This window comes from Ursus americanus, chromosome 31, assembly GCF_024610735.1.
Source record: "Ursus americanus isolate L20-20 chromosome 31, mUrsAme1.1.p, whole genome shotgun sequence".
NCBI classification, from domain to species: Eukaryota; Metazoa; Chordata; class Mammalia; order Carnivora; family Ursidae; genus Ursus; species Ursus americanus.
In genome coordinates this window covers 10582537-10726715 of record NC_142157.1, presented here as the reverse complement: position 1 = coordinate 10726715, position 144179 = coordinate 10582537, and the positions used below count along the sequence as shown (strand labels likewise).

At 38.0% G+C, this 144179-nt stretch overlaps 2 protein-coding genes and 1 long non-coding RNA gene across 9 annotated transcripts in view; 1 reads left to right on the top strand and 2 right to left on the bottom strand.

Annotated features, from left to right (window-relative positions):
- LOC148107365 (uncharacterized) overlaps positions 1 to 5663 on the bottom strand; it is a 10155-nt gene extending 4492 nt beyond the window's left edge. The window contains exon 1 of the long non-coding RNA XR_015722399.1: positions 1 to 5663. This exon is cut by the window's left edge and continues 1936 nt beyond it. This is a non-coding gene — a long non-coding RNA (uncharacterized LOC148107365).
- A 38291-nt stretch (positions 5664 to 43954) lies between these two features.
- LOC123802274 (uncharacterized) lies at positions 43955 to 56751 on the bottom strand. The gene is made up of 3 exons (XM_045812863.2): positions 56745 to 56751; positions 55613 to 56622; positions 43955 to 55306 (listed from the first exon to the last, which is right to left on the bottom strand). The coding sequence occupies exons 1-3, from the start codon at positions 56749 to 56751 to the stop codon at positions 55247 to 55249; spliced, it is 1077 nt and encodes a 358-aa protein (XP_045668819.1). The 3' UTR covers positions 43955 to 55246.
- On the top strand, positions 56063 to 140647 carry WAC (WW domain containing adaptor with coiled-coil). 7 transcript variants are annotated; one of them, XM_087857581.1, is made up of 14 exons: positions 56063 to 56197; positions 57205 to 57242; positions 58784 to 58996; positions 102920 to 103026; positions 109531 to 109646; positions 110228 to 110340; positions 114621 to 114929; positions 126978 to 127223; positions 128689 to 128811; positions 129696 to 129844; positions 132568 to 132686; positions 134178 to 134364; positions 135395 to 135522; positions 137493 to 140647. In XM_087857581.1, the coding sequence occupies exons 3-14, from the start codon at positions 58858 to 58860 to the stop codon at positions 137560 to 137562; spliced, it is 1806 nt and encodes a 601-aa protein (XP_087713707.1). In that variant the 5' UTR covers positions 56063 to 56197; positions 57205 to 57242; positions 58784 to 58857; the 3' UTR covers positions 137563 to 140647. The 7 variants fall into 7 exon arrangements, with proteins under 7 accessions (XP_087713707.1, XP_045668803.1, XP_087713704.1 ...); XM_045812847.2 differs by having other exon boundaries at positions 56104 to 56197; positions 57205 to 57241; positions 58801 to 58996; XM_087857578.1 differs by lacking the exon at positions 56063 to 56197 and adding an exon at positions 56306 to 56794.
- Positions 140648 to 144179: the final 3532 nt, after the last annotated feature.

Sequence of the window (144179 nt, the reverse complement as noted above, 5' to 3'; positions counted from 1 at the left end):
AGGCAGATGCTTAACCGCTGTGCCACCCAGGTGCCCCCTGTCTTGCCTTTTAAATAAAAATTCTATTAATCATGTCTCTAAATTGGTGGTAATACTGGGGCGCCTGGGTGGCTCAGTTGGTTGGACTTCGGACTCTTGATTTGGGCTCGGGCCATGATGTCAGGGTCTCAGGATGGAGCCCCACATAGGGCTCTGTCCTGCATGTGGAGCCTACTTGGGATTCTCTCCCTCTCTCTCTGCTCCTCCCTGTCCGCCCCCCCCCCCGGGCTCGCTTTCTCTCTCTTTCAAAAATTAATTAATTAATTAACGAATTAATTGATGCTAATACTGACACAATCTCCACAAATCCCAAGAACATCAGGTGGTAGAGCTTACAAGAATCACCGTATCTGGCACCGCTCTCCTTCCTACTTCCTTGCTCCTCGGTTGGGGTCATGTGACCGGTTCTGGCCACTGGGTTGTGAACAGGATTTAGTTGAGCTCACACTGTACCTTTGCTATGGTACCCGTGTAGCCACGTGCTGAGATGGAAGTGTCATAAAAGAGTGGAGCCAGTGTCACCTTGAGTCTCTGACAGTCTGTGTAGCAAAACCGCTGTCAACCTTCAATGCAACGTGAGCTAGAAATAAGTTATAGAGATTTTTAAAGTTATTTGTCACGCAGTATCATCTTCTCTTATTCTGAATAATACAAATAAAACAATACAAATACAAAACCTGAGCCACCCAGGCGTCCTCCATCAGTGTATTTGAGTGTCTTCTGATCACTTAAAATGTGGTTATAATAAGAAATCTCCAGTTCTATAAATCTGAGCTTTATTCAAATATTGACCTCCAAAAATCAATTTCTATCTTTATAACTAATTTTACCATATTTGAATTTGTGCAAATGAGAGAAAACTTCCTGTGGGTGATAGAATGATAGTAGGAAACTTGATGACCTGGAAAAAGGAAGTGAGGTAAAGGGGCGCCTGGGTGGCTCAGTCGGTTAAGCATCTGCCTTTGGCTCAGGTCGTGATCCCGGAGTCCTGGGATCGAGCCCTGCATTGGGCTTCCTATTCAGTGGGGAGTCTGCTTTTCACTCTGCCCTTCCCCCTGCTCATGCTCTCTCTCTCTTGCTCACTCACTTTCTCTCTCGAATAAAGAAATAAAATCTTAAAAAAAAAAAAGTAAGTGAGGTAAAAATGAGTCGGTCAGTGGTTCACCCAGAGAGAAAACTCAGAACTTCAGAGAGAAAACTCAGAACTTGCTCTGTTACCTGGTTTGACAACAATTCATTTTTTTTTCTTTTTCTTTCACTTTTTTCTTACCACTAACTATGGTAGGAAACCTCAAATGTCTTTTCAGTTCAAAATGCATGTGTATTATGATACCTCTATTTTATACAATATGCTATAATTTTATATATAACATGCTATAATATATATTTAGCTTCCTACACTATTAACTGTTGATGCCTTTGTGACTTCTGATTAACTTTCTCAACTCTGGTTGTGGCTCAGTTCGGCCATATCTGCTGATATCTCAACTCAGGGCCTGTCTTAAAAATGGTGCCCCTCTGAGGGTAGAAGTCCTATCCCTAGGTCTGTAAGACAGAGGAAAAGGACCTCGAATCCCTTTGCACCTCTTGATATGAGTTCTGTGAGTCTCGAGGCCATCACCCGTTCTTCAGCAGCTGAAGGGAAAGTGGGGACAGAGGGAGGAAGAGGTGGTAAGAATTTCTTCGCTCCAGCCATTCCCTTTTCGTCCTTCTTTACTTTCTTTTCCTTCTCTTTGCCTTCTTTCTTTTCTGCTAGCATAATCTGTTTCTACTTTCTGTTTGTCCTTGTCTACTCTGATAGTTTAGCATGTAAATTATTTAAACGGCACGGGCATCATTTAGAATCTGATATGGTCTATGAACGCTCTCCTGGGAAAACTGCACATGAACTATATTTAGAACCTCAAATCAAGTAAACTCTATAAGAACCAGATATTCTGCCCTCAACTAAAAGTCTCTAAGTTCTCTCTTCCTACAGTATTCATCTGAAATCTATTTGCATTGTAAGACTCCGCCCCTGGCATTTTCTTGGAATTTTTCAGTTCCATTTTCTGGGTCACGGATTCTTGATGGTTACTCAGAAAACTTCTCTCAGGAGTCAGGCTGGGGTGGTGGAGGGAGCATGAACTTCGGAACAGCCCATGCCTGGATTAAATAGTGGCTTGACTGCTTGTTAGCTGTAGGACGATGGAGAACATATGGAACTCCTTGCAGGTCCCCTACTTCATCTCTCATGGCTTCTCTTTTACAGGCAAGGAAAAATACGGAGTGAGGGTTATAGAACTTGATTGGCCCGTGGCTGTATCTTGCATTCTTTCTGGAATGAATGGCTCTTAGCACTCACTGTCATCAGCATGAAAGTCAGTGGGAACCCTAAGACAACAAAAAAATTAAAAAGAAGTATTTTCTCTCATAGGCAAGACAGAAATCATGCACATTATGAGTGAGACTAAAGAGATTAATCTGATGCCTCCAAAGGATTATTTCTTCTTTACCTTCTTAATCTTTGAGAGATCCCTTTGGAGAACTGATTTTCTGTTTCTTCAGAACTCTTCATATCACGCAAAACCTGCTCCTCAGGATTTTTCTCTCTCGTTACTTAAAAATTCTTTTTAAATAGAAGAAAACTTTCTGATTTCAACATGCTAGGCTTCATTTCATCAAAGGCGTATCAGCTCCTCTAAATTTCCTCTCTAACAGGTTATAAAGGGGTCTGAATTCACACTCATCTCTTCCTTACACACTAGTACCAACCGTTTTTGCATTATATACACATAAAGCCCTATTTGATTCTAGTCAGACTATAGTCGGTGATTTTTTTTATTATTCTGTATTCAAAACCAAAATATTCAAATAAGATATGGAATCAAAAATTCTTCTGCAAACATAAACAAGTCACAGAACCCGTGATACGTTCTAATGTGCCTCTTTACAAAGCTCATTTCCAAAAGAAAACTTTGAAGGGAAATAGGAATATGTTCTCTTTTCCTAACATAAAAGAGTGATTTCTCCTAGGTTTCGAATGATTTTGTCTTATTCCTCCATTTCCCTCTGTGGGTTTAACACAAATCATTTCAGAATGCCAGAAGGTGGTACCAAGTTTGACATCCTTCCTCCAAAATGGCGTTAGAAAGTTCCTGCAGGGGTTCCTGCTGAGGGTGGAGAGGAAGCTTGAGAGCTGTACCCCATTCAGAGTGCCGAGCTCTGGGTTCACTGAACAGAGGAGGGAGGAAAAAGAGAAGCAAAGACAATTATAGTTCCAGAAAAGTTGCCCCTTCCTCACCTTGGGCCACATTTTCAGGTTATCACAAAAGGACAGGAAGCAGGACTTAATTTAAGTATGGGAACAGCAAAGGATTTGTTTGGTTGAAGCTTTCATTAAGGCAGGTATAACACTGGAGGAGGAGTAAATGCAGGCGTGAGGTCTGCCTTGGTCCCAGCTAGAAAACCAACTCTTCCCCTGTCCTGGGGTGGGGCCGGGGGTGGGGGAGGGGGTCATCTAAGTTGCCTTCCAGAGATGTGTGAACAGTGGAGGAGACTCGGTGGGGAAGGGGGGAGGAGCGTTTAGCATAAACTTGCTTCCCTACTCTTCGTTGTCTGACAGCTATGGTCAGGGCTTGCCGGGTAGCCATGGACCAGCCCTGAGGAACAGAGGCTTCTGTCTACACCACAGAGACAACCTTACCATAGGTTTTTGTGAATACAACCTTTCAGACTCACAATGGGTGTTCTTCTTGCAAAAGGGCATCCTGACATTAGTGAACACTCTAGTGCACTGCCCAAAACCCCCTTAGGTGATGTCTCTCAGCTGTGGGAGGCTGCCAGCACACAGCTCTCAGCTATTGGCCTTCTTGGAAGTTGCCTCATCTGAAAAGAAGGTTCTAAACCCAAGGTTCTACAGCCTTCCCAGGGTGGCCCACATCCAGTGACTAATTGACCTAGACTTTGACACAAATGGGGCAGCTCTGAGAGGCCATCCCAAGTTCAGAGCTCTCTGCGGGGCCCACGGGAGCTTCTGTTGAGACTTCATTCACCGCAGCCCAGTTTTGCATTGGCCCAATCCTGGATTCCTTCCCTTCCTCACCCTCCCTCAGGTGAGATTCGGGAACCATTCCTTGGTAAATGTCCTGCACGCTTGTCTGCACCTCAGAGTCGGTTTCCTGGAGGAACCCAGACCTGAACATCGATATCTGCTTCACTACACTGAAAACAGTAGAGCACATGTTCAGAATTTTACAGAAAGCTCTGTCTTAAATATGGTGCCATTCCTTGAGAGACTTCTGATTGTGGACTGACTGTTAATAATGAGCCAACCTTTTAAAAGAAATGATTCAACTGGTAATAACCGTTTACTTTCATGTTGAGAATGATGACCTTTAAGATTCGAAGGTTTAGCAACAGGAAAGTGACCTTGGAGTCTGAGGGGGTATGTCGGCTGTCCATTACAACATCTCTCATGCACTAAACAAGATGGGATGTCAGGGAACAGCCCTGGTCATGTGAGCCCTGATTCGTTGCCAGCCGTTTAAAAAATTTTCAGTTGTCAATTAGTCTAACTCCTGTCTCCTCCTCCATGAGCAGGGGAGTGGAAAAGCACATATTAGCACACTTCCCTCAAATAAAACAACACCTCCCAGCTGTCCCCAGCTCCCCTACAAAGATAAAAGAAAAAAACCTCCCAGCCCACAGACACCTCTGCTTGTATAGGAAGGAGGCGGAGGGAGGGATATTGGGTAATTCCTGAGCAGTGGAGGTGACCTTTGGGGATAGCACTGTTGGCAAGCACCAAAGATGGAAATAGAATGGGCAACTCCTTTACCTGCAATACAGAAAGCGAGATGGAGGGGGAGGGGAAGGAATAAGGTGAGGAAGAGGGAACGAATTTTGAAAAAGCAATGAGCTGGGGGAAACATGCAATGTAGGAACCCCCAATACACGGAAATCTCAGTTTTGTTAAAAACTGGCTATACTGAATGTATGACTCTTTTGATAAAGTCCCGTTGTCTCCTGAAGGAGATGTGACCACAGGCATGTCAAATAACAAAAAGCAAAAGGGAAGGTGCTGATATTCTTTTTTAAGCTTATTTTCTTGCTGATTGATTCCTTTCCCCAGAAAGCAACTGCTTAATATTGAGAAATAGCTGAAACTCTTCTGTAATATGCTCTGGGGAAAGAAAAAAGAAGAGGAAGGAAAGCAGATACAATATTACAAAAAAAGCGGTGCAGTGTTAGCTTAAATTGGAAATAGTTTGGTTTCTCAGAAGGGAAAAGAAGTTAGAGGTTTCCACGGCTCTCCAAAAGTAAAGAAGGGTCCCTAGGAAAACTTCCGTAAGCAGAAAGGGCATAAAGCAAAGAAGCAACTACCATCAATGTGTATGAAAATTTGGGGCGTGTTACAGACCGCCAAAATCACCTCTCTCAGGCTTTTCCGATGTGATCTTGGACACATCTTGCTAAAGGATGCACAAAATAAATCAAGATAAAGCACAGGGGTGCCTGGGTGGCACAGCGGTTAAGCGTCTGCCTTCGGCTCAGGGCGTGATCCCGGCGTTATGGGATCGAGCCCCACATCAGGCTCCTCTGCTATGAGCCTGCTTCTTCCTCTCCCACTCCCCCTGCTTGTGTTCCCTCTCTCGCTGGCTGTCTCTAACTCTGTCTAATAAATAAATAAATAATCTTTAAAAAAAAAAAAGATAAAGCACAGATGCTCACAGACAGTTCAAAGCTTTGGCTGCTTGATGCCGAGATGCTGAGTGGAGTTCCCCTGCAAGGGGCACACCCGTGCTGGGGCTCCGCAGCGCCTCTCTCAGGGCTTGCTGCAACACAGATGCTCCATGCTCATTTGGCTTTTCACCTTTTCTGGTAAAAGCGAAAATCCTCTTTGGATTCCTTTCAGTTAGCGAGAGTACGTACTAGCCAGCTTTCCCAAAGTGGAAGATACCTGTACAGGAAGAAATAGACGGCTAAATCAGAAAGAAAAAATAAATAAGACTCGTTATACACAGGAAAAATTAAGCTACATAAGAAAATGTCTTGGGGTGCCTGGGTGGCTCAGTCAGTTAAGCAGCTGACTCTTGATTTCGGCTCCGGTCCTGATCTCAGGGTCCTGGGATCGAGCCCTGTGTTGGGCTCTGTGTGTGATATGCAGAGAGTCTGCTTCTCTCTTTCTCTCCATCTGCCTCTGCCCCTCCTAGTACGCTCTCTCTCTCATAAATAAATAAATCTTAAAAAAGAGAGAGAGAGAGAGAGAGACAGAACTTATTAAGAGCATGTATGTTAGCACATTACTTTGGAAAGAAGTGGAAAATGATGTCATGTGGGTTTTCTCTATTTGCTTATGATCGTGAGCAGGTCATAGGGCTTTAGTAACTGGAGGGCATTGCCAGGGCTTTAGTGAACCAGCAGACGGATGCTTCTGCTTATCATTGGCCCCAACCCGCTCTGACTAGGCCTAGGACCACCCCCGTTCCATTCCGTGACTGAGAGGCCCACTGTGTTAAATGCATGGAGGTCACAGGGGAATTCCTTAAGAGCCCCTTCAGAATACGGTCTCTAGATACACCCGGCAATTCAACAAAAGTGAATCACAAGTGAGTTACGATTTATACAGACTTCAATCTTTGTATATTGTGCCGCTACAACTCCAAATACAGTCCTTAGGTACTTTGATTCGAAATCATTAAAGGTAGAATCTTCTTTCTAAAAGAATCTTAACTCACTGAGTTTGGATGAAATATCTTATCTCTTTATCAGTATCTTAAAGATTTTTAAAAATTTTTTTTAAGAGAGAGAGAGAGAGCACAAGTGGGGCTGAGTGGAGGGACAGAGGGAGAGAGAGAATCTTACGCAGGCTCCACGCCCAGCACAGAGCCTGACACGGGGCTTGGTCTCACAACCCCGAGATCACGACCTGAGCTGAAATCAAGAGTCGGACACTTAACCGACTGAACCATCCAGGTGCCCCCTCTTCATCAGTATTTTATTCTTTGTAGCAAATCAATTCAGATTTCAAGTCCCACATGTGTGAACAGGTGAATGCCGAGTGTAACTGACAACGTAAGAATAAAGACTTACCCTCGACTTCTACATCAGTCTCCTCATAAAAGTCCATCCATTAAAGCAGTTCGTGACAAGTACTTCGTGCAAGTGGTTTATGTATTTTTCTCTCTTTACGTGAATTATGTCTATTTTGGATTGGAAGCCTTTGAAAGGTATGGTGGTTTGAAAAATATATCCACAAATTCTTTTTGCTCCTTACCTCAAGAGGTAGAACTTAATTCTCTCCTTGAGTGTGGGCTGGATCTATTCACTGACTTCTAGCCGACAGATTTGGGTAGAAATGATGTCACCTCTTTATTTTTATTAGTTGTTTAATATTCTGGTTAAATATATATAATAAAATATTGACTAGCCATTTTTCAGTGCATGGTTCAGTGTGTGGTTTAGCCTTGAGAGAGACCCCAACCCAGAATCACCCAGCTGAGCTGCTCCCAGATGTGTGGTGTGAGTGGCATCTTCCAGTGTGTAGCTCAGTGTAATGACATTCGCAGTGTTGTGCACCCAACACCACCGTCCACCGCCAGAACTTTTTCTTCATCTCAGACTGAAACTCTATCCTCATTAAACTACTCCCCACTCGCCCCCAGCCTCTAGTGACCACCATTCTTTCTTTCTTTCTCCGGGAGTTTTATTCCAGGTACCTCATATAAATGGAATCATACTGTATTTGTCCTTTTGTGACTGGCTTATGCCCCTTCGCATAATGTCCTCAAGGTTCATCCATGTTGTAGCCTGTGCCAGAATTTTCTTTCCGTTGTCCTATACGTTATATGCCACATTTGCTTGTCAGTGGACACTTGGACGGCTTCCACATCGGGGCTCTTGTGAAAAATGCTGCATGAACATGGGCGTACGAGCCCCTGCTTTCCATTCTTCTGGACATACATCTAGGAGGGGAATCGCTTGATCGCACGGTAATTCAATGCTTACTTTTTTGATGGACTGCCAGACTGTTACACAGCGGCTACACCATTTTACAGTCTTCTTTTTTTGGGGGGGGGCATCTTTTTAAATATTTTATTTTTCATTGCAGTAACAGATACACCATTTTACATTCTTACTAGCTGTGCACAGGGTTCCATTTTTTCCACGTTCTCGCCAATACTTGCTACTTACCGGCTTTTGATAACAGCCGTCTTAATGAGTGTGACGTTGAGACGTCACTTCTGAGACTAGGTTATAAAAGGACTTTTGTCTCGCTTGTGTGTGGCTCTCTGTCCGTCTCCCATCACTCGCGCTGGGGAAAGTCATCTGCTCCCTTGTGGGGAAGCCCTGGGGACAGAGAAGCAGGCTGCCATATTGTGAGTACCCTCAGGAAGCCCGTGGAGAGGTCCACATGGTGAAGACCTGAAGCCCCCGTCAACCGCCCATCACTGAGCTTGGCAGGGGATCCTCCCCCAGAGGGTCTTGAGATGACTGCAGCCTCACGAGAGCCCTCAACCCAAGTTCCCTCACCAAGCTCTTCCCAGGTTCCTGACCACAGAACCCGTGCGATAACCAATGCGTGAGTCTGGGGTAGTTTTTAGGCGGCCAATTCGAAGACAGTTCCACAAAGAATTTCCTGAGCAGCTCTGCGGCACTGCTGTAGGCACTGGGAGGAAGCAGTCCCGAGCCCGTGGAACCTAGTCCGAACGCACCGTGCGGCCGTACCTCTGAGTCTTCGCGCCAGGCTCAGCTTCAGACACGAACGACTCCAGCACACGGGCGTTAGAAGGGACTCGCGAGGCTTGGAGGCGCAGACTCTGGCGGAGCTTTCGGACCAGGCTTGTAGGGAGGCCAACGCCGCAGCACTAGCCCCGCAAGGGAAGGTCCTCCTCCGCTGTAGTCACCAATCCAGACGTCCCAGGAGCACCTGCGATGCTGTGGGCTCTGCGTGGCACCGCTCTTGCTGTGGTCCACACCACGGAACACATGCCCTCACCCTGCCCCTCTGCTACCCACGCCCCAGAAAAATCAACTCTCTGCCGCTGCAGGGGCACGTCCCCACCTCGGTCCCCACCTTGCTGGTCTCTAGAGGAAGGTCCACTCAAAGAGGTGGCATGGGGCAGAGGGAGCCGAAGTAGAGTATCTCCTACAATGCGACTGATAGGGGTCGACAAATAATCAGGAACGAGAGTGCTGTTGGAGCCAAGTAGCTAGGCTAGACCCCCTGAATTGTGCCCATCATTTGAAGAGAACTCAAAGCAGGGAGCTACGGTAGACTGAGCAGCTACTGTGTGGCTGGTACCAGATGATGAATTTTGTATTGTTATTTTGCTTAATACAACAACCCTATGAAATAGGTATGATTATCCCATTTGCAGATGGGGAAACTGAGGCTCAGCCACAGTAAGTAACTTGGGCAAGTTCCCATGATAGAGATATTACATATAATATTCTAATTTTAATATACTTTATATATTAATTTTAATATAATTTTATATTTTTATATTTAATATCATTCTATATATATATTTCTAATTTTAAAAAAATATTTGAAGCAGGGATCTCCTTCAAAGCCCGGGCAAAAGACACTGCATTCTTGGTGCCACACAAAATAATGATAATAGGTGAGATTATTTGTTGGTGTTAATTTGGTCTCTGTTGTGGACTGAATGTTTGAATCCCCTAAAATTCTTTTGTGGAAGCCCTAACCTCCAATGTGACTTTATTTGGAAATGGGGACTTTATGGAAGTAATTAAGATTCCATGAGGGGGTGGAGGGTGGAGGAGTTAGAGAAGGTGGTCAAAAGGCACAAACTTCTAGTTATAAGATAAATAAATACTAGGGATGTGATGTACAACATGATGACTGAAGCTAACACTGCTGTGTGATATGCAGGAAAGCTGTTATCCTAAGAATTCTCACCACAAGTTAAAAACGTGAAAAATACATTTCTTTCTTTCTTTCTTTCTTTCTTTCTTTCTTTCTTTCTTTCTTTCTTTCTTTCTTTCTTCCTTCCTTCCTTCCTTCCTTCCTTCCTTCCTTCCTTCCTTTCTTTCTTTCTTTCTTTCTTTCTTTCTTTCTTTCTTTCTTTCTTTCTTTCTTCTCTCCCTTCCATTTCTTTCTTTCTTTCTTCTTCCATCTATACGAGATAATGAATGCTAACTAAATTTATTGTGGTGATCATTTCACAGTGTATGTAAGTTGAATCATCATGCTGTACACCTTAAACTTCTATAATGCTGTATGTCTCTTATATCTCAATAAAACTAGAAGGAAAAAAGATGAAATGAGGTCATAAGGTTGGGGCTTGGATCTGATAGTGTCCTTATAAGTGTCCTTATAAGATTAGTGTCCTTATAAGAAGGGATACCACCCACCTCCACTACTTACTGGCTCTGTGAGTTCCGCAAGTTACCTCCATGCCTATCAGGGAAAAATGATAGTGCCTACTTCATTGGGTTATTATGAGGATCAGACGAGTTGATATTTGTGAAACAGAGTGCCCGGCTCACGGCAAATGTACAAGTGTATGACAAATAAAGAAGAAACTGATAAGTCACATTCTATTAGGCGAACAGGAGCCACCTAAATAGCTTGAGTATGAAGTTTATTACTGGGAACGAGGGACTTAAACAACCTCTGGAGATAAGGAAGACGGGGACGATAGGAGGCACGGAACACAGATCAAGACAAGCTCCTTTTCTCCAGTCCCTCAGCCACACAGGGGGCGATTCCCAGAGTACAACTGAAAACCACAGGCAAACACCCATGTCAGCTTTCTGCATCTGCAGATGTTCCCGCTGGCTTTGGGGAAGAACAGCCCCTGCTTATCTCCTGCCCCCAGGGCCTCGCAGATGCTTCCCTGTGCGCAGCCAAGACTGGAAAGTGTGGGTTTCAGGCTGTCCACAGTGCCTGGGAGAACTCAGGAAGGCAGGGCTGGCACCAGGTCGAATTGATTTGGTTTCCCTTGCAACTCATTAAAAGTAGGAGTTTTTTACAATGAGATACCACCTCACACCAGTCACAATGGCTAAAATAAACAAGTCAGGAAACAACAGAGGTTGGCGAGGATGCAGAGAAAGGGGAACCTTCTATACTGTTGGTGGGAATGCAAACTGGTGCGGCCCCTCTGGGAAACAGTATGGAGGTTCCTCAAGAAGTTGAAAATAGAGCTACCCTATGACCCAGCAATTGCTCTACTAGGTACTTACCCAAAGGATATGAACATAGTGATTTGAAGGGGCGTATGTGCCCCAATGTTTATAGCAGCAAGTCCACAATAGCCAAGCTATGGAAAGAGCCAGATGTCCACCAACAGATGTATGGATAAAGAAGATGTGTATATATACAATGGAATATTACTCAGCCATCAAAAAAATGAAACCTTGCCATTCGCAACGACATGGATGCAACTAGAAAGTGTTATGCTAAGTGAAATAACTCAGTCAGAGAAAGACAAAAATCATATGATCTCACTCATATGTGGAATTTAAGGAACACAACAAAATAAAACATAGGGGAAGGGGAGGAAAAATAAAATAAGATGAAATTAGAGAGGGAGACAAGCCGTAAGAGATTCTTGACTATAGGAAACAAACTGAGGGTTGCTGGAGGAGAGAGGTGGGGGGATGGGGTAACTGAGTGATGGACATTAAGGAGGGTACTTCATGTAATTAATGAGTATTGAGTGTTACATGCAACTGATGAATCACTAAACTCTACCTCTGAAACTAATAATACACTATGTTAATTAATTGATTTTAAATTTTAAAAAAAGAAGGAGGTGGTTTTACTTAACTTCTGACTATCTTTATGTGCTTTGCTTTCATTTGTCATTCAACATTCAAAGAGCCCTCAGAGATCTTCTGTCTAAAACTACATTATCAATTCCTTAATGTAAGGAAGACCATAGTTTATAATTCTCTTACCTTTCCTTTGTGCCTTAATAGAATTTTGCACATGGGATGCACTATGTATGCTCAAGAAATTTTTATTTATTGAAGAAAAAAAACCTTTATAACCAAAAGGACTATAAACAATACCATTCAAGCAACAACAAAGAAGCCTGAAATTCTTTCAGATAAAATTTGCATTTTTAAAAAAATCTGCTTGTACTTTTTCTTTTTTTTTCAGTAATAGAATTTATTATTAAAAATACAGTCATTAAAAAAACCCCAAAAACCATGGCATGTCACAAAGACACAGGAGCCAGCCTGATGGGGCACCAATAGGCCAAATCCAGAACAATTTGAGCACCAAAATAATTAATATTCTAAATCATTGGAAAAATAGTAATCTGCGAGTCCATACTGATCATAGTTGGTAATAAGTAATAATAAACAGAGAAATAAATAACTGGGGATAAGGAAGACCCTTGCTCAGGGCTCACTGGCCAACGTGAAGGTGTGTTGGAGGTGGCCACTCATAGGAAAGCCTGCACTGGGCAAGAACCACCCATAGATGCTCAGTCTAGGCATTTTGATGAGGAGCTTCGTCTTAAAGTGTCTCCCCACCCAAACCTCTTATTAGTTGCAAAAAGGGAAGAAAAGAGCAATTAGACAATGGAGAAATCGGAACCTCGACTGGGGTGACCCAAATCAACGTTACCAGTGAAGACCAGGTGGGTATCAGGTACAGCCAGAGGTGCTGCTCCGAGAAGGGTACGCGATCTGTGTAGTATTGTGGCCAAGAACGCATACTTGCATCTTATCATGAAGAAACACTAGCCAAACCCAAAGCGAAGAACATTCTATTTAACAAAAAAAAAAGAAAAAGAAAGGTGGGGGAGCTATATTTTTCAAAACTGTCAAGGAAAGCAGTAGAAATGTCCTTGATTAAAGGAAACTAAAGAGGCATGACAACTCAATGCAACATGACCTTAGCCTGACTCCCGTACTGGAGGAAAAGTTCTACAGAGGACGTTATTGGGCTAACCGACGACACTGGGACACCAGGGCCAATGGCAGATTAGATTAGACACAGGCCTTATATGGTGTTAAGTTTATTGAAGTTAATAACTGTACGGTTCTTAGGAAATAAACATTGATCTATGTAGAGATAAAAAGTCTTAGTGTATGTCACTTACCCTCAAAATTGAGGAAAAAATATTAGGAAGACAAAGATCAAATGATAAAGCAAAGGTGGTAAAATGCTAACAACGAGGGAACAACATGGATGTTCTTTTTTTTTTTTTTTTTTTTATTAATAATGATTTTTTATTATATTATGTTAGTCACCATACAGTACATCCCCGGTTTTCGATGTAAGGCTCGATGATTCATTAGTTGTGTATAACACCCAGTGCACCATGCAATATGTGCCCTCCTTACTACCCATCACCGGTCTATCCCATTCCCCCACCCCCCTCCCCTCTGTAGCCCTCAGTTTGTTTCTCATAGTCCATAGTCTCTCATGTTTCATTCCCCCTTCTGATTACCCCCCCTTTCTTTATCCCTTTCTTCCCCTACTGATCATTCTAGTTCTTATGTTCCATAGATGAGAGAAATCATATGATAGTTGTCTTTCTCTGCTTGACTTATTTCACTAAGCATTATCTCCTCCAGTGCCGTCCATGTTGTAGCAAATGTTGAGAACTCATTCTTTCTGATTGCTGAGTAATATTCCATTGTATATATGGACCACAACTTCTTAATCCAGTCATCTGTTGCAGGGCATCTCGGCTCCTTCCACGATTTAGCTATTGTGGACATTGCTGCTATGAACATTGGGGTGCATATGGCCCTTCTCTTCACTACGTCTGTATCTTTGGGGTAAACACCCAGTAGTGCAATGGCTGGATCATAGGGTAGCTCAATTTTTAACTTTTTAAGGGACCTCCACACGGTCTTCCAGAGTGGCTGTACCAACTTGCATTCCCACCAACAATGTAGGAGGGATCCCCTTTCTCCACATCCTCTCCAACAATTGTTGTTTCTTGCCTTGTCTATTTTTGCCATTCTAACTGGCGTAAGGTGGTATCTCAGTGTGGTTTTGATTTGAATTTCCTTGATGGCTAATGATTTTGAACATTTTTTCATGTGTCTGTTAGCCATTTGTATGTCTTCATTGGAAAAGTGTCTGTTCATATCTTCTGCCCATTTTTTGATTTGTTTATTTGTTTCTCGTGTATTGAGTTTGAGAAGTTCTTTGTAGATCTTGGATACCAGTCCTTTATCTGTAGTGTCATTTGCAAATATATTCTCCCATTCCGTGGGCTGCCTCTTAGTTTTTCTGACTGTTTCCTTGGATGTGCAGAAACTTTTAATCTTGATGAAGTCCCATAAATTCATTTTATCTTTTGTTTCTCTTGCCTTTGGGGATGTGTCATGAAAAAGGTTGCTTTGGCCGATGTCGTAGAGGTTGCTGCCTATGTTCTCCTCTAGAATTTTGATGGATTCCTGTCTCACATCGAGGTCTTTCATCCATTTGGAGTTTATTTTTGTGTATGGTGTGAGATAGTGGTCAAGTTTCATTCTTTTGCATGTAGCTGTCCAGTTTTCCCAGCACCATTTATTGAAGAGACTGTCTTTTTCCCACCGGATGTTTTTTCCTGCTTTATCAAATATTAGTTGCCCAAAGAGCTGAGGGTCCATTTCTGGGCTCTCTATTCTGTTCCATTGGTCTATGTGTCTGTTTTTGTGCCAGTACCATGCTGTCTTTGTGATCACAGCTTTGTAGTACAGCTCGAAATTCGGCATTGTGATGCCCCCAGCTTTGTTTTTCCTTTTCAACAGTTCCTTGGAGATTCGGGGTCTTTTCTGGTTCCATACAAATTTAAGGACTATTTGTTCCAGTTCTTTGAAAAACGTTCTCGGTATTTTGATCGGGATAGCATTGAAAGTGTAGATTAACATGGATGTTCTTGGTACCGGTCATATTCTTTCAACTTTAAGTTTGAAATCTTTCCACATAAAAAAGGAAAAATATTTTAAGTCTGCGAAACCATTTTTCACTTTTGCCGAATTTTAATAGGAAAAATCTCAAACAAATAAGAAATATAAAGGAAACTATAACCAAATCCCATGTACTTACCTTTTACAAAAAACTTTAATAATAGATAAGGGTCACGTAAATTTCTGGACAGGGTCTGGAAACTTAGGAATTCTAGAGGCATGCCCTTTGACAGACAACTGTGTTCCTAGCAAAAGGGAAAATGCAAAGTGATGGCTGGGAAAGGTCTGCTTCTATCAGCCTTGAGGGCAAGGCTCTTGCCTGAGCTCTGTTATCTTCAGGGCCCACCACACTGCTCGTTGTACAGCCAGTGCCCAGCAGACTTTATTGTGTGGCTGAGTGGATGGATGATGAGAGGATAACACAGCTCTCAGAGCCCTATGTATCCCCCGCCAAGCTCCAGGGCAGTGCTGTGGTTTCTAGGTTGCACACCTTTCTCCATGAGTTCATTCCAGTGCACCGAGAACGAGGAGAACTGGCCCCACCTCTTTCCTTTTGGCTCTTCCAATGGCTCTCCTAATCTATAGGGCCTTGCTGAAGCTATTAAAATTATCCGGACCTGGAATATTCTTGTCTGTGTTTCAGTCAACAGAGTCAACTGATTGATATAATTGACATACAAATTTTTTCATTATTAGTTCTTCGTCCTTTTAATGAATGTTATTTGGCCCTGAATTCAGAAATGATGTGTGGTTTTAAATTGTCCATACAAAACAAAATAGTCAAATGATGATTTAGTCTGGGTTCTCTGGGAAGCAGATGCCAAGAAGGAATTGGATATGTAAGACACTTACTGGGGAAAACATCTGCGAGGGATAGTAGGGAGGGAGCAGAAGGCGACAGGGAGAACTATTAGACCATGATGCAGGTCTGAGACCCATGAAGATAGGGAAGGAGAAGTGTGGGGAGGGAGGGAAGGAGGAAAGCCACAGCCTGCTTGTGGTTCTCAGAAAGTTTCAGCAAGTTTAGAAGGGAACCCTTGAGCCAAACTCTCTCATCATTGGCACACCTGTCTCCCAGGAATGGTCTCCTTAGTATCCCTGCCACGTTCAGTCACTGGCCAGGAGCAGACCATGAGAAGTGTGGCCAGCAGCTAGGGCTGGAGGCTGATTATGCTTCCTGCAGTAGGAGATCTGAGAGGCATATTCCATTGGCTGTCACGGACAATTATTTGCATGGTTTAGGCTGACCTACCCTCTGCTTTTACCTAAAACAGTGGCATGATCCAAGGCAAGTTTGGAGTTTCATCCATTTGGACTCTGTTGTCAGTGCCACGTAGCTTTGAACAGGGAGGTATCATCAGGGCATCTTAAATAAAGATTAAGAGACGAGATCCACATTGTGCTGAAAACACTAAGCTATAGCTCTGCAAAGTAAGTTCTGCTTTCAGGTCAAAATACAGTAGGGGCATTATTGTCCTTTTGCCTTAGACATTGATTCCAGATGTTGGATGCCCGTTGAGTCCCCAAATCTAATGGCTATTATTCCAAAGCTTCCCTTAAGTATTTATTTTAAAGATTTATTTATTTATTTGAGAGAGAGAGGGCATGGGGGGAGGGGCAGAGGGCAAGAGAGAAAGAGAATCCTCAAGCAGACTCCCCACTGAGCACAGAGCCCAACGCAGACTTGAGATCATGACCTGACCCAAAATCAAGAGTCAGAAGCTTAGGGGTGCCTGGGTAGCACAGCGGTTAAGCTTCTGCCTTCGGCTCAGAGCGTGATCCCGGCGTTATGGGATCGAGTCCCACATCAGGCTCCTCCGCTATGAGCCTGCTTCTTCCTCTCCCACTCCCCCTGCTTGTGTTCCCTCTCTCGCTGGCTGTATCTCTGTCAAATAAATAAATAAATTCTTAAAAAAAAAAAAAAGAGAAGCTTAAAAAAAAAAGTCAGATGCTTAACCAACTGAGCCACCCGGGTGACCCTAATTATTTTTATAGACTCATTTACAGATCCAGAAAGCTTTAAATTTGCCTTTGCTGCCAAATGTGAAGGTCAGCTTACGGTGGGCCATCTTTGCATCCATGCCCCAGGCCTGCTAGAATATCCCCCTTCGGAAACACTGAGACTTTTGGTAACACCGACATCAACTAGATGAAGAGAGTTGGCTTTTGCCTCTGCAAGGTAACTGTTTAGGAAGCCTGGGTTCTTAAGTGGGTTCCTTTGCAGAGCCTCCTTCACCAAATCTCTCATTTGGGGAACATGGTAAAAATATAAGGATAGATCTAGAAGGATCTGGTGCAGACAAGCATAGCCTTGATTTAGAGGTGACGAAATCTGGGTTTGAATCTGCCACACTGCTCTCAGCGAGGCAGGGGGCTGGCAAACATCCGAATGCCAGGCAGTTGGAAACGTTCCAGAAGGAAAGAGGTCTAGGAGTAGTTATTGGGTACTTGGTCACAGAACAGTGGCACTCAGAAGGGGAATTCACTCACGGGGCTAGGTGAAACTGGAGAAATGGAGGAGAGTCCAGTTCACGGGGGGTAGGGCAGTGAAGCATAAGGAGAAGAGTGGCGATCAAGTTTCCAACCTATTAAAGTGGAAGGCAAGGCCTCAGGCACAGAAGCATAAATGAGGAATCAATGTCCTGCAAATATTGGGGTGCAAGGATCAGGTCCTACCAGCAGTTAGAGCCTGAGCCAATGTTGGGTTGATGATCTGCTGCCATCGCTTTCTTTATCCGTCATGTATGGAGGATCTGAATTATTCCAGTGTGAGCTGGAACTTTCCGACCTTACAGACAGGGGCTAAGCAGCCCTAGGCGCAAACCCCTAAGATTCAGAATTCGGGAGACCATGACCTCAAGAAGCTAGAAGTCTGCTTGTATGTGTTCATACTTTGGGATGATAATTTCTGTAATACAAATTTCACCAACAAATTGAATGTCAATTGACTCAAAAATATAAGACATTATTAAAGAAATAACACAGCGGGGACTCTATTATCAACACGGGCCTAAAATAGGATCCTGGAATAACTGTAAATTGGCTGTACTCACATGTCATCAATACCACCGAGAAATCCTCAGTTTTCATTACCTTTTGACAACATGATGAGAATGAACAGTCCTTTTGGCTGCCACGGCCATACACAATCAAAGCACGAAGCGAATACTGTATCAAGACGGTTGCATATTTAGAACAAAGTATACCTTAGAAAAAGAAAACAGAATTAGAGGTTAGGGTTCTACTATTTTCTTTTTGCTTTATAGGGACATAAGCCTTTATCTGGTAAATTTCGGAGTTAGAGGCATTTCTAGATTATTCCTTTAAAGCTATTTAATCCTCTATTTAGCAAGATTCATAGGCAGAGGTACTTCTGGTCTTATAAATGTTTGGTTAGTTTAATGCTTTTTGTTTTTCTTCAAGTTTTTGTTTTCTCTGTGTGTGTGTGTGGTTTTTTTTTTTTTTTTTTTTTTACGAATTATGGGTCGTGACGTGCATGAGGCAGCAATCTTATTATCTTAAAGGAAAAGAATGCTTTATTCTCAACTTACCCTTAAATTAAATATGTAGGGAAAATTGCTCAATTATATACTTAAGACTAAGTCTGTGGAATTCCGGAAGAAGGGGAAATTACCTTGCCTATGTGCTGTACACCTTTCACCCCTACCCCTGCCATGTGAAAAATTAATTATGGAGGTATAATCTGGTTAAAACATTATGGGGGGGGGCGCCTGGGTGGCACAGCGGTTAAGCGTCTGCCTTCGGCTCAGGGCGTGATCCCGGCGTTCTGGGATCGAGCCCCACATCAGGCTCCTCCGCTGTGAGCCTGCTTCTTCCTCTCCCACTCCCCCTGCTTGTGTTCCCCCTCTCGCTGGCTGTCTCTATCTCTGTCAAATAAAAACAAAAACAAAAAAAAAACATTATCGAGGGGATTTTGATGGGGAAAGAAGACAGCGAAGGGAAGGAGGCTTTGAGAGATAAGTAAATAAGAAGGACTAGGCATGGTTTTATTTTTTATTTTATTTATTTTATTTTTTTTAATTTTTTTAAAGATTTTATTTATTTATTCAACAGAGATAGAGACAGCCAGCGAGAGAGGGAACACAAGCAGGGGGAGTGGGAGAAGAAGAAGCAGGCTCCCAGCGGAAGAGCCTGACGTGGGGCTCGATCCCATAACACCGGGATCACGCCCTGAGCCGAAGGCAGACGCTTAACCGCTGTGCCCCCAGGCGCCCCTAGGCATGGTTTTAATATGGAGATTGTAAGGCCACATTGTGGATTGATTTTATTCACATGTGTCTATTACTGCCCAAAGTCCTTTTTCAGTAACAGTTTACTGTGCTATGTCCCATTCCCTAATTTAATACCTTCGTGAGCCCAGGGCTTGGAGTCTGTAATAGTTGGGCTCTATGGTGTTGAGGTGGTCATTGTGGTATGGTTCACTCGGAGGCGAATCTGTGCTCTTCTCTTCAACGTTAGGCTTGTGTCCAAGGCTACATCTCACTGTCAATCATCAGTCATGCTGATGATTAAGACAACGAATGGTTTCTAATGAGATATGGATAAAGATACCCTGTTTCTAGCTGTGTTATCTTAGACAAATCATTTAATGTGTGTGGGTCAGCTTCCTCATTATTAAAATGAAGGGGCTACACTAAGAATCTTTCAGTTTTCAAAGTTTGTCTATGTATTTCATAGTTACCCTTTATTATTAAGGCAGGTACTTGTTAGAGGTTGATATTTTCGCTTGGAGCTAGGCTGATGAGAATAGCGCATACCTGTAGATACATTTAAAAATTCAAGAACTGTGGGGCGCCTGGGTGGCTCAGTCAGTTAAGCCTCTGCCTTCGGCTCAGGTTATGATTTCAGGGCCCTGGAATCGAGTCCCGGGCAGAGCCCCGTGTGAAGCGCCACCCCCCCCATCAAGTCCCTCACCCCTGCAAGCCCCAAAAGGAGTCCCACATCAGTGGGGAGTCTGCTTCTCCCTCTCCCTCTGCCTCTCGCCCTGCTCTTTTGTGCACGCTCTCTCTCTCAAATAAATAAACACAATCTTTTTAAAAATTCAATAACTGCTCCTGCTATATATAGAAGAGTAAAATATATTTGTTAGAAATGGATATTTTCATTTTGGTGTAGGCTGGTAAGATTATTTAACCATTGTGGACTCATTTAGACTCAATTCAGAGTCCATATATTTTAATCCTACACTGCCACTGGTTACTTTTGTTTTTTATGTGTTATTGATGACATGAATATTCATAATCAGCCAGCCTCTTCAGATCGTTGTTTCCTGATAGGTAAACTTTTAATAAAATTTAGGAAAATTATCACAAAGTGTATATTAATGGTTAAGGCTCTATTTCAGTTAATGTATCTTAACTGTGAAAGAGAAATGTGAACTATAAGTGAGAATTTAGATATATCTGAAGTGAATTTCTTTTTATCTAGACCCCATTTATGGATTAAGAAGACAAGTCAAGATAAGCTTCCAGACAGATAAAAAAGTGAAAGATGGAAAATATGACCGACAAGTTAAGAGACACATAAGATCAATCCAAGAGGTCTAATGCAATTCTCGGAAGAGAAAAGAGAGAGGGAATAGAGTTAGTAACTAAAGATACAATAGAGAAAATCTCTCCAAGCTGAGATTGATGGGGCCATCATGCGCCAAGCGGAATAAATTTTAATAAGACTGACATTTAGCCACATCCTCCTGACATTTTACAAAAGCGACAAAGAACTCTTGGAAGCTTTCTGATATAAACAAAACAAAACAAAACAAAACAAAACAAAACAAAACAAAAAAATGGGTTAGAAGGCATAAAACCCATACTTTCAAAGTTCTGAAAGACAGTCACTTTTATATTCCAATTTTTATTGTACTCATCATGATATGCATTTTAGTTCTTGGTTTCTTCCCCTAAGCTTCTCATTCACAAAACCACCTGCATTTTCTCATATGCATATTTTCTTTTCTTTTTTAAGATTATTTATTTATTTATTTATTTGACAGAGAGAGAGAGACAGCCAGTGAGAAAGCGAACACAAGCAGGGGGAGTGGGAGAGGAAGAAGCAGGCTCCCAGCGGAGGAGCCCGATGTGGGACTCGATCCCAGAACGCTGGGATCACGCCCTGAGCCGAAGGCAGTCACTTAACGACTGAGCCACCCAGGCGCCCCGACATACGCATATTTTCTTAACTGAAAAATTGAAATGCTTTTAAACTTAACTTCCTGGCCAAGAAGATTCTTTAAACATAGAAACATACACATTAAAACAAGGAGCTTGGAGACGATTTAAATTGTGTATTTTTCTTCATTTCCAAAAGCTTTGGATGGAATTTGGATATACTTTCAAAAATGCCTTCTTTTCCTAGGTATGAGCTGTTGCAAACTGGCAAGATAAAGAAGACATACAGTCTCACTTTGTGCTAATTGTGGACTTTAAACAAAGTCCTTAGGCACTACTCAACACGTAAAGCTCAGGCAACACCGAAATGCAAGTATTTAATGTCTCAAGTAACTTTTTCCCTATTGCTATTCAGAGCAAAGCTCAATTGGAAAGTAAGGGAAATCCTCAGGAGGAAAGAAGGAAGGAAGAAAAAAAGGAAGGAAGGAAGGAAGGAAGGAAGGAAGGAAGGAAGGAAGGGAGGAAGGAAGGAAAGGAAAGTGAGCAAGGAAGCAGGCGCATACTAAATCTGTCTAGAAAGCATTTGCTGATTTCTGTAGACTGGGGGAGTACAACACCTACGGTGTAGGGTCAGAGACCCCGTGTAAGGTGAAAACTCTCAAAGGAGACCCCATAGTGGATGAACTACAAAATGACCCATCTCTAGAAAAAGGATCTACAGTTGACCCTTGAACGCTTGCAGGTGTTAGGGATGCCGACCCCACATGTGGTCCAAAATTTACCAAAACCTAATTTCTATTAGCCTACTGTTGACCGGAAGCCTTACTGATAACATAAACATAACATAGGCAGTCGGTTAACACATATTTTCCACGTTACATGTATGATACACTGTATTCTTAAAGTAAGCTAGAGAAAAGAAAATGTTACTAAGAAAGTCATAAGGAAGACAAAATACATTTACTGTCCTGTCCTGTATTTACTAAAAACAATCCCTGTCTAAGCGGACCTGCACAGTGCAAACCCATGTTGTTCAAGGGTCAATTGTTCTTATACTAAAAAATTATTTCTTGTTTTCTGAAATTCAAATTTAACTGCTGTCCTATATTTTTATTTGCTAAACTGGCAACCCTACCCCTCAAGTAAGATAGTACTAACTTACCTCTTTTGGCCTCAGCTCCGGCTGGAGTCAGGTGGATAGAAAATTTCCCTGAGTTTCTTACAAGCAGGTCCTCCTACAGTTTGAAGGCACAAATTCATGCTACCTATGTGTCCCTGGGTACCTGGAAGAAACAATTGTAAATCCATTCTGCAGATATCCAACTGAAAATACAGACTTCAAAGAATTACAAGAGATAAATTTACAACGATTAACTCACAGTCAGGAAATACAAAACACATGAGGAAAACAGGCTATCATGAATGAGAGTTGCAGAAATAAATAACAGAATCAGATTTGAAAGACTACAGGTGTTTAACTTTTCAGATTTGGAATGTAAAATAAGTAAGGTGAATTTGCACAAATACATAAAAGAGGGTATTAGATGTATAACTAAGAAACAAGAGATTTGATTATTGAGGATATTCAAATTACTTAATTCAGGGAATCACTTAATTGTAGCTAGGTGTTGTAGTTTAACTCTTGCTTTAAATTGTATTATTCTTTAAAATGTAAAATAAATTAGTATAGAAAGAAATAAATATTACATTTATTTTAGTCTTCAAAAAAGAAAAAAAAAAAAGGAATCCCCATATCATGTTTGCTAAAGCCTTGTAACATTTTTGTATTTGAAAGATAGTAATTGGTATATACTCTGGTACTGGTGTTAGCTTTCGCTATGTAACAGATCATCCCCCGAATGTAGTGCCTTACTTCAGAGTTTCATTATTTGCTCACAATTATGTGGGTAAGCAATTTGGGTCTGTTTTGCCCGATGCAGGGTTAGCTGGACTCGGCTCACTCTCTGTCTTATGAAGAGGCTGGATGGGCTGGGACGTCTGGGTCCTCCCTCCATGGGCTCTTTCACCCTCTAGAAGACTAGCCTGGACTTTTTCTGAGTGGGAGTGGGCAGAGTCCCTGAGAGAGGACAAGCCTTTATGCATAAGTGCTTTTCAAGCCTTTGCTTACATTCTGTTTGCTAATGTCCCATTGGCCAAAGCAAGTCACATGGTCAAGTCCAGCTTTAAGGAGGGTGAAATAGAATGTCTCCTGAAGGGAGAAGTGTGGCAAAGGGTATACACTTACAATAGAAAGAACCGATAGCCATGTTTGGCTCTCAACAATATATGGTGGCTACCAAGCTGAGGGAGGAATAGGGAGGAAATGTGCAGGGACAGCTCAAAGAGTAGGTTCCAGAGTGGAGTAAGGTTCATTCATACATTTACTAAACCTTTACTGAGGACCCAGACAGTCGGGTGAGGAGCTCACACTCTGCTCCCGGGAGGTCATTGAGATCATGTCCTGTGATCTCCAGATCCATTTCACTGTTACCCATTTAGGGTGTATAAACTAGTTGTCTAGTCCAGGCAAATCGTTAGGTACAAATTATGTACAAAGGAAGCAAAAAAGCATGTGTGTTGTTTCAAGCCATTTAACTCATGGTCCCGTAGAGAGCTGCCTTTTAAATTGTTTCCAGTTTCCATTCTAGTTCCCTTATTTCCACTGCCAGTCCAAGACCAGAGCCATTTATTTATTTGGTTAGTTTAGATATATACCCTGACTGCTACTAAGAAGATTTGAAGCAGCTGCTGAATTTCTTTTTCTCAGTTCCCTTGGGTACTAGGGAAGCACATTCCTTTCGATCTGAGCCCTAAGTCTGGCCTCCCAGTACAAGCGAAAAATGCACTCTTGATAGCCAAATAAACCCCTACCTAGTTTAACACTGATTCTTACAAAATGTTCTTAACTCCAGTTCCCTTTTGCTGGGAATACAGAGCTGGGCTTATCTCCCATAAGCTGTTCTTGCTTTCAAGTGCTCACGTCCATGCAGAAATCATGGTTGCTCTGCAAGCTTAGTGTATTTCCTTCCATTCTTCTTCTAAACTTGCACCAGCCCATCTCAGTGACACAAGGCTCATATCTCGATTTTCTTACAAACCATTGTTCTCTGGTTACACTTTATCATATGCCCACTACCAGGGTATATTCCCAAGTCTATGTTCGTTTTCAAACAGAATTTGCAAAGACGACAGCTTTCCTTTTTAAAAATGTGATTCTTCCTAATAAATGCCAAAATTTTTATCAAAAATATTTCCAAATATAGAAACTCTTAGATTTTTGCTGTTCTGTTAATGTAATACATACTATATATGTATTTTTTTTTAAAGATTTTATTTATTTATTCGACAGAGATAGAGACAGCCAGCGAGAGAGGGAACACAAGCAGGGGGAGTGGGAGAGGAAGAAGCAGGCTCATAGCGGAGGAGCCTGATGTGGGGCTCGATCCCATAACGCCAGGATCACGCCCTGAGCCGAAGGCAGGCGCTTAACCGCTGTGCCACCCAGGCGCCCCTATATATGTATTTTAAAACATACTCTCTAGTGAAGCCTAAACTGATCTATTTTTACTCTTTCTCAAATCTTAGTCCTGATACAGTCATTCTTTTTAAAAAGTTTCCATGCTTGCTATTTCGGATAGAAAAAAACTGACTTACAAAATAGAGCAAACAGTTGAGACATACTGTTAATATGGAAAGGGAGTTAACAGGGTGGCCCCCGAAGAAAGGGAAAAGAGGGTGCATGGGTGGCTCAGTTGGTTAAGCGTCTGCCTTCAGCTCAGATCATGATCCCAGGGTCCTGGGATTGAGCCCTGCATCAGTCTCCCTGCTCAGCTTCTCCCTCTATCCCTCCCCCCTGCTTGAGATCTCTCTCTCTCTCTGTCTCTCTCTCAAATAAATCAAATCTTTTTTTTAAAGGGGGGGAGAAAAACACTCTTCTCAGAAAACGTTGAGTGGGAAGATTTTATCACAATCTGTTCTTTCCTACCTATCGCTTCCTACTTTTGACTATATCACAATCTTAGAGTTGGAGACAAAAATCTAGAAGCACACTACCCTTAGCCTTTGTGTATTTATCTCATACAGCTATTCATTTTCAAAGCAGACTATAATTTAGGGGCTGTATGGACTTTTCAGGATTTCAGTAACCAGTGATTATGTTGCTGCAAGTTGTTGGTCAAGAGCAGTCCCTTTGGCTTAAGCTCATCCAAGAAAAATTTGAGAAGCCAGCAGCCAAACCTAAGATTTTGTGGAGGGAGAATCTGTGGAGAGTCACAGAATACTTCTCCACAAATGTACTTTGGCAAATCTCCCGGCGGGTCACAGACAGGCCTTTGGGGTGGGTGACCTCGGGATGGCTTTATTGAGCTCCCTTAGAAGTTGGCTCCCTTTTTTTTTTTTTAGAAAAAGCTTTGGGGACTGAAGAGAAGAAGAAGCGAGTTGCAAGTTCTCGGTCACCACTGTCATCTCCGTCCACCAGCGCCGCTGCTGCGAGCGACCACAGACAGCTTCGTGGAGTTCCCGTTTTGATAACGCAGGGAAGCTGTACTTGGTAGGAACTGTCTGTTGATTCAACCACAGAAAGTTCTGCAGTGGTATCGTCGAAATCCTGATACTTAGCTTAGTTTGTTTGATTCGCAAGGAAAAAAAAATCATGAATTTGCTCAGGCCACGTTGTCTTTTGCCTGTCACTCATAGTGGATGATAAACACCCAACCTGTCCGATGTGATAGGAAGATTTTGAAGCCCAGCACTCCTGGATTCAAGTTCTATTTCCTTACAAAATGCAGCGTCTCATTAAAGATCATGAAAAATGCCTGCCATCACAGCTAAGCCAGCCCTTGTGCGTGGACCCTTTACTATCACGTGTCATTGGTGCAGGCGTAGCTCAGAGGTATTGCAGGCTTGGTCCCAGACCAGGGCTATACAGGGACTATTGCAATAAGGCAAGTCAAATGAAGCTTTTGGTTGCCCAGTGCGTATGTCGACACTCTGCTGCAGTCTATTAAGTGTGCACTACCATTGTGTCTAGAAAAACAATGTATAGACCTTAATTTAAAAATAGTTTATTGCTGGGGCGCCTGGCTGGCTCAGTCGGTTAAGCTTCTCCCTTTGGCTCAGGTCATGATCTCGACGTCCTGGGATCGAGCCCCACGTTGGGCTCCCTGCTCAGTGGGGAGTCTGCTTCTCCCTCTCCCTCTACTCCTTCCCCAACTCGTGCTCTCTCTCTCTCTCTCTCAAATAAATAAATAATCTTTAAAAAGTACTTTATTGCTAAAAAATGCTAACCGTCATCTCAGCTTTCAGTGAATCTTCATCTTTCTGCTGACAGAGGGTCTTGCCTGGAGGTTGATGGCTGCTGACTGACGTGGTGGCTGCTGACAGCTGGGGTGACTGTGGCAATTTCTTAAAATAAGACACTGAAGTTTGCCACATCAATGGACTCTTCTTTTCACAAATAATCTCTCTGCAGCATGCAATGCTGTTTGATGGCATTTTGCCCGCAGTAGAACTTCTTTTCAAAATTGGGGTCAATTCTTTCAGACCCTGCTGCTGCTTTATTAACTAAGTTTATGTAACATTCTGAATCCTCTGTTGTCATTTCAATGGTCCTCACGACATCTAGACCAGGAGTAGATCTCGTCGCAAGAAACCACTTTCTTTGCTCGTCGATAAGGAACAATTCCTTATCTGTCCAAGTTATGTCATGAGATCACAGCAGTTCAGTCCCATCTTCAGGCTCCACTTCTAATTCTAGTTCTTGTGCTGTTTCCACCACACCTGCAGTGAATTCCTCCACCGAAGTCTTGAACCCCTACAGTCATCCATGAGGGTTGAAATCAGCTTCCTCCAAACTCCCGATACTGTTGACATTCTGACCTCTTCTCATGAGTCGTAAATGTTCTCAATGGTTTCTAGACTGGTGAATCCTTTCTAGGAGGGTTTCAATTGACTTTGCCCACATTCATCAGAGGATTCGCCGCCTATGTCAGCCATAGTCTTACAAAATGCATTTCATAAATGATAAGATTTTGAGGTCAAAATTACTCCTTGATTCGCATGCTGCAGAATGGATGTTGTGTTAGTAGCTAAGAAAACATTAGTCTTGTGCATCTCCGTGAGAGCTCTTGGGTGACCAGGTGCTTTGTCAATGAGCAGTCATATTTTGAAAGCAATCTCTTTTTTCCTGAGCAGTAGATCTCAACAGTAGGCTTAAGGTATCCAGTAAACCATGTTGTAGACAGATGTGCTGTCTTCCAGGCCTTGTTGTCCCATTTATAGAGCACGGACAGAGTGGATCTAACATAATTCTTTAGGGGCCTGGAATTTTTGGAATGCTCAGTGAGCACTGGCTTCAAGTGAGGGTCACCAGTCACATTAGCCCCTAATAAGCATGTCAACCTGTCCTTTGAAGCTCTGAAGCCAAGCATTGACTTCTCCTCTCTAGCTACGGAAGTCCAAGCTGGCATCTTCTTCCAGTGGAAGGCTGTTCGATCTTCACTAAAAATCTGTTGCTTAGTGCAGCCCCTGTCATGGATGATCTTGGCTGGATCTTCTGGATAATTTGCTGCAGTTTCTACACCAGCACTTGCTGCTTCACCTTATGCTATTCTGTTATGGAGACGGCTTCTTTCCTTAAACCTCATGACCCAAACTCGGCTAGTTTCAGACTTCTCTTCTGCAGCTTCCTCATCTCTTTCAGCCTTCATAGAACTGCAGAGACTTAGGGCCTTGCTCTGGATGAGCCTTTGACTTAAGGGAATGTTGTGGCTGGTTTGATTTTCCTGTCGAGCTCACTAAAACTTTCTCCATATCAGCAATAAGGCTGTTTCGCTTTTTTTTTTTTTTTTTAATCATTCATGTGTTCTCTGGAGTAACACCTTTAATTTCTTTCAAACACTTTTCCTTTGCATTCACAACTTGGCTAACTGTTTGGTGCAAGAGGCCTAGCTTTTGGCTTATCTCAGCTTTTAACATGCCTTCCTCACCAAGCTTAATCATCTCTAGCTTTTGATTTAAAGTGAGAGATGTGCAACTCTTCTTTTCACTTGAACATTTAGAGGCCATTGTGGGGTTACTAATTGGGCTAATTTCAATATTGTTGTGTCTTAGGAAACAGGGAGGCCTGAGGAGAGGGAGCGAGATGGGGGAAAGGCTGGTCGGTGGAACAGTAAGAACACACACAACATTTACCAGTTAAGTTAGCTTCTTTTTTTTTTTTTTTAAGATTTATTTATTTATTTGAGAGCGAGCGAGCACACGTGTGAGTGGGGGAGGGGCAGAGGCAGAGAATCCCCAAGGAGACTCCATGCTGAGCACAGAGCTCCACATGGGGCTTTATCCCACATTCCTGAGATCATGACCTGAGCGGAAGCTAAGAGTCGGATGCTTAACCAACTGAGCCACCCAGGAGCCCCAAATTACCCTTCTTATATGGGTGCAGTTTGTGCCCCCCCCAAACAACTACAATAGTAACAGCAAAGATCACTGATCACGGATCACTGTAACAGATATAATAATAATAATAATAATAATAATAATAATAATAATAAATATGAAATATTGCTAGGATTACCAACATGTGGCACAGAGACACAAAGTGAGCAATTGCTGTTGGAAAAACGGCAGTGAAAGACTTGCTCAATGCAGGGTTACCATAAATCTCCAATCTGTAAAAAATGCAGTATCTGAGAAGTGCAATGAAGTAAAGCACAATAAAATGAGGTATTAAGTAGGCAGGAAACCACAGGCAATATTAAATATGAAAGGAAGGACAGCAGCCAATCCCATAGTTTTTCTCCTCTTATCTGAAAGAAAGAGGAGAGTGAGCTGTATGATTATTATTATCATTATTATTATTACTATTTTTACTATGAGGAACATCATTATGATTTGAATTACTTCATTAAATGGAGATGCCACAATTAACAAAAACTAAGCTTAGAGCACAATATGGTATATTTCTTTCCATATTTGAGAGTCGAATTAGCTATAAGTAACAACAACAACAACAAAAAATCTCAAATCACAGTGACTTCACAAAATAGCAGGTTATCTTCTCTCTCCCGTGAAAAAATCTGGAGGCGCTCTCTTGAGGGCTGATAAACAGGCAGATTCTCTACAATTTAATTATTTAAAATTTAAAAAGGAAATTAAATTATTATTATTATTAAATTATTTTTATTTATAATTTTTTTTTTGGTGCCAGGAAACCAAGATCCTGTGTTTTTTTCTATCACCCTTAGCACATGGCTGCCACTTCATAGCCCAAGCTGGCTCATTCAGGTTCCAGATATCACATTCACATTGTAGCCAGAGGAAGGAGAAAAGTATAATAGCCCTTTCCCTTTAAGGACATTTCCTGAAAGTTCCATGTGCTACTTCTCCTTATATCCCATTGGACAAAATTTGGTCACATGGCCACTTCAAGCTGCAGGAAGGTGGGGAAATACAATCTTCTTCTGGACAGAGATGGACCTCATCAAAAACCAGGGGTTCTACTAAGAAAGAAAAGGAGAAAAATAATTGGAAGAAAGCTTCTTTGCCACAGAGAGCTTTTAGATTTCTAATGTTCCACAGGTAAATGTATTTATTATATAAAAAGATCGATATCCCTTCAAACAGAAAACTAACTCTCATATAGTAAACATCAAAAATCTATTTGGGGGGCGCCTGGGTGGCTCAGTCATTAAGTGTCTGCCTTCGGCTCAGGGCGTGATCCCAGAGTCCTGGGATTGAGCCCCACATCAGGCTCCTCCGCTGGGAGCCTGCTTCTTCCTCTCCCACTCCCCCTGCTTGTGTTCCCTCTCTCTCTGGCTGTCTCTCTCTCTGTGAAATAAATAAAATCTTAAAAAAAAAAATCTATTTTGGAATTTTGCAAGCTAAATTTAACTTTCTAAATGATGATTTACGATGGCCTTTTTTGATATAACTGATGAATATTCCATTATCTAGAAGTATACTTTGTGATGAAGAAAGAATGAAAGCCAGATGGAGAACAACATTTTAAAAGGAAGGAATTTGAGGGATACCTGGGTGGCTCCGTCAGTTAAGCAGCTGACTCTGGATTATGGCTCAGGTCATGATCTCAGGGACCTGGGATCGAGCCCCACATCGGGCTCCACTCTCAGTGGGGAACTGGCTTGAGGATTCTCTCTCTCCCTCTGTTCCTCCCCCACTTGTGTGTGTGCACCCTCACACACGAGCTCTCTCTCTCTCAAATAAATAAATAAATCTTACAAAAAAAAAAAAAAAAAGGAAGTAACTGGCCAGGAGACAACACTAGATAAGTTTGGAGCCCCGCTGATAGAGTCATATGTTCCTGTCAGGCTGGGCTACAAGGCCACACACCTGCTTGTGTCTGGCAAGGGTGCTCCCTGCTGCAATGGGTTTATTGCAGTGACCTAAAAGCATATAACCTGTGCCAATGGTGAGCTTAAAAGAACATTCCCACAGAAGTCATATCATCTCAATACGATAATGAAGCTTGATTAATTAGGAAATACTGGACATTTACACGACTGAAATTATTATAGCGTTTTCTGAAACACTGCGTGTAAAACTGGGTACCTAGTCATTCTATCCCAAGTTGAATTAAGCTATAGCCTCACAACACCTTTGATCTATCTCCCAGGAATTCAAATTATGAATAAATACCTGAATATGCATGTTGGAAAGGTTTTGCAGAAGTGGACCCTATGATGCTTTAATGGAGCATTAGAATCTGTCAGGAGAAAGTGTCGACCGGGGTAATGATCGCTAACAACAGGATCCAGAGAAACCCTACTTCAACAACAAAATAACTGCAGAAAGTATTAGAAACCTCTAGTGTTCTACACCAAACTCTACCTGTAAGTAAATTTTGCTTTGGCAAAGACCCCTTAAATGGGTTTGATCTTTCTAAAATTTAGGAGAGTAAAAAAGTCTGAAGAAACCACTTGGAGGATTTCCTTTGCTTTGATTCAAACACAGATAATAATAGCTAACGGATGACACAGAAGCCTTTGAAGGCAGTGATAAACTCTTTTTTATGTGTGGGGGGTGGGCAGAGAAATTTGGCTAGAGTATGCAGTCCCTACACTATAAAAAATAAAATCATTCATTCTTTTCACTCACGAGAGTAATTGCAGTAGCTTGGTAAAAGTAGATGAAATTATGAACTTTTCCAAAATAAAAATTGGCTTTTCTATTTTTAAAAAAAGTGGCTTACCATTCTCTTAGGATTTTATACTGTTTTGCAAAAAGAAGTTTGCCAAGGAGGGGCGCCTGCATGACTCATCCGTTAAGTGACTGCCTTAGGCTCAGGTCATGATCCCCGTGTTCTGGGATCCACTGCATCGGGCTCCCTGCTCAGCGGGAAGCCTGCTTCTCCCTCTCCCACTCCCCCTGCTTGTGTTCCCTCTCTCACTGCCTCTCTCTCTGTCAAATAAATAAATAAAATCTTAAAAGAAAAAAAAAAGAAGTTTGCAAAGGGAAGTTTGCATTGCAAAACAATGTGGATAAACCAGGGATCTGAATGGTAAGTTCTAAGCAGCTGTTACTGTAGCACGTGAACTCCCTGGCCAAGGGAAGTTGCCTGTAGTTGGATAACTGGTGCTTCTGTTTTGGGGTAACTTCCTGGCACAACTGAGAGCTTCCCTTTTGGATACAGCTGCTCTATTGTAATATGACCAGGATTGCAAAAGAAAAGTAAAGCTGAAAATGGGGACCCAGAAGCAGTGTTTCATCAGTTTAAAATTTTCATCTGTGAGTAAATGAGCATACCTACCAGTAGTCAATGCTATGTAAATTACATTGAATATTGTGGTTTTATGGAGCAGGGATCGATTGGTATCTTGGGGTCATCTGTGCTGTACGTCTGTCTGATTATTCATTTTGTATGAAACACATGGTGTTACGATTCAGATTGTACTTTAAGTTATATAGAAATAACTCACACAGTGTTTTATTTTAATTGTGGTAACATTTTTAAGTGTTTTGTGGCATGAAGTACACTCACATTGTTGTGCATCCATCACTACCATGTACCCCTTGTTTTTCACCATATCATACTGAAACTCTGTGCCCATTAAACACAGCTCTCTAATAACCTCTCCCTTCCTCAGCCCCTGCTAACCTCTATTCTGCTTTCTATCTCTCTGAACTTGACTAAAATAGGTCCTCCATATAAATGGAATCATACAATATTTGTATGATTTGTGTAAATATGTAAACCTTTGTGACTGGCTTATTTCACTTAGCATAAAGTTTTCAAGGTTCATCCATGTTGTAGCATGTGTCAGAATTTCCTTTTTAAGGCTGAATATTATTCCATTGTATATGTGTACCATATTTTGTTTACCCATTTATCTGTCAATAGACACTAGGTTGCTTCCATCATTAGGCTATTGTGACTAATGCTTCTGTGAATATTGGTTCATAAATGTCTGTTGGGGTGCCTGGGTGACACAGTTGGTTAAGCGTCCAACTCTTGGTTTTGGCTAGGGTTGTGACCTCAAGGTCATGAGATCGAGCCCCACATCAGACTTCATCCTCAGCACGGAGTCTGCTTAAGACTCTCTCTCCCTCTGCCCCTCCCCTTTCCTCTCTAAAATTAATGAATAAATCTTAAAATATATATAGATAGATATAGATATATAGATATATATATCTGTTCGAGTCCCTGCTTTCTTTTGGGTATCCACCCAGAAGTAGAATTGCTGGATGATACGATAATTCTATTTTTAATTTTTTGAGAAATCTCCAGACTATTCTCCATAGTGGCTGCACCATTTTACATTCCCATCCGCAATGTACAAGTTTTCCAGTTTCTCTGTATCCTCATCAACATTTATTACTTTCGGTGGTTTTTTAATCGTAGCCATTTTAGTGGGTGTGAAGTAGTATCTCCTTGTGGATTTGATTGGCGGTTCGTTAATGATTAATGATATTGAGCACCTTTTTATGTGCTTATTAGCCATTTGTTTATCTACCTTGGAAAAATTTCTGTTCCAGTTCTTTGTTCACTTTTAATCAGGTTTGTTGTTGTTGTTGTTGTAGGGAGTTCTTTCTATATTCTGGAAATCAGTCCCTATCAGATGTAAGATTTCACATAGTGTTTTAATGCTGGCTGAGTAGAGGAAGACTCATGGGATGAACACAAGCTTGTTGTAAGTGAATGAAACAGGTCTCATGGGGGAAAGAATAAGTAGTCTAGAAATCCCCCACAAATGCCAAAGTGCAAGGATCAAATCAGTCTTAGGCAGAGTTCTTCCTTTTTTATCCCCCTTGGTGTGTGGGCGTGGCATCACCTGAAGTTTCTCTCTCTTTTTCCCAATCTCAACAACTATATCAAAGACTCACCCCGGACAGATCAATGATTTGCTTTAGGGCAGTGTTTCTCAAACTTCCCTCACTTAACAATTTTTGTCATATTCACGTAATATGTAACATTTTTTCTCACACTTTTCTTTATTTTTTTTGAACATATGTTCATATTTATTAAGCACTTATGTTTCCTTTTTGGTGAGCTGTTTGTTCTCTCCAATTTTTCTAGAATGATATTATTGTACATTTTTACATTTACATTGTGTGGCAAATAAAAAAAGCCAAAATAAAACAAAGACAAACGTGAATTTCAACTAAGAATCATGGTTTTAACAACTTGCAAGATTAAAATGATAAAATAATGCCAACTTTCAAATAGAAATCTGGTTTACCACTGTCTTCTGGGTAATCCAAATGTGGGATAAGAAGAATTGCAAATGGATTATGTAGATAACTAATGCTCACACTTTTCTTTAAATCAACTCAATTTTAAAAATCAAATTTATCTTAAAAGAAAACTTTAAAATCAATATTGTAAATGGCAAACCAGAATAAGGTACCCTTCCAGCCACAGCAGATTATAAACATCAGCTACTCCTTTGTCAACCAGGACATCCCTTGCTGGTGGACCTAGATAAGCATGTCCTGGCCCTAACGGTGGGCCCAATTACATCTGCCAGCATGCTGGCGTGGGACTATTTATTGGACAGAAGGTGCTGTTCAGGGGCGCCTGGGTGGCGCAGTCATTAGGCGTCTGCCTTCGGCTCAGGGCGTGATCCCGGGGTTCTGGGATCGAGCCCCACATCAGGCTCCTCCGCTGGGAGCCTGTTTCTTCCTCTCCCACTCCCCCTGCTTGTGTTCCCTCTCTCACTGGCTGTCTCTATCTCTGTCAAATAAATAAATAAAATCTTTAAAAAAAAAAAAAAAGAAGGTGCTGTTCAATGGACAGTCTGTACCTATGCACAGATGTGTGCCCAGGGAGTGGCCATGGGCTGATGGTAGCATAGTACCATCACAAATGGTTGTGTGTAGTCATACTATGTATGTGAAACACTACTCTAGCCTAAAGAACAGTTCTTAAGATTTTCTTCTTTGGGGGAAAAGCCACAGATTCCCACAAGATATGCTCTGTATATGTGAGAAAAATGTCAGTTGTCTGAAGGTAGTTCTTTAATTTGGTAGTCCTCAATCTTAGTGGTCTCAGGACCTCTTTATATCCTTAAAATTAGTGAGCTTTTGTTTATGTGAGTTTTAGCTACTGATATTTAACATATTAGAAATGAAAACAGAAAATTTGAAAATGTTTACTAATTCATTTTAAATAATAATAAACTACATGTTAACATAAATATTTTTATGAAAAATAACTATTTTTCAAAACAAAAGCTACTAGCTTTGTTTACATTTTTGTAAATCTCTTTAATATCTGGCTTAATGGAACTCAGCTGTATTTTCATATCTGCTTCTGCCTTCCGTCTTTTGCAACATCACACATCATGTGGCCTCCGTAAACTGCACTGCACACTCATGAAAGACAGTGAAAAAGTCAAACAATGTTTTATTATTATATAAAGTTGTGACTTCATAAATCTTCTGCAGGAAAATCTTCCGAACTACTCTCAGATCACACTGGAAAGCTCTGCTTTAATTCATTTGGAGCGAGCTAGTGGGGTACAGTGGTTTAGATGGCAGATCTTAGAGCTAAACTGCCCCAGTTCTGCCTGCCACTTTTATTATCCGTTTGACTTTGGCCACAACTACTTTGTGCCCTAGTAGAATAAAGATAATGAAGTGATAAACATAAGGGTATATATCTATGAAATTAGTAAAATAAAATAGAACCTTGAAAGAGGGGTGTATGTCGGTGCTCATTTTAGTCTTGAACTGGAAGTTCATTATTACTTTCATTGTATTTCTTAGCTTATATGTGAAGCTGAACATTTTTGGTACATTTATCAGCCATTTGTATTTCTTTCTTTCTTTTTTTTTTTTTTAAAGATTTTATTTATTTATTTAACAGAGACAGCCAGCGAGAGAGGGAACACAAGCAGGGGGAGTGGGAGAGGAAGAAGCAGGCTCCTAGCGGAGGAGCCTGATGTGGGGCTCGATCCCAGAACGCTGGGATCACGCCCTGAGCCGAAGGCAGACGCTTAACGACTGCGCCACCCAGGCGCCCCTGTATTTCTTTTTTTTGACTCGTTTATTAATATACTTTGACTATCTTTTTGTTGAGTTAGTCTTTTTTACTAATTTTATGACCTCTTTATATAGTATACATATTAACTTCGCAGTTCTTGTAGATATTGCTATTATTTTCTCCAAATCCATAATTTTCCTTTTATTTGTGGTGCATTTTTCATCATGAAGAAGTCTTAAATTTTTATGTGTCAAACCTATCAGTCTTTTTCCCATGGCTTCTGGTTCTCATGTCTCATTACTCTTAGACTGAAACTATTCTACATTTCATTTCTGTAGTTTATACTTTTAATAGTTAGAGATGTAATATACTAAGAATTTATTTTGGACTATTATGTAGAAGAGGGGATCTAATTTTTTTTCCCTGCGGAATGAGTAGCCAATTGTTTCAACATCATTTCTTTAATATTCCGTTAATCTGCTGCTGATTTAGAATGTCTTCTTTCTGACACACTAATTTGTTACAGCACGTGGATCTACTTTCGGATTGCTCTATTTTGTTCCATATAGTATTTGTCTCTTCCAACATCCATAACATACATTTTAAATTACTTTAGCTTCACAGTAAATTTAATGTATGCTATGAAAAGCTCCCCTTCATTATTCTCCTTTCTCATAATTTTGACTTTTTCATGAATTGATTTCATGAACTTTAGAATGAATTTTTCAAATACAACCCTTACTTCCCCCAAATTGTGATTGTGATTGGAATTACATTACATCTATATATTAATTGGGAAGCACTGTCCTCCTGTACAATGTTAAGTTATCCCAGGTGCCTGTCTGGCTCAGACAGTGGAGCATGTGACTCTGATCTCAGTGTTGTGAGTTCAAGCGTCATGTTGGACTGTAGAGTTTAATTAAAAAGCAAACAAACGAACAAACAAATAAACAAATTAATTTATTCCATCCGGGAAATTAAATGGCTTCGAACTTAGTCCAATTATTTTTTACATCTTTCAGCAAATTCTTAAGATGTTCTCAATATAGTCTTGCTACTTATTTTAAAACTTATTCTTAGGTATCAAATAGGCTATTCTGGAAAGATCTGTCTGTGATTATCACCCTCAATCAGGATAAAAACTATAAGGCAGATTGTGAATTATAAGAAATGATTGTGAATTTTCTTCTGCACCATATTTTTGTTTTGCCTCATCTTGAAAAATAGAAGTTCAGGTATTCAAAATGTATAGGGTGGGCAAAATGCATTAAGAATTAAAGATAATTTTGCACTAAGAAGGGTAAACTGTTTGTCTGCTAAACTTGTCTGATCCATTAACTATGTCTCCTCAAGCAAGATAAAGTGTTTGAGTCAAAAATAGATTCCATTCCCCTACCTGGGTCTTGAAAAGAGAAAAGTAAGAAATAAGCTCCTTGATTTTAATGTATAGACTCTCCAGCAATCACGTGCAACAGAACCACTGGATGGACTTGTGTTCTAACAAGGTTTCAGGTGATGCTGATGCTGTTAGTCCAACGACTACACTTGGAGAACCACTGGTCTAGTGTAATAACCTTGGGAGAGAAATTCCAGTAGCCTTGCTGAGATAGATGCAGGAGGAGATGGTAGAGGGAGCATTATAAGTTAGAGCTCTGATCACAGTGAGAATTCTAATGTTTGGCATTATATTCCTTTAAATCTATGATGTTTTACTCTGAGTGTAGGTCTTATTCATATCCCATATATTTTTGTATGAAATGTTCTGGTTTTTCAATTTGCATACAATTTGTAATCTCGACTTTGACTTCTGCTGTAACCTAAAAATTGTGTAGTAGAGTACTTAAAAATTAGGAAGGTGTTACATCTTTTGACTCATTTGTTCATTCATTCATCAAATATTTATTAAGCATCATCTGTGAGTCACACGCTTGGGATATATCAGTGAGCAAAAGAGACAGATTTCCACCTTACGGAGCTTATATTAGCGGGCAAGAGATGAGCAACACACAATAAACAAAATAAGTAAATTATATAGCATGCTAGAAAATGATAAATGCTATACATACAACAAAACAACAACAACAACAACAACAGAACAGAGAAAGGGGAATCGTGGATGCAGGTGGAGGGGCTGAGATTTTAAATATGCTAATCAAATTAAGCCCCAGTGAGAAGGTGAAATTGAGCAAGAACTTAAAGGAGGTGAAGGAGGCAGCCAAGTGGATATGTAGCAGAAGAAAGAAGAGTGTAGAGCCCGTGCAAAAGCCCTCAAGTAGTAGCACGTCTAGAGTATCTGAAGAACAAGACGGGCATGGAAGCAAGCAAGGGTGGAGAACTGGAGATGAGGTCAAAGATATTAAGGGGGCCAATTCATATACGGTTTTTGGAGGCCACTGTTATGACTTTAGGTTTCACACTGAGTGAAACAGGGAGCCATTGAGGAATTCTAAGCAGATGAGTGGTACACTATCATTTATATTTCAAAGCATCACAGGCTGTTAGGTTCAGCATAGATTATAGGGAGTGAGAGTAGAACCAGAGAGTTCAGGTAATAGGCAACCCAGCAGTGGTCCAGGTGGGGAATGATAGCTTGAATCAGAGTGGGGGCAGCAGAGGAACTGAGAAGTGGTCAGATTCTAGTCCCATTTCAAAGGTAAAGCCCACAGAATTTCTTGATAAAATGGATGCGTGTTGTGAAAGAGGGAAATCAAGGATGACTAAAGTTTTTAGCCTTAGCAACATGAAGGATGGTGTTAGCAACACTGAAATGAGGACAATAACTGAACAGGTTTAGGGTTGAAGATCAGGAAATTGGCTTTGGATGTTAAGTTTCAGATGTCCACTTGACATCCAAATGGAGACACTGAGTAGGCAGTTGGATATAGGAAACTGGATATCAGGAGAAAAGTCAAGGTAAGATATAAATTTGGGAGTTACCAGCAAATAGATGGTTTTGAAAGCCATGAAATTAGATATGATCACCAGGGTATATAAAGGACCAAACCCTGGGACACTCCAATGTGAGGAGATCAGAAAGAAGCATCAGACCGGGGAAGGAAACACCAGTACTGTAAGGAGAAAACAGATTTTGATATTCTGGAAATCAAGTGAAGAAAGTATATCAAGAAAGAAGGAGTAATCCACTGTGTCAAATATTGCTGTTAGGTCCATTAATATTAGGATTGAAGATTAACCATTGGCATACGGAGGGTATTAGTGACTTTAACAAGAGTGGTTTTGGTGATGGGGTGAAAAGTCTGAAATAGGTTCAGGTAAGAATTGGAAGGGAGGCATAGTATAGACAAGTATAGACGATTATTTCAAGAAGCTGTTTTACAAAGGGGAGCAAAGAAATGAGACAGTAACTGGCAAGCGAAGTGGGGTCGAGAGTTTTGTACTTTTTTTAAAATGGAAGAAGGAACAGAATGCTTGAATGATGGTGGAAAAAAATCTAGTATGGAGGCAAAAACTTGTTGATGTAGGAAAGAGAAGGGAGAATTGTTGAATTAATATCATTGAGTAGCTAAGAGGATAGGATCTAGTATAGGAATCGGCAAACTTTTTCTGTAAAGGGCCAGATAGTGTTTTAGACCTTGCCGGCCACACATGGTGTCTGTTGTATATTTTTCTCCCCCACCACCAGCTTTACAAAGATGTGAAAACCATTCTTGGCTCATGGGCTATGTGAAAACAAATAGCAGGATTTAGCCCACATGTTGTAGTTTGCCAATCCCTGATCTAGTACACAGACAGAAAGGCTGATTTTATTTTTATTTTCTTAAATATTTTATTTTTAAGTAATCTCTACATTCAACATGGGGCTTGAACTCACAACCCCAAGATCAAGAGTCACATGCTTTACCAACTGAGCCAGTCAGACACCCCAGAAAGGCTGATTTTAGATAAGAGCATAGAGAGCACTCATAGCTTTTGAATTGTGAGAGTCTGGAAAGCAGAGTACATGAGTTCAGCTGCTGGTAGGCAGACAGATGTAGTAGGACCTCTCTTCTGATTGCTACAATTTTCTCCAGGAAATAGGAAAAGTTATCAGAAGGTAAGATTGAGAGCAGAAAATGCTGAATATCTGAAGAGAATTGTATAAAAAAGTTGTCTATGAAAAGGAGAGTGAATAAACTTGGAGCCAATATAATTTGATTGCCTGGCAGCATTTTGAGATCACTTGAGGTTTGTGTTCATCGAATTTAAAGTGAGACCTCTTCACACTTGCATTTTTCTTCCAGTCATGGTTAGCTTCCTGGGAGTAAGCGTGGAGTAGGTAAAGGCTGACTAGAGTTATAGTTTTGCCAGGTGAGTACGATGATTTAAGAGAGAACTTTAAGGAAATGTCCAAGAGAGTGATCAATGTTAGACCATGAAATTTAAGCAGAGTGAAGAGGGGGGGGAAAGGTGAGGGGCAGTGAAACACTAATAGGATCAATATATTGGAATTCCCAATGAGTGTGAAGCAGGTATCTAGAGGGGGTAAGCTGGAAAGATAGGAGAAGATAGGAGAAGATGGCCATAGAGGGGAATGCATGAAATTAAGATATTGGTGGTTTTGTAGTTACTGGTAATAAGTAGCTCTAAGTAGGGAATGGCCAAGGGAGTGGTGTAGGTAGTTTGAAAAGTAGTCCAGAAGACGAGAGTCAAAGCATTAGAAAAATCATTGACATGCATATTAAGATCACCAAGAATTGAGGCAGGAATGTTGGAGAGACTGACAAAGTTAAAATCATCAAGAAATAAAGGTAACCTCTGTTGACTTGAAGTTTTTTTGTATTAACATCTTAAGAGTAGGTTTTAAGATTTCTACTTTCTGAAATACACTGAGGTTTTCTATGTGGCCAAAGTCGATTAATATTTGGAAATGCTCCACAGACATAAGACAGTATGAATTCCCTACTTGTAAGATACAAAATTATATTTATAATTTTTTTCATTAGGTTTTTCTCAGTGAATATGGAGAGATCAGTTAGGAGGACATTGTATAGACAAAAGATGGTGGTTCAGTTGAGACTGGTGGTAGTAGAGATGAAACGAACTGGCTGGACTAACAGAAATTGATAAAATCAAATCATCAAGCCCTAATGATGAATTGGATATGGCATGTAAAGGAAGGAAGAGACAAGGACGTCTTCTGGGGGGCGCCTCTGTGGGTCGGTTGATTAAGTGGTTGCCTTTGGCGCAGGCCATGATCCCGGGGTTCGAGATCGAGCCCCACCTGGGGTTTCCTTACTCAGTGAGGAGTCTGCTTCTCCCTCTGCCCCTCCCCCTGCTCATGCATGCTCTTTCTCTCTCTCTCAAATAAATAAATAGAATCTTTAAAAAAGAAAAAAGGATGTCTTCTGGGTTTCTAGAAAAAGGTGAATGACGGTCTAGCATTATCATTAAGGGCAAAGATTTTGAGAAGTCAGGATACCTCTGTTCAAAGTTAGCCTTACTTACAAGGGGTGTGATATCAACAAGTTAATTTTCTTCTCAGTTTTCTCACTTCAAAAAGCAGGAAACAGTAAATGAGGTTCTTGTGAGGATTAAATGAACTAATGGATATAAAATACTTATTTCAGCCCTAACACATAGTGAGCCTTCAATGAGTGTGAGCTATTTTTAGTCTTTACTGAAACATTCAAAGATGATCCAGTTTGAAAGGCAAGAAATGAGCTCAATTGCATATATTTCAAAGCATACATTTAAAGCACACATGTGGAGGTGTTAGGTAAATAAGCAGTTGGATATTCAGGCCTGGAACTCAGAAAAAAAGATCTGGGCTAGAGATATAAATTAATGAGTCATCTGTGTGTAGATGGTAGCTATACACAGAAACCATGGGAGTGGATAAGATTGCCTGGAAAGCGATGCCTGGGTGGCTCAGTTGTTAAGTGGCTGCCTTCTGCTAGGGTCATGATCCCAGAGTCCTGGGATCAAGCCCCACATTGGGCACCTGGCTCAGTCGGGAGCCTGCTTCTCCCTCTCCCTCTGCCTGCTTCCTCCCCTACTTGGGCTCTCTCTCTCTGTCAAATAAATAAATAAAATCTTTTTAAAAAATTGCCTGGAAAAAAATAGTGAGGGGAAAGACTGCTTTTGGGTTTTTTTGAGGGGAAAGACTGATTTTTTTTTTAATTGAGATAAAATTCATGACATAAAATTCACCATTTTAACCATTTTAGTCACCATTCAGTGACTTCCAGTACATTCACCATGTTTGCAACCATCACCACTAAATTTGAACATTTTTATCACTCAACAAAGAAACCCCACATCCATGAAGCAGTAACTCCCCAGTCTGGCCTCGCCCTAGTCCCTGGCAAATATTAATACTGCTTTTTACATCTATGGATTTGCCTATTCTTGACTTTTCACTTGAATGGAATCATACTATATGTGGCTTTTTGTGCCCGGCTTCTTTCACTTAGCATGTTTTTCAAGGTTGAGCCACGTAGCAGTACTTCATTCTGGTTCACGGCTGAATAATTTCATTGTATGGATACCACGATGTGTTTATTCATTCGTCTGTTGATGGACATTGGGGTTGTTTCTACTTCTTGGTTATTATTTGGCTATACACATTCACGTACAAGTTTTGTTTGAATATCTATTTTTAGTTCTCTTGAGTGTATGTTTAGGAGTAGTATTGCTGGGTCATATGGTAATTCAACGTTTAAACTTTTAAGGAACTAAGAACCTGTTTTCCACAGTGGCTACACCATTCTACATTCTCACTAGCAATTTATGAAGGTTCCAATTTCTCCACACTGTTGCTAATACTTGTATTCAAATTATAGCCACCCCAGTGGGTGTGAAGTGATATTGTAATTGCTTTGCATTTCTTTAGTGGCTTACAATGTTGAGCATCTTTGCAAATACTTCTTGGCCACTAGAATATCTTCCTTAGAGAAATATCTATTCAAATCCTTACCCATTTTTACACTGGGTTGTCTTTTTATTGATAACTTACAAGAATTATTATATATTCTAGATTAGAGACCCTTAATGGATATATGACTTGCAAATATTTTCTCACATTCAATGGGCTCTTTTTCTTGGTAATGTCTTTGATGCACGGAAGTTTTAAATTTTGATAAAGTCCAATTTATCTATTTTTCATTTTGTCACTTGTGCTCTTGATATCATATCTAGAAATCCATTGTTAAACCCAAAGTCATGAAGCTTTACCCCAATATTTTCTGAGATTTATATAGTTTTGCTATTACACATAGGTCTTTGATTCATTTTGAGTTACTGTTGTTACATGGTGCGAGGTAAGGGTCCAAGTTCATTCCTTTGTATGTTGATATCCAGTTTTCTTGGCAGTATTTATTGAAAATACTATTCTTCCCTCAGTGATCTGTCTTGATATCTTTATCAAAAATCAATTGACCATAGATGTATGGGTTTATTTCTGGGCTTTCAATTCTATTACATTGATTTATTTATCTATCTTTCTGCCAGTAACTGTACACTTGTAGTAAGTTTTTTTAAAGATTTTGTTTATTTATTTATTTATTTATTTATTTATTTATTTATTTATTTAATTTATTTATTTGGAGTGCACAAGTAGGGGAGGGCCAGAGGGAGAAGAGAAAGAGAATCTCAAGTAGACTCTGTGCTGAGCATGGAGCCCAACAGAGGGCTCAATCTCACAACCCTGAGATCATGACTTGAGCTGAAATCAAGAGCTGGACACTTAATTGACTGATCCACCCAGGCGCCCCTGTAGTAAGTTTTAAAATCAGGAACTATGAGTCCTCCAACTTTGTTCTTTTTTAAGATTGTTTGGGGATCCCTTGTTATTCCATATGAATTCTAGTGTCAACTTGTCAAATTCTGCAAAAAAAAAGCAGTTGGAATTTTGATAGGTATTGCAATGGATCTGTAGATCAATTAGGGAGTAGTGTCATTCTAACAATATTCGGTCTTCCGATATATAAACACAGAAATGTCTTTTCATTTATTAAGTCTTCTTGAATTTCTTTCAACAATGTTTTGAAGTTTTCAAAAAACAAAACAAAATGAAATGAAAAAAAAATCCCCAAAGTTTTGCAGTTTTCAGTGTACAGCTCTTACACCTCATTTAAATTTATTTCTCGGTATTTTATTCTTTTTGATGCTGTCAATGGAATTGTGTTCCTAATTTCATTTTTGGAATATTCATTGCAAATGTACAGAAAGACAACTGATTTTTGTATGTTGACCTTGTACCTTGAGATTTTGACAAATTTATTAGAGCTAATAAATTTTTTTGTGGATTCCGTTTGGACATGGTAGATAATCCTTTTACTGTGCTGCTGAATTTACTTTTGCTGAGATCTTTGTATCCATATTCATTAGGGATATTGGTCTGTAGTTTTATTTTCTTGTGGTGTCTTTGTCTGGCTTTGGTATCAGGGTAATGCTGAATTGATAGAATGAGTTAGGAAGTGTTTCCTCTTTATCTATTTTTTGTATGTGGGTGAGAGTTTGAGAAGGACTGTTTTTGTTTTTTTTTTTTCTTAGAAGGAGAGGAGAGGGGGTTGGGGAAGGCAGAGGTGTGAGAGAGAGAGATAATCTCCCACAACCCTGAGATCATGACCTGAGCCAAAATCAAGAATCAAACATTCAAACAACGGAGCCATCTAGGTCCCCCAGACTGGTATTGTTTTTTTTTAAATGTTTGATAGAAGTCGCCAATGAAGCCATATGATTCTCAGTTTTCCTTTTTTGGAAGTTTTTTGATTACTGATTCAGTCTCTTCTACTGTCTATTCTATTTTGAGTCAGTTTCGGTAGTTTGTTTCTAGGAATTTGTTTCATTTAGATCATCTAATTTTTTGGCATATAATTGTTAACAATTCCTTTTATTTCTATAAAGTTGGTAGTAGTTGTAGTAGTAATGTTCCCACTTATTTCTGATTGTAGCAATTTGAATTTTCTTTTTTCCTGTCCATTCTGTTTAAAGGTTTGTTAATTTGATTGATCTTTTCAAGGAACCAAGTTTTGGTTTCATTGATTTTTTGTGGTTGTTTTCTATTGTCTATTTCACTTATCTCTGCTCTATCTTTGCTAGTTCCTTCCTTCTGCTTGATTTAGGTTTCATTTGCTTTTATTTTTTATTTCCTTAAGGTAGAAGCTTAGGTTATTGTTTCTAGATCTTATTAAATGTAGGCACTTATAGCTATAAATTTCCCACTGAGCTCTACTTTTGCTTCAGTCCATGTTTCAGTGTGCTGTATTTTCTTTTTCATTCATCTTAAAGTATATTAAAATTTCTCTTGTGATTTCTTCTATGACATATTCATAGCTTAAAGATGTCTATTTGTAGTTTCATACCTTTGTGGTCAGAGAAAATAGTTGATATGATTTCAATCTTTTGAATTTACTGAGACTTGTTTTATAGACCAACCTATATTCTATACTGGAGACTGTTCCACATACACTTGAACTATCTTGGAATATCTTTTTCCATCCTTTCACTTTCAACTCTACGGTTATTTGGTTCTAAAGTGAGTCTCTTGTAGAGGGGGTATAATTAGAACATTAAAAAAAATCCATTCTGCCAATTTCTCTGCTTGTTAATTAGAGTTTAATGCATTTACATTTAATGTGATTAGTGATAAGGAAAAATTTTCTTTGCCATTTGCTTTTTCATATGTTGTATATCTTTTATGTTGTTCAATTCCTCCACTACTGACTTCTTTTGTGTTAGATATTTTCTAGTCCATCTTTTGTACTTCTTGTCATTTGTTTTACTACATCAGTTATTTTCTTAATAGTTGCCCTAGGGATTATAATTAGCAACTTGTAATAATATTTTTTAGGTAAAAACCAACTTAGTTTCAAGGGCAAAAAACATCTTTGCTCTTATGCTTCATTCTCTCTTTTGTTATCACAAATTACATCTTTATACATTATATGCCCAAGGACAAAGATTTATAATTACTGTTTTCATAGTTGTATTTTAAATCTTACAGAAAAAAAGAAGTTACTAACCAACAGTACATGAACTCTGACTTTTATATTACCCACATAGTTACCTCTAACAGTGCTTCTTCATGTGGATTCAAGTTACTATCTAGCGTCCTTTCATTTCAGGTTAAAGACCTCCCTTTGGTATTTCTTGTAGGGCAGGTCTACTAATGACAAATTCTCTCAGTGTTTGCTTATCTGAGAATGTCTTAACTTCTTCATTTCTGAAGGATAGTTTTGCTAGATATAGAATTCTTGGCTAACAGGGATGCCTAGGTGGCTCAGTCAGTTAAGCATCTGCCTTTGGCTCAGGGCATGATCCTAGCGTCCTGGGATTGAGTCCCACATCAGGCTCCTTGCTCAGCGGGGAGCCTGCTTCTCCCTCTGCCTGCTGCTACCCCTGTTCATGCTATCTCCCTCTCTCTGACAAATAAATAAATAAATCTTAAAAAAAAAAAGAATTCTTAGCTAACAGAATTTTTCTTTCAGCACTTAGAATATATCATTTCATTGTCTCCTGGTTTCTATAGTTTCTGGTGAGAAATCAGCTGTTAATCTTATTGAGCCTACCTCTTATGTGAGGACTCACTTCTCACTCGCTGCTTTCAGGATTCTCTTTGTCATTGACTTTCAACAGTTTGATTACAATATGTCTTGGTGTGGGTCCCTTTGAATTTATCCTACTTGGAGTTCATTGAGCTTCTTGGACATCTAGATTCATGTCTTTCATTAAATCTGGGAAGTTTTTTCGCCATCATTTCTTCCAATATTCTTTCTGCCCCTTTCTTTCTCTCCCCTCCTTTTGGAATGCCTATTATGCATATATTCATATGCACGATGCTGTCCCACGGGTCTCTTAGGCTCTATTCATTTTTCTTCATTCTTTTTCCTTTCCACTTCTCTGATTGGGTAGTCTTAGTTGACCTATGTTGAAGTCTGCTGATTCCTTCTTCTGACAGCTCACATCTACTGTTGAATCCCTCTAGTGACTTTTTAGTTTCATTTACTGTACTTTTCAACTTCAGAATTTCTATTTGCTTCCTTTTTATAATTTCAACCTCTTTATCAATATTCTCTACTCGGTGAGACATACTGTCCTGATTTCTTTTAGTTCTTTGTCCATGATTTCCTTTAGCTATTCCAGCATATTTAAAAGAGTTGGTGGAAAAATCTTTGTCTAGTAAGCCCAACGTCTGTGCTTCCCTGAGGACAGGTTCTATCAACTTCTTTTTTTCTGTATATGGGCCACATTTTTTTTTCTGCCTTGTTATTTTGTGTTGAAAACTGGACATTTTGATTAATATAATGTGGCAATTCCAGAAATCATATTCTCCTCCCTCCCTAGAGTTTGTTGTCAATGCTTATTGTGGTTGCTCTTGTTCGTTTAGTGATTCTTCTAAACTAACTCTGTCAAGTCTGTATCCCTTCTTATGTGTGACTACTGAAATCTCTGTTTTTTTGGCTTAGTGGCTGGCTAGTGATTCAACAGAGATTTCCTTAAATGCCTACAACCAAAAAATGAAGAAAACAACTTCCAGGTTTTGTTAGAAGTCTCTTTCCAGGTGTGTTGGGGCATGCCTTTATCATTCAAATGGACAATTTATAAGTCTACCTTATCTTTCACTTTCTATCTGAGCACAGCCTGAATGTTAGTCAGAGAAGAGACTTTAGGAACTTTGCAGTTTTTTTCTGTGCATTTGCCCCCACCCTAGATATATAGGTAGCCTTTTTTTAAGATTTTATTTTTAAGTAATCTCTACACACAACATGGGGCTTGAACTTACAATTCTGAGATCAAGAGTCACATGCTCTACCAACTGAGACAGCCAGGTGCCCCCAGGTAACCTTTCAGAGTCCCAGGAATATATAGGAGCTTTTCAAAGATTTTATTCTCCAAAGTATCTCACTCTTCAGCCTTTCCTCTCAGGCTTTTTGTTATGTATATTGTTTGCCCTGATTGTTATTCCTTTCCCCAACTGGCAGCAGCTAATAAACTTGCCTTTAATATCTCCTGGGTAGTCACTTCTGCCTCAGAAGAATTCTAAGTTAGGCAAAATAAGGGCAAGCCCTTGCACTAGTCCTTCAGGGAGCCACCAGACAGGTCAAAATAAACTACCACAATTCTTTGAGAACAAGGTCCATTCTGTTACCTCTGGCACCAGGAATCTACACCAGAAATATAGGCTGTTGTCCAAAACTGCCATTGAACTGGGGGTGAAGCAATGAGGCTAAGGTAAGTCTCAATAACACAAAGCTCTCCTACTGGGATTCAATCACCTTGTTCTTGAATAAACGTTTGCCTGGTTATTGTAACTTTTTACATAAGTTCACATAAACTTGATTCTGATAATTTTTGCCCAATTATTTAATGTTTATGTGGAGAGACAGGTCCTTGGAGTTCTATAATGGCCATTTTTACTGACATCACCCCCCCAGGGACTGATTTGGAGAACCTCAACATTTGGTAGTGGAGTAGAGGATGAGTCTGCAAAAAGGAATGAGAGGACCTGCCAGAGGTAGAAAGAAAACAAGGAATATGATGTGTTAGAGAAGCCAAGAGAGAAATGTAATACAAACAGAGTAGCTATCAATGCAAAATATTCTAGGATTCTAGGAAAAAGATGGTAAAATGTTCAGTGAATGCAGGTACATAGAAGTCATTTGTGACCTCAAGACTATTTTTCAAGAATCTTTTCTTTTCTTTTTTCTTTTCTTTTCTTTTTTTTCTGTAATGTCTACACCCAACATGGGGCTCAAACTTATGACTTCGAGATCAAGAGTTGCATGCTCTATCAACTGAGCAAGCTGGGCGCCCAAGAGTATTTTTTAACAGGTTGACTTTGGTATTTTGAGCAGGATAATTCTTAAATGTGAGAGACTGTCCTACAGATTGCAGTATGTTAGGTATCCTTGACCTCTGACAACTAAATACCAGTAGCACCCTTCCAAAAATATACAAATCAGATTAGAAAAAGTACTGCCACATATCCCAAAATGTCTCCTGGAGAATTAGCACTATCTCTTGAAGAACCACTCCATTAGGAATCTCTGTTTTGGTGATATTATAGGGGGCAGATGTCAGATGATAGTAACCTGGAATGTGAATAAAGGGGTGAACAATGAAACCAGTGAGATGTCAGAGGCAAGGCTTACTGGAAATTTGGCTGAAGTGAGGAATGTAACCGGGCAGCAACTGGGGTCAAGGAAGTGTTTATTTTGACATAAGATTCAGATGTGTTTAAAAACAATGGATATGAATCAGATAAAAGGGAGAGTTTAAGTATACAAAGAAAGGGATACTTGTTAGTGTAAAGTAACTCGAGGTGGAAGGAAAGTATATGTAAAGGAAATGGCCTTAGAGAGGAAGCTTAACTCCTGTTTTGAAACAGTGACCTCAGGACAATGCAGTAGTATCCTAGGTAGTTTCCCTGCTTCCTTCCTTACCACATAGACTATTCTTTTTTTTTTTTTTTAAAGATTTTATTTATTTATTCAACAGAGATAGAGACAGCCAGCGAGAGAGGGAACACAAGCAGGGGGAGTGGGAGAGGAAGAAGCAGGCTCATAGCAGAAGAGCCTGATGTGGGGCTCAATCCCAGATCGCTGGGATCACGCCCTGAGCCGAAGGCAGACGCTTAACCGCTGTGCCACCCAGGCGCCCCCATATAGACTATTCTTTTTTTTTTTTTTTTAAAGATTTTATTTTTATTTATTTGACAGAGATAGAGACAGCCAGCAAGAGAGGGAACACAAGCAGAGGGAGTGGGAGAGGAAGAAGCAGGCTCATAGCGGAGGAGCCTGATGTGGGGCTCGATCCCTTAACACCAGGATCACGCCCTGAGCTGAAGGCAGGCGCTTAACCACTGTGCCACCCAGGCGCCCCCCATATAGACTATTCTTAACACAGTAACCAGCATCACGTTTCTGCTTTTAACTCTCCAATGGCTTCTCATCTCACTCAGAATAAAAGCCAAACTTTTTGCAATGGCCTATTAGATCCTTCATGATCTGCCTCTTCATCCCCTCGTTTAACCTATTTGATCTCCTTTCCTAAAACTTTTCCCCTAGGTCACATTTCATCCCACAGCTTTCCTTATTATTCTTACACACCAGGCACACTCCTGCCTCTAGACATTTTCTCTTGCTATTTCCTTTGCCAGGAATACTCCTCTCCAAACACCCATACCGCTTACTCTCTCACCACCTTCAAGTGTTTGCTCAAATGTCATCAGCTCAATGACTACTCTATTTAAAATATTATTCCTTAATCAGCAACTTCCTATAAATTTCCATTCTTCTCCATAGTACTTACTACTTTCTAAATCATCATATCACTTATTCCTGACTTTCCCCATTAAAATATAAGGTCGAAGGCCGGGGGGAGGTAAAGATTTTTCTTTGTATGCTTCATTGATGTATCCCCAGCACATAGTGGGTACTCAATACATTGTTGAGTAAATAGGGAGAAGGATGACTGTAGGTAGATTTGCAAATACTGAAGCAGGAAGAAATTTCCCTTTGGTGGCTCGAATTTGGGAGGAAAGTGGTGATGTTATCTGCTGAGAGTAAAGGGGAGGTAGTAAAGTGAGGGGGATAGATATGTGGAGAGTGGAGTTTGAAAACCTTGTTCAAGTGGTGAGAGAGTTGGAGAGAGAAATAAAAGATTGCCTAGATGTACTGGGTGTTCATTTGATTTTGGTGATCATGAGATTTTAGCGGAATCAATCTTTTGTATTGTCCAATAGTCTTCAGCAGTGTGCAATTGCTCAGAGGCACTGAGAAAGTGAATGATTGGGCTAATTCAAGCTGCAATTTTGCCAGACAGAGGAAAAGGGTTTAGGGTATAGTTCTCATTCTTTTTTTTTTTTTTTTTAAGATTTTATTTATTTATTTGACAGAGAGAGAGACAGCCAGCAAGAGAGGGAACACAGGCAGGGGGAGTGGGAGAGGAAGAAGCAGGCTCCCAGTGGAGGAGCCGGATGCGGGGCTCAATCCCAGGACTCCGGGATCACGCCCTGAGCCGAAGGCAGATGCCCAACGACTGAGCCACCCAGGTGCCCCTAGTTCTCAATCTTGGCTGTACCCTACTATCTATCACTTGGAAGGACTTTAAAAAGTGGCCAGTTTGTAAATCCAGAGCCTCCCTTTACTGCCTCTGCATGAGTAAATAAGGAACTCTGGATCGTTGACTATTTACGTTATTATCTCTACTTAAAAAAATACATCATACTGATATGGTCCTGTCCTGGAGATTTTTACTCCCCTTTTCTAAATAGTAATTTTTGTGGCAGTTTTCCCATTTTTCCACATACTTGAATGAAAGCCTCACATCACAACTCTGAGAACTCAAATGGTCTCCTTTTAGTTATATAAAATATAAACTCCACAGAAGCAGAAACCAAGTGAATTTGCTTAATACTGTGTTCCCAAGACATGATACACAGGTCAATAATGTTTTTTTGAATGAATGAATGATAACCACCAGCAGTGGGGCATGTATGTGCCAAGTGCTGCTTAACTATGTAAAGTGATTTCATTTACTTCTGACAAACAGCCCTATACCCTATTAAGCTAATTTTAGAGATAAGGAAGCGTAATCTCTAAAATTTGGGGAATTTGCTGAACATCACACTGCCAGTCAGTCAATAATGTAGCCAGAGCTCTACATTATGTCATTCTGATTCCAAAAGCCATGTTTTTAACCACTATACTATCCTGTTTGAGAAGAAGGCAAGGAAGAGAAAAAAGAGAAATGAAAAGAGTAGGAAGAGATCCCTGGGTGGCTCAGCTGGTTAACCATCTGCCTTCAGCTCCAGTCATGATCCCAGGGTCCTGGGATTGAGTCCCACATCAGGCTCCCTGTGTAGTAGGGAGCCTGCTTCTCCCCCTGCTTGTGTGCGCCCTCCCTCTCTCTAGTAAATAAATAAATAAGAGTAGGTAAAAATCTCAGACAATACAGTCTTAGTTTATGATCCTTTAGAAATTCTAGCAAAACCTTTATAGCCCCTTCTACTAGAAGTTTGAGGCCTTCACTTTTTGATTCTCCATGAACAGGATCACATTAAACTCATGGTCACCTACAGCCTATGGGCTGATAGTTCTCCCCCTCTATTGGTTGATATGTGTTAATCTGTTGGTTAAAATATGGGGCTTTTGAACACTTACAAACTTGCAATCTCTCAATAGAGAGGAATGCAAATAGTCTAAGATTTGCTATATATGCAAATTTATGTAAATTTTCAAATGTTATCTAATACAGTATTTTATCTGCATTAGGAATAAGTCAGCTTTTCCCTATTCATGACAGCAGGGCTGGATCTTAAAACTACATCTTTTCCTCTTAAGAAGGAACAATATTTTGCTATTTTCTTTGTAATTTTGTAGGCAAATATACTTTCACTCAACAAATGTTTATCTGATGTCACAGAGATACCATTCTGGTGGGAGACAACCAATAAATGAAATATATATTATATGGCAAAGAGTAAAAGAAAAATAGAACAGGGTGAGAGATAATAGTGGGGTACCATTTATATAGAATTCTCAGAGGAAAGACCTTTCTGATAAGGTGAGATTCAAGTAGAGAACTAAAGAAGTGATACAGTGTGAACCAAGTAGGACCAAAGGGGAAGAACATTCCAGGCTGGATAGTAGGGCAAAGGTCCTCAGACATGCCTGGTATTTTGGAGAAAAAGTGGAGAAAGAGATGGGGGGAAATGATCAAGTAAAAAAGTAACTGGATATGAAACCAGAAGTAATGTGGATGGGGGTAGTTCACTCATAGACCATGGGAGGAACTTTGGCTTTTATTCTGAGATGGGAAGCCATTGGTGGGTTTTAAGATAGAAATAATACTGACTTGTAAACAGATCACTCCAACTGCTGTGTGAGCTAGTAAACCCTGTGAAAGCAGATGAGTTAGGAGGCCTTTTCTATGGCCTAGGGATAAGATGGTGACTTGGACCAGAATGAATGTGACAGAATTAGTGACCAAAGATCAGACTCTGAGTATATTTTGAAGATAATACTGGTGGCATTTGCTGATGGAGTAGATGAGATATGAAAGAATCAAGAACTCCAAAGTCTCTAGTCTCAACTGGAAGAATGGAGTTGCCATTTCATGAAATAGGGAAGACCTAATCAGAATTTATTGGGGGGGGGGAATTAAGAGTTTGGTTGTGGATAACTCAGGTTTGTGATACCTGGACATTTGAGCAGTACAGTAGGCAGTTGTGAGCCTAGTGTTCAGGGGAAAGGTATAGGCTGGAGATTCAAACATGGATTTCATTTAGCCAGAGACATGGGTAGGATTGCTTAGTGAGGGAGAGCAGAGATCAGAGAAGCAGTCCAAGTTGTGAGATTTGAATCTTAGGGCACTCCAACATTTTGAGGCTAAAAATTAGGAGGAACCAGCAAGAAGACTAAGCAACCTTTTAAGGAAGAGAAGCAAGAAAGACAGAATGGAATCCTGGCAGGCCAGATAAAGAGCTTCAGGAAGAAAGTAACTCACCATCTGTGTCAAATGCTGCTGACAGGTTGAAATGAGATGGAGATTGAAAATAAAAATTGGATTTAAGAACACGGAGGTTACTGATGATATTGAGCAGTTTCACAGTGGAGTGAAATCAAGTCTGATTTGTGGATTTAAGAGAGGCGTAAGGGGAGAAGTTTGTACAGAAGAGCAAATCAAAGTGGGGCAGGGTATTTGGAGGGAGAGAAAAGTCAAGTTTTGTTTTTTTTAAAGATGGTAGCTATTAAGACATGTTTATAAGTTGACAGAAGTGATCCAGTTTAGAGGAAAAAAATTCGTTAAGGAAAGCATACAATTCCAAGAGTAAAATGGAATTCAGGGAAAAGGTGGTAACTCTGATCCTAGGAACTTTGACAGTTATCCATAGTTACAGGAGTGTGGCAGTGAATTCAGATGTAGGTTGGTAGGAGCAATGGTTGAGTAGGAGGGAGCTGTTATTGATTTCTGATTTTTTTTCTATTTCCCTAGAGAGACAAGAAGCAAGATAATGCCTTACTCAGAATGAGGAGTGGGGGATGTCTTCTCACTTTAAAAGACATTAAACAGCTATTTAAGAGCTGGGTAAATGGATTAGGGAAATAAGCCTGGGGGGTGTGGTGAATACAAGGACCTCGGGCCAGTTAGGATGGCTGTTCTCCAGCCAAGTTCAACTGCTCTGCTGCAAGCGCACAGTGAATTAACCAGGAGTGTGGTTCAGACAGGTAAAATGGAAGGAGAGAGAAGGAAAGGATTGACGGTATTTCTAAAGGATTTATAGCACTGGATAATGGAATCTAAAATAGGCAGTGAGTTTCTTAAAAATGGGTATAACATTTAGAAAGGGACCTTTACTAAGTGGTTGAAATTTATTTGAGGTTCTGTTAAAGAACAGCGTTAGGTTCCTGAGAGACTTAGGTCACATTTTCATCAATGTGTTTCTATTTAGACAGCTTATTTTATATATATTGTTGATTCCTTAATACTGAACTCATCATGGCCAAGGGCACTAATGATAAGCCTGAAATGGTATCTAGGACATGTTTTCTCCACCAGGCATATCACGTCTTGTGCTTAGGATTACCAGACAGCACTTCAGCGCTATGCTTCGAGGGGCACTTAAAAAAGCAAAACCACCGATAAGCATGAAAAGTGCAAAAACCCTGAAAGTATATATATTGTGAAAAGTACATTTATTTACAGTATGAGAACAGAATAAACCAGTGTTGTCTTGTTAAACTCAACTGGGAATGTTAAATTTTTCATCACTATGCATGTCCATGACTGCTATGCATACTATTTGGTGATTACAAATTTTAATGAGTAGGCAAATTTGTAAATATAGGATCTATGAGGACTACATTGCCTTGTACAGTTTCCTCCAGTTTGCTGCTTTTGATCAAATGATATATATCAAAATTTCAGCACATGATTACCATCAAATTAGTAATAAATTTTGCTGCCAGTTTTCAAAAAGTTTCTGCATACGATAGATATACTACTTTGTGTACTCTGCAAATCTACCTTCTGTCTTCAACGTGTTACAAAAATGTTAGAAATTGCACATAAGGGGCAGCTGGGTCGTTCAGTCCGTTCAGCTGAAACTCTTGGTTTCAGCTGCGGTAGTGATCTGAGTGCTCCCTGTTCAGCAGGAGTAGGCTTGAGATTCTTCCCCCTCTGCTCCCCCCCCACCCCCGCCACGCTCTGAAATAAATAAAATCTTTAAAGAAAAGAAATTGTACATAAAACGCAAGGTTTTTAATTTTTTTCCCATTTCAGTCATTGGCTGTCTTTTTAGTTACTGGTAGTTTATGAGGGCATTAAGTAGGTTTCTATTACTGGTTCTCGAAAACAGCAATAATCCTGACATCTGGCAGGTGGATGTGACAAATAAGGCTACGTAATAATTTCTTTCAATCAATTGTGATTTCAGGGCCCCCCACATCATTCCTTCTCTTCACTAGGCCCAGCAGTAAGGAAACTTGTTGGATACCAAGTCAGTTACTTTTTGATACTGGTTTTTGGTGGGGTCTTATTTCTTCTGGTTTGTTTCCTCTTCTACCTTTTTCTTCTATGCAAATATTTACTTTGTGTTTATTACAATCTTTTCGTTAAATTAATGCTGCCTTATAAGGAATTTAGAGCAGGGGGGAAAAGCCCCACCTGAGTATCACCCACTACCCTCAAGTAAAGCTTAATTTTGGGGGGTATATTGGATTCCCCCCTCCCAATATGCCAATGCTGGTATTGTGTCTGTAGCGGTCTATAAAATCCAATTCGTCGTAGCTGCATTTAGCACACCCTATGCCTTTATTCACATGCACAACGTCCGCATGGATGTTCTTTCACCAAAGGATTCAGCGAGGAAGAGAAACTAGAAGAGAAAAATGGGAAATAAAGGAGAGGGTGGGGAGGACACAGACGGGGGGGGAGGGGAGGAAAACAGGAAACAAGGATGAGGCGGTTCAACACCTTCCCCCAGTAACCGATTCCCGCTCCCCGTCAGCCTTGGTTTCCATTCACCGCCCGCAGCGGCGCTCCCTCCTCTAACTGGGCACGTCCACCTTACAGCCGCACCGGCGCACGGCCTCCCGGCATTCGGTACGACACCCCTTAACTCCTGCGTCTGTCCTCGCTCGGCAAGCTCGCTCTCCTGCACACTTCCGGGGGTGAGACTTACTTTTCTACCGTGCCGACCGGCGAGCTCCAGGAAGCCCCGGCCCACCCAAGGCCGGCCACGCGCTCGGCGCACGGTCTGAGGCAGGTGCCCGCGCCGGGGTTCCGGCTCCCGGGAGCGGGCCGCAGGGAGCAGCGGCACGCTCCCCACCTCCCCAAGGGCAGCTGCCGTCGCTGCCGACCGAGGAAGCGTCTTGGTAACCGCCCGCCGGCCGCCTAACCGGGGGGTTTCCGACCACCCCGCCGGAGCCCGAAGGGGCGGGGGCCGGCGGCCGGAGAGCTCACCCAAGGGCACCCTCCCACCCCCGCGCCTCTGGGCGCACGCGCAGCAGCCGCAGCCTCCTTTATTTAGTCCGTGATGGCTCCTCTCGCGCCCCACCGTCCTCCTCCCGAAGACGGCTCCCACCCCGCGCACCCCGGAGCCCCCGGGACCAGCCTCGAGCAGGTCCCCGAGCGGGAGTATCCCTAAACTGGAACGGCAGCAGCCGGACTTGCGCGTGAGGAAACGAAGCGGCAACCGGAAAGAGCTGACGGGTCGCGAGGAGGCAGGCCAGGCCTCAGAGGAAGAGGAAGGCCGGGGCGAGCCGAGGTTTGCCGAAGGCGGCGTTCCGGAGCCGCACGGGGCGGGGAGGAAGGCAGAGGGTGGGAGAGGAGGGGCGCGGCGGAAACTGCCGAGGTTTTCCGAAGGCCGCGGCGTCCGAGTTGCCCGGATGTAGTTGGTGGAGCGGCAGCGGCGGCACCAGCGGCGGCGGCGGCGGCGGCAGGAGGCGGAGGAGAAGGACCAGGCAGCGGCGGCGACGGGGGGAGGAGGGGAGGAGGCGGCGGAGCAGGAGGAAGAGAAGGCGGAGGAGGCAGTAGCTCTCCGCGGGGCTGAGCCGGACGCGTCTTCTTGCCCCCCTCCCCCCGGTTCGCCGCTGCCGCCGTGTAGTTGGCGCGGGTGCCCGGGCTGAGAGTGAGCGTGGTGTCGGCGGAGGGAGATGGCCCGGGAACGCCGGCGCCAGTAACGGGGAGGTGCTGAGAGTCGCCGAGGGCGCGCCGGGCCCTGGTGCCGGTGCTGCCGCCCGCCCGCCGCCTGCGCGCCCGCCCGCCCGCCTCTCGCGGCCGCTCTCCCCCTCCCCCGACACACACTCACAGGCCGGGCATTGATGGTAATGTATGCGAGGAAACAGCAGAGACTCAGTGATGGGTAAATTGTCTTTTCGTTTCGGGCCGGGCCGCAGCGCGGGCGGGGGGCGGTGGCGGCGGCGGCGCGCGCGGGGGGGGGGGGGCTGTTCCTCCTTATCTGGTGCTGGCCGAGCCGCCATTTTTGTTGTTAACCCTGATCCGGATCGGGCTGGGAGGAGGAGCAGCCGCGCGAGCGGGCGAGGACGGAGTGAGTGTGGAGGCAGTGCAGGGCCGGGTTCTCGGCGTTTCGCCCTCGTTACCGCCTTTCAGCCGGCTGTTTGTGTGTGGTGTGTGTGTGTGGTGTGTGTGGGGGGGGCTCATTGCCGGTACGTTTGGTAGGTCTCCCGCGGGGAGGGGCGCTGGGGGGGGGAACCCGTTTTCTTCCTCCCACCCGAGGTGTCTCATATCGCTGTGTCTCTTCCTGTTTTTCAGCTGTCACGACCGGAGGGGGGACTCGCAGCCTTACCAGGTACCAGCCGAGGCCGGGGTGGAGGGGTGGGTGGGGGGACGGAGGGGGAAGGGAGGAACTGCTACTCGAGCGCAGGCTTCAGAAGTCGCTACAGGCCCTTCGGTGCAACAAATCTGAAACTAGCACCGCGGGTCCCCTTAAAATTTTGTGTTTGGTTCTGTTAGCGCTCTCCAGCAACGTTTAGTGACTTATTTTGACAGGTGACTGGAGGAAGTTCAGGGTGGTTTTTCTTTCTTTTTTTTTTTTTTTAGGAAAAAAATCATTCCTGGCCAGGAAGGACCTAACTCGATTATTTCGGTGTGAGGGAATCGATGGGATGAGATAATGATAGGTGACTTCTGAGCCATATTTATTGTATATGGGAACTGAAAGTTAACGTAATGATCCTTAAATTAGATGGAAAGCTTGGGAGGAAAACAACTAATTGATTTGCAACTCATTATGTGTGTCCTAAACTATCCTTTCCCCATTTTAATTGTTTTTGGTACAAATAGTTGAGTTACTAGTGAAAGTGCTTTTCTCTTTGTAAGAATTGAGATCTTTGGATACTTGGATAATTCGTTCTATGGTCAGAAGTCTTTATGGGTAATTCATTCTAATATAGATGGTTCTAGGTAGGTGGGTTCCTTTTTGTTACTGCGGTTTCTGCATGTAAAGTTTTTTAAAATTGTGATAGAAGTGGGCCGTTTTGCGGGGGAAATCTCATAAATGGTAACTATCAGATGACACCAGGAATAAGTACTTTCTACTTTCTACACCTAATTATTTAAAGGAGTTTCTAAGCTGATGGTTCTGTTACTGGCTAGCATGATTTGTTAAAAGCTGAAGTTAAAAACCCTAGGTCCCTTGGTGTGTAAAACATTGTTCATTATCTTTGGCTAGTCAAAAGATTAAACCCTGTTGATTCTGCTCCTCTGAAACATACTAATTACCTGTAGTGAAAGACTGGTTTATTATGGTTGTCTTAAATGTGTGTCAGAATAAAACTAAACCATTGTGAGGGAGTTCCATTAAATTATGTTAGAAATATTCACCAACATTTTTATACCTTGAAATAATTTTCTATACCTGCAAGAGTAGGTAAGTTAGGTGTGAAATGGTTTTTTTGGATCAAAAAATTGGAGAAACTGATGTTTTGGTTTTTTTTAGGTTTGCAGAAACATGCTTATGCTTATGTATACTGTGTCTATGCATATCACTTGTAGAACACAGGATTACATTAGTACTCAAGATGAAACTAGTACACTAGTTTCTACTTTGGATTAAACTTTGTAATTGCCAGAAAAATGTACCAAGGTGTTTTTTTTTTTGTAGTTAAAAGATATTTAATGAATTTTTGTTTTTTTAAAACGTGATATGTACAAGAAGCCTTATAATAAATCTTAGGTTCTTAGGTGTTGTCTGAATAACTTAAAGGCAGAATTGAAAATAGAAATTTTAATTTTATAAGTTCATAAACTGAAGTTAATATGTCAAATTTTATGATAAAATCATTTAGGAAGTTAAGTTTAAAGTTTCAATTCTTTCTCTCTTTTTTTTGGGGGGGTGATGTTTTACAGGCACTTAAGTATTCATCGAAGAGTCACCCCAGTAGCGGTGATCACAGACATGAAAAAATGCGAGACGCCGCAGATCCTTCACCACCAAATAAAATGTTGCGGAGATCTGATAGTCCTGAAAACAAATATAGTGACAGCACAGGTCACAGTAAGGCCAAAAATGTGCATATTCACAGAGTTAGAGAGAGGGATGGTGGTGAGTAGCTTTTTTGATGAAACTTCCACATATATTCAACTATAGCTCTCTGTAAAACAATAGGTGGCAGTGATATTTCCAGCTTGGGGACATTACCATCTGATTGTCTTCAAAATATTTTATTTCTGTTAATTTACTTAATTCCTAAACAAGTTACTGTAGAAATAAGGTATTGAGCTGATCATCTTAAAATGGATACCAATGGCTTGTCATAAGAGAATGCGTTTATGAATATAACCTACCAAATGCTCTATTAATGATGAGAGAAGTGCAGGATGTTTTTCCAAGAAAAGAACTTTTACCTTTTCAAGTGAAGCCTTCAGTTTATTTGGCTCAGTTTGAGAGTCTTGTTGCTGCTTAAATTTATTTTTATAAGGAGTTCAAATGTGTTTCCTACTGATAAATTATGAATTTAACAGCTTAGTACAATTTTCAAGATCTTTTTCAAGTTAAACCACCTGTGATCATAAAATTCTTTTGGGTTTTTGTTGTTAGCATTTAAAATGTTACTTTCCACATTCTCCAGGATTTTATTAATGTAATTTTTATACTGTGTTTGTACAAATACTCAACTTTTTTAAAGTTAGTCTCATTTTTTTGGTACAGTGCTGTTACTTATTCACTTATTTCCCTGCCTCAAGCTCTTTGTGGTAGGAGGCCAAGAAAAATAAATTCAGTAACTATTTTCAGATTTAATTTGTCCAGAATTTACCAAAAAATTGGAATTCATATCTAAAGCATGTATTGAGACACAAACCATTTTCACTAGAGTAATTAAACCATCTGTTTTTTCGCACTATAAGATCTTCTATTGCTTAATAGATAACATGTTTGAGATACATAAATACAACAGTGATTGTGTTTTCAGAAGCTTCTAAGGAAACTCAAATGAGTGCCATGTGGCTTTCTGTCCATGAGCTTCTCAATACTTTGCTCACTTTTAAAATATCCTGAATCTTCTGGTCCTCTTTTTCCGCCTCTTAGGATGGAGATCATCTTTATTCATTGTGATCAGATAATCAGAAATGCGGGTCTCCTCTGTCCGTAGTTACTGGGTTGAGGAAATTAATGGTCAGAAGATAGCATTGAAATGAAAGAATTTAATACTTACTGGATGGAAGGAGAATATAGTTCTGTTGAATATAGCTATAGCTTTGTGCTACTAATGAAGATAAACTATATTTTGTTTGTATGTAACCAGTAGGAGGTGGGTTTGGTTATTAAAGTGTTAGAAGTCCTTTGATGGCAAAATTACTTAAACTATAAAGATTTTTAATTTTGTCGGTAAATTTTCCAGTGTTACGGTTTGAGATGATACTATTTTCAGTTACTCTTCTTTAGTGGATTTCATTTTAAATGTTAGCTCTTGGAAGGCAGGTACTGTTTGTGTTGAACTGTGCTTTATTTTTAAAATTTTGGTGATTGTGACAAAATAGGATGTGGTACTTCATCTCTTTACAGATAAGTATCTTAGGTTTTCTTTTGGTGATTGTGATCTGGTTAATGTATCTTCTGTCTCCAAATCCAGGAAGAAGTCAGTTTAGGCTCTGGGAAAGTTCTGTAAATGCTTTCGAACATTCACAGTTAACTATACCTGATAATTCCTTTATAGGTGAAATCCCAGGACCATTCTGTTACTTACTCATTCAACAAACATGGGGCAACAATTGTGTGGTATTCCTGGAAAGTAAAGATAAAATGTGATCCTGGTCTTGAAAAAGTAGTTTGAAAGGCTTTGACTCTTGCCAGCTAGTGGTGGTTTTAGCTGCTAACTTTTTCTATACTCTTTTTTCTTCATGTTGATTTTAATTTTGCTTCCTATATGAACTCCAGATACTTCTAGGCTTTTAGTTTTCTTTTTATTTGCATCTGGTTGCTGATGCTTCATTTGTAAGAAACTTCTAATTTTTCTGATCTAGTCGTTTGCTAAGTTAGGCCCCACTTTCTAATTTGCTTTTTAGTTGTTCATCTGTCTTCCTTGAGCCTTTTAACTAATAAAATAGCTCCATTTCTATCTACCATTTCTCATATGCCTGGCTGCCATATTCCTTTATACTATGTATAAGTAATAAATACAATATATGAGATATGCATTTTGAAGCTTGGAGTGTCTCTTTGATGTTAATTCTTTCAGATGTGAAGTGGTCATTCTTTCCTCATTTAATACTTAGATATTTAGTTGTTATACACTGACTCCTGGTATTTTGTGTTATTGCCGATATGTGTTTGAAACTGAGTTTTTTAAAGTACATAAGTATGATTTTTTTATTACAGGCATTTGTATTCTTCTAGATTTTTATTTATTTAAAAGATTTATTTATTTATTTATTCGACAGAGATAGAGACAGCCAGCGAGAGAGGGAACATAAGCAGGGGGAGTGGGAGAGGAAGAAGCAGGCCCATAGCGGAAGAGCCTGATGTGGGGCTCGATCCTGGATCGCCGGGATCACGCCCTGAGCCGAAGGCAGCCGCCCAACCGCTGTGCCACCCAGGCGCCCCTAGATTTTTATTTTTAAACAAATGTAAATTATATATATAAGTACTTGTATATGTAAAGTCAAAACTATTTTCCAAAGTTAAATACCGTGAGTTGGATTATCTGTGCAGCTGTGTAAGTAACTTAAGAACAGATTATGGGGTGCCTGGGTGACTCAGTCAGTTAAGTGACTCTTGATTTCAGCGCAGGTCATCATCTCAGGGTTGTGAGAGACAGCCCCACATCAGGCTACACACTGGGCCTGGAGCCTGCTTAAGATTCTCTCCCTTTTCCCCTTCCTCCTTCCCCCTCTCCCTCTTAAGAAAAAAAAAAACAAACTTTAAGAACAGGTTACCATATTGTTTATTGATCTAATATCGGATGTGTTATTTTCATTTTAGGGCTTTTAAAAAAACCTAGTCTTTAGTAAATATCTACTAACTTAAGAGCCTATGTGCTGTGATTTGTAACTTGCATTTTACAAAGCAGGTTAACAAATGTAGAACTTAAAAAAACCAAGGTTGGGCTTTACTGGCATCTGTCTACATCACAACGTATTTTTTACAGTGAGTACTAGATTTCTTTTATGGCACCTTGGATTTCCTTGGAAAGTGCCGGTTCGGAAGTAATGTGTAAAAGGACTTTAAGTAATATACTAGGAAAAGTAAAAACAAGGAGAAAGATTGTCAGTTGTAGAAATCTTTAGTTTAAAAAAGACTTACTATAGCGTAGTATGTACAGTTAAGAGAGTTAGATTTTGTCCTTTTCAGATTTATTAAAGGGAATGTAGATTATTGTAAATTAAGGGAAGTTATGTGAGAGTGTAAGTTACTTAAACGATTCTTTAACTTGGTGAATCGAGTTATTTTTATATTCTGTGATTTATCTGCAAAACAGTCTTTTGTTTAAAAATAACCAAAAGCAAGAATCTTAAGGTACAATCATTAGATTTGTTTTTATAGCTTAAACATGTTTTTTAAAAGCGTGGCTGACATCCAGACCGCACAAGCATGATAGTACAGTACATGTTGAATTCGTACTTTTCGTGGAATTTTAAAAACACTTTCTCTTTAGTTATTAAAGTATGTCTTTCTTGAGGACCTGTTTTAAATGATTATTTTATCAAGTAACTTTAAGAATGATGATAGTACAGGTGAGTTTAGGAATGAAAGTTATTTTTACAAGGATTCCGGAAGGCTGTTCCACAAAACTTCAGCCTCTTGGGGGTTGTCCCATTTTTCACATTATCCCTCTCAGAATTATTTGTAAGAGACTTATTGTAAGATATATTTGGAATACTTGTTAGACACCTCTTTTTTGGGGAGATAGCTTAACTAAATGGACTAATCGAAAAATATTCTTCATTGGTTTCCTTAGCATTTAGATATCTTTGTGTACAAAAGTAAGGTTCCCTTTAGTGGTTTTGGTAACCATTGTTTCTAAAGATTTGAAAAAATTTTAGCTGCATGGTGAAAGTTTTTATCTTGTCATTTAGCCATTTTTGGAAATATTTGAAAATGTATTTTCATCTAATTTTCAAACAAAGGATACCATATAACATTTGAAGAAATTGTTCTGTAGGGATTATTTGGGGGTAATTGGTGCTTTTATAGTTTTTAAAATACAATTTATTAATGTTTGAATCTTTTCGCATTGGGTGATAGACTGATACTTGGGTAACACACAAGGCCTTATGGTTATTCAGGTAACCTTATGTTTTGAATAAAATGAAATGTGCTTTGCATTTGTAATGCTAGAAAGTATAAAAATGAACAGTCTCATTTGATCCTCCTGTTGCTCTTTGAAGGTAGAACAGATAGCATCCGTTTTACGGTTTTACAAATGAGAGAAAATTTACTTGAATAAAATTGAATAGTGGCAGAGCTGACTCTAGAAATTGGTCCTTTCTATTCTGGTAAATTGTTCACAGTGTCAGAGAGGAAACATTTAGGCATAATGATAGCTTATTTGGTGAGTGTTTACTATAGCACAAATTAACTTAAAGTCATATACTCTTTTTTTTTTTTTTTTAAAGATTTTATTTATTTATTTGACAGAGATAGAGACAGCCAGCGAGAGAGGGAACACAAGCAGGGGAGTGAGAGAGGAAGAAGCAGGCTCACAGTGGAGGAGCCTGACGTGGGGCTCGATCCCATAACGCCGGGATCACGCCCTGAGCCGAAGGCAGACGCTTAACCGCTGTGCCACCCAGGCGCCCCTAAAGTCATATACTCTTGTATTTTAATGCTTTCACCCAACTTCCTTGGTGGTTATACCTAATTTGGTCCTTATCAAAGCCACGACGTTGACATTGGCACAATATATGTGTGTAGTTCTAGACCAAGATAGCACATCAGTGTTTTACTTTTTTAAAGAGTTTTAATGTGAAAGTTTGCCAAAATTTTCGTTTGGAAGCAGCCATTTTTCTCAAGCCCTCATATTCAGTACTTAAAGCAACTTGGAAATTTCATACAGAATGTAAAGTTTATTAATACCTTGGATTTTAGTCCAGTGAAATAGGAGGTAAATATTACCTATTTTTATTGATCCATGCTTTATAATATAGTGAAGTAGGCAGATACATTTGCATTGGATCTCCATAAGTCAGTTAAAGACCACAGGAAATAGGTATTCCATTTCAAGAGAAACAGATTAGTGATCCTAATATTTCAGTTCTTCAGTGTTTTTTTTTTATTTTATAAAGTATATACATCCTAGACATATGTGCATGTATTTGAACACATCCATGTCATTTGTCTTAATCATCACTTTTTAACATTTTTGTTATTTTTGAAGGGATGGCTGTGTATTGTTAATGATACAATGGTATTTCTATTTCACAACCAAAAATATTTTGGAATGGTTCACTTTAAACTTTTAAGGCAGTCTTAATTGAACTGTTTTTTAGTTGTGCAAGATGTATTTAAATTTTTTGGTATAACATATACTTAGGATTTTGGGTCCATAATTCACAGAAAACTAGATCGTCTCTGTTGTGTCTGCTTATTGTTTTCTGTTGTGCAGAATGGTTGTGGTGTATGTAGTTTATCATTTTGTTATGATGCTGGAAAGAGTGAAGGTAGCGATGAGCTGGGGCATCTTTACAGGGATTCTGTAAGTGGGACCACATCTGTAACTATTCTGCTTCTGGGACTCTACTAAGTACTGGAGATACTATCTGTTAATCATTTCAAAACCAGTTATTTAGGTCTCGCAAATGTCTCCTAAGAGTCTCTTTTGTACTTATTTATGTGATTCTTCGTAATTTTGAAAGCCCCTTTACACTGTTTCTCATCTGATCCCACAACAGCCCTTTGAAATAGACTGATGAAGCTTATTCCTGTTTAAGTGGGAATATAATTTGAAGGTAGAGCTAGGGTGTTTACTATATAGCTAAGACACTGGCTTTCCAATTTTAACAATTAATAGTAGCTTAAATACTTCACTTGGATTTTAGTTGTAACCACTTCTCAATACTTAAAATACAACCATTATACTCCTAGCTACCACCTTCTCTTACCAGGACTCTGCAAAAGCCTCTGAATGGTGTTCTTTTTGCATCACACAATTATCTCCCCCACCCCCGCCCTAACAGTCCAGAGTGGTCCAGTTAAAATGCTGGTCAGCTCACATCACTCTCTTTCTGAAAACACTCCAGTGACTCCCTGTTACTTACAAGGCCTATAAAAGACCCTGTGTAAGCTGGTGTCTGTTTCTTCAGCTTCCTCACCGACCACTCTCGCCCTTGTTTGTGCTGCTCTGTCCATTCTGGCCTTAACAGGAAGAAGAGTACTGCATGTTATGCTTCTCTCTGGGATGTTCATCTTTTTGTGTGTCCTCCTGGTGCACTGTCAACTTGTAATGTGCTTAAATGTCACCATCTCCCAGAGGCCTTCCGTACACTTCCTGATCAGTCCGAAACAGCCATCCCCATCACTGTCTATACTTTCATTGATTGTTCTTCCTTGTACTTTCCATGACCTGATGTTATTTATAGTGATTCTGCTGTAACCTGACTTGTGTGTCTCTCAAATTCATCATGCTATGCAAAATCCCACCACAGGATTTATGGGAAAAGTGTTTAGGGGCACGTTAAAGAGATAGGAACCTAACAAAAATAATAGCATGACATTTTAAATGGTTAAGAAGTATATTAACAGTATAATAAATATGGTACTTCATCTTCCTAAAGACCTGAAATTAGCTTGTGGGAGGTGGGCATCTTTTGAAAGGGTTGCAGCTTGTGAGTTACTGTGAAGTGATGGAAGGAGGGTTATCTGAAATAACCCTCTGAAAGTTGTAACACTAATTGTGGATGGATATGATTCATAACTCACAGGATAAATTGAGGTAGCTGGCATCTTTGGGGTGTGTGCTTTGTGAATTCCTGTGTAGCTTGGTTCATCTGGGCACAGCTAGTTTTTTCACAGGTGAAACTTCTCATAAGTGGGAAATTTGTGTTATGCTCTGATAATTTCTTGATTTATCGATAGTGCTGGAACAAATGTGCATTTTCAAATACCAGTTAGTAGCAGAACTAACTATAGTTTAGCTTTTCTTTGCTTGTCTTCTGTGGAATATACTCTACCAGAACAGGGAGTGAATTTGTTTTGTTAACTTGTATTCCTCTTGCCTAGAGTAGTGCCTGACACCTTGTAGCATTTCAGTAAATGGGTGGCTAGAATAATATTGGAATTGTTATTATGATTTAAAGGAAATGAAATGCAGTTTTGTGGAACAGTGCTTCTTAAACTTGAATGTGTATAGTAATCACCTGGGGATCTTGGCTGAAATGCATATTCTAGTTAATGTGAGCCACAAATGCAAATTACATGTGTGGTTTCTGGTATTCCGTTGAAGTAAAAAAATTAATTTTAGCATATTTTCTAACCTAGTATGTCCAGAATATTATCATTTCAACATGTACTTGCTATTTTTAAAGCTATTAGTAAGATTCTTTACATTCCTGGTTTTGTGCGAAGTCTTTGAAATTCAGTATTTTACACTTAATTTTTATAGCACCTTTCAGTTTGGACTAGCCGTATTTCATGTGCTCACTTGCCACATGTAGTTAGTGGCTATTGGACAGCACAGTTGTGGAGAATATGATTACTCTGTTGGTCTTTCTAGCTTCACACATACCACTCTATTTCTCTAAAGAAAAATTTTTAAATGCCTGATTTCTGAAATAACCATGTAAATGCAAGGTATGGTTAAAGTTAATGAATCCTTGAACTATATGGTGCTCTTGTACTAAAAATTTTCTCTGTTAGGATACATTTATCAGAAAAATTAGAGAAAGGGGGAAAATAAAATTGCCTTAAATCCTGTCATTTGGAATTAATCGGTTTTCATAGGATACATTGTCCTAAAATATCAGAAGGGTTTTAAAAATAGTTTCCGGAATTTTTATTAAAATGGTTTCATATTCTGTTATGCCCCCTTTTTTTTGGCTTGTATTTAATATTTGTGTAGCGGGTTCAGTGGACACTTGATAGTGACAGTATCAGTCTTAGAGGACTGACTAGGAATACTTCTTAGTTGGTTCTTAGAGAGTATTTCTACTTCTTTTTATCCTTAACTGATGTACTGAAGTCTTCTTTCAGTTAGATGAGTGTTTAAGTCTAGGCTCTGATCCTTGTAGTTAGGTGATGTTAGGCACGCTACAAAATTTGAGTTTTTGCGTTCACTCCCTTAGGGTTGTGGAAATTATGCATCTAAAATGCTTTTAAAGCACATAGCTAAGTGCCTGGATTGTGATGCCCTAAATGATTAGGTTTGCTCTTACTCCTATGACTAAGTGTCAGATCAGCAACTGTAGGTCTCAAGCTACTATTCTCTAGAGTTAGGAAGGAAAACACTGGGTATTTCAGTTGCCAAACTGTGAAGAGCCTGGCAAGTGAGAGCTACTTGAAGGGGGCGCTAGGGCAATTCTCACTTGGTGCCTGCTCATGCCCAGGACTTTGCAGTTCAGAGATTTTTAGAATAGATGTAAGGATAATTTCCCCAGATTTGGCTGCTTTATTAGAATCACCTGAGAAGCTTTTAAAGCAACAAGTTTCTTGACTTCCTCTGAATGACCATGAGTCAGAGCAGTAGGGGATGTAACCTAGAAAACTGAATTTTTAAATAAACATGGATTTATTTTAGATACTTACAAACTGCAGATCTAGGGAGAATACATGGAAGAGGAGGAATAACTCCAAGTGGGACATTAATCATTTGGAATCTAGAAGTCTAGAGTTTATTATTTGCCAGATCATGTTAATTTGTTATCTTGCATTTTAAAGAATTTTCTCTTTGACTTTGTTTCTTGCTGTATAGATTGTACAGTTTGTGCACATTAAACAGCTAGCTTAGTATCCTGTGGCATGGACATGTAATGCCCCACAGTAGAACTAATGCTGGACAGTAGAGGAGTTTCTAACCAGTACCAGCAGCTGGCAGGCCAGTGAGATATATTTGGGTAGTATCAGGAGCTACTGTGATTGCTTTTTAGATAAAATTGTCTTCGGCACTCTGTATCCTCCTCCGCCTACCTCCCAATCCCTGTGCCTTCCTGTTGTCTTGAGACTGTTGAGTGGTAAACTTTAGTTTTTGTTTCAAAAATAGGTTTCACCTATTGGTGTACTCAGTCTGGTTTGAGGTGTTAGCAGATCATTTTCTTGAAGTAATTGATTTGTGAAGAATAATTTTGCAGACTTCCAACTTCATAAAAATGTGTGCTGGTTGATCATGGAAACATTGATTGTAATACGAAAAAGCTAGGAAGTTGGAACACAGTATGATAGGCTGTAAGAAGTAGTGTTTTCAGGTGCCTGGGTGGCTTAGTCGGTTGGGTATCTGCCTTTGGCTTGGGTCATCATTCCGGGGCACTGGGATCGAGTCCTGCATCGGGCTCCCTCTCTCTCTCTTAAATAAATAAATCTCAAAAAAAAAAAAAAAAGTAGTAGTGTTCTCTGCTGCCTGTGGCCTTTTCTGTGGTGCTTTGGTCCAGTTTCTGTTCCTGCAATGTTTTGGCTCCTTACCAGGGTTTTAAAGCATTTGTATTTAATACTGTATGCATAAATATCTGAGTCTTTCTTTATCACAGGACATTTAAATTATAAAAAATACTAAGGGTTAAGTCACAAAGCTGTACTTGATAAAACTGTAGACTAACCTTAATTTTATATTTTTGTGTAATTATGATAATTCCTTTTTAATATAACTGTTAAATGTCAGTGTTGATTATTTTGGAAAAACAGGACAAAGTGCTTAGCCTTTAAAATCTCCCTTTTGATTTGGGCCAGTTTTATTATTACCTTGACTAGGAGTGGGTGAGTCCCAGACACTGACTCATGTAGGGATGTTCTTGATTTCTTGGGAAGAACAGGTTTCAAAATGCAGCATTCATTTTAGTATTTTGATGTTTAAACTATTATTTTCAGTACAGGCATTAGGAGGTGGAACCCTTACCTTACTGTTTAATTTAGTGTATTAGTTGATTTTCGTTTTCATCATAACTATAAAAATAGTTCATGGAAAGACTTAAAGTAAGTATGGTCAATCTTGAGCAGGAGAACTACTGGGAGCCCTTACTCCTAGCTGTTTAATCGACTTTGTCAGCACATGTGTTTAGCGTAGTTAAGGGATTATACACTATTCACTACTTTTTCCCTCCTGTGTCCTTGCACATTGGCACATTATACATTTACAATTTGAAATTGTCCTTTTGTGTGCTGATTTTGGGCACATTAGCTAGCTTTTGGTTATATAAAGCTATATGTTACTAGCATTGCTTGTAATTAGGATTTGGATTAAGATGGTGGAAGTAGAATTGAAAGAGAATTACAGTTGATATGAATACTTTGGCATCAGATTGATGAGAAATGCTAAGGAAGAGCTCAAGCTTGAACCTGATACGTGGGAGAATCCAAGAGATACAGGGTGTGGGGGCGTAGAAAGTTAGATTTTAGACATGTTATGTTACTGGGTTACTTCTTTTGCTTTTATAATCTTGTTTAGAATTTTGCTGTATAGGAACCATATCAAAATTTCACTAATGTGGACACTTCTCCGTTCTACTTTGATAATGTAGAATGGGTTGCATTAAAAACATCTTACATTATCTATTTTAAAACAAAAAGGTTTATTTAATTTTTATAAAATCAGGACAGTATCCAAAGAGAAAACAGTTACAACAATGAAAGCACGTTCAAGGTAGTCATTACATGCAGTTCTTGCTAATTGCATGTTTTATTTCTTCTTTAAAAGTAGAACGGGCGGGCGCCTCGGTGGCTCAGTCGGTTGAGTGTCTGCCTTTTGGCTCGAGTCTTGGTCCACGGGTTCTGGGGTCAAGCCCACTGAATCTGCTTCTCTCTCTGCATCTGCCTCCCACCTCCTAGCCCAGCTTATGCTCACACTCTCTTTCTCAAATAAAAAAAATGAGAACAGCAGTGTTGATGAAAGGTAGAATATACAGTTCTACTGCAGCCCCTCACTGTAGTTTTATATGAGGTTAAATCGTACAATACTGCTATTTCTATAACTAAAAAAAATAATCCTCAGTTTCATGTGGTTTCAGCTAAGCATATTCTGCTTCTTGTTAGGGCAGTCCCCTTGTTTTTCAGAAACATTTAGGATGTACTTAAATATATTTTCCTGCCTCGATAATTTTTTTTAATGTTTATTGCCAAAGATGGGCATCCATCTAATGTTCATTGTGTTGATAATGAACATCCTTATTTCTGACTTCAGTGGGCATACTTCTATAGTTTCACCTTTAAGAATGCTGCTTTTAGTTTTTTGGTAGATACTTCACCAAGTAAGATATTTTCCTTTTCCTAGTTTGCCAGGAATATTTATCAGAAGTGAATCTTGATGAATCCATGCTTTTTCTGCAGCTGTTAAGAAATGATCATCTGGTTCTTTTTCAGTTCATTAATATAATAAATTACAATAGGTTTCTTGATGAAGTACCTGTTCTTGGTCGTGGGATTTGTCATTTTGATGTGCTAATTTTTATTTGATTTTTTAAATTTTTTGCTTTTATATCCACAAATGAGAAGCACTGTTGAAAATGGATGAGAAACATTTGTCTTTTTCTGTGCCCTGAAGCAGTTTAAATGGTACCAGAAGTAACTTTCTGAAAGCTGTGGTTGAATTCTGCTGTAAAACTCTGCTGTTACTGCCTTAGTGAGTGGTAGAACTTTAGCTCTTTTCACATTTTTTATATGGTTATTGACTCCCTTTTCCTGCCACCTTTAATATTTTATTAGAAAATGTATTGATAGTTTAAAATTTCTATATATCAACAGTTTGACTCTTTTCTTGTAGGTAGTAGTAACTTTTAATATTGTTACTCCTATACTTTTTAAGAGTCAGACTTAACCAAAGACTCATTTCTTGTATTGGTATTTTTAAACAAGCTACAGAGAAACAACTCTGGTTTCTACTTTTTATTTCAGTTCTTATTGGATTCTTCTTTGGCCTTAATTTCTTCAGTTGAATAGTTTATTTTGATTGTTTTGTTTATTGAAAGCATCTAAACATGTAAATTTTCTAAACTTTACCGCTTTGTTCATACTGCATAGGTTTTGATGCAGTTATAGAGTGATTGCATTTTTATTCAAGTCTAGATGTGATTCTCATTTTGTTCTTTTCTCTCTTGTAGCCCAGGAGTATTTGGGAGTACCTTAAAAAAAATTTTTTTTTAAGTTTTTATGTGTTTATTTTATTTATTTATTTATTTATTTGACAGAGATAGAGACAGCCAGCGAGAGAAGGAACACAAGCAGGGGGAGTGGGAGAGAAGGAAGCAGGCTCCTAGCGGAGGAGCCTGATGTGGGGCTCGATCCCATAACGCGGGGATCACGCCCTGAGCCGAAGGCAGATGCCTAACCGCTGTGCCACCCAGGCGCCCCTTATGTGTTTATTTTAGAATGAGAGCGTGCACACACAAGCGTGTGGGGGTCGGAGGCCGAGGGAGAAGAAGAGAGAGCGTCCCAATCAGAGTCCCTCCTGAGCATGGAGCCCAGTGTGTGGCTTGATCTCATGACCCCGAGATCACGACCTGAGCTGAAATCATGAGTTTTGAGCCTTAACCAACTGAGCCACCCAGGCGCCCCTTAAAAATGTTTAGTGGATTTTATAAACCAGTATTTTAAAAGTTACTACTACCTTTCTGTTAAATTCCAGTTTTATTGGCCTGTTGGAATTAAGGTTTTTTTCCTTATCAGAATAATTATTGTAAGTATTTTGTGGATGTTTGAAAATAACGTATTTCTTTATGGTACAGAGGATTCTGTCAGATCAAGTTCTTTAATTATGTAGCATAACTGTATAATACAGATCTTTAGTAATCTTAATTTTTACTTGTTTTCTGACGGGTGAGAAAATTTTCCATTGTGATAGTGGATTTCACTTCTCATTCTTTAAAACATTTTTTGCCTCACGTGTTTTATCTGTTTGCATGAAGATTTATAACTAGTATTTTTTATGAGTGGTAATCTGAAGTTTTGTATGCCCTGACATGTCTTCCTTTGTCCTTATACAAGAAGAATGATCTTTTGTCTAGATTAAAAAATATGAATCCTTTTTCTCCCTCCCCCCCCCCCCCAAACAAGATATTTCTAAATTGGTGATTACCATTCATTGTTGCAGGTGAAAAGTCTGTTCTCAAACCTGGTTCTTTTTATGTATAGTTCTCCCTTATGATGTTATGTCTTTTACTTTAACTCTCCCATCCCCTAGCTGGAGAGCCTTTAGGATTTTTATTTTTCTTTCTCCTAATGTGTAAAATTTCACCAGTGTCTCTTTGTAACTGGAATATTTTTTCATACTCCGTATGGCTGTTTTCATCAAAAGAGACCCCTTAGAGTTGTTCCCTCCTCCTCCTGCTACCCTCTACCTCTTTAAAAAAAATTTTTTTTTTAAGGTTTTATTTATTTGAGAGAGCGTGTGCATGAGCAAGAGAGCACAGGCGTGGGGAGGAGCAGAGGGAGAGGGAGAAGCAGGCTCCCCTGCAGCAGGCTCCCTGCTGAGAAGGGAGCCCCATGTGGGGCTCTATCCCATGACCCCTGAGATCATGACCTGAGCTGAAGGCAGATGCTTAACTGAGCCACCCAGGTGCCCCTTAAAATTGTTTTTGACTCTTAACCTTTTGGAACTTTTGTTAGATGTCTTTTGATTATATTCTACTTCTCTCTTTATTGGTAAATAGTACTTGGATACTTTGGATACTTTTTGAGTGAAAATATGTTGTAGTCTGGAGAGAATTCCTTGGCATATTTCTTCCAGCATTCTAATTAGATTTAAAGATGTGTTCATTTCATTCACCTGTTGAAAGTTTTATTTTGGACAGTCTACTTTTAATATTTTTATAACCTATAATTTTATGAATCTGGTTCGGTAGAAATACTCTGGGAATTTAAATTATATTTTAGTTTTTTCCACGTCAGATAGGTTTCCTCAGAAGGTTTTCTTTTTGAGTTTGGCACTTCTCTTCCATATTATTGGGTTCCACGGATGTTTGCTGTTGGTAGCTGACTGTTCACATTTGGGAATGAATGTCTAGGTTAGCCACTGTCCAATCGAACGTTTATGTGGTTGAAAATGTTCAAGGTCTGAGCTGTCCATATGGTAGCCACTATCCACATGTGCTCATTGAACATTTGAAATGTGGCTAGTAGAACTATGAAATTCAGGTTTTAATATTATTTAATTTAAATTAAGCCCATTGCCATTATGCTACTTCTCTCCTCACTTGAACTGCTTTTTTTTGGACCTGTTAATGATCTCTTTGTTAACAGGTCCACTGAAAACCTTTGGATTCACAAGTTCTTTGAAGTGATTTTTCCTTCTTTTATTGATATATGTATCTATCACAAAATACATATATGTGTGTGTATATATTTGTGTGTGTGTGTGTGTGTGTATAAAATGCCGGATTTCTGGGGCGCCTGGGTAGCGCAGTCGTTAAAGTGTCTGCCTTTGGCTCAGGGCGTGATCCCGGCGTTATGGGATCGAGTCCCACATCGGGCTCCTCCGCTGTGAGCCTGCTTCTTCCTCTCCCACTCCCCCTGCTTGTGTTCCCTCTCTCGCTGGCTGTCTCTGTCACATAAATAAATAAAATCTTTAAAAAAAAAAAAATGCCGGATTTCTTTCTGTGCTGTTTTCATCTCATTACCTGTATTGAATAGTTAGTATTCCCTGAGGTGTTCTGTCCTTGCTGCTGCTTGTTCTGTAAATCCTTCCAGGGCCACATGTCTTTTTGCTTATTAAGCATATTTCATATGGTGTCCCATAAATAACTTCCCTAAATTCTGTTCCTGAATTGATTATTCCATGGTTAATGCTTCTAGAAAGTCATCCTTGATTTCCTTTTCCTTTTCTTCCGTCTTTAGAGGGGAATTCTAGACCTCATTGTCCTCTTAACTATTGCAGCATCATTTTAACAGATGTTTTGTTTCATTCCTCATGCATTGCTGTCTGAGTAAAAATTTTAGACTAAATTTAAACATATTATTCATTAACTCTTAAAGTCTTCATTGATATTGTATTGACAACATAATTGTCTAAATATGACTTTCCTCCTTCCTCGTGTACTTATCTGGTGTACATAGAAGACAGATGAAAAGGGAACACTGTTATGTTCACTCCAGAGATCTGGCATCTCAGAATAGATTTTTGCTTGTAAATATAGCTTGAAAATTGGAAGAATTTAAAATCTGAGTCATCCTTGCCAGGAGTCCAAACTTCTCCTTTTCTCAACCCACCCTCCCTCTCTCTGTACTACGGTCATGTAAATCTACCTACCCCGTCCTAGAACATCAAATTGCTGTTGCCCTTATATATGTTTTTATAGCTAAAACTGTCCTCTAATCCTACCACATTTTTTTTTCTTGGCAAGCCTCTGAATCCTTCAAGATCCCAGTCCTTTATTGTATGAAGACTTTCTTGAACCTTTTTCTATCACTCTTTTATAGGGAATTGTAATTGTTTGCATATGTGATTTGTCTCCTATACTGTAAGCTCTGAGAAGGGAGAGACTGCTTTAATTTTTACTATATCAGGACCTGGCATATAAATGCAGGTGTTCAATAATGTTAAATGTCTTATATGCCATTTGACATGTCTAGTACGTGTCAGAAATAAGTGAGTGGTAATAACATTCAGGAAATTAATCGGTTTCAAGTTAAAGTTAATTTTTCAGGTGCAGTTAAGAGTAAAATAGTAAGAATTTACTGTTTTAGAATTCCTAAAGTGGTTGAACTTGCTTTTGTGCTTTTCATGAAGGAAGCAAATAGTTTATTCAGACCTTCAGGAAAATACATAAAGTTTTAGTTACTTAAAAACAATTGTGTATGTGATCGATAATGTTAATTTCACCACATTACTAGTCTCTTAAGTAGCTCTAATTTTTAGACTAATATCAGTAGCTTTATTATAATCTTGCAGATGTATGTATTTTAAATTCTACAGACTTACTAGTCTTAACTGTTCCTTTCCTAAATTATTGTTTCTCAGACCCTCTTAAGTTCATGCCCCACTATAGAGTTTTACTTTTTGTAGTACATTAGGCAGGATAATGGGTTGGATTTTTTTGTTTTTTAGTTGTTGTTAGTCTGTTTTCCAGCTATAACCCTATGTTTGAATTGAATATTCAGTAGGTTTTTCAAGCTTATTGAAATTAAGAATTTCCCTGGAAATTCTCATATGTAGTGCTCTATTTCTCAAGGGTAAGCCCTTGAGAATTGCTGCTCTAATTATTTTTAATTAGTGATTCATTGTGTTGTGATTTTATTCCTGAAAGTGACTAAAATGTTAACTGAAGATCATTTTGAATCAGGGAAATAAAGGAATGCAGCTATAACATGGCATACTTTAGCTCTTGAACTTGTGCATTTTGACAGTAAAACTGTGACTTTTATTTATTTATTTATTTATTTATTTATTTATTTATTTATTTATTATTTTATTTTTTTTAAAGATTTCATTTTTATTTATGTGACAGAGAGACAGCCAGCGAGAGAGGGAACACAGCAGGGGAGTGGGAGAGGAAGAAGCAGGCTCCTAGCCGAGGAGCCTGATGTGGGACTTGATCCCGGAACGCTGGGATCACGCCCTGAGCTGAAGGCAGATGCTTAACGACTGCGCTACCCAGGCGCCCCTAAAACTATGACTTTAAAAAGTAAACTCGTTGAGGAGCACCTGGGTGTCTCAGTCTGTTAAACATCCTACTCTTGATCTCAGCTCAGGTCTTGATATCGCAGGGTTGTGGGTTCAAGCCCTGTTTTGGGCTCCACACCAAGCCCAGTGTGGAACCTACTTTAAAAAAAAAAAAAAAAAAGGGTAAACTCTTGAAGTTGTGTAAGCTATTCTTACCCAGCAGTGGCTCAGTTGAAGTCTTTTTTGATTGAATTCACATTTTGTTGAAAATCCAAGAGCCGCAGTGGCTCTTTCTCTTCAATCTCATTTTGTTTTTGATACGAAACATTAGCCAATGTTCCTTCTACTCTGTTTACCAGTATTTTAATTGAATTACTCAATGTCTTTAATACCCAAGCCCATCTTCAGTGATTAAAGAATTAGCTTAAGATATTTGAGTGAGGGGCGCCTGGGTGGCTCAGTTGGTTAAGCATCTGCCTTTGGCTCTGGTCATGATCCCAGGGTCCTGGGATCGAGCCCTGCATCTGGCCCCCTGCTCAGTGGGGAGCCTGTTTCTCCATCTCCCTCTCCCTCTGCCATTCCCGTTTGTGGTCTCTTTTTCTCTGTCGAATGAATAAATAAATAAAATCATATAAAGGAAAAAAAAAAGGTAATTGAGTGAATGTATTATAGGCTCAGAAATGGTTTATCAAGAAGGAGTAATAATTGAGAATTGACATTGGAAAGTCTTAAAGTGAATACTTTGAAGTTCCTAATTTTTTATATGTGAGTATTCTAATTTTTTTTTAATCACATTATTTGTCCCTTTTCCAATTTTTTTTTGTGTTTATTCTGAAGAATATGTGTGGATTTTAAAAGCTATCTTCTGGCTTTGAAAATCACTAATTTATAGATGTTGGAATGGTGTATCATAAGATTTTTTCTCTAGGCTCAGAATTAAATTAAATGGAGAAAGTCATTTTTTTGAGCAGAGTAGTACTTAAGTTTTGGTTTGTCAGCCCTTTTCTTCTTTCCTTTTCTTTTTTTTTTTAACATTGTAATCCTTTAGTATCATTAAGATTAGTATCAATGGAGGAAGGCAGGGAAGCATAGAGAGAGCTTCCATTATGTGTAGTGTTATTTCAGAAGAACCTTATTGGTTGGCCTTTGAGTTTTTAATATATATGTCAAAGCATCATGTTCAGAAACTATTACCAAGTAAAATTTAAAACATCAAAAAAGAAAATATTGAGTCATGCAGCCAGAGCTCTTTGAGTATTGACTGGATTCTAATTGTCTATAAGAAAGTTCCTTTTGGGGTTTGGCTATAATGTGTCTTTCAGGATGCTGTGCTGCTTAGAGATAGATCATTGTTAACTTGATAAGAATTAAGGTGAAAACATGTAAAGTGGAAGGAGTACCAGTCTTGAGACGTGGATATTGTAGCTTTTGCTTTGCTGGTTATTAGCTTTTTAACCATGGGCAAATCATATTCATGTAACTTCTTGGCTACTGCTTTTGTTTTCCTTTCCTTTTTTTTCAACAAGTTGGATTGATAATCTCCAAGGTCCTTTCCAAATAAATAGCTTGAGATGTGTACATGAGAACCTTCTGATTTTTGTGGTTTATGATTTCTGATATTTTCTGTGTCCTGCCATTCCATGTTAACTAAAACACTCTTCCTGCTAGAAGTGTAATACAGTTCGTATAACTTGTTTGTTTGTGTGGGGACCTTTGGAATATTTTCCAATATTTCTAAAATAGTAAACCAGGGTTCATTTAGTATTGTCACCATTCTATAGAGAAAGGTAGAACAGCATGATAGTTTTCCTTGCATTTTTTTTTTTTTTAAGATTTTATTTATTTGACAGAGCGACAGCCAGTGAGAGAGGGAGCACAAGCAGGGGGAGTGGAAGAGGAAGAAGCAGGCTTCCCAGCGGAGCAGGGAATCAGCCCAATTTGGGGCTCGATCCCAGGACACTGGGATCATGCCCTGGGCTGAAGGCAGATGCTTAACGGCTGAGCCACCCAGGCGCCCCTTCCTTTCATTTTTTAAGTTCAAATTCAGAACCAAGGTTGACATTTTTGAAGACTGTTATAAACAGAAATCCTATTAGAAGTTTTTACTGTATATACTGTATATAGTGCAGAAATCAGATTTTGTTTATATAAAAGTGGTTTAGTTTTTTAACCTTATTATTACAGTTTCCAGTTTATTAAGTCTTAAGTTGCCCACCAAATACAGAATTCATTTTTTGCTTTAAGTCAGGGTATACTCATTTTGACTCTCCAAATAGAGTATTAAACATTTTAATCTACTGGTCAAACACCACAGATTCTTGTGGGTTTATTGTTTAAAAAATGAAAGCGATATAAACCTCATATCTAGAAATTCTTTTGTATTCTTTGTATTTTAAATGTAGAGCCTTTTCTGGTTGTTACTTAATGGATGAGATACTTATGAGAATTATAGAACAGGCATTTTGCAGTTATGTAGTGCCATTTAAAACTGTGGGAAGAGTCCTTACAGGTTTTATGTTTAAAGTGTATAAGTGAAGCGTAAATGTTAATACCTAAATTTGACAGTGTATTTTCGTTGAAAATTGATTTTTCAAAATGCGAATATCTGGCTTGAGTAAATACTTACAGTATTATATATGTTTATGTAGCTGCAGAATGGAATGAGCACTCATGCTTGGGTGAAACATCCTGGTTGTGCATTCATCAGTTTTGTGAGCTTCGGTTCTCTTTGCATCTTGGTTTCCTTTCCTTAGCTCTTGACTTTCTTAATGCCGCTATCCTCCCTTATCCCCAATATCCACTTAATTGAGTCTCTCAGATCTTGCCTCTGAAATAGCTTTTGAATCTATTCATTTTTTCTAACTCACACCCTGAGCCTCTTTTGCTTGAATTAAAGCAGTGGCATACTGCCCCTTCCCTTCCTCACAGTTCATTCTCTGCCCTACAGCCCGAATCACCTTTTAAGGAAAGTGCATTTGCTCATTCTTAAACGGTGTCTTCCCACTGCCCTTAAGATAAAGTACAAATGTTTCCCTGAACAGCTTGCTACATCTCTAATTTTCTAGCCCTCCTATATGCTTCAGTTCTTTGAAGATAATGAGTTCTGTCATGCATGGGTACTTCACACATGCTGCTTCCTTTTAGAAAACTCTCTCTCCGCCAGCCCCTTTTGCCTTGTTAATTCCTTCCTGTTTTTTAGGCTTCGATTTGGAAGTTAACTAACTCTAACCTCCCAGTCACCAGTGTAGGTTGGTTAGCACATCTGTTACCGCATGCAGCACTTTATTTATGTTGATTATATGGTAGTGCCCAAAACTTAGCTTCTCATTTTCCCCTCTCAAACCTGCTTTTCCCAGTTTTCTGTATTTTGTTAAATGGGAAATGCAGCCTCCCAGTTGCTCAGGCCAATAATCTCTTGGGCCTCCTAAACCAGTCCTTATGCTTTCCGACCTTCTAGCTCTTCAGTTTATTCTCCATGCCGCAATCATATCAAGTTGCTCCTCTACTCAGAACCTTCTCAGATGTTCTTAACAGTGGCCCACAGGCGCAGTGTGATTTGTTCCTTTCCCCATTGTTACCTTTCTTTGTTTCCTTTTCCTTTTCCTTTGCTCAGCTTCAACCATACTGACATCCTTGTAGTTCCTTGAGCATTTCGTGCACATTCCTCCTTCACAGTCTGTCTTTGCTTTTCCTTCTTACTGAATAGTCCCAATATCTTCTATCATTTAGGTAGTTTGAAAATAATATATAAAATGAGTGATTAAGGGTAATTATTAGAGAATAATAAACTGAATGAATTGAATGGAATAATCAAAAGGATCACAGTGACATCTGTGGTATTGAGGTTCTTACCCAGGATGGCAACAGATTGTTCAAATGCTCGGTTTCTCATGAATCTTTTTTCTCCTACCAGAGGACTAAATATCTAATCTTCCAGACTAAATCCAGTGCAGTTATTTAGAGTCTGTAGTTTTTTTCTATTTAACAGAAGGTGTACATATACTATAAAATACACAGCTGGTAACCTTAACTAGTCTACCAATTTTTTCGGTGTTCTTCAAATCATAGTTTATTTCAGAGAACGCTGTATTCATTACATTTTTAGAGAAACATTCGACTTTTTCCCTCCTTTTGGTCAAAAGCATGTGCAGGTGTGGTTCATGGACCACTGGTTCCAGAATCCTTGCGATGTTTAAAAATGCCACTCAGTCCTAATCAACAACCAACTGAATCAGAACCTCTGGGTGATGAAACCTAGATGTCTGCGTATTTAATATGCTCCCAAAAGTCATGTTGGTGCACATAAAGTTTAAAAACCATTGCTTTGTGCTACATGAATGATAAAATTAATAATGCACTAGAGGAACTAAGAACTCCATGGTGTGATTGTTTAGTGGCAGAAAGTTTGGGGTAGACTTTAATTTAAAACTTAACATTTAATTTAAATATATTTAAAACTTCGAAAAAATTTTAAGTTATAATTTTGATGCTAAGAGAACATGGGCTCTTTAAGAGTGCAGAAGAACCCTTGTGTCTTTTTTTTCTGGAGGCAAGTATGAAACATTTTGGGATTGATCCAGGATCTAGGAGGAGGAGTTGATACTCACATGCCTTCTAATTCTTAAGGACATTTTGTTACTTGGGGATTACACTAGAGAACCTTGGGAATACTCTGTGATTCAAACCATAGAAACATAACAGAGTATTGTAAAGAGTCTACAAACCCCTTCTTTCTAGGGAAATGCATCTTTTGTCTTAGTGCTTTGGTTGCATCAACAAAATTTTAGGTGTTTGTTATAGTAATTGTGAACTGTTTTACATTAGCGCTCAGTTTTTAGCCTGAATGTGAATGGGTTATTTTGGGTTGAGGACAGCTATTTTTTTCCTACCTTCTCACAGTTTTGTTAAGTGAAAACTTTGCTGCTTTTAAAATCCATTTGGTGTATAACAGTTCTAAGTTGGAGATTGTCGTAAACATTTGGGACTGGCACTTGGATACTTTGGTAATGTTTCTGAAAAGGCTGCTTAAAGTCAAAATTATTTAACTTGAAACAGTCTTTTTCTAGTAAAAATAGTTGGCTATACCCTGAGGTGTTTAGATATTATCTTTGAGTATCTGTATAATTGACTTACAAACTGTTAGGCATAATTTAATGCATTTTCAATGCCAGTATAAATCATATTGAGGCAGTATAACAACGGCATTATAAGACTGTATTTTAATGTCATACAGTATTATCATTAGCTATATAAGGTATCTTCAGATTTAGCAAGCTTAGTCTTGAGAGATAAAACTTTGCCTCTGTGAAATTATTTTTCGTTTTTTTTCCCTACCACTTTACTTTGTTCTCCAATGTTAGATGCAACAGTCTGCTTTTTTTCTTTTATTTATCCTATTCGAGGCTTGAATTCTCATGACCCAGAGATCAAGACCTAAGCTGAGATCAAGAGTCCGACGCTTAACTGACTGAGCCACCCAGGGACCCTAGCAGTCTATTTTTATAAAAATAAATTATAAAGTTTTATGTGAGCAGACCAACCTGTGTAAATTTAGGAATTTTTCTTCTCCTTGATCCTTATTATTGCACTCCATAGTGTCAAAGACTACAGTTATTTTAATGAAAGCAAGTTAAAAAAAAATACTGAATTTGCTTCAGAATCAGTAAAATCTGGTGCATTCAAGAAGTTCAGGGAATCCCAGGGTAGGACTGTCCTGGGGCTTAAAGACACATGAAAGAGTGGAGCAAAATTTTTATACACTGTAGGCTTATTAGTTGATGCAATTAGCAGGCACTTAGAAGTCAAAGGTTGACTAGAAACGAAGTAGAAGATATCAAGGACTTTCAGAATGAATCTGTAGTCCTGCATTGGTACAGATCAACCAACATGAATTTGTTATTATCACAAATGGAATATGTAAGGTACGAAAACAAGGAAAAGTGTGATATTTTCCATAAGATATTGTTGTAGGACATACAGCTAGATTGGGGATCTACCATGTGCCAGGACAAGATCGTTAAATCTGCTCTTAAGAAATTGACACTAACAGGAGAGAGATAATAAACTAATAATATATGAGTTAGAGAAAAGTGCTGTCTCATAGAAAAATAAAGCTGAATAAGAAGAAATAAAATAATCTAGGGAAGTAGGGGTTGTTACAAAGAAATTTTGGAAGTAAGGTTTGCTATAAAGAAATGAGGAAGGTAGGCATATGACTATGGGGTGAAGAAAGTTTGTTCCAGGCAGAAAACAGTAAATGGCAAGGGCTTCACGTGAGAACATGTTTGGTGTTTGAACAAGATAGCCATGGGTGTATTTAGGGTGAGGAAGTGATAGAAGGTGATGAGCTCAAGAGAGGTGGGGCAAGGGCCAGATCAAGCTAGGCCGTGTAGGCTTTTGAAAGGATTTGGGCTTTACTTTGAATAAGATGAAAAACCATTGGCAGATATTGGATGACTTAATCTATATGAATAAGAGAAGCAGTGAGGTCACTTAGAACACTATTGCATTAGTCGAAAGAGACAGTAGTGGCTTGAATTAGGATGATAAAAAAGAAGTGATGTAATTCTAGATGTATTTTGAAAGAATCAACAGATAAACCAGAAATGAAGAATGACTCCCAAGAGTTTTCACCCAGGCATTTGTAAGCTGGAATTGTCATTTATTGAGATGAAGAAGACTATACAACAGAAGGTTTGGGGTGCGGGTAGAGTTGGGAGTTTTGTGATTTGGGTTGTTGTACATTAGAGAATCCTGTTCAGATGTCAAAGAGAGATGCGGATTAGGCAGATGACTGGGTCTGGAATTTAAGGAGGAGATTGGGCTAGAGGCATTGACATATGGAGTCAGTTTAAAACCATGAGACTATAGATTTCACCCAAACTATAGAAAATGAATGAAGACTAGGGGTCTGCAGCCTTTCTTCTCTATAAAGGACCTAGATAAGTAAATATTTTCATCCTTGCAGCCATAAGGTCTCCTGCAAATACTCAGCTCAACCAGTGTAGTGTGGTGGAGCCATGGCATTTTGTAAAGGAATGGGTGTGGTCAGATTCAGCTAGCAAGACATTTGCACACCTCTGCTATCAAGAAATAACTGCAGATTTATCTGGTGGTACTACGTTTAGAAGTCAGGAACTTGAGGAGTGACTAACAAAGGAGATTGGGAAGGAGCAGCCAGTGGAGTAGAAGAGAACCTGAGAGTATCTCCTGGAAGCCAAGTGAAGAAAGTATTCCAGGATGTGTGTGATGACTTATGTCTAGGTCTGCCAGTAGGTTGGGTAATATGAGAACCCTTGAGGGTTTTGACTTTGACAGGCAGTTTCACTGGACTTGAGGAAATGAAGACCTGATTGGAGTGGGGAGAAGAGGTGAAGACATTGATAACACAGAGGCATTTTGCTATAAAAGGAATAGAGAACAAAAGTATGGCTGGAGTAGGATGTGGGTTAAAGGAAAAGGTTCTCCTTTTCTTTTTCCTTTTCTCACTTTTCCTTTCCTTTTCTGTTTTCTTTTCTTTTTCTTTCCTTTCCCCTTTCCCCTCCTTTCTGTTCCATCCTTTCCTTTCTGTTCTTTTTTTCCTTTTCATTTCCTTTTCCCTTGATGAGAGCTATATGCTGATGGAACTGCTCCAGTAGAGGAAGAAATTGTAAAGGGAGCAGTTGGTGGAGTACTGTTGAGATTTGGTATACAAAATAAAAGGTTGGCCTTAGAGTATTAACAGTTCAGTGATTATAGTGTATATACTGATTATTCTTTGTCATTTAATTATAGCTGGAGAGATCACTGTAACACCATTTTTTAAGTTAAAGGAAGATTTATTTGAAACTATAGTTGCTGAATTGGTGTCCTTAATGCTTTCAGACTGCAACCTTTGGTGCCATTGGTGTTCTGCAAATAACCTTGCAGGTCACTGTTGGGAGCAAGGGAAGAGAGACCAATTCTACTTTTATTCATTTTAGATAGCTGTTCTGGGTAAGATTTTGTTTTGGAAAGAGATTCTTTTTAAAAGGCTTTGAAAATCATTTGTCAGAATATATTCTGTTAATATGAAGTGATGTCAAACTTAAAAGAACACTAATGCAAGGTAGCCCTTCCGAACTATAGCCCTTCAGAACTGTATGCTCCCCACTTAATTGAAGAAATCATTATTACAAGTAAAGGAAGCCTCTTGTGTACTCCCCTTTCTCAATCATTACTATCCTTCGGACACCCACCCTCAGCCCTGCCCCTTTCCTAGAATTACCCTGATTTTTGGTGTTTGTCGTTCCCATGAATTTGACTTTCTTTTTGAGATTTTGTGTTTATCTAAAATGTACTTTTATAGATTTTCTTTTGACAAAAATTCAACCAGAAATGAAAAGTTTACTTTTAAATGGTATTTTTTAAAAACAATAGCTTAAAACAATTTACATTAGGGTGTGTGGATGTGTGTGCGTTTTAATGGGGTTTGACCCTAAGGGGTGAACAAGGATTGCAAAACTTTTAAGTTTTTTCATTAGGTGGGATGGTGAGTGAAATATTATGGCTTCCTCTTCTAGACTATTGTATCAGAATCTTTCTAGGGTGGGGATAGTTGGGGAAGGGTTAACATGAGGGGATAGGGGAACAGAGAACCAGGAACTGATTGTGATACACGATATGTTGCAGACATTTGAAATGAGTTGTTTCCTAATAGATAGTCCAAGTTTTTTCCCCAAGCTCCTTAAGGGCAGTGACATTAATTGAAAATCTGAGTCAAGTAGAGTGCACCATTTACAACATGCTTTTGTTCTGGAATGTGTTGTCCTTACACATAATAGATGCTGAATACTGTGATTTAATGAGAAAATAATGTTATGGGTAATAGTAGTTTCTGAATTTGAATATGGCTTTTAATACACTTTTAGGAGATGAGAAAGGTAACAAAAATTAATAAAATTGACAATATTTAGGCATTTTCTATTCCTTATTTGAAAGGGTCAAATTAATTGAATATTGGTTTTCCTCTACCATATGTCAATTATGTAAATAGTGTGATGCATTAATAGCTTTGTGGTACAATGAAGATAACATAAAATTAACATTAGGTCAAAGGACACTAACCCATGTTCGTCTTCCTCTTATTAACTTTGTAGCCTTGGGCTCATTATTTAAAAATTTTTCCTAAACTTAGAACTGTAAAATAGGGTTTAAAAAAAGGAAAACTTTATTTATTTATTTTAGAGAGGCGCATCTGTGTGTGTGTGTGTGTGTGTGTGTGTGTGCGCGCGCGCGCGCGCGTGCGTGCGTGTGCATGCGCGCGCGCCTGAGAGGGAACTGGGAGGGAATCTCAAGCAGACTGGAGCCCTTAGCCCAGGGCTCAGTCTCCCCACCCTGAGATCATGATGTGAGCTGAAACTGAGTCAGATGTTTAACTGGCTGAGCCATCCAGACGCTCCTAAAATACGTATTTTTACTACTACCCCCTAGATTTGCTTGAGGATTAAATGGAATAATTACCTGAAATCTGTAACCATCCCTAACATGTTCAAGGTAATCAAAATATTTTATTTAGTTGTTTCTGTTTTATGATACTTTGTTTTGAGTAAAAATCTGTTTGATTTATACACAAAGAACCGTATTATTCTTTCAGCGTTACTCTTTTCAAGTAATCTCTTCTTCTCTGTACCTGTGATGTTTAGTATACCTAATATTTCTGTCTTTATTTTGTCCTAGAGCCAAGCTTAGTGATTGTGTTCTAGAAGGTAGAACACATGAGATTTTGGATTTAAAAATAACACAGAAAGGGGACTGTTAAATGTGGCACTGTTTTTTACTGAAAATATTTCTTGGATTTTAACTCTAAAATACTATATTTTATAGCACTAATCAGTTAGATTTGCCAGTTTATACAGTGAGCTTGACCTGAACTGTCTTAAGTCTTTATGAATACTTCGAACTTCTAAAAATTTATGGCAATTTAATGATAGTAGCACAAGAGATTACTCTGTTTTTAAGGAGAATTCAAATACAGTAAAACATTAGTTGAACAAAGCCTTTCTGTGAAATGGCATCAAATCTAGAAGTGTAAAAAAAAAGGAAAAAAGAAAAATCAAGGAGCAAGAACAATGGGAAAGGATAGTGTGGAGCTCATTGGTGTGATTGGCTGATATTGGTGTTGTCTCTACAAGGCAAAATGACTTATATGAAGGTGAAGGAATGAGAGAGAATGTGGAGGTTGGACGAGTGAGCAGGGTGATTAAACGTAAAACATACTTCGTGGAGATGAGGAACTTTAGTAGGGATAGTGAGGAGCAATGATGAAAGTGCGCTTCTAGCAAAAATGCTGTAGAGAGGTTCTGTGTACCTTTTATCCAGTTCGCCTGCATGTAAATAACATGTTGGCATAACTATAGTATACTATCAAAACCAGACATTTGACATAGTTACAGTTGTAGGGGTGGAAAAATTTTTGTTTCCTTTCTAAGGTTCTTTGACATAAAACCAATTAATAGGAGAAAAACAAGTGCCCTAAACATGAGACTCAAGGGTGAGTCAGGCAGTTGAGGTAAATGTGACAACATCCTGAGCTAGGAAATGGGATGGGGCCTGGGGCTTTATAGGGGAGGAAGGCAACTCAAAGCATGGTAAGAAGAGCAGATGCTTGTAATTCGAAGTTTGCCCTGCCATCCTAATAGGTCTCTTAGTTTAAAAACTTACCTCAGGTAGTTTTTTTCTGGTTCAAACTCCCTTTCTAAATTCTTTCAGGTAGGTATGGGAGAGGGAGAAGTTTTTCCTGAGTCTGTTCTGTCTTGATTGCCTTCAGCTCAAAGTGATCCACATGCCAAAGTGGTATATTTTGGGGTGACATCCCGTTCTCCACAATCCACTGGCCCTATTTAGATTTTTACCAATTTTACATGCAACGTGTATGTGTTAGTGTTTCTTGGAATTTTATCACATGAATAGATGGACTTCTGCCACAGTCCAGATACAGAGCAGCAGCTCATCACAGTAATTTCTTGTGCTCTCTTCACAGCCACAGCCATCTCTCTCCTTCCACTCTTCCCTGACCTCTAGCAAGCTAGCTGCTCTCAGTCATTACAGTTTTGTCATTTCAAGAATGTTATGTAAATGGAAGCACACTGTGTAACCTTTTGAGATTGAGTTTTTTCACTCTGCATAATTCCCTAGAGAACCAAGGGGGTGTGTATCGATGAATTTCTGTTGTATTGCTGAGTAGTATTCTGTGGTATGATATACCTCAGTTTGTTTAACCATTCACCTGTTGAAGGACATTTGGGTGGTTTACATTTTTGGGCTCATAGCCAACATAGCCGTGCATTTATGTACAAATTTTTGTGTGAAATAGCTTTTCTTTGTTAGCTGCTTAACTTTTTAATGACAGTTAACGGGGAAATCTTCAGTTGCTGTAATCAGTCATCAGACTATATTATTACAAATTATTCCTGTTCCCAGAATTTAATCCTCATCGATGGTCCTCTCTCTAATCACATTCTTCTTTAAGTCATTATACAAATATCTGAATTTTTTTAAGGAAAGGCTTAATTACTGGATGCCAATTTATTGTTTCAATATTTGTATCTAATGTAGAGTGATGGTAAATGTATCCAATTTGCTTTCTATTTTGTTCAGAAAATAGTATAAGCAACTCTTTTGCATAACCTGTATTTTCATATTTGGTCACTATCCTCATTGGAACAAATACACTGTTCGTTTAACCTGTCAAACTCTTGAGCTGTTATATTTTCACAGAAGTATATCTTGCTGCAACTGTATTTTTAAGATATATAAAATTGTATTCAAAAAACAGTGACAATCTAGAATCTGACATTTATTGCAGAGTCCCAATACCTACTAAATAAACTGCAATTGTCAAAAAACTTGAAGTAGGATAAAATACAGTCAACAGAAAATTAATGGATGTTATTTAATCTGCCTTTGAAGATTTAGGAGACTTGAAGAGGTTGTAATATATGTTGTAGCTCTGGCAGGTATCTGTCAATCACCTGGAAAGTTCAAGCAAACAAACCAGCCTGAAAATTTTCCTTATTAAAGTGGTAGTATGGGACCAGGAATCTTAACAGTTTAAAAAGCACTTCAGTTTCTGTTGATATACATAGTTAAATTTGGGAAACTAAAACTCTAGTAGGGAAGAATGACTTCTGTTTGATTGTTAGTGTCTTGTACGATCTTGGGCATTTGCTGTTCAGTATCAGTCAAATGAATACTCTGTGTGTTGGGGAGGGGGCGGGTAAGTCACTCTTCCTGAGTAATGGTAACTCCCTGTTAGTGCTTTTATGAAATCAAATTACAATAAAGAAAAATTTCAAGAGTATATTTTGAGGAAATTAATATTTGCTGTATAACATCAGTCATTTGGCATAGAAGTTCTCAAACAGTAATCAGAATGGCTGTTGAGTCCAGATATTAAGCAGGTGAGGTCAGGTGCATTTAGTGCATACTGCTGTCTTAGAAGTATAGCCTCTCTCCACTTGCAGGTTTGATTTTCCTATGATTGTCTTTGTTATTCTGTGTTAATCTACTAACCCCACCCCCAAGTTATGAGTGCTTTGATTTCTGAATTCTTAAATATTTGATAATGTCCTCCTATTGTTGTGTTATGTGTAAATGGTATCCTGGGTGGAAAAATAATTTTCTGGGTCACATCCATTTTTTTCTCTTAGCATAAGACATTACTACTTTGTATTGTAGAATTTAGGGTTTCGATGGAGAAGTCTGAGGTCAGCCCTTTTTTGTTTGATTTATAAGTGACATACTTCTGCTACCTGGATGTTTTAAGAAATTTTTATGTTTAAAATGCAGCAGCTTCACCAGATTACGAAGATATGTTTCAGTTTTTATCAGTTCTTTGTTTTTCCTGGCACGTGGTAACCCCCTTCAATCTCCATGTTGAGACCTTCCTATATTTCAGGAAAGCTTTTTTAAAAATACTCTTGCATGTCCTGCTTTCTATTCTCTTCTTCAGTACCTCCAATTTTACATATATGTTGACTTCATTTTTCATTCGTGGCATTTTTATCTCTTAAGTGCTTATCATCTCTGTCCTTAATCTTAAATGTTTTGTGATATTTTTCAGGTTGGTGTTCCTCCTTATGGTTGACATTGCTTTTAGCACTGTGGATTCTTTTATTACTTCAAATGTAATGTGTTTCTTTGATGATTTCATCTTTAAGTTCTTGCTCTTATTTCTTCCAGTTCCCCCACCCCTTCATTTGTTTTGTTTTGTTTCATAGAATTCCTGTTCTCTGTACTCTGAGATAGAACAGAATTTGTCTGAAGTTATCGGTTTCCCGATATTTATTTCAAAGCATTTTCTTCACCATATTAATGTTAATATACCATCACTTTGGTCTCTGCGCAGGCTGTGTAGGGTGGTTTCTGTGTATGTACTTGTGTTGAGTGAATTTGAATATACACATGTGTATGTATATGTGTAAAGTGATTCAGTTCTCTTTGATTCTGTTTCTTATACTCATGGACACTATATTAATTGTGTCCTTAGAAGTTGGTTGCTTATAATCTGCCTAGAGATCAGGGAAAGAGGTTTGCGAGGTGTCTGTTGGCAGGAGAGTGATAATGTGAGGAAGAGCAGTTCATTCTGTTTTTTTTCTGAATTCACACTACGTGATTAACTCTTTTCTCAGTGCTCACTCTTGGGGTCCAGGCAGAGGTTTAGAATGGCAGGCCCCTCCCCTGTTTCAGGTAGTTAATTGGGCCAAAAAGTCAATTTAATGGGCCAAATGACCTTTCTCTCCCAGTTCTTCTGCCTGGCATAGTTTTAAAAATATGTATCCTAACAGACTTTAGAGGAATTGAGTGTTGTTCTTTAGTAATTTTTCTGTACTGAGTATGAATTTTAATTTTCTCTTGAAACCATTTGTCAGTACGAGTTTGTTGGGCTGTAACTATTCCATTGTTGGATTTGATTAAAATTTTCCCCCCTAATTTTGATAGGTTTTATAGAGGGCAAATACAGAAACATACTCATATTGTCATCTTTCTGGAAGTCTACTTTTAATGTAATTTTCATTAGAAAATTGTGCTGTGTGAATCATTTAATTGTCGAAGTATACTTATCATTTGAATCATTGAATTACTGGCTTTTAAAAGTAGTTTGGAAGTGGTCTCTTAAGATGACTCCTTCATGGTTCTTTTCAGTGTTAGATATTGCTGACTCAGTCCATTTTTGTATGGGTTGGGAATTACGACACCTAGATAAATGGTAACTATAGAGAACATAAATGTTTCTCTGTTTACATATTGTGGTATATGCATGTGGTGTGGAGTATAATGTTGCCATTAGAAATGATAATGTAGTAGAACCACTTTTACTGATGAGTGAAAATGTTCCTGGATATTAAGTAGGAAAATCTACACATTAAAGTACTATTATTCTATTTGGGATTTTAAAGGTACCTGCAGAAAAAAGCCTAAGAGGATAGAGTTATTTCTCCTGATGTTTTTCTAGATTCTGAGTGTAATATGTTGGAAAGTCAGATAAGTTATTGCAATTTCCAGTGGCAATTTCCAAAGAAGTGGTATTAAAAGAAAGACCTGATTGGGGATGTTCGTGGTATTAAAAGGTATTACTTGGTGATAAATGATCACTTATGTAAAGATCATCCCTTTTTGAAGTTCATCTTTTTTGTATTAAGGAGACATCTACTTGTTCATACAGTTAGTTGGTAATTAGTTGTTAAAAGTCTGTTTAAATTTTAGCAAATGCTTTCTCAATAACTGTTTTTAAAAATGAGCATTCAAGGGGTGCCTGGGAAGCTTAGTTGGTTAGTCTTCCAACTCTTAGATTTTGGCTCCGGTCAAGATCTCAGGGTTGAGAGTGGGAGCCCCACGTTGGGCTCTCCCCTTCCCCCCCCCCATGTCATGCGCATGCTCTCTCCTCCTCTCCCTCTCTCTTTTTTTAAAGATTTTATTTGAGAGAGAGCGAGAGAGCTAGCGCGCACAAGCAGGGGGAGGGGCAGAGGGAGAGGGAAGAGCAGAGAGCCCGACATGGGACTCTATCCCAGGACCCTGGGATCGTGACCTGAGCCAAAGGCAGATGCTTAGACGAATGAGCCACTCAGGCGCCCCCTATCTAAAATAAATCTTTTTAAAAAATTAGCATTCAAGATTTATATTCATGTAAGTCTTTCCGTATTCAGCTTTTGTGCGTGCCTGTCCTGAGGTGTATATAGTTGTGAATTCTCTTGATTCTGTATTGCCCTGTGGTTCTTGTTATCTTTGTCAGAATTTTGTAGTTGTTTCTTTTAAGATTGAGTCTGTTTCTGGACCAGATACGTTACAGTAATTACTTTTTCCTTGAATGTTTGAAACAGTTCTTAAATAAACCTATATAATCAAAGTCTGGCTAGGGCTGTGTTTGGACAAGGAAGGTGGTGAGAAATGAAGAGATGGGATTGAAGGGAGAATGAAGAGATATGCAGTATTTGTCCAAAGAATGTTGCCATAAAATTGTCGCTATGTCAGTTAAACATTATCAGCGAATGTGATCTGTCGAGTTTCTCCTCTCCTAATTATTGAGCTTCTGGTTTTAATTTTTACAGTACCTCATAGTAGGCATCTGCTTACTTGCATATATTTGCATCTGCTGCTTGATGTGTATACAATTAAATTAGGTAATGTGGCAATGTTTACTTTTCCATTTAATAGACAACCATTTCACAGTTGGAGAACACCTAGATACAGATTGTCCTATGTAAGATTACCAGTAGCTGTAACCAAAACTGCAGCCCTGTCTCAACACAAAAGCAGGTTGACTAAGCAGCAGAGACAGATGGGAGTTTTTGGATAAATTCTGTTGTGTGACACAAGAGCAATGTTTAAAATATTAAAAATTTAAGAAGTATTAAAATATTGAAAAATAAGGGGAAAACCCTTATTTATTTGAAAAACTCTGCTGTAATATGCTGCCTTTTCTTTGTAATACCTCATGATTTTGGGAAAAGCACGTTTCCAATTTATATGATGGGTACAGGTAGAAGAGAGGAGAGTAGAGTAATTTTTTTACTAATATGTATTAATTACATAGTCAGTGGGGTTAACAGGTATTGTCTTCTTAACACTTTTTTGCTGTGTCATATTAGTTACATTTAACAGGAGAAGTTTATATACCTGCATGTAACACAGGATTTGTTCCTACTACCCAGCTATTTGACAACTAGTTTGTAGAGATGATATCATTCCTTTTTAAATGATGCTGTATGGAGGCTAGACGTTCCAAGACTGGAACTGTGTTGATCCTCAGTCCACTGTTGCAGTAACTGTTACTGTTGCAGTAACAGTGGCTCCTGTTTTAAGTATTGGGCTTCCATTCATGCATTTGTTTTATTTTAGTCTGACAGACCCAAGCACTATTGTAATTACAGGGATTATAGCAATGACATGACAGGCAAAGTCCCTGTGTAAAGGGAGTTTTTCTCTCCTAGTAGAAGAGATTGACAATATGGAATAGACAAACACGATAATTTTATATTGTGATTTGTGCCATGAAGGAAACAGTGATTTGAAATGGTAATGACACGTGGTAGGAGGTGGTCAGGGAAAAGCTGTTTTAGGGGGTAACTTGTGAATTGACATCTGAAGAATGAGCAGCCAAGCCATGTAAGGAAAGAATTCTGTGGCTTATAGTTGGGGGAAAATATTAGACAGCCATGTCCTTGAAAGAATTTTCTTTAGTCTTTGTGTCATCCTTAAAGTTGTATACTTTTTCCCCCTTAAAGATATACACTTTAAAGTCTCCCTTTTTCATGATGCACACAGTTCTGTTCAAAAGCATCGAAAAAAACCAAAATACTCAGAAAGGAAATAAACAGTTTTTACTCGTTTATTTAGAGAGCTCTTTGTCCAAAAGATAAAATGTTTTTTTCCTTAGCTTGGCTTCCAAGGCCCTTTAGTAGTCTTTGGCTTAGTTTAGCTTTATACCCCTTTTATCTCATCTGTATGAGCTTTGTGTTCTTGTCAGACTAATTTTACTCCTTGCCCTTTGAACCTGTGTCGCCCTGTGCCTTCCTCTTCGTATGCCATTTCTCATATAGTTTTTCTTTTTTTTTTTAATTTTTATTTTTTTAATTTTTTTAAAGATTTTATTTATTTGACAGAGAGACAGCCAGCGAGAGAGGGAACACAAGCAGGGGGAATGGGAGAGGAAGAAGCAGGCTCCCAGTGAGCAGGGAGCCCAATGTGGGGCTCGATCCCAGGACCCTGAGATCACGCCCTGAGCCGAAGGCAGATGCTTAATGACTGAGCCACCCAGGCGCCCCACTCATATAGTTTTTCTTGATTGAAGTTAATTCTTAACTTCATTGTACCCAGTTTTAAATGTCTTTTTGTCAGATGATCTTTGTAATTTCCTTTATTATCTTAATATAACTGAGAATTGTGAGTGAAACCTATGAGAGCATAGCACATACTTGAAGATTCCTTTGTATTTTTCACCCATTTTTAGTTTGAGGGGTATCATGAGGCTTCCAAAGTTGAAATTGGTTACTTCTTGCTCAGTTGATTATAGTCACAAGGTAAAATTGGAGAGACATATAGGCATGACAGGACCTGCCTCTCTTTCTCCTTGTTTGCTGTACTCTCTAAAGGCATCAGCTTGGGAAAGGGTAACACTCGGTTTGCAGCTACATTGTTGCCTACCCTGCCTTTTCCGAATCCTACGATAATTTCATACATTCTCTTAAAACTTTTTTTTTTCATGTTAACTTTTTCTTTCAAAGGAGTGCTTTCCTTACTTTGACTAGCCCCATAGTTAATACAAAAACAAGGAAACAGAATAATGTGAGATGTAATCTAATTACACTGCATAAAAATAGCTGTTAAGGAGAGATTGTGTGATATGATAGGGGGCATGTTTTAGATTGGAGGATCAGGAAGGGCGTTTCTAAGAATGTGGCGTTTAAGCTGAGACCAAAGGATGACCAAGAAATAGGCAAAGGAAGAATGGAAGATAGAGGTGAAGAGGTAAGCATGTGTGAAGGATCTAGTATGGGAAAGAACTGGGCATGTGTTCAAAGAACTGAAAGTGACCAGGACAGCTAAGGTATAGTGAGCAAGGTGTGGTGAGTGCTGCAGAATGAGGCTGGGAGGGTAAGTAGGACCATGAAATTGAATGGCTTCCCTCTGTACCCATTAAAATTCAAGACACATGTCGTGCTTAGGGATGCAGGCTTGAAAGATTACTTGGCTCTGTAGAGTCTGTTTTGAAAGAAAGGTAAGAATGAAAGTGGGAGAGCATTGAGAATATTATGGTGAACCCAGTGAATTTCTACTGGAGTCAGTAAGAATGAAGAGATCCTTACTCCAAGATTAATTCTACCCTGTAATGCCACCTATTTGTTCTGCGTGGTACTGAATCAAATGCTTGAGATCACTGAAGAGTCAAGAGTCCTGCGATGATAATTTTTCTAAACAAATGGAAGTAATTCTACACTATTCAACCAGTATCTTATTTGACAAGTGAAGATAACCATAGAAGTTAGGTGACCTCCTCACTTTTATTTAGTAAGGCAGAGGCAAAATCTGGACTGAAGCCCAGATTACCTGATTGAGTGGTTCTTGTTTCAAACACCTATTTTTTTTTTTAAGATTTTATTTTATTTATTTGACAGAAACAGCCAGCGAGAGAGGGAACACCAGCAGGGGGAGTGGGAGAGGAAGAAGCAGGCTCCTAGTGGAGGAGCCTGATGTGGGGCTCGATCCCAGAGCGCTGGGATCACGCCCTGAGCCAAAGGCAGACGCTTAACGACTACGCCACCCAGGCACCCCTCAAACATCTATTTTTAAAAATAGAGGTTTAATTCACATACCACACAAATTACCACCACAACCCCCAATGAAAGCCCCATACCTGTTAGTAGTTACTCCCCATTTCTTCTCCCTGCCTGATTCCCAACCATTGATCTGCTTTCTATCTTATAGAGTTTTCTATTTTGGATATTTCATATAAATGGATTATACATTCTTTGTGACTGGCCTCTTTGACTTAATATAGTGTTTTTGTGGTTCACATATGTTATATCCTGTATCAATACTTAATTCTCTTTTTTTTCCCCCCAGGTTAAAGTTTCTTTACTTCAGTGTAATTCTTAGATCCTTTAAAATACATGTAAAATTTTCTATAAGAGAATATCATACACAACTTTTTCCAGATTTACATGACCATGTGACATTTTTTTGTTCAAGCATCTCACAGGATTAGAGTTTGAGAAATGATATATCAGGGATCTCTGTCTAAGCTATACAAGTCAAAGTCACATGTAAGGTATGGTAGATAATTTTTTTTGGTAACAGTTTTGTTGATGTGTAATTCACCTTTCATACAGTTTACCAGTTTTTGAAGTGTGCAGTTCAGTGGTTTTTAATGTATTCCCAGTTGTGCAGTCATCACCACAATCAATTTTAGAACAATTTCATCACCCAAAAAGAAACCCTGTAGCTTTCACTTTGCCCCCAGACTTCAGCAACCTCCTTTCTGTCTGTAGATTTACCTATTGTGGATGTTTCATATAAGAGAAATCCTATTAATACATAGTCTTTTGTGACTGGTTTATAGGACTTAGCATAACATTTTCAAAGTTCATCCATGTTATATCTTGTGGCAGTATTTGTTCATCCTTATTTTTGAATAATTCATATTTATTTGTTAATTGGTTAGACGTTTGGTTTGTTTCCATCTTTTGGCTGTTAAGAATAATGTAGTATGAACATGTGTGGACACATGTTTTCATTGCTCTTGGATATATACCTAGAATTACTGGGTCATATGATAAATCTGTGTTTAACCTTTTACGGAAATGCCATACTGTTTCCCAAAGCAGCAGCTAAGTATTTTATATTCACAACGGCAGTTTGTGTGAGGATTTCAATTTCTTTGCATCCTCAACTCTTGTTATAGTCAGTCTTTTTGACTGTAGCTATCCTAATGGATGTGAGTGGTATCTCATTGCAGGTTTGATTTGCATTTCCCTGATAACTAATGTTGATGAGCATCTTTTCATGTGCTTTTTGGTCATTTAATATGTCGTCTTTGAAGAGGTGTTTGTTATCTTTCAGGCATTTTAAAAGTGTATTACTTATCTTTTATTGAGTTGTAAGAGTTCCTACAAGTAGAACTAGATAAAATTCCTTTGCATAGGATTTGCAAATATGTTTTCCTCTTCTGTGGATTGACTTTTCACTTTGATGATATCCTTTGAAGCACAAAAGCTTTAAATTTTGACAAAGTCTAATTTATTTTTTTTTTTCACTTGAAATTTGGTGATGGAAAAAACCTATGTTTTCTTATAAGAGTTTTACAGTTTCAGCTCTTACATTTAGGTCTGTGATTCATTTTGTATTAATTTTTGTGGGTAGTATGAGGAAGGGTCCAACTTAACTTTATTCTTTTGCATGTGCACTGTCCCTTGAAGTATTTTGCAAAATTCCATTTCTAGTCTTTAGATAAACATAAATGTATGTTATCTACACATGTAAGAGTAGGAAAGATGTGGGTAGTTGCAAAGGAAATATGTAATACATACTTTGCACAAAGTAGTTTGTATCACTGTGCAAAAAGATATGTAGTGTATTCATTTGGGGTTAATGTAAAGGATAGCAGTATTGTTTTTATTAATTTTTTAAAGATTTATTTATTTGAGAAAGAGAGGGTGTGCTTATGTGAGTTGGGGGGCAGAGGGAGAGAATCTCAAGTACACACCTTGCTGAGCACTGAGCCAGACAGGGCCGCTTGAGGTATGACCTGAGTTGAAATCACAGTCAGATGCTTATCTGACTGAGCCTTCCAGGCGCCCCAGTAGTACTGTTTTTAAAACAAGTTTTATTAATGAAATTTAGTGAAAGCTGCGTCTTTCATTTATCTGTGCTAGTTTAATAGTTTTTGGTCCTTACTGTGTTAACAGAGGGATCTCCTTGTTAGTATTTGTTCATGGTAGATAGAAGTGCAGACAAATTGCATAGCATTATTGTTGATGATGAAATTTTTGCAAGTGGTGAATATCTTGGTAAAAGTTTGAAACAAAGCTAAATACTCTGCAGTACAATTTGCACAGCAGTTACATTCCTAGAAAATGTAACATATTGTGTTAAGCAGAATTAGGTTCTGGGCTCAGCTAATTAGGAGCTGACTTTTTAGATGGGACAGGTCTTTGAGAAATGTCCTCTGCATAGTGGGCATCCTTGGCCTCCTTCCATTAATTGCCAGTGGATACCTTCGTCTAGAGTAGTGCTGTCCAGTGAGTCATGTATGCAATTTTAAATTTTCTGCTAGCCAACATCTGGAGTTAATTTTTAATTTTAATAATAAATACCATTCAATGTATCAAAAATAGTTCATCATGTAATCAGTATAAAAATATTAATGTGCTATTTTACGTTCTTTTTGTATTGTCTTTGAATCCAGTGTGTTTTACACATGCAGCAAATTTCGATTTAGAGTAGCCACATTGCAAGTGCTCAGTAGCTGTATGTGGCCTAGTGGGCTGTCACTTGGATAACACCGATCTAAAGGGAGTACTCAACTACAGGGCACTGTCAAATCCAAACCTGTTGTTGCATTATCTGAATCATTTCTACCCTCACCAGGAGACATAGTCTTGTTAGCTACATTGTGCTTTTCTACCACCATTTAGCTCATATACAATTAATAAATTGGAGCATGACATTAATAAACTGAAGCTGTAATGGTTCATATGTGAAATTTTTTTTTCTAGGCAAGGAGAATCAGAATAGCAGGAGTAGGGTTATAACCTTCAAATAGGAAGGAAAAAGCACTCATCCAGCTGCTGCACAGGCAAGACCCCTAAAGAAAATTCAAGTCTGCTCCCCCAGCCTTGCTTGCATGGCTCTCTGGTCTGTGGCAAGTTGCACTTTCTTCTCTGTCCATTTTAACTGTAGCCTCAGTGCTCACAACTTCACTTCTATGTTCTCAGCCCCAGCAAGCCTCATTTCTACCCTAATGTGTTTTTGGGGTGTTTTTTTTTTGTTTTTTTTTTTTTTTTGTATTTTTAATATACCCTGAAACAATCTATAACCATGCTGAGCTGCTTGCCTGTGCTGTTCAAGTTTTTGTTAGTGCTTTGGTTATAATAAAGTTGCATAATTTTGAGTGATGTGCTCTATTTTTCCTGTAAAACTAATTTTTAGTGCGATTTTGCAGAATTTAAGGTTTGTCAGGAAAACATTTATCCTGTTATGGTAAAAATACTCATTATAGATGTGGCTTTCTTTGTAAAATCTCCTTATTTTTTAACTATTTGTGGTCTCTTGTTTTGGACTGATGAGAGGAAGACCAAAGACAGTGGAAGGCAATACAGCATCTAAAGTGTGGCCTAGATACTCACCACATCAAAACCATGTTCTTAAAAATTTACATCCTGGGGGTCCCATCCCATATCCTCTGAATCAAAATCTCTGTGAGATTCAACCTTGAAATGTACATTTTAAAAATATACTGAAGTTTGAGATCCACTGCTGAACTTTATTCAGTCATACCTACTGTCAGCTTTTATTAGTTTGAATAGCAGTTTAGGGTGGTAGATGTTCTTGAAATCTTTCATTTAGTATCCTAGGTATGCCTTACCCATTCTTTCCAGTTAATTGTAGCTGGCAGCATTAAGACTTAATTTCTAAGTCCGAGGACCTGGTTCTAGTGAATTCTAGTGGTTGTCATGTTCTGAATAAGGACACAAATGCCATAATATTTACCCCTGAATAGAAAGAAAACTTACTGTTTCATTTTTTGAAAAGCTGGCTGCGTTTCCCGGCCTTGTTGGCTCATATAGAAGTGTATATTCTGTTTTCCCTCTAATATCCAAGATCCCTTTTCTAAGTGGAAATGCAATGTAATTGCTTAATTTCTAGCTGAGTCGGGTGCATTTTGCTACATTTTTTGACCCATTTCCCAGAGTACTCTCCTAGGGCTCCATCTTTCTCAGTTCGAAGGTTCTAGCCTTTTCACCCTTAAGCTCTAGCTTCTGAAATTACAGAGGATGCCAAGTAGGGATTATTCTGCCCTTTAAATAATGAAGATTCTGTCAGGGAGGTCCGTATCATGCATTGTGTTACATTAATTGCTTATCTTAGATTAATGTCTAATCTAGGAATCAGCAAAGTTTTTCTTAAAAGGCTGGATAATATTATATTTTAGTCTCATGGGTCCCACAGTCACTGTCATAATTAAAAAAGTAGCCATAGGTAATACTTAAATGATTGGCTGTCGCTGTGTTTTGATAAAACTTGATTAATGACTTCATTAAAGAAAACATGCATCTAGCAGATCGTAATTTGCTGATCCTTGGATTCTAGTCTGACATTAGCATCCAGTCAAGTTAAAACATCTCCGTTTTATATCTGCCTTTGGTTAAGCACTGGATGAGAGAACTTCGCCCAAGCATAAACATATAATCCCTTTATTCCACTCCCCCCACAAGCCCAAGTAATTCTCAGTAGTATCCTTTTCTTAGAAATCTTGAAAACTTGCTTCATTAGTCCTAACTTTAATTTCTTAGGTATCATTTAAAGTCAGTTGTCTCCCACTTAATCTATAAATACTACTTTCTTCAGAGAGATTTTTAAGTAGTGAGCCCCTTTTTAGGTAGTATGCAGAGAGCATAAAGGGCACCAGACCATAGAAACAGCTTTTGCTCCCATTACTTTCCTGGGCCAGAGAGCATCCATGAGACTGTCTCTTACCAGCATATATATTATCTTCCTTTTTGCACTTGAATAATCACTGATTTATTATTGAAATTCTGAGTTCAGGTTTTATGCATGGCTCTACTCTTCTTTGGATATATTGGCATCCACAGATCACTTCCTTCTCTCAGTCTTAGACTCTGTGTGTCATAAGTATTAATAAAAACAAAAAGCTTGTGTTCTTATCCTGAAACATAAAGACTCCTTGTAGGGCAGGAAATAAAAATTATGTGAATTTTTTAGATAAAAAGATTTCAAAGAAATTTTGTGTTGTAGTGCTTTGTATATTAGGTATAAAAAATGTAGCTCTGGAAAATCATAACCACCGTCATCGTTACTCTGATGCTGGGTAGGGTGTGTATAATCACTTTGCTCTTCTACTTGTATGTTAACTTCAGTTTGGAAAAAAACTGCATGCGGGAATTAAAAGGCTCAAATGAGATACCTCCCAAAAATACCTTGGAAAATAATATAAATTGTAGCTTTTATTAAGGAGAGTTAACTGTAACTTGGTATGATCATGTTTTTTAGGGGCAAATCTGCCCTGTGTTCAGTTCTTAAGCACATCCTTCTGGCTGGAATCTAAAGATTTATTGCCTACCATACCATACCATACTCTCTATAAAGCCTCTTTTACTTAGTTTTGGATCCTATTTAAGAACATTAGTTTATTCTAAGATACATAAGTTTGAGATCTTAATCTTGCCTCTCACTTCTTTTTTAAGTTTCAGTTGTTGGTTTTGCTAAGTGGTCTTGATAAATCTATTTCACAGGATGTAGACTCTAATCCCTAGTCAAGAAGCTCTTGTCTCTGAAAATGTCTTCCCTCTCAACAGCTGATTGGGTTTTCTCTTGTCTCTAAAGTCTTAGGCTAGGGTGCCTCGATGCTTGGGTTTTTTCAGTATGTAATGCCCTCTGAAAAAACATATACTAGGCCTAAAAACTATCTGATACCATCTGTCAGACTGGTGGAATATTCACTGTCTCTTCAGAGGTAAGAGTTTATAAAAATTGAGTGCTTATCACTTTTTGAATTTTCATTGATACTAAGAATAACACTTGGAGTAGATTCCTGGATCTTAACCTCATGAGAGATCGGTAGACCTCATTCCTAATATACCTTATGTTTATAGAGTACTTCACTTCTAAAAGACACTTTTAACAAATCATTAATGTGGCACTTTTATTTCATAGTCTTAAGTGTAGCTCATCTTGCTTAAGAATATATGCAAATAAATGTCAGGGCATCTAACCCAGGCTTCTTAAAGGATCATTCTAGGATTCATTTCAGTCTACAAAATTGGCCTTTTCTTTATTATTGCCAACATATTTATGGAAATTTCAGTGGGAATCTCAACTCTACTAGGGATGGATAAATATGACATTCTTTGTATATGTTATTCAGTTTCTTATCTGTATTGTCCTGTAAATCTGATTTTTTTTTTAAATTATAAGTTACATCTGAAAAGTACAAATTTTGGCATAGGTTTAAGATTTTCTTAAAAGCTTGTGAGTATTAATTTTTCTTTGTAAATGAGTGTGTTGGGGTTTGGTGATTCTCTAAGAGGGTCACAGGACCCAGTGTATAGTCATTATCATGGCTATGACTTATTTCTGTGAAAAGATACAAAGCAGAGTCAGCTAAGGGAAAAGGTATGCAGAGCAAAGCCTGGAGGAAACCAGGTGCAAGCTTCCAGTAGTGTTCTCCCAGTAGAGTCACACAAGACATACATACTTCATTCCTTCAGCAATGAATTGTGACAATATTTGTGAAATGTTGACTATAAAGGAGGCTTATTAGAGATTTAGTACCCAAAGTTTTTTTATTGGATTTGGTTTGTTACATAGGCACCTCTATTTACCATGTACCAAAAATCTGGATTCCCAATGGGAAAGCATATGTTGAGCATAAACCATATTGTATGCACAGGCAGCTTAGGCACAGTGAGCAACTGTCAGGTCTTGTGGGAACTCTCCAGAAATCTAGGTTCCCATATGTCAACCAAGGGCCAGCTGTGCAAGCGGGCCTTTCTAAGTATAGAGATCTTAGGCTGGCTATGTTCACTTTTCTGCCCACTGAGTTTCTCTTGACTGATTTCTTTTTGATTGTGTTTATTCTTACACTGTTTACTAAAGAATATTTTGCCTGCTGTATTAAAGTTTAGAGTGTTTTATATAAACACATACAGCAAGATAAAATTAAAAACAAGTAGATGAAGAAGTCATCAAGCAGTATCCTGGTTGAGAATTTCCTCTGTTGTACCACCTACATTATGCCACGTTCTTCAGTAACCCTGTACTGTCTTTTGTCACATCACTAGTGTTTTTGGGTCTTTGAATCTGCTTCTAGCTTCTCTTATAAACTGGCCCTTATCCAAGGTTAGATGTTGGCCATTGCCTTTTCTCTTGCCATTAATTAATTCCAAGCTCATAGTGCTTGTTGATACTATGCAAGGCAAGTTAGAGTCCCCTGCCTTTCACTTCTAATGGAGGAGACTTCCAGGTCACTTCTGAATTTCTAGTGCTCCGTAGATCTGCTGACATTTCCACTTGGATATCAGAAACTTTATAGTCATCTTCTGTCTGTCCCAGTTCACTTTTCTTATCTACTTATTTTCCCTCCTAACTGAAATAGTTAATTCTTAATCATTTCTACTTGTAACAACTCTGGTTCTAACTGGTGACTAATTGCTAGACCACTCAGCCGTTTATATGACTCTTCCCACTTTCTGTTCGTTATAGTGTAGCCTTCATACCATTGCCGGTGCAATTTGTTTGTTTTTTAAGTTGAATTATGGTACGTTGTTGCTGAAAAAAAGTAATGAAATACAATTAGAAATTGTAATAGCAGTTAGACTTTTGTGGTGAACCTTTTTGTATCTTTAATCATTGTTTTTGCAAGTCTGTATTTTTACACCTTGGCTTTTCTTAAGACAGTAAATGCTATCGTCCTGATGGTCTTTGAGATGTGTGGATTAAAACTCATAAAACTCATAAAATTCATAAAACTCACAAATTACTTTTAAGCAATTCTTAGAGTTGGTCCTGTAATTAGGAGACTTGATACCATCTTCATCATCTTGAAAGAGAGTACCTTCTCTAAGACTTAACTTTCTTAGTATTGTTTAGTTGAAAAATTGGCGAAACTACTTAAAATCAAGTTGCAGAGGCTATTTAAGAAATTGAAAAATAATTGCGAAAACATTTGGATATTTGTGACTTTTAATTCTGTATCACTGAATTTTGTGCCTTTTTTCTTTATGTTGTGTTTTTGTCTTTCCCTAATAAAACTCTTAATTTTTAAAAAAAAGTTGCTATAAATGATAGTGATGAAGTTTTGCTCATCTAATTATACATAACATTTTCCATAGGCTGTCAGCCATGTAAGCTATATGCTCTTTAAGCCGTATCTTCAGTAGGCTCACAAATACTTTATATATAAGAAGTATGAATATGTATATATTCCAGATGCTTATGTAAAATGATGATTAGGGATACACGATCTGTAGTATGATAGAAACCAATTGAAATTAAACATGAAATACAACGTATTATTCACTTTGGTCTTTATTTCTTTTAAGGGACCAGTTACTCTCCACAAGAAAATTCACACAACCACAGTGCTCTTCATAGTTCAAATTCACATTCTTCTAATCCAAGCAATAATCCAAGCAAAACTTCAGATACAGTAAGTATATAAACATGCCCAGTTTTGGTTTTGGGGGGGGGTTCGTGTGTGTGTGTGTGTATGTGTATGTGTGTTTATTACGCCCCCCCCCCAAAAATTCCTCCACCAAGTCTTGTTAAACCTAATAAAATTTTGACTAAAGTTGACCTTTTTTTAATGTATTTGAAGTAATGTGCTAACCTTCTTAGTAGAACTGAGACTAGTCAGGAGATACCATTTGGTATTATTTCATCACTTTTCTTATACAGAGCAAAATTTTACCATTGCAATATCTGACGTAGAAAGAACTATAGATAATGAAATGTCTGTAGTTAAGGTGTTGTACCTTGAGCTTGTTCTCCTTCTGTAATATATACACTTCTTAAAACATATATTCAGAACATCTGTGTATTACACACCCTACTAAACACTAGTGATGTAGATTCCTGTCCTCAAGGCAGTGAAAGTCAGAAATTTTAGATATTTCTAAACTGAAGTAACTCAGCTTGGCTTTTTTAAAAGTCAGGGTTCAAATGGAAGTTTTAATACATTCATTCAACAAAAGTTTAATAAGTTTTCAGTTTGTCAAGCATATGCTAGGTTGTAGATATATAGTACTAAGAAAATGTGGCCCATCTTAAAGGAACTTCTAGACCTGTGGTGAAAACTGAAGAGTAAACAGTGAAAACAGTGCATGTTAAAGTTGCTTTGGGAGCACTCAGAAGGGAAACTCCAAGCGGGATGAGAGGAAAGTATTAAAGTACAAGTAACACTCCCCAGTGGATTGACTATAACAGCTAGTTGAAGAGGTCTGGAATTTGTGTGGTACGCAAAGGGAACAACATTTACAAAGACTTAGAGAAGTGTGTGAAATAACATAGCATATTTGGAGAACTGCAAGGATTTTGAAAGTGTGAAAGAATGGCAAGAGCTCAGGTTACAGAGATAAGTGGGAGCAAGATTGCAAAAAATTGTATTATCTTACCAAGGAATATGAATTTTGTATAAAGGCAGTGCAGAACTATTGAAGGATACAGTTGGTGAAGTGACCTCATACTTGGAATTTTAAAAACTCTATCAGGTAGTAGCGTGGAAAATACAAGAAGGAAAGAACAACTAGAAGGCTATAAAGTGTAGGTTGAATCCAACAGATTTTGCCTTGGATATTTGGGTGATCATCATACCTTAATCAACATTGAAAGGTCCTTGTGATTTTTTCTTATTCCTTAATGAAACAGTGTGGATAGTACATTTCCAAAGAAAATCAAGACATAAATGATAGCATTTTCATTAAGATAAATTTAGAAGTTTTAAGTATTGTATCAGGGTCTAGGTAGGAAAACAAAACATGCTAGTTAGCACAGAAAATTTGATAGCACAGAGAATTTTATATACAGGATTGGCTAAGCAGATACTACGTGTTATTGAGGACAGGAAAAAAAAGGAACACTGAGGTAATACACATATAGAATGTAGTATTCACCCTTAGGGCTCGAGTTCGATAGGAAGAGGTTGTGGTATTTAGAACCTAATAGCTTAGAGGAGGAGCCCTACAGAACTGCTGATAGTACCTCTGTGGGGTATGATGAAGCTAGTTTTGGTTCAGGACAGATAGCAGCTAGAAATTGGAGATAGCCGTGACTGCTAGGCTTCTCGTGCCTTTCAGTCTTAACTCCAGTGCCTACTGTTGGCAGAATCTAACAGGTAGCTAGCTGACTAAACAATGTAATTTGTCCTAGCATCACAGAACAGTATAGAAGAGGGTGGTGGTGAGACTGGGACAGCAGCTTGGTAAACCTTAACAGGTGTTAGCATCAAACTACTTGTGATGAGTTATTTCCAATAAGGTGTACGTATATTCAGGATTTTAGAATGAATCTGTAGAAGTTGGCCCCATTAATTTACAAAGTAACAAACACTAAAGTTCCATTTATCACTGACATTTCCAATTTGGTATTTGTTGATAGTTACGGTGGCAGGCCATGTGGACATTCTTTTGGCTTAAAAAAATCTTAATTCAGGGAAAACTAATTCTGGTTGTTTTGATTTCTAAGACCTAGATTAAACATAGATCAGAAAGGATAAATAATGGGCAGATAAGCTTGATTGATCCAAATCATACATGGTGTCAGGGGTTTTCATTTTGTGGGTAGAAGCTGAAGGCTGTTACATGAATGGATTAAGTGTTACATGTTTTAAGAATCAGGATTTCCCTTTCTGTAGTTTTCAGCTGTAGGTATATAATTAATCTCCAAGTAGTGGTCATTTTTATTATAGTGTGCCCAGTGAGCATGACACATATATTATTTATAAACTGCAAATTTAATCTTACCTGAGAAGTTGGCTTTTGAAACTTTATGCAGGTTACTTATAAACTCGCTTTTTGTCTTTAAATCACTTCTGATGGAAGTTTTTAAGTAGTAAGTAAAACATAAAATTAGTTTTTTCGTAGTGAAAGGATAAAAGAACAGATGAATATTAGGTAACTTAGGTCAACACATTTTTAACCCAGGTTAAAATATAGAATAACTTTTTTAAAAAATAGGTTTTTTTTTCTCTTTGAAGTTTTCAGGTTTTAAATCTGTCTTTGAGGGGCGCCTGGGTAGCGCAGTCGTTAAGCGTCTGCCTTCGGCTCAGGGCGTGATCCTGGCATTCCGGGATCGAGTCCCACATCTGGCTCCTCCGCTGGGAGCCTGCTTCTTCCTCTCCCACTCCCCTGCTGTGTTCCCTCTCTCGCTGGCTGTCTCTCTGTCACATAAATAAATAAAATCTTAAAAAAAAAAAAAATCTGTCTTTGAAAATCAGTAACAATATTATCTAGTTATCTACACAGACGTTTGGTTGTATGGGTGATTTATATTTATCAACTGTTGATAGTCGAGTTGAAGTTGCCTTATGTTTTCACTATTAGATTAAGATACTCACTCACATGCAGTTCCCTTAAGTCCTGTGATGAACATTTATTGTAGTTTAACACAGAGCCTGACCCATGGTAACTATTTAGGAAAAGCTTTTTGAATGCTTCTTCCTTCCTAATCTAAATCATAATAGGACTTACCTCATGTAGCTTGTTTTAGATTAGTTATGCGTATTTGTAATTTTTAAGAGGCCTCTGAATTGCTTCATTTAGAAAAAATTTATTCCCATTTAAACACATAACTGATATCTTCCCTTCTGTGTATCCACCAATCTTGATTTGCTGGGAAGTAACTTTAAATTCAATGACAGATGACTTCGCATTTATGTTCCAGCTCCATTTGTTATCACGTAAATATCTTCTGCATTTTTTGCAGCTTTTCAGCTTGAGGCTCTCAAGATTATTTTCTGTAACCAGTCTTTGCCTGAAGATACTCTACTTAATTTTAAAAAATGAGAAATTTATCAGAGAACTCTTAAGACTCCATGAAATTCTTTGTTACAATAAATGCTATCTTTGATGTTGATGTTGTTATTCAATGAACGGCTCCTTACTAAAAATTCGTAAGTTAATTCCAGGATTAACCATTTCTTTTCCATCATTTCACTTGGGGAAGAAGTGGTAGGATCCTGTATTTTAAGAGAGAGAGCAGAAAGGGATACAGTTTTTTTTTTTAAGAGAAAAGCACACTTAAAAGACATTTTGAATTGAAGGAGAGCAGGTGGGTGCCTCCGTAACTGTTCAGTACTATTCTTTCAGAGCAGTCCTTTTCCTACCTTTTGGTCTCAAGACCTCTGTCTACATTCATGAAAATTGAGAGCTTTTGTTTATCTTTTATCAATATTTACCATATTTAAAAATTAATTAAAACGTGGTAAATATGAGGGCTGTGTAGGTAGGTGACTCAGTTGGTTAAGCGTCTGCCTTCGGCTCAGGGCAGGATCCCAGAGTCCTGAGATGGAGCCCCATGTTGTGCTCACTGCTAAGCGGGGAGCCTGCTTCTCCCTCTGCCTCCTGCCCTGCTTGTGTGTGTGGTGCTTGTGCTGTCACTGTCTCACTCACTCAAAATCTTTATTAAAAAAAAAAACTTGAAAAATAATTTTAAAATCATTTGATTGTAAACCCTTTACATGTTAGCATATGTAATGTTTTTATGAAAAATAACTTTGTAAAAAAAATAGATCTTGACTATCTCTTTAATGCCTGTCTTAATAGGAGATACCTAGAACTTCACATGTGCTCTGCATTCAATCTTTCGTGATAACAAATCTCCTTCCATAGCATCTGGGGAAATTTCACTTTGTTCGTGTGATAGAATGAGGAAGAAAAAGACAAAATCATTTTAGTATTACTATATGCCTTAGTGCTTATGTTGGCAAGTACATCAAGCCTAATTCAGAATATTTGAAGTGTTTGCAGGCCTTTTTGGGGGTTCTTAGTTGTAGATATTCTTTCTTTTTAATCAAATTTAATAACTTAAGATCTGATGTTTAATATGATGATGATAGTTGGTAACACTATATTGTGTAATTGAAACTGGCTAAGAGTGAAGACTTAAATGTTTTCACAAAATCTGTGAGGTGTGATGGATGTGTTAGTGAACCAGATAGGCGGAATCTTTTCATGGTGTCAAATCATCACAGCATACACAAAGTATCTTCCAGTTTTGTCAATTATACTTCGGTAAAGTTGAAAATACATAATGAAGAAAAGCAGTAACACCTGTTGCACATCAGCATTTTAAAAATTCCCCATCACTAACCTTTTTCCCCATCCCCTTATCCTTTTTTGAGGATGGAAGTGGGGTGAGAAGTTAAGCTGAAGTTACTGGTATGTTATTGTAATGCTGTACCCTGAAACACATTTTGTTAAGTAAGACATTAACTTGCACTAATCTAAGATTTGGTGGGCAAAATCAGTGCAGTGTCATAGACCCATACTCTTCAAGGTTCTGGTCTGTGAACTTTTAACTGTCCTGGAGGTTATGCCAGGATGTAAATTAACTGTCGTTAAATAATACGTGGTTTACTTGAGCTGAAGTTTTGTTCTGTTTTGTTTTTCTTAAAGTGAGACTCTTGACGGAGAAAAGAGTATGTCAATATATACTCCTTCCTGTTCCTTACTTTCTTCAGAACAGTTCACAAAACCATCACTTTGAAGAGCACTGGTGTAGACCACTCTGCCCCACTCTGATGTTCTCTGTCCACCTGCCTCAGATCTTACTCTACTTCTTCAGACCAAACTAGTAATCAATCCCATATAACCACTTTCCAAGGAAACCAAATTTTCCAGATACATCCATAGAAGTGTTCAGTTTGTATAATAATTTAGGTACAAGGAGTGGTGAGTGGTGAAAGAGAACTTTCTGAATTTGGTCTTCTGTGGGTTTCTGCAACTTGGTTGTAGCCTACTTCTGAAAACTTAGAAGGATTGAGAATTAACTTTCCCCCTAGTATGAGAGTTTTGGAGGCACAGGGCTGATTTCCAGTCACTTTATTATTTTGAGCCATAATCCCAAGAGCATAAACGTGGCAGAATATGCAATATTTTTTCATCTACCCTCCAAATTATTGCGGCATTTTGAGAATTGGTGTTGATTTGTTGGAAATAACGGGCATCCTGAAAGCTAGGTTTTGATCCTTTCTTCTATCACCAGTTAGTTTTGTGACCTATCGACCACTCTTAACGTTCTCTAGGCCTGTTTCCTACTTGGTAAAATTAAAGCTGAGTCAGCAGGGCTTGAGCGTTCGTTTCTTTCCTCAAGCTTTAAACTTGTGTCACGGTACACTGGCGAACCCAGAAGAAGTGTAGACTACCAAAGTATAACATTTCAAGCTCCTTTGAGAAAATAGTCAAGAAATGCATCTACAAGTGTACTCAGTATTCTACCAGATTTCCTGGTACTTATAAAATACCTAAAGAGAATGTATTTGAGAGTTTTTGAAAGGCTGGTTTTGTTAACAGGGACTTGAGTGATGCTGCTGACCCTGTGTGTGAGACAAGGTTTAGCTAACACTTGCCTCATCTCATGGATTTTGACAGTGAAACAAATAATAGGCTTTTAATTAGCTTTGTGGGTTTTTTTTTTTAATGTTGTGGGGTTTTTTTTTTTTCCCCACTAAGTAACCGTAAATACAGGCAGGTTGTTCTCTGTTAATACTGTATATGAACACTGTTGTGCATAATGAGTTTAGAACTGATGTGCTATCATGTCATCAAATCAGTTAGTCGACTGTGGATTTTCTAAACGCCCCCCCCCCCCATGTGACTGGATTTCAGCAAGTAAAATTATAATGGGAACTTCGGTAATGCTTTTCTAAGTCAAGATGTTAATTTTGCGTTTCTTGTTTTGTGCCTAATAAACTAATGTATATTAATGTGTTTAATTTCATATTTTACAGGATTTTCCATTGTTATTTTTTAAGGTGTTCATAGACTAAGGTCTCCTAAGATGTATATACACAGATAATTACATTCTAGATCAGAATGCTTTTATTTCATGGCCTTTTCCCTTATATGTGCTTTGAAAACCATTGGCAATCTTGATGTTTCATATCAAGTGATTAAATAGTATTACTATTTCTAATTTTTAAAAATGTATTTTTAAGCCTTATGATTCTGCAGATGACTGGTCTGAGCATATTAGCTCATCTGGGAAAAAATACTACTACAATTGTCGAACAGAAGTTTCACAATGGGAAAAACCAAAAGAGTGGCTTGAAAGGTATTTGCTCTTACTAATTGAAAAATATTTCTTACTCTTGATTTTATAGCTTAACATCTTTAGAACATTCTGAGCTTAGGTTTCTTACAGTGAAACTCATCATTCCCCTCTAACTGTAGTAATTGGCCCATTGTGTTTTCTGTAATTTTCTCTTTACTTAAAAAACAAAAAAACAACTTGGACAGATAAACAACTGTCCACAAGGACCTTGTAAACTGTCAGTATATTTAAGATTTTATATCAGCCTACACTTAATACATCTTCCTTGTAATTTGTAATAGAAATCTTCATAATTCTTAAAGTACAATAATGTGTTTCCTTCATATATGTAGAATTAATACTGGAGAATTTTGGTTGTAGGGTTAATGACTTTATAAATAATTGCTATAATATGACCATCCCTGAGAAACATTACTGTTCTGTTAGCCATAGTTCATCTCCCACACCAGTTGATACTATGGCTGTGTTCCGTTCTTTTGTTTTCCATATACCGTTTTGTTGAGCATTTGACCAGAAGTGTTACATGTAAACTCATTGTACTTGATGTGATTTTTATGGGTTTATGTATGTTTTATTTTTAGAGAACAGAGACAGAAAGAAGCAAACAAGATGGCAGTTAATAGCTTCCCAAAAGATAGGGATTACAGAAGGGAGGTGATGCAAGCAACAGCCACTAGTGGGTTTGCCAGTGGAAGTAAGTATTAATTTTTTTCTTTGAAACAATGTGGTGTTTGATTCACTCCTCTAGTTCATATATTTCTATCTATATACATAGCTGTTTACATATGTAAACTAAAATAATAGAAATATACAGGTTTCTTTTATGTTAGATATGTCTTCCTAACCTTCACCATTTTGTTCCCTGGAAAGAAAAAGGGTGCACAAAGAAATAGTACACACATGTATTCATCACTACTTACAATGGTTGTAACAGTTGAACTGGTAGAAAACAAAATTTCATAATATTGTGGATTGTTTTTTTAAACAGGAGTTTTTTGGGTTTTCCCCCTTTTCCTGAATTGTCTCCTCTTAAACTGGACAGTGAGATGCCTTCCAAAACTCACTGTCTTTCTGTCTAATAGTTGAATTGTAGTCACACAGAAGTAGTGACATCAAAGTGTCTGTTAGTGTTTTACGTTCATCAGTGAGAAACTTTTTTATCCGGTATCTGGAAACTGATTTTATCATGATCATAGATGTAGATAACATCTCCATAACTCTGGGCATCCTGTAATGTTTTTTTGAGGTCAGATTTTTGTGTAAGTGGGACAATATGAGTAACATACATTTATTTCTGAATTCAAATTAAATTTGTATTTGAAGCTTTTACTTAAAGGTATTCTATTCCCAGTGGCTTCCCTTGCCCAGAATAGAATTTAAATGCCGCCATAGAATTCTTAGGCTCTTTATCAAATTTTGAGATTTGAGAAGAATTTTTAAAAGATGTGTTCGGGGAATTCTTGGAGTTAAGCATTTGAATCTTCCTTCTGTAACTTAAGTAGGGGATGTATTTGGTCTCAGCAGAGGATACTGATTTTTTGACAGGAAAAATTTTAAGATAAAACATAGTAAAGTAACATAGTTCTTCAGCACTGAATGTTTACGGTATGTTCTTTGGAACACTTAATTTTTTATATTAGTGAAATTGTACTTAATTCTTAGAAAGCAGTGATTTAAAGTACTGAAGTGAGGAAATTAAAACTATTATATTTTGAGACAGAAGACTTGGGTTCTAGTTCCATTTTACTTAGTATCTTAAGTAACTGTGACTTCTGGCAAGCAATCAGAAATGAGGTAAAGGTTTTCCTCTCCAGGTTAAAAAAAATAGCACCCAGCTTGTGGTCCTCCTGAACAAACTGCTGAGGGATATTAGGGGGTGTGGAGGAGGAGTGGCAGATGGGTGTAAAAATAATCACTTTTTCTTAGATATTGGGCCATGCCTCTCACTAAGTGGGCGATGGTTCCCAGAGAGAGAAAAAATAAGAGTCTAGTGTGTCTGCTTTATTCTTTCCAAAATACCCTATCATTTAAGTCTCTTCTCCCTTGAGGTAAATGAAGGAAGTAATTAAAGATCTGGTGGAAATATTGATGGAAGTGAAAGTAGTATTTTTTATCTTTTTAATAAACCATCTTTAAATAAAATCAGAGTTGTGTTTTTAAATTGTGTGCATCTTTTTCTTTCAAAAATGAAGGAGTTCCTTTCTTTTTTCTTCATAATTTGAAAAGTGAAGCATGTTTGTTATTTAAAAATAAGAGGGAACGTTTTTTAATTCATGAACCAGGAACTTTGGGGGACATATGTTTTTTTTCCTGTGTGTATATATACATGTGTATAAAAACTACGTATGTATATGTTTTACATCAAAAGTGGGATTATATGTTACTGTGTTTAACTTGTTCAGTAATAGCTCAAGGAAATGTTTCTGTGTCAGTTTGGAAATGCGTATGTGTTATATTGCATGGTTTTCACTTTTTTTTCTTTTTTTTGGATGTTCCCTCATTTATAAATAATCCTCTATCCATGGATACTTGGGTAGTTTTTAGCCTTTTCCTACTGTCAGCAGTGCTGTGATTTCTATCTTTGCCCACTTGTTGCTTCCTTAGCCAGATTCCTAGAAGTGCAAATGATGAGTCAGTAGGTCTGTGTATGTGTTGAACTAGTGTCATGTGTCTCACTTTTTCAGTTTTAAGTAATATTTGAGAAAAACCTTACCTATATTTCCTTTTATTTTTCCTTAGTTGGTCAACTGAGTTAAATACTTAATAGTGTGGTAGTGAGGAAGTCATTAAGCCATTTAAGTGTTAACTTTTACTATCAAAAAAGTGTTGGCAGAGTTTTCCCATGTGTCCAGTACATTGGTGTTCATATTGGGTAAGACCTAAAGCTTTGTAGTTCGTAACTGCCAATAAAAGGTGTGGGGGGTGGGGAGACTGAAAGATTTTATATGTAAAGAGATAAAGGTAGAAAGTAGATTTTTTATTCAGAACTTGACATTGAAAACTTTATGGATAAAATTTTTAATTTAATATTACTGCTACTAGATTATTTTCATTGTCTTTAATCTGTGCCTCATAGGATGATTGTTCGATGCTTAGAGAAGCCTTAATTTGGGGTTCCTCAACAGTAGCACTAATAACATTTTGGGTTAGGTGATTCTTTGTTGTGGGATGCCGTCCTGTGTCATAGGATGTAGAGTACTGTACCTAGCCTCTACATGTTAGATGTCAGTAGCACACCTCCCCTCTTCCTACTTGTGACAGCCCAGAATGTCTCCCGACATTTGCCAAATGTCTTTGTTCTGGGGGGTGTGCAAATAGAGTCACTGCATTAACCGTTTTGCCTAGAGTTGTGAATCACAGAAAGCTGTTGCAGCTGCAGCTTCCTTAGTTACTGTGATGCTGCTGCCATTTTTTCCCCCAGAGCTTACAAGTGTTGGAAGAAGTAACAGCTTTAATTTTCATCTGAATACATTTGTTTGATATTCTTTCACTGTAGTCATACGGAACTGAGAGCGATTTTTCTGATGTCCAGGAAATAAAAGTTTTTGGTAGTCAAGTGACAGGATTGGTGGGAATTGGACATGGTATTATTTCTGTTTTATCTGTCGCTGAAAGTTTCTATTGTAGCAGTGTTCTTTTCAGAAAGAACTTGTAGAATAAAATTTCTTAAGTTTCTCGTGCATGCAAATTGGTAGTTTACCGATGAGTTAATGTCATGCAACAGATGTTTGTATTCTGTGTTAGCTCAATCTATTTGTTCATTTTTTCTGCTAAGGTTGATATATGTGTAATTTATAACATTGAATTTCATTTATTAAGTCAAGACTTTGTGTTTTGGTGTAACTGAAGCTTTTTGGCAGTATCCAGTACATTTTGTTTAGTGTGTAACATGTAGGAGTTGTGCACTGAAGGTTTGGAAACTGACTTGTAGTTTAAGCATACTTCCTTCTTTGTGCTGTCTTGGTCTCTAGACTCAGAGGACCCATGAATGAAAAAACTAAAGTACGCAACAGGGAGGGAATCCTTTGGTAATATTATTATTATTACATATGTGCTTTCGAATCTTAAGATGTTTCTCTACTTGAAAGTTGTTTAATTTTTAGTTACTGATTAGACTATGACAATTTTGGCTAGAGATTTTTTTGATCAGTATAAATTTTATTACGATTATTGAAAATTTTCTTATACTCTTTTTGGAAGCAGAAGTACTTCTGAGGATTAAGTATTTCTGTGACTTTAAATTGGAAGAGGATGTTTGTAGTATAAGTGGTAATAGCAAGTAGATTTTTCTGACTGTGCTGCCGGATGTAGGCCTTCTATTTTCAGACAGCATTATCTATAACTTGAGTTTATAACTAACTGGTATTGTTAGCATTATCAAAAATATGAACTGATTTACTTACCGAATGCACAGTTCATCATAAATTCAGCCATCCCAGAATGAGGTCATGTAAGCCTTAGCACAAACTATTTTAGAGACCACTAATAGCTACTTTAGTATTCAGAAAAATCAGGCTAATAAAGCTAATATTCCTTTGCAGTTGAACCACTGTGGATAATTCAGTTATATTAGAACCCATGGCCCGTATTTTAAAAGAACGGACTATTTGCCTTTCATATTTTAAAATATTTTAAAATTTCTCATTTGAGTAAAATGTTGTAACTCCGTATATTGATTCATTTTTTCAATGTTTTGTTTGAACTGCGGTGTGGTTCTAAAGAATCCCCCAAAACTAGTAGCCCACTTGAAATCTGAATATAGGTTACTTAGAGTTGAGCTAAAAATCCTCTTTCAGTATTTGGATATTTCTATGCTGGTGGTAAAACTGCAGATACTAACTGGGCTTGCAGTTTTATAACAAGATACAAGTATGTTGCTAAATTAGCTGATGTTAAAGACAGGATTCTAACGTAATCTTTTTTCTTCCCTCTTCCGTCATTCCGACATCTCTTTTTTCGAACTGTGAACTAAAGTGGAAGACAAGCATTCCAGTGATGCCAGTAGTTTGCTCCCACAGAATATTTTGTCTCAGACAAGCAGACACAATGACAGAGACTACAGACTGCCAAGAGCAGAGACTCACAGTAGTTCTACGCCAGTACAGCACCCCATCAAACCAGTGGTTCATCCAACTGCTACCCCAAGCACTCTTCCTTCTAGTCCATTTACGCTACAGTCTGATCACCAGCCAAAGAAATCATTTGATGCTAATGGAGCATCTACTTTATCAAAACTGCCTACACCCACATCTTCTGTCCCTGCACAGAAAACAGAAAGAAAAGGTATGCCATTATTACTAGATGCTGCACGTTGAACTATAGTTTCTGAGTTTTTGATTATATTACATTATCTCCATTAGATTGAATAAGACTCTTAATTATAAGTTCTTTTTAAAAGTCTCTTAGAATGTTACTGCATAGATTTAGGTCTAGAGTTAGCCATATTTAGATTTTTTCTTCTTATTTTTAATTACGAAGCCTTAGAACTGTTTTTGCCTTTGACACTTTGAAGTCAAGTGCTTAATTTATAACAGTAATGGCTTAACTAACTTATCAAAGTCAGAGGACTGTCCCTTCATATTTGTATAAAGTGATTTTTGGTTTTTGTGATAATTATCATGGTTTAGTTTAGATATTGTCTCAGTTTTCTGTTAATTAAAAATTTGATATGAATAGAGACATTCTAAAACTTGTTATTTCTGCATAACATGCAACTCTTGGTTTCAGTTTGTGAATTAGAAAACTGTGTCCTGGGCCACAAGATAGAGTCTTAATGTCTGAATTAGAACTTAAATCTGAAGGGAAGTTAACTTCGTAACTCAAATTGTGTTTATCCAGCTCAGTGCTGATAACGGTAGCTTATTAAGAGAGAAAAATTGTGGCAACAACTCCTTTAGAAGGTAACACGTAACAAGCAGAGTGATGAGTTAAGTGTATTTGCACAGACCACTCACAATTCTAAACTTAACACATTATAATGTGTTTTAAGAAATTAAGGAAATTAAAAGGCAATAAGTAAATTATGGGCAGACCCATTAGACTAATTAGCAGATTAGCATCAGTAAATATTGAGAAACTTTTAAATGTCCTGTGGGTTCAGGAGATGCTACAGGGATCTAATGAGTCTTTAAGCTTTTAATCTATTGTCTGATTCATTATTTCACATTGATTTAATTTGCTGACAAAGGGTTCTCATAATTAGATTTCTTTTGCTTCTACATTTCCTTTTATGCATGTTATTTGGATTTTGTCTGTAGTCCTCATGACATTATTAAGCCACATACTTTTATTGTATAGGGCTTACTGCATTATAAACAGGTGGTTCCAAATGTTGTCAGATTCCCCTAAGATGGTTTGTATCAAAATCCATATGTGTAAGTCATATTTACCCTGATGCAGAATTTAATCAGTACTATAAAGAGAATTTTTGAGAGATGAAATCTGAAAAATGCTGTAATTGTTAATATGATAGTACTTCCTAAAGGACAGTAACGGTTCTTCAATTCTTAAAGTTTTAATTACTTGGTCACAGAAATTTTATTTTAAAATCCTGGTCAGTTAAAAAAATCTGATGGCCTTTAAAAAGTCTTTATCTCATTTCATCTCTTGTTCATTTAACTCTTAGCTCTTACCTCCTTTTTGAAATTTTTTTGCTTGGCTTCTGGAATACTGCTAGCCTTCAATTTCCTATTTCTCTTCTCTCCCCTTAAATACCAGTATTTTTCAGCCTTTTGCTGTGTTTTGTTCTTTTTTGCTTGCTCAGTGTGTTCCCTTTTGCCGGACAGTCTTGTCTACAAAAGTGACTCCCAAATCTTAATTTCTAACTCTTGCATATATCTGCTTCCTTTCGGTAAGCACTTGATGTGTCCCAGATTCCTCCCTTTCCCCACAACTTATTTTCAGGTTCTCAGTAAGTAACTACACTATCCTCCCAACTCTTTCTTGTTCTTCAGCGTTCGTCCCTACCTGCCTATCAACAAATGCTAGATTCTGACTTCTGTATCTTATGTATATATATCCTTTCTCTGGTTATTGCTGCTACCATTATTGAAACTCAGGACATCTCTTTTGAAATAACCTTCTAATAACTGCTCTGCTTCCTTCTACCCAGACTATTCACTTATGGTGGCATCATTATAAAATACAGATTGGATTGTGTGTTTTCCTTCTAATAGTTTTCCATTATCCACAGGATAAAGTCCATACTACTTAGTGAGGTTATAGCAAGTACTTGACAGTCTTGTTGCAGCCTGACTAGCTTGATCTCCAACATTCCACTCTTCCATTCCTTATAATTCATCCTTTGCAAACTTATACATTTCTTAGGGCGTGTTCTATTCTTGGTTTGAGCCTTTGCTGAAAAGAAGGACATGTTCTGTCTTCCATGCTGTTGAACTCAGTACTCTTTCCTTAAGAGCCAGCTCTAATGTCCTTGGGTTCTCAGTGTCAGTTAACCTCTCCCAGTTTGTGTTTCCTAAGCCCTGGTGCTTATATTTGTTTATTATAGCACTTACCACGTTATAACTTTAGTTCATATAATTAAAGTGTTTAGGGTTAGGTGTTAATTTCATGTTGAACTTGGTTCACCTTCTGCCCTTTCCCTCCATGCTTCAAGCTCCATTCCTGACAAACTTTTTAAGTACCATTAAAAATTAACTGTACCAGGCTTGGTGCTAAGTGTTTACTGTATATTTTAGTTTATTTCTTAAAACAACATTGTGAGGGAAGGTGGTGTATCTCTTAGATAAGAACCTGAACATTGCCACTGTTTAAGTACATTTTGTCAGAGGCACCTTCTCCAAAATTCATGTTATCTCCATAAAACTGTAGGTAATGAAAGGTACAAACAAATCTATATTAATTTGGACTCCCAATAATTCAAAATTCCTAACAAATGATAGATGAGTCAATTTCAGCCCTACAAAGTAGGTTTGCTAATTACAAACTTTATAACTTCTTTATATAATAATTTTAAACTTAAACAGGAAAAAACTTGATGACCTTGTGATTGACTGTTGAAATAGTGAAAATTGTATAACTTTTCCAAGTCCTCCTTACACATATAAATGAAAGCAGTATTATTTTTTTAAATGTATAACAATTTGGATCTTTTCAGATTGTCTAAATTGTGAAGTGTCCATTAATTTGAAAAATATTTTTTTCCTCAACGGAGACATTAATGTTATTCAAGTTAAGCCTTCTTTTGACTCTTCTCATCAATATAATGATTTCCTTGTTTGATTTTTTCCTTAACAGATAATTTATATTATAAAGGTTGATGGTTGGGTAAGATCTGACTTTTGGTTGTAAGTGGTAATAGTATAACTAAGCTCTATCTGGGGGTGTCGGTGGTAGGGTGCTGTAATAAATAATATGAGAGCGAGATCTTTGTTACTGTGTACCATTGCTCTATCCCTAGTTCTTGACAAAGTAATAGGCAGTCAGTCAGTACTTGCTGTAGGTGGATAATAACTGAAAGAATGGTAATGAGTGTGTTAAGGGTTGGGGAAGCATCTGCAGTGGTCATGGTTTAAAAAATGTATTTGGAGAAAAAGAAGAGTATTACATTTGTTGTGAATCTAATTAAAGGATGTCAGCAGTAGATTTAGATCTGTTTAATACCATTCTGCCTTTAAAGAAAAAGAACCTAAGAAATTCAGTCTGTGCTTGCTTGAAGAGAGTGTGGAGAATTTGAAGCTCTGGTTTTGTAGGGAACAATCCTGACGTTAGGTAGGGTGAAACAAGGTCAGGTATCTTCTTTTAGATCTGTATTTGTTGTTAGAGTAACATTTGAACATCTATTGGCAAGATTACTCTCTTGGACAACCATAAAACAAAATAGTAGAGAGTGATGTGCTTTAAACCTAAAACTTGATTTTTATCAGTTGGCATCCTGTTAACCATTCTTTATTCTTTTTTTTTTTTTTTAAAGATTGATTTAGAGAGCAAGAGAGGGAGTATGAGTGGAGGGGGGTGGGTAGAGAATATCTCTAGACTTCCTGCATAGCTCAGAGCATGACAAGGCGCTTGATCTCATGAACGTGAGATCATGACCTGAGCCAAAACCGGAGTCGGGAAGCTCAACCGAGTGAGGCATCCAGGCAGCTCTGCCTCCCCCTCTGCCTCCCCCTCTGCCTCCATTGACCATTCTAAATTGTTATTACTCTACCTTCTCTTCCATATTCATGAAATGACAAAATAGGCAGGAGACCATTACTTTGGCCAAATAACTGCCAGAGTCAGAGGAGTTTAATGACCTTAATTAGCAAGTTTCTTACTTAGTAATTTAGAGTTATGATTTATTAGCATAGATAAACTTGAAAAGTAAAGCAAAATAGCCAAAGAAGCAGACCTATTCAGTGACTTATGCTAATCTTCTGAGGGCTGGCATGTATCTAAATATTTTAATGGTTACATAGTTTCACAGTCTAATGGGAGGGGGGATTAGTCAGTCATTCATTAACATGAGGTGTGAGTTAATCACTTGGAACCCTTTTATGTTTTGATGGTGTCTGTAGACTTGAATGAACCTGAAGACTTTGGTGTGCATTAAGGCAGTAGCCTTTTATAGCCAGTGTAGGTCATTAACTAGCTTTAGTGGGCTACATTCAGCCCTCCCTCCATTGCTTTGCTTTATGATAATTTTTAGGATTACTAACTATTCATGAAAATTAGGAAAACTGGCCACAGACTTCGTGACTCAAATTTTGTTGAATAATGGAATACATTAGTGGAAAAATTTAGTCTGTTTTAGTAAGTTTAAAACTATGTTAGTCAGCCTAAGATGGCACACTTTGAATAATGAGACAGGGGAGATAGCTGTGATAAAAGAATATTAGAAAATACTGTTTATAATTTGAGGGGTAAGGGAGGGGTTTTTAAATCAAGACCCAGAATGCATTTGCCTTTAAAAAAAATGTTGATAGATTTGAACACATAAGACATTTAAAACTCTCTGACAGAGATAAGGTTTGAAAAGGACACATCTCAGATTGGGAGAATATAACTTGTAACAGATTTAACAGTACGTTAAGGATACATTAAGACTACACCAAAACAATAGGAAAAAGACAATCCAGTAGAAAAATTAGCAACAGATATGAGGAATTTAAGATTGCCAGCCTTGGTTTACAGTTATAAAAATGAACTCAAAATGGGTTAAAGACCTAAACTTAGGAGCTAAAATTATAAAACTCTCAGAAGAAAACAGGTGAAAATTTTCATGATGTTGGATTTGGTTGTCATTTCTTAGATGTGACACAAAAAGCACAGGCAACAAAGGAAAAAATAGATGAACTGGACTTCATCAAAATTAAGAAACTTTTGTGCATCAGAGGGCACTCCAGAGTGAAAAGACAACCCACAGAATGGGAGGAAGTAAATTGTAAATCATGTATCTAATAAAGGATTAATATCCAGGTATATGAAATCCTATAACGGAACAATTAAATGAAACAGCCTAGTTAAAAAATGGACGAAGGACTTGAATAGACATGTTCTCCAAGGCCAAGGCAGTAAGCACGTGAAAAGGCATTTAACATTAGGGAAAGCAAATCAAAACTACAGTAAAATAACATTTCACACCCTTAGGATGACTATTACAAAAACAGCAATGAAAATAAGCGTTTTTGAGGATGCTTTGCATCTCTCGTGCATTGCTTGCCGGAGTGCAAAATGATGCAGCGCCTATGGAATACAGTTTAGCGGTTCCTCAAAGAATGAAACATAGAATTACCATAGGATGAAGCAATTCTGTGCTTAGGTATATAACCAAAAGAACTGAAAGTCAGGAAACCAAACAGGTACACTGATGTTTGTACCAGTGTTATTTACAATAGCCCGAAGGTGGAAACAGTCTAAGTGTCCCATCAGCTGAGGGACAATAAATAAATAAAACCTGTTAGATGGGCGTGTAATATTACTCAGCCTTAAAAAGGAATGAGATTCTGACACATGCTGCTGCAACATAGTGAACCTTGAAGACCTTAGTATAAGTGAAGTAAGCCAGACACAAAAGGACAAATTTGATTCCACTTAATATGCAGTGCTTAGAATGGGCAGATTCATAGAGACAGAAAGTAGAATAGTGGCGACTAGGGAGTGGGATGAGGAGGAGCCCTTGTTTAAATGGTTATAGAATTTCTGTTTGGAGAGATGAAAAAATTTTGGAGATGGGTGTAGTGGTGATGTTTGCACAATAATGTGTAAATACTTAAAACTGCCCCTGAGTTGTAAACCAAGAAATGGTTAAAATGGTAAGTTTTATGGTATATGTATTTTAACAGGGTAAAAAATTTCAAGAGAGAGATTATTGTATACTGGAAATTAAGATTAAAATAAGATTTTTCACCCTTAAGATTAGTGACTACTACCAGTTGAATATGAGGAAGCACAATTGGTGGGACTAAGTTGGTTATTGCAGGAATCACTTTAATAAAATCTGTTAAAAGTTACAAAATATGTTTATTCTTTATATGTATTATCAAAGATTTCCTTGGTTGAACAAAAAGTAATTTGCAAAAGTATATCTTAATATATTTTGCAGGAGCCCCATACTTATGTACCTTTGTAAAGGTTCTGGGTGGATATATGATTTAACATATTCATGAATTATCAAATTAAAAATAAATGAAAGTCACAGATTATAAACCAAGTGCTGTCACCTAGCTGCCTTATTACAGTTTTTTTCCTACTACATTTGAATACTTTACTTTGTAACTTCTCTATGTGTAATCTTCAGTGTAACACTACTACTACAAAATATAACAACAGACTGCCCTTGTTGCATCAGTGGTTTGAGCTTTGTTCACATGTCTCTTTGAATATTATTATAGCAACTCTCTAAGCATCAGAGGAAATTAATGATAAGAAATGCAGTATCGTACTTTTTACTCTTTAAAGTGCAGTATCTTTTTAGATCTTATTGTAGATCTAAAAGGAATTATTTGTCATAGCAGAAAAATGTAGGTCAGAAATAGATTTTGACTTTGGTTTATGCTCTTGGGTACTTTGAATGGGTGCCTAGAATTAGAAGAGGTGAATATTACTTTAAACCTTAACAAGGGTATAGTAACAGATTTCTATGTGATTTTTATGGGACATTTAGTCTTTGGTAGGCTACGCCCCCTACTGGTAAGCATTGGAAATGTAAATGAATAAAACATATTTACAAGCTTTTAAAGGGGAAAAAGTTTTGTCAAAGCATATATACAAAAAAAATCAGAGGATAACATATTTTAAAGCTCATATTAAAGAGTTGGTTAGAGGTCTGTAAGTCTTAGAAATGTCAGATGGGAAAGTGACTTAGTTTGTTTAAGTTTAAAATAGGTTAGGTAAGAGACTGAAAAAATGCTTGAAGGAAGCTAGGTTTTTTTAATGCTTGGGAAAGTAAATGAGACTGGAGGATGATATTCTTTAAAAGTGGAAGAGCCTATAGAAATGGTTTTGTGGGGCGCCTGGGTGGCGTAGCGGTTAAGTGTCTGCCTTCGGCTCAGGGCGTGATCCCAGCGTTATGGGATCGAGCCCCACATCAGGCTCCTCTGCTATGAGCCTGCTTCTTCCTCTCCCACTCCCCCTGCTTGTGTTCCCTCTCTCGCTGGCTGTCTCTATCTCTGTCGAATAAATAAATAAAATCTTAAAAAAAAATTAAAAAAAAATGGTTTTGTAATACAAAATACTACATTTATTCCCTTATGTACATTTAATTGTCTTTATTTCCAAAGATCCAAGTTTTTATTTATGTTTGATACAAGTTTGTATAAGCACATTAGTAAGTATATTAGCCTTACTTCCTAACAGAATCCAGGTTGAAAGTTTTCAGATAAATAGAATTGTTAATTAAAATTATATAGAGAAAAAGTATATTTGATGACTTTTTATTCCAAATAGTTCTCTTTTCTGTGTTTTTTTTAAAAGAAGAGGTTTAGTATTTTATATGATTATTTAAAATAAAAGCCTACAGAAGTTAAATTTATCTCTAAGACTGTATATAGTTACTCATCTTCATGAAAATAGCATAAAGTAAGCTGTTAATTGTCTGTTTTGTCAGTTAATTATCTGTTATTTATGGATGGAGACCTTAGGCTTTCCTCCCCATTGTCGTAAGTTCTAAACCTGGAGGTTAAGAGGGAGAGGACATGTACTTGAACCTGGGCCTTTATTGCAGTGTGAGGCACCCATTCAACAAGTACATGTTGATGCCATCTTGGTGCCAAGACCTGTTTTGTACCAGGGCCACAGAGGTAAATCAGCAAAATTCCTCTCCTGAGGAAGTTCAAGTTCTAATGGAAGGGAAAGATGATAAACTATATAATAGTAGATGCTGGGTAATAAAATTGATCTCCGTTAGGGCTCTCAGAACGTAGGGGAAAGGTAGCCGACCAATACCTTTGTTTTGTACTATTTAAAACTTTTTTTTTTAAAGGTTTTGTTTGTTTATTTGACAAAGACAGCGAGAGAGGGAACACAAGCAAGGGGAGTGTGAGAGAGAGAAGCAGGCTTCCCCCCAAGCAGGGAGCCTGATGCGGGGCTCGATCCCAGGACCCTGGTCCTGGGATCATGATCTGAGCCGAAGGCAGACGCTTAGTGGCTGAGCCACCCAGGCGCCCCTCTTGTAGTATTTTAATGCTGAAACTTAAGGCTGCCTTTTAGCATTTTATATTTATATTATTAAACTCAGTACATTGTTCTCAGTAACACATGTAGATTGAGGTAAGTAATAGGTAAAATCTTTAACATGTAACATGCTTTGGAAGGGCATTTGTATGGATGTGTCTTTTAGGGAGACGAGGTGAGTGGAGCCATTATTTAAGATAGTGTGGAAATACTTATATGAAGAATCTAAAAAAACAAAACCAAGCTTACAGATACAGAGCACAAACTGGTGGTTGCCGAGGGGAGAAATGAGTGAAGGAAGTCAGAAGGTACAAACTTCAGTTATACAATAAAGCATGGGGATATGATGTGCAGTGTGGCAGCTATGGGATTAATAATAACTGTTGCATATTTGAAAGTTGCGAAGAGAATAAATCTTGAAAGTTCTCATCACAAGAAAACAAATTGTGTAACTATGTTTGGTGATCATTTCCTTGTATATACAGATAACAGTGCTGAACTCCTGAAGCTAATAAAATGTTGTGTGTCAGTTACATACACCTCAATAAGAAACTAGCATGCTGAAGACCTGCCTTGGAAAAATGACTTAGCACTTTCCTGTCTTGCATCTTATCCTTACTTCCACTCCTGTATATTTGCGCTACGCTGCTTTATTTTATTTTGGTTTCGTTTCCTTTGATTTTTAAAGTCAAAAGCAACCTTGGAAGCTCTCTAAACTATTTTTTTAAAAATCATCAAGGGATGTCAGAATCACCCATAGAATCCTTACAAGTTCAACATACGCTTGGGCTTCCCCAGGTTCATTAGGAGTGGAGCCCAGGTATCTGTTATTTTGTTTTGTCTATAGATGATTCTGATACGCATTCTGTTGAAAACTAATACTCAAAATCAAACCTTTTAATAGAAAAATTCTGGCCTTTAGGTAAAGATGTTAGCTGTTCAAGGGTCTCATAATAAGTAGTATCATCAATGATCTTCTCTCACAGAACTTCAAAAGAAACTTCTCCTTAGGGTAAATAAACTTATTAAAAGTGAGAGTTAAGGATATTTAGTTTTTGTTACTTTATTTCTTCATAGTGACAAGTATTAGTTTTCTATTTTGGGGTGTTTCCTTTTCTTGGATTGAAGGGCAGCACTGAAGAGTTTTTAAGCTGTGCTAATTTTTCAAATCCGTGGGTAGATTTAGCAGCATCAGAATACATTTGAAAACAGTTATACCTTCTCCTATCATTAAAAACAGAAGAAAGCCACAGTAAAAGTAACAGAAAGAGTACTGATTTGATTGTTCATGCAGAAAGTAAAAATACAGAACTTGTTTCATTTTAAACATTAATGAAGAATGCCCCTACGCTGTATATCCCCTAAGCTTACCCTTAAGGAATATGATCCTAGAGAAAACTGCTGCTCTGTAATTACCCCATAAAATACAATAACTGACAGGTTTACACAGGGAAGATCTTACTTCATTCAAGTTTCTGTATACTTGTCTGTGAATCCAGAACAGCAAAGTTGAACATACCAGCAGTCCGCTAGACTAAATAACCCTCCTTTAAAATGCATGCCTTACAAAAATTCAAATGTCTTACACTTTGAGTTTTGATCATAGTTGATCAACATAGCCATGAAATAATTTTAAAGCAGCTGTGAGATCCATACTTCAGAGAGCTGTTCCCCCTAGTTCTCCTATTACAGTGATGGTATAAAAAGACTGATAGAGGAGTCCCTTTTTAGTAAGCTTGCTGGTAATTCGCAGCTTCTGTGGGGACGTGAAGATTAATGAATGTTTAGTTCTTAGAATTGGAAATGAGGATTTACAGTTATTAGGTAGCAGTGTAATATTCAAATGCAGTGTTCCTGGAAGTTTTATACATAATAATAGAAGTCTTAATTCAGGTTATATCATGTATTTATGAACTTGAAAATCTCCGAGAAATGGGGTATATGGGAAATTAAAGATTCTTTAGCAAATCTTCCTATTTAGTCTTTGGGCCAGTATTGTAAGAATATGTATGAACATCTTGGATAGTGGAATCTTAAAGTTTTTACCCAGAGGCTCTCTGTTTCTGTCTTTTTTTCTTCCATTAAAGTTACTGTATTAGTAAAATTCCATGGTGTGAAAATAGTGTTCATCTTTCTGTTGGTAGACATTTAGTTGGTTTCTAGTTTTGTGCTAAAGTAAAAACAAGCATAGTAGTATTATAAAAATTGTTGAATGTTTCTCCCAATTTAAATACGTCATAGTTTCTCTAAGGTTTTTATACCTAAGGGGAATTACTGTGGGTCATTAAGCGTGTGCATCTCAAATTTCTTAGATAATGCCAAATTGTTCTGCCGTGTGGTTATATCAATTTAGTCTCCACCAGAAATGTGAAGTTCCTGTTAGACCTTTTCAATTTTTAATATTGTCAGATTTTTAAAATTTTTGTCATTCTGGTGAGTGTAAAAGGATATCCTGTTGATTTAAATTTGCATTTTCCTGATTATCAGTGAAGTTGATCATCTTTTGTGTTTTTTAAAATCATTCCGGTTTCTTCTGTAAAATGCCTTTATTTCATGTCTGTTATGTAGGTTGTCTTTTCTGATTTATAGTTCCTTAAAGTACTTTAGTTATCAGTGCTTTGAATGTTTGCTTTTTGTAATTTTCTGGCATCTAGATGTCAAAGATACCTTCCTGATTTCACCTATTAGTTGTAAAGACTTTAAACATATATACGGAAGTTTAATCTACCTTAAATTTTTAGGTTTTGTTTTAAATGTAAGTTTTTATACTGGCAAGACACATTTCACTAGCTGTGTTCTTTTTCTTCATGAATTTCATGGCTGTACTAGCCCTTACCTTTTTCAAATAAGTTAATAGAGTGAACTTGTCAGATGCTGCCAAAAACACTGTTGGGGTTTTGATAACAATTGCATTGACTCTATATTCATAATTTTGCAACAACAGCTTTCAAATAATGGTAATTTTCCATGCATGTTTCATACTTTTGGGGGGGGTGTTAAAATACTCAATATATAGAGTATTATGGGTGGGGTTGCTATTTAAAAAGGATCCTTTCTAGTGCCGATTATTTTTAAAGCTACAAATAGAGCTAGTTGCTTTATATATTTAACAGAAAAGGAAAGTATATAATCTGGAAACTCAGTTGTTAAGTATAAAAATACAAAGTCGGAGTCTCATTCATCTGATCCCCTTAGCCCATTCTGGAATTGCTCACCATGGTGCCAATCCTGATTTGTTTTCAGGCCATTGTCATATTTGGGAGGATTGTTATTGTGGTCATAAACATTTCCACTTTAAATTAAGTTCAGGAGAATTGTATTGTCCCTTTATCCTAATAGAAGCTTATTTGAACGTGTAGTTAATACATAACTGTGTTTGAGACAGCATTACTAGTAAACAGAACATGGTACTTTTAGAATCAGACACGAATATGGTTGAATCACTGCTTTAACCAGGTTTTGTGATTTCAAGCAAGTTACATAATCTTTCTTGTTCAGAGAACTTTTCTCACCTATGAAATTGGGATATAAAAATGGCCTACCTCATTATTCTAATCAGGCAAGTATTTACTAAGCCCCCTCTGTGCTACCTTGGAAAGATTAAATGAGGTTACTTGAGTTAGGTGTTTGGCACATGAAAGTTGATTTTTCGATGTTGGTTCTAGTTTCCTCTATTCAAGTATTTTTTTTCAGCCTTGTTATCTCCTTTTTACTTAGAGTCTACACCAGGAGACAAATCTGTATCACATTCTTGCACAACTCCTTCCACATCTTCTGCCTCTGGACTGAATCCGACATCTGCACCTCCAACATCTGCTTCAGCAATCCCTGTTTCTCCTGTTCCACAGTCACCAATACCTCCATTACTTCAGGACCCAAACCTTCTTAGACAGCTGCTTCCTGCTTTGCAAGCCACACTGCAACTTAATAATTCTAATGTGGACATATCCAAAATAAATGAAGGTAAATTTTCATAGTGACAATTTTTTAAATTCATTTGCATTGTGCAGAATTCTGTAATTAGTAAAATCCCCAGTTTAGGAATGGTCTTTGTTTCATTTTAAAATTCCCATTTGAGCTTCATTCTTTTGAATTTATATCCCCCATGGTTTAAGGGCTTTGGTATTGTAATTGAGTTAGCAATACTTGGATTTTTCTGTATCTTTTCCTAGATTTGATATGTACTTGGTAGTTACTAGAGCTGTTCTGTCTGCTTAATGTGTGTGGTAAAATTTTTTTTTTTTTTTAATGAAAACTAAGAGCATTTCCCAAAACTGTATAAAAACACTTGAATTCTAGCATATTTCAAAAAACCTCTTGTATATATGGGTAAATAATTATTTAGAGTATTAAAAATAGGCTACTAAAAGTAGGAATTCAGGTAGTTCCTTAGAATACTTGAAAAAAAATTTGAGATGGGAGGTAATGGATAACATTTTTCTGGTTTTCCTAGTTAATTGCATTGCTAATTCCAACTTTGCTTTTTCAGTATGCTACTGCATTACTTAACGTAGCTACCTCAAAGAAGTCTGAATAAAAGTGGATGTAGTTTTAATTCAGAAGCCAAATAGTCCTAAGAGCTTTGCAAAATTTCCTGTTTTGAATATATTCGTCGATTTTGACTTGTGTACGTTGTCACATAATATATTTAACAGTAGTGTTAAGTGCTTAAGTTCTTTATCTTAAAAATGGAGCTATTTCAGGCTAGTTGGTCAATAATTTTCTGTTTTTATTGTACTTTTCTGCATTTTTATTTTATTCTTTTAGGATAACTGTGCCATTCTCCTATTTGATAGGTACATGTTTTACTAGGGGAAGTGGGGCTTCGAAACAGTTTGAAATGATAGCATAAGAAAATGTCAGGAATAGAAGATTTTGTTCTCTGAATATACATGATGTTCTTAAATTATTTAGCTTTTTAACGTTTGTTTTTAAAAGATTGTTGGAGTGGGTGTTCTTATAGGGTTTGAGTGGCCAGCTTGTCTAATAAAGCATTTGCATGAAATAGCTACCATTTACCCAGTTAATTCCACGTAACCTACTAAGCCTTTTAGCTATTGATGACTAGATTTCTGGTATAATCAGAAGTTCCAGTGAACACTGTTTATTGTTTTTAAAAAGTCTCAGGAGTTTCTTAAATTGAACGCCTGAATTTTAGTGCAAAGGAAACCACTGTTTTCCTTTACTGTAAATCTATTAAATTTCTTTTCCTCTGCCTCAGATCATTTCCTATCTCTAGACCCATTTTTATTACTCTGATCTTCTAGATTTCTGTTTTGAGAGTTCCAGTTTGATACACTGCTGTTTTCTCTGGGGTGGCTTTTTTTGTTTTGTTTTGTTTTGTTTTTTTTTTTTTTGAGTTTTCAAGTTGTTACTAATGCCATAATACGCCTCTATGTTTTTATTTTAATTTAAGATATGTTTTTAGTTCTTACAGCAGCTGTGACACAAGCCTCATTGCAGTCTATAATTCATAAGTTTCTTACTGCTGGACCATCTGCTTTCAACATAACTTCTTTGATTTCTCAAGCTGCTCAGCTCTCTACACAAGGTATTCATTTTCTTAGGTATCGCTAGAATTGTATATTGATTTGGAGGGGGATTCATAGCAAATTTTTTTTAGTCTTTGAAGAGATTAGCTATACTGATTTGATGTTTGATTTTAACACTAGTATATAGTCTTTTTTTTTTTTTTTTGAGATGGGGCAGGCATTAACATTTATCTTGCAATATTGCCATTAAATCTATAATATATATTTAATTCAGACTTTGTCAATGAAATATTTTACACCAAAGCTGAACGTAAACTGGTATGTTCTCAATCTTTGTGAAACAGAATATATTTTAAGAGTTGAAGTTTGGTTCAGGTTTGATGTTTGATGGTTTTTGACCAGAGGATACAGAAATGCTCAAGTCCTTTCTTGAATGAGCTATTTCTCTTTTCTGTGGAAGCAGCCAATGAAAAGAGACATACATAGGAACAAAGGGGAAATGAAAGGGTCACTTTGACTTGTCTCCCAGCCCCAACTCAGAAAACTGATAAACTGAGTAGAAACACTTGTTCTAAAATTGAAATATAAGAGGGAAAAAGACTTACAATCCTCTGGTTAGCCTTATGAGGTGGGAGATAAAGGCCTAAATATAGAATAAGAAAGAAATAAGAATGTTGAGGATGCCTTCCATGTGAGAATAGGTTCAGGCTTACCTTCTTGCTTTAGCCTAAGAAAGGGGTTGGGGGGGCACACATTGGGTGTGCTTCGTTCTAATCCACAGCTCATTTAGTCCGTGTTGGCCCCAGTGAGTATTTCAGATTCTGACTTTCTCATAAGTGTTCTCTTTGGGGTTAAGGTGGCATATGGAGAGATGGAAAGACCTCTGTACATATATTATAGAAGTTTTGGTTTATTTGAAATTAATTGCTTCACTTTTTCACAGCCCAGCCATCTAATCAGTCTCCAATGTCTTTAACTTCTGATGCATCATCCCCAAGATCGTATGTGTCTCCAAGAATAAGCACACCTCAGACTAACACAGTCCCTATCAAACCTTTGATTAGTACTCCTCCTGTTTCATCACAGCCAAAGGTATGTTGCCTTTGAGGGAAATTTGAAAAAGAAAGCACTCACTTTTGGAAAAACAAGCTTAATGTTTTAGAATCTGTATTGTAGAAAAAGCCCTCTTTGAGAATGTAGTAGTGGTGGAGTGAGTGATGGGTGGGAATAGATGTAGGTTAGATTCTCAGTAAATTGAGGGGCTAGAGGAGGGAATTGCATCCACTACTTTTTTTATTATTATTATTAAAGATTGTATTTATGTGAGAGAGAAAAAAAGTATGAGCAGAGTTGGGGGGTGCTAGAGGGACAAGCATACTCCCCACTGAGCGAGGACCCTGACGTGGGCTCGATACCAGGACCCGGAGAACGTGACCTGAGCTGAAGTCAGACGCTTAACTGACTGAGCCACCCAGGTGTCCCATCATCTGTGCTACTTTTACACGCTGATTGTTTTCTCCTACTGGCTTGGGATTTGTGACATGGACTGTGGGATAAAGGAGGGTATACTAATTGTCTTAATATTTGTAGAATTTTTTAGCTCTAAAAGATACGAGAGAACAGGTTTTCCAGTGGCTTTTCCTCCCATAGTTTTATTTTAGAAATGAGTCCGTTTCTGTGCTAAGAGCTTTATATGTATTGTACTTAGCTTCACATCATGAGAATCAACTACTGTTTGTCTCATTTAATAGATAAGGAAATGAAGCCTTCAGTTAAATCTAGTTTTTGTGGTGGAGTCAGAATTTGAGGCCTTGGTCTTTCTGAACACAGAACCCATTTTACTAAGCTGTACTACCTGTTTATCCAAGCATAATCTTGCGTGGATGGCTCCCCAGAGCACAGTTAAAGGTGGTTCTCCTTGTCTCTTCTCATTGGACTATAAACAGGACCTTAACAATGCTGCACTCAGATTTTGTACTACATCATTTGAGTCTTGCCCACAAATTCGTAAGCAAATCCCAGTTATACTCATTCTTTGCTTTGTAGTCCTCTTACCAGCCAAACATTAAAAGATTTGCAAGTTGGTATATGCACAAGTTGCAATTGTTTTTTTCTTAATCGTAAATTGAGGAAATTATTTTTAGTAAAAAAAGTGGGCTATTTGAATCCTTTATGCCAAAGATTTTTTTTTTTTTAAAGGTTTTATTTTTAAGCAGTCTCTACTCATGTGGGGCTCAAACTCACAACCCCAACATCAAGAGTTGACTGCTCTACCTACTGACCCAGCCAGGTGTTCTGCTAAACAGAAGCCTAAAAATAAAAATGCATTGAAACATAACTTGAAATTGATGGTAGCCCAGCTTTTAGGTCTTCCTATTGGCTCATCCCTTCCCTATTTAAGTCATTTATCTAAGCATGTTTTAGGGTCAGTCTGGATTGATTTTTTTTTTTTAAATTCTGTGTTAAAGTATTAGTTTATTATGCAGTTTCTTATTGTTTGCCTGCATTTTGGTGGGAGAGGAATAAAAATGTGAGTTTCAGCAATAGAGACCTTATTACTAGAGCTTAAAAAACTCATCGTCAGGGTGTATCTTAAGAGTACAATAAATGATGACTAAAAGTGAAGTAAGTGGTAGTGTTAGTTTTACAGTCTTTTATAAAATTAGCATTTCAAATCCCTTAAGCATATGGCTGTCAGTTTTTTGCATTTGAAAACTTTCCCAAGTTTTTGTTTTTTTTTTTAAGTGGTCATTCAGTAATATGTAGACCTTATAAAAATGTTCTTTATAAAAGAGCATGTTCTTTTATGTTCAGAAGTAGCCAGGCTATCCAGATTTGTTTGGGAGAATATCAATCAAAAAAAAAAATTAAAAAAAGAAGGGGTGCCTGGGTGGCTCAGTCGATTAAGCATCTTCCTTCAGCTCAGGTCATGATTCCAGGATCCTGGGATCGAGCTCAGCAGGGAGTCTGCTTCTCCTTCTGCCCCCCATGCCCCTGTTCTCTCTCTCTCTCTCTCTCAAATCTAAAAGGAAGAAGAAAAAAATTTTTTAAAGCTGCTGTTGGAGGATATGACTTAATCACAAATGGCTGTCTGCCTTTTTGCCTTAATTTGAGGCTTATATTTAAAACTATTTGTTTTCTCTCTCTTTGGCATCTAAATATGTATAGTATATATCCCCACCAACAGTCATGGACCTCTTGTCCCACCTCTAAAGGGTGACATCTCTTGGAAGACCACTCCAGTTGAATTTTGTTAGGGGCCATAGTTCATTCTCTGATAAACCAATCTGTACATTCTCTGCATATGTGGTTGAAATTTGAGCAGCTGTATTTGTAGGATGTGGTAACATTAATTTTTATTGATATAAAAGTTACAGTAGCTCAGAAGAGCTATTTTAGTGTATTGGAAAGAAAACTGGGCTCAACGTTAGGAGAACTAGTTTCTTGTGCTGTTGTGCTAAGAAGAAAGTAATCTTACGGCCTTGGACCATTTTATGAAGAAATTAGATCTTAGTCTCAAAACTAGACTGTCTTGTAACTACATGAATTTTATTTGATTCTAATTTTTTAAATCTAGATTTTTCAGAGTTTAAAATTATCCAACTAGATTTGGAGGGGTATGCGGATTTGGGTCCTTAAATGACCATGATTCACACAATTAAATATGTCTGTATCACTCAGCTCATGTTATCTTAAAAATTACTGAAGAATAGAAATAATAGGGACTTTTCATTGGTTGTACTTTTGCTTTTATCTAGTTTCCATGGTATTATCTGTGTGATAGCAGCCTGTCTCACCAGATTTTGACATTTCAGGTTAGTACTCCAGTAATTAAGCAAGGACCGGTTTCACAATCGGCCACGCAGCAGCCTGTAACTGCTGACAAGCAGCAAGGTCATGAACCTGTCTCTCCTCGAAGTCTTCAGCGCTCAAAGTAAGTTGATACGTGTTGAAACATCATTTTTTCCCTTAATATTGCATGCTGCGTTGTTTGAATATTATAAAAATATATGTATAATAGTACTTGATCTTGGAAGAATCCACGGATAGCCTAAATTTTATGTATTATAAGATTTACAAAGGCAAATCTTATCTACAAGTAGGTGGTTGTCTCTAGTAGGGAAGCCAGGTTATTTTTGAAGAAAGTGATTCTTTAGAATTTTACTTAGTAGAATATGATAGGAGTAACAATATGTGATACTTGTACAAAGAGGGCACCTGATTCTATAATACTTCACTTGCGGGAAATGACCTCATTTTTAACCTTCTCATAAGCAGTTTTAGATTTGAGTGTATTGATGAAGCCAAAAATGTTAAATCTAAAACCCGGGCCAGTATTTCCCAACTGGTATGTGTCGGGTTTTCCTAATAGTTTCAACTCTGACCCCTGTGTGGAGTACTTGTCAGATACGGCTGTATTGTGTTGTCACTTTTCTTTGTTAATTAACAAATACAACTTTAAATGGTTTTCATTTGATTGATTTTCCTATTTTTATTTCTTGCTATGAGGTGGCAAAATAATTCAACTGTTGTTTTTATTGTTGTTTTCTAAACAAGCATTTCAGAACTTATACATCCAAATGAGAGTTGTTCCCTTCAAAATAATCACCTTGGGAAGCTGTCTACTTACTCCAGCAATGTTGCCATTGCTCAGAACATTTTTGGGAAATTCTTCTTTTAAATTGTCTTTAGAGGCTGCAGTGTTATTTTAAATATCCTCAGTGATGAAAACTCTTCATCCTTTGGGAGATTTAGTTTTTGGAAATAACTGAAATTCATTCAGAGCCAAGTCTGGTGAAGCAGGTAGGAAATCAACTTGGGTGATTAAATTTTTGGTTCTCACCACCATATCCTCAAACCCTAGCCCAAACCATACAGTTTAAGAAGAAGATCTCAGTCTCAGAGTGTTGTTTTTGGTCTTATTTTGCCACTAAACTCATTCATTGCTGTCCAATAAAATGCCTGTATATTGCTTCACATTATCTACCCTCCGATTCAATACTTTGTTCTGATGTTAAAGGCAATAGATTTTTTCCCCTCCTTATCTACATGTATTTAAGATAGAATATTCAGTTGTGCCTTATATCTACAACTGTTAAAATGTGACCATTTCTTAAGTTACATTCTTACTATGTTTCTGGTATGCAAAATCAGCAGGTGCTGCTGTCAAATTTAGAGAGCATTATTAGTTTAAATTTAGCTGACATTAGTGTTATGAAAAGGGCTCTTTTTTCCCCCAAAAGTGTGTGAGAGGAATACATGATATGAATACACTTTGGATTTTAAATTCTGTTTATTTGATGTTTAAAATAACAATTTTTTCTTAAGAATTTGGATATCTTTAATTTAATAGAAGGTATTGACAATTTTTAGGATAGCTACTTTTTAAAACAAAGTGCACATTGAATTCTGTTTTCTCTTCCAGTAGCCAGAGAAGTCCATCACCTGGTCCAAATCACACTTCTAGTAGTAATGCATCAAATGCAACAGTTGTCCCACAGAATTCATCTGCCCGACCTACGTGTTCACTAACACCTACGCTAGCAGCACACTTCAACGAAAATCTCATAAAACATGTTCAAGGATGGCCTGCAGATCATGCAGAGAAGCAGGTATGTTACATGATTCACAGCAGATGTTTTACCTGCGGATGAGTGACAAAATAAAACTTCTATTTCTAGAAAATCTAATTTAGGTCACTAAATTTAAACTACGTTTGAAATAACTAATTTCTAATTAGATTGTCTGTAGTCAGTTTATAAAATATTTGGTAAGTACTTATTTTAGGGTATTTATAAGTTTTTATAGTTTCACATAAAATATTTTAATATTGTTACAGCTGCCATTATCAAATACTCTGCATTTAGAACTGTGCTGAGTGCTTTATTTTTTCCACTTCTTAAAACTGTTAGCCAGTACAGATAATGAGTTCTTCATTTTACCAATGAAGCCCTTAGGACCAAATAAATTACATACCAAGGTCACCCAGTTAAAACAGTAACGGGGCTCAAAGCTAGTGTGCTTTTTCCACTCAGCCATTCGCTCTCATAGTTTTAGAACTTCTCCATACTACTACTCTTACATCTCTCCACTAGACTAGCACCTAGAAGTTAGGAAACAGTTTTGCTTTGGAATGAGAGACCTTTGGACATTACAATTACTGCCATTGGCTTCTCTCTCTTAGTGGTTTACTGACCATCTGAAAGTTTTTGTAAGTTCACAGAGATAATGTTGTGTATCTTATGACACAAGAATGCAGTGAAGGCCCTTTTATCAGTGTTACACCTGAACTTTACTCTTGCTGACTCAGCATCTTTTATTAACCACAAATCATGAGTTACTCTATCCTAGTGCTATGCAGTACTGAAATTGTAAATACTGTTTTCTCCAGAAGTTGAAGGGGAAATTTTTGAAAAGTGCCTTGCACCATTAGAGACGGGGTTTTTGTTGTTTTTGTTTTTGTTTTTTTAAAGAAAATCCTTTTCCCCCTTTGATTCACTATCATTTTTGTGGATTTAAAGGGAGGAGGATTATCCTGTAATCTTGGTATAAAGTTGTACTCAGAAATTTAGTGTTTGATTTTTTTTTTTTGTATGTGATTGTGGCTTATATTTTATGTGATCTTTATTTCTCTAATTATAGGCATCAAGATTGCGAGAAGAAGCCCATAATATGGGAAGTGTTCACATGTCAGAAATTTGTACTGAATTAAAAAATTTAAGATCTTTAGTCCGAGTATGTGAAATTCAAGCAACTTTGCGAGAGCAAAGGTAAGTTTTTCACGGACAAACTTTTTGTCTTAGCATTCTTAAATCAGACTGAAGAATATAAATCAAATTTCATTTCTGAAATTTAAAGTTCTCTTTGATATATCACGTTCCATAATACTGTGTAACTGCATTAAAAAAAAAAAAAGGATTTATTTAGTTGGCGGGTTGTGGGGTGCGGTGGGCAGAAGGAGAGAATCTTCAAGCATAGTCCCCACTGAGCTTGGAGCCTGACACTGGACTCTATCTCAAGACCCATGAAATCCTGACCTGAGCCAAAACCAAGAGTCAGATGCTCAACCAACTAAGCCACCCAGGCACCCCACACTATGACTGTGTTGTTATAGTTTAATAATATTCCTCGTGAATGATAATGGCATCTAGATTTTAGTTCTCTAACCCATGGTAAATGCTTCATTGGTCTATTCTTACAACTCTGTAAGGTATAGTAATATTTAAAAAGTGAAATGTCATATCACTGTGTTAACTATACTGTAATCTTTTAAAAAATAAAAATATTTTTAAAAAGTGTATTGTTGATAGCAACTAATTATAAACGGCTCCTCTTCTATCGAGGGTAGTACTCTATTGCTGAGGGTACTTGTTTCAGTTGAAATTTGAAATCACTATTTACATTGTCTTTGGATCACTGATAGACGCCTTGGAAATTTAGTTGTCTAGCAAGTGTATCTATTTTCTGAATTGTTTTCACCTAAACTCTTAACTGTCTCACATATCTTAGTCTGGTATCCTACTCAAGGATATCTACATCCCAGTAAATAGTACAGATATTTTTTAAATGCGTCTTACAAAATCAAGGACAAACGTTTAATGGCCTCTCACATCCTGCCCTATATAAGTCACCGGGTCACCAGTAGAGTTAGTCTTAACATGAAGCCACAAATATTTAGCAACTACCAAGTTGGAATTTATATTAAATTTGGAAAAAAGTTTTTATCCAATCTTTCAATTACTAAACTATCTGGAATTACATTGTGAATATCAGCTGGGATTTGTTTACTCTAGGATTGCTCTGAAAGTACTTCAAACATACATAAAACTTGACTGCAATTTTGGCTTAATAAGACCGATGATTTGACTTTTAGGAAATTATTTGCAGCCTCAACTGTTGACACAGTGTACACTGGTAAATACCAGCCACTTGAGGATTATGCCTGTTCACTGGAACAGGCAGTAAATAATCATACTTTACAGGAGGGGTCAGAAGGGGAACAGTTTTATGAAGTTCATAGGAAATCTAGTTTGTTTTAAATATGCATGTCATTTGGACTTTGACTCAGTTCTGTTTTTCTGAGCCTGTGTTTATATTGGGAATTGTTCTTCAAAATGATTAAGTCTCTTGCACCTGGTTAATTTTAGGCTTTTACTCAGTTGTGGCCTAGAAAACATACACAGTATAGGTTTGTCTCCTATTTAATATCTGCTGCCGTGTGTGTGTGTGTGTGTGTGTGTGTGTGATGATAAAACAAACCACATTTTAAATCAGTCTTCGTAGTCAAATTATTGAGAAATTGTTAGAAAACTAGGAAACATTCTAACTTTTGTCATCCTAATTCTTTAATACATCATACATTCACTGGTCATTTTGTCTTAACTCTAGACTAATCCATATTTATTTATTTTTAAAGATTTATTTATTTGAAGGGGGGAGGGGCAGAGAGAAAGGGAGAGAGAACTTCAAGCAGACTCCTTGCTGAGCACAAGAGCCCCTTGTGGGGCTTGATCTCAGGACCCTGACACCAGGACCTGAGCCGAAACCAAGAGTCAGGACACCCAACTGACTGAATCACCCAGGTGCCCCTAGATTAATCCATTTTTAATTACTTAAGTCTTAATTGTAATTACTCATTTTATCTTTCTAAGATACTTTCGTAGCTAAAGTTTTGTTTGGTTTTTCTGTAACATTTATGTGAACCACACAAGTTCTAATGCCTTCTTTTTTTCTTTTTCAGGATACTATTTTTGAGACAACAAATTAAGGAACTCGAAAAGCTAAAAAATCAGAATTCCTTCATGGTGTGAAGATGTGAATAATTGCACATGGTTTTGCGTACAGGAACTGTAAATCTTATTGCCCAATCTTAACATTTTTGAGCTGCATTTAAGTAGACTTTGGACCGTTAAGCTGGGCAAAGGAAATGACAAGGGGACGGGGTCTGTGAGAGTCAATTCAGGGGAAAGATACAAGATTGATTTGTAAAACCCTTGAAATGTAGATTTCTTGTAGATGTATTCTTCACGTTGTAAATATGTTTTGTAGAGTGAAGCCATGGGAAGCCATGTGTAACAGAGCTTAGACATCCAAAACTAATCAATGCTGAGGTGGCTAAATACCTAGCCTTTTACATGTAAACCTGTCTGCAAAATTAGCTTTTTTAAAAAAAAAAAAAAAATTGGGGGGGTTAATTTATCATTCAGAAATCTTGCATTTTCAAAAATTCAGTGCAAGCGCCAGGCGATCTGTGTCTAAGGATACGATTTTGAACCATATGGGCAGTGTACAAAATATCATGAAACAACTGTTTCCACACTTGCACCTGATCAAGAGCAGTGCTTCTCCATTTGTTTTGCAGAGAAATGTTTTTCATTTCCCGTGTGTTCCATTTCCCTCTGAAATCCTTGATCTGATTTTATCCATTTTTTAAAGGCTCCTCTTTTTCTCCTTTCTTAAGGCACTGTTGCTATGGCACTTTTCTATAACCTTTTCATTCCTGTGTACAGTAGCTTAAAATTGCAGTGATTGAGCATAACCCACTTGTTTGTATAAATTATTGAAATCCATTTGCACCCTGTAAGAATGGACTTAAAAGTACTGCTGGGCATGTGTGCTGAAAGTACATTGATTGCTCAAATATAAGGAAATGGCCCAATGAACATGGTTGTGGGAGGGGAAAGAGGAAACAAAGCTAGTCAGATGTGAATTGTATCTGTTGTAATAAACATGTTAAAACAAACAAAAAATTGTTATTTTTCTTTTCCTTCGGTCAATGCATATTAGAATTTGAACTACCTGGGGATTCTTTATCAGAACTATTCTTGTTGAATATTTATACTTAATTGAAATAATTCCTTAAGGGAGGTTTTGTTTAAAGCATATTAACAGGAAATTGTGTATAAGATATTTAATGAAATATGAAATTCAACAAGAATGATTAAGTCACTTCCCAAGTGGTTGTCATTTGTTATAAACCCTGGTTTAACCTGTCTTGCTATTATGACATTTCATTTTGAAGGATGTTTGTGTTGTAGCTAACTGTTCAAGTCTGGTGCTGACTGCTGTTCTTAGCCATCACAAAACGCTAAATTTGTGTAATTGGAGCTTCCTTCTGTTATCTGGAAATGGTGGGAAAGCTCAGCTTTGTATATTGTTTCCTAAAGTATATTAAAATAAAAAAAGAAACTATTGCTACTATAAAATTACCTTGGCTTTTTTTTTTCTTTTCTAAAATATTGGTCACATGGCCTTAGCATGACACTGCCAGTATTATATCAAATCACAAGGGTTTCTTTATGCAGAAAATTTAATTTTAATTTCAAAATCTTACCCGATCTAGAGACTTTTTTCCTGTTGAGGCAGATGTATTTATGTGCTTTCAGAACTGCCAGCACCAAGGGCTTATTTTGTGATGTTAGACATTAATGTTACTGCATTTTTGGATATGAAAATTCCAAAATTGCTCTTGTGCTTTAAGCATATTTAAAGTATAGACGATAATGCTCAGACCTTTCAATAAACTTTAAAAAGTAAAATGTAAGTGATAGTATGAATGATATTTTTTAAAATACAAAAAAATGTTCCAGTGTTAAATTAAGAGGAATTAAAATCTTATACTGGAAACTTTTTTTTTTTATTGTAACTTGAGCATACTTAAATGTAAGAAAAGACAAATGTCAAATCCTATCATGAAATGTTCATACCTGTAAGATTGTTAACATTTGCTGGGCTTGCTTAGTGCATGTAAGTGAAACTCCAAAGAGCGATGTTAAGCTAGAACTCTCACTGACGGAGTCCTGTGTCTTTCCTGGAAAGAAGTGAGCGATTTGCGATGTAGTAGGCAAATGTTTCCTGATCAGATGGCAACTTGACTTGTGATTTAAGGTAAATTTGAATTTTATTTGCTAATAGTTTATTGATCTATGTCACCTTATTCCTTTGCTTTAAAAAGTGTTTACGTCCCTAAATGAATTGCTCACATATATATAGAAGATGCCTAATATGAAATTTCTTGGTGAATTTTTAAACAAAATTAAAATTTTTGTGGAAATATTTTTACAATATTTGATTCGCTTATTATTCTGTAGTATATTATTTTAAGTGTTGTACTTTAATACAGTGTGTCCAGCTACTAACCTCCTTGAGATAACCAGGGAATATTTATTAAAATAGGCATAATATCCAAGAATATTCTTTTTATGGTTGGCCTGTTGCCATGACTTGGAACGTATATCTCATTTTGATTTGCACCTTGGTTCAGATAAGGAAATAGAGCCCCCAGGAAACCTCAGGGTTTTTATTTTTAAAAGGACATTAGTAGTCTTATATTCAAACCTTAAAAACTGATGTAATAAAATGTATTTTGTGAAGGTGGGTCTGTTAGAAAGTCTTTCCTCTTCACCAGCTTTCCTACGTGTTTTTCCTTTGTTTTCTGTTTAGTTTGACTAACTTTTAATTTTAAAACTTGGACTATAACTCCAGATTTTAAGCACACTGAAAACTCCGTGCTTCAACTCTTCTTAAAGACATGATGCTTCTTTTAATAGCCCAGATGAATGGTTTTATCTTCTAAGTTTTATATATATTTCACACTTAAAAAACCTTGGAAAGGAGGTGCTTAAAACTTTGCAAAGATGAATTGTTACCCCATTTCAAACAATCTATTGTTTAAACCCAACTAGCTGTAAGGGATTATTCCGGGGGGAGGGTGTCATGAAGTAACTTACTCTGCAAACCGGAACTACTGTAGTTCAGGACTTAAAGCTACTGTATTTAGATGTGGGATTTGAATATACGGATTTCTTTTCGATACCTGTAAATATGGCTATATTCTTGTATTTGTACTGGAGTGTACAAAATGACACTTAAAGTAATAAATATGTTTTGACTATATTGTGCAGTTATTTCAGAACAGTCTTTTGAAAGTCTTAGTATGCATAATTTGCATTTGAGTAAGAAAATGCCAAATTACTGCTAAGATTTTAGTGTTTCAGAAGTTTCAACATAATTTCTTTGCACTATTTTAATGAAAATTTTGGCTTAAAGATCTTTTAAGATCTATAAATCCTGTTCTAATTTGCCATACCCCTTTTTTCTGATCTCTGAATTCTGGGAGTGCCCTCATGTGGTCTGCCTAGGTGATCTCATCCAGGCCCTTGGCTATAAGATTCCTACTCTTAGGTCACATTTAAATTGTCTCCAGTATTGAACTCTTTCTTGAGCTCTGAACAGCAGTCCTTTCAGATACTTGCCTTAACGTGGCAAATTCTCTGAAAAGAACTCTTGTACTTCAGACTTTTTTCTCCAGTGTCCGCATTTCCAGTAATTGACACCATCATTCCCCATTGCTTGAGACCCAGAGGAGGCATCCTTTATTTCTCTAACACCCTATATTTAATCCATCATAAAGACCCATGAGCTCTCTCCAAAATGTATTTTAGATCTGAGAGCTCACTATCTCTGTGTTTAGCACTCAATTCCAATCCACAGTCCTCTTACGAACTAGACTACTGCCCCAACCTCCTAACCTTTCTCTTTGCTTATCACCACCACCACACATACCAGTCTGTTGTCCATACCAGAGTGAAAAAACACAACAAAACACGTCCTTCTGTTCATAATCTTAAGATCAATGATTTCACATACAACAAAACTGAAATCTCTTACCATGGCTTGGTTCAAGCCCCTGAATACTACCCTGATTTCGTCCACTAGATCCTCCCTCCCTCACTGCAATCTCACCTTAGGGTTTTTTTATTTTCTGTCTGGAAAATTCTGTTTTTGGAGACTTGCACAGCAGCTGCCCATTCAGTCTCTTCTGTTCCTGACCTCCCATCTAAAAACACCATCACAGCCCCTTCACTCATTTTCTTCAAAAGAACAGAGTCTGATACATAGTAAGTACTCCAGAAATATACGTTAAATGAGTCAAGAAAAAGGGCTATGGAAACAATCGACTTAAAATTTGTAAAGTTTACTGATATTTTTTCAAGTTTTGATTTTTGGTTCTTTCACCTTGGGAGATAGGAAAGTAACAGCAACTAGTTTCTTGGTTTTTGGGTTTTTTTAAAAAAAATTACTGCTATTTACTAATGGTTACCAAAACCTAACTCCAAACCTGTTCTATCATTATGATATGTGGTCTCTCTAAGCAATTTAATCAACCGAACCAGTAGTAATTAGAGTGCTCTCACAGTAGGATGCTTTGATAGGCCCATTTGGTTCAGATGATGCCTTCACATCCAACAAGACCCTTCTGACTTTTTAGGACAGGGGTGTAAGGCCAGAAACATTCAAGTCAACATTTTAAGATGTGTCACCGATAGAACATCTGTACTACATATAAAATCCAACAGGAAAATAGGTGATGGGTGAGAAGATGTAAGATTTGACAGGCCCTTGATACCATTGTATGCACTTCCTAAACAGGATCTTTTTCATTTCCTAAAGTGCCTAGTGTTACTTGCTTAATTCGACCAGCCTATGTGGCTGCATTAGGATCAAAACTTTTCTTACCTCTTTCGGGTAGTTACAGGATTATTACCTTAGATGAGAAAGGCAGAATGTAAGGACAAAATTGTCTCTGGTATATCTTCCAGATCTAGAAAAATCAGCACATAGTAGGTGCTCAAGATGCTTGCATGAATGAGTGAATGAAATACATATTTTAAATATTTGCTCTGTAAGTTTGCTGAAATTGTATTTAATCTTTAAGCATAATGTTTTCAAAATATTTTTTAATTAAAAATTTATTGGGGTGTCTGGCTGGCTCAGTGGAGCATGTGACTCTTGATCTCAGGATTGTAAATTCTAGCCCCATTTTGAGTGTAGAGATTACTTACAAATACAGTCTTAAATTATTAAAGGGACCATGAGCAGAGAGTCACTGAAATTTCAACAAGCCTCTTGCTTAAATGTCACTTTTTTTTTTCATTTGGATGCCTTGACATTTATTTTGTCATCTTCATGAACTAAAACTTAAAATGATTAAATACTACCATGGTTGGCAAGAGCTCTAATTTTTAAAATGCCAGTTCAGTCCCAGTCTGCATCTCTCTATACCTGTTTCAGAAGCCCAAGGGTTCCAAAGATACCACGTAAAATACTGGTAATGGAATTGCAGGATAAGCTGGCTGATGAAATACCACCCAGTGCTTAACAAAAGTACTTAAAGAGCCAAAATATTTCTCCACAAACATCAAGACAATGAAAGAAACATGAAACTTCTATAATCTTTGAAAGGTGATGGATGGAAAGAAAGGAAGATAGAAAATTTTGGTATAATTTTGCACATTTAGTCATCCCAAATTAGAGTTCAGTCAGAAAGTAGAAATCACCTTAGGCATTTCAAAAGGAGAGAATTTAAAACTAGGGGAGAATAAAACCAAGGCAGGCCTTGTTGGAGGAGACGATAAAGGAGAGAGAGAGCTGGGAATATAAACAGAGGGGCAGTATGGAGGGAGCTGGATCCGAGGAAAAGACAAAGCTGCCGAAAAAGATGCTTTCTGAAGTAGGGTGAGGGAGAAACCCAGGCTGTACCCCTCTTTGTCCTCAGTTCTGCCTTCATTGGCAGAGCTTACCCAGAAGCAAGAGGGCAGGAGAGTTTGGGACAGTCCCTGCGATGCTGAGAGGGGTAGAGAAAAATGAATCTGAGAGCAAACAACCAGCATAACCTCTGAGCCTACCAGTAGACAAAGGGAAGAGCAAAACTGTCAATTCAAGCCACATTTCCTGATATTAGATAATGGAACACCACGTTTATGAAGTTCTAGGAAATGTGTAAGTAAATGTATTGTGGCCCAAATATTATATTTAGCAAATATCGTGCCCCTCACTGGGCTCTGAACTTAGCAGGGAGTCTGCTTGACCTTCTCTCTCTCCCTCTCCCCACTCTCTATCTCAAAAAAAATAAATCTTAAATTGGAAAAACGCTAAGCTAAGAAGTGCACAGCAAAAGAAACAAAAAGGCAATCTATGGAACGGGAGAAAATGTTTGCAAATTATACACCTCACAAGAAGTTAATATCAAAAATATGTGCAAAACTCCTAAAACTTGATAGCAAAAAAACAATTCAGTTAAAAAATGGGCAAAGGGCTGAACAGAAACTTTTCCACAGAAGACACAAATGGCCAACAGATACATGAAAAAGTGCTCATCATCACTAAGCATCCGGGAAATGCTAAAACCACAGTGAGATGTCACCTCACAACGGTTCGAATGGCTATTAACAAGACAAGAGATAACAAATATTGGGAGGATGTGGGGGGAAAGGGAACGCTTGTGCACTGTTGGTAGGAGTGTAAATTGGTGCAGCCACTATGGAAAACAGTATGGATGCTCCTCAGAAAATTTCAAATAGAACCACCACATAGGATCCAGTGATCTTACTTCTGAGTGTATATCTGAAGGAAATGATAGATCACT

What these genes read in the sequence shown, in the direction of transcription:
- LOC123802274 (XM_045812863.2), bottom strand. An exon ending in CCGGTCGGCACGGTAGAAAA is followed by an intron (nt 55,307 to 55,612) that starts GTAAGTCTCACC and finishes TTTCTCTTCTAG; the next exon opens with TTTCTCTTCCTCGCTGAATC.
- WAC (XM_087857578.1), top strand. Translation starts at nt 56,754, where the DNA reads ATGGTAATGTATGCGAGGAAACAGCAGAGACTCAGTGATGG. An exon ending in CGAAGTCTTCAGCGCTCAAA is followed by an intron (nt 132,687 to 134,177) that starts GTAAGTTGATAC and finishes TTTCTCTTCCAG; the next exon opens with TAGCCAGAGAAGTCCATCAC. An exon ending in CAGATCATGCAGAGAAGCAG is followed by an intron (nt 134,365 to 135,394) that starts GTATGTTACATG and finishes CTCTAATTATAG; the next exon opens with GCATCAAGATTGCGAGAAGA.